General features: G+C 27.4%; 3 protein-coding genes across 11 annotated transcripts in view; 1 reads left to right on the top strand and 2 right to left on the bottom strand.

Annotated features, from left to right (window-relative positions):
* Window positions 1–31,178, bottom strand: part of LOC136071885 (transcription elongation factor SPT5-like) — an 84,545-nt gene extending 53,367 nt beyond the window's left edge. The window contains exons 1-12 of the mRNA XM_065797497.1: window positions 31,075–31,178; window positions 17,135–17,273; window positions 12,431–12,493; window positions 12,224–12,261; window positions 9,171–9,199; window positions 3,394–3,453; window positions 3,137–3,208; window positions 2,912–3,011; window positions 2,495–2,581; window positions 1,226–1,390; window positions 926–955; window positions 736–807 (exon numbers count right to left, since the gene is read on the bottom strand). Coding sequence (XP_065653569.1) covers window positions 736–807; window positions 926–955; window positions 1,226–1,390; window positions 2,495–2,581; window positions 2,912–3,011; window positions 3,137–3,208; window positions 3,394–3,453; window positions 9,171–9,199; window positions 12,224–12,261; window positions 12,431–12,493; window positions 17,135–17,273; window positions 31,075–31,134 — 915 coding nt within the window. The 5' untranslated portion in view covers window positions 31,135–31,178. The remainder of the gene's footprint in view (window positions 1–735; window positions 808–925; window positions 956–1,225; window positions 1,391–2,494; window positions 2,582–2,911; window positions 3,012–3,136; window positions 3,209–3,393; window positions 3,454–9,170; window positions 9,200–12,223; window positions 12,262–12,430; window positions 12,494–17,134; window positions 17,274–31,074) is intronic.
* A 44,037-nt stretch (window positions 31,179–75,215) lies between these two features.
* Window positions 75,216–135,445, top strand: LOC136080618 (epidermal growth factor receptor kinase substrate 8-like). Of its 9 annotated transcripts, XM_065797489.1 has the most exons (31): window positions 75,216–75,233; window positions 75,427–75,502; window positions 78,157–78,302; window positions 78,391–78,404; window positions 80,661–80,694; window positions 80,937–80,974; window positions 81,052–81,123; window positions 84,811–84,900; window positions 85,012–85,161; window positions 86,527–86,571; window positions 90,959–91,015; window positions 97,468–97,623; window positions 97,717–97,834; window positions 98,499–98,584; window positions 102,949–103,040; window positions 106,414–106,542; window positions 106,894–107,035; window positions 108,501–108,607; window positions 109,746–109,905; window positions 114,859–114,949; window positions 118,312–118,385; window positions 118,528–118,849; window positions 120,741–120,773; window positions 123,943–124,107; window positions 124,522–124,603; window positions 127,498–127,633; window positions 128,145–128,171; window positions 128,273–128,323; window positions 128,406–128,462; window positions 135,030–135,169; window positions 135,255–135,445. In XM_065797489.1, exons 3-30 carry the CDS (start codon window positions 78,176–78,178, stop codon window positions 135,162–135,164), a joined length of 2,790 nt encoding a protein of 929 aa, XP_065653561.1. In that variant the 5' UTR covers window positions 75,216–75,233; window positions 75,427–75,502; window positions 78,157–78,175; the 3' UTR covers window positions 135,165–135,169; window positions 135,255–135,445. The 9 variants fall into 9 exon arrangements, with proteins under 9 accessions (XP_065653561.1, XP_065653564.1, XP_065653562.1 ...); XM_065797492.1 differs by lacking the exons at window positions 75,216–75,233; window positions 75,427–75,502; window positions 108,501–108,607 and adding exons at window positions 75,760–75,904; window positions 109,429–109,478 and having other exon boundaries at window positions 80,940–80,974; XM_065797490.1 differs by lacking the exons at window positions 75,216–75,233; window positions 75,427–75,502 and adding an exon at window positions 75,760–75,904 and having other exon boundaries at window positions 80,940–80,974.
* A 2,805-nt stretch (window positions 135,446–138,250) lies between these two features.
* LOC136080201 (uncharacterized) lies at window positions 138,251–138,907 on the bottom strand. The gene has a single exon (XM_065796814.1). The coding sequence runs from the start codon at window positions 138,905–138,907 to the stop codon at window positions 138,251–138,253; it is 657 nt and encodes a 218-aa protein (XP_065652886.1).
* Between the last annotated feature and the right edge of the window lie 5,272 nt (window positions 138,908–144,179).

Here is a 144,179-nt window from a genome sequence, read left to right as displayed (position 1 = left end):
CAAATAAAGTTGAGGTAAAAACAAGTTGGAAACAAGTTTTAAAAGTAATGAAGAGTTTAATTAGAAGCAGAAGTTTTATCTGCAATGAATAAGATTTATGGACCAGCAATGCTGAGGACCTGTAGGAAAGAGAAGCTAGCTATACAGCAGAGTTCAAGCAAGGCCAGTGGTCTTTCTGATATATTGGTTGAGATACTGAAGACTTTAGGGTATATAGTTGTTTGTCGGGTATCATATCTTTGCAATGTTAATGGTTGGTAATAGTTATCATGCATACAAATATCACAACAGCAATCAAAACAAATAACAGACAGATTGATAATGTTAAAGTAAAGTTTGGTGTGCATTAGGGTTCTTTTTATTATTGTTTTAGAAGTTCTCTCTAAAAAGTTGTTGATTTACAATGGATGCTATTCTATGCAGATGATACATGCTTGATTGCAAATAAAAGAATTAATACTACGATTTCAGTGAAGGAAAGATGGAATGAAAGCACAAGAGCTTAGAGCAAAAATGAATAAAGCAAAGTTTATGCATTTTAAAGTCAAGAAATAGCAAGAAGTAAACACTTAAAAGTGACCATAAAAGAAAGTAAGAAAGAAGTTCAAATAAAGAAAATGTACTTTTGGTGAATACAGAGAAGTTAAGAAAGCAATTAAATAGTTGTGGAAATATATAAAGAATGTTGGTAAGTTGGTAAGGGAGATTTTATAAAACAACTTGAATTAAACTTACTGAATTTACTCTTTCCTCACTTTGCTCTTTGACTAATTCCATGTCTATTCTTGGGATAAGTTTTAAACTGACCTAAAAACACATTATTTTTAAATAAAATAATAACTGATATATATTTTAAATAGAATAATAACTAGATAATAACTGCAATAGCAAAAAATAAATAAAAGTATTAAAAACCAAAACTTACTTGATTTCTAGCAGTATTGACATAGTCCACCTTATTTAAGGAAATTTAAAAAAAATGAATTAAAAATAGGGTATTTTACTTTTTAAACATAACAATTTAATATGTTGAATATTAAAATTTTGTTATGAAACAATGTATCAAAAGATTTATGCATTAATAAAATGTAAAACATTTTTATTATTGTTCAATTTATAATGTAACACAGACTACTTTGTGTAATGCAGATATACCATTTTAGAAATATAAAATAAATAAAAATAACTAGAAATCAGATGGAAATTAGAGAAATTTGGGCAATACCTGGGCAATATCATCTTTGTAAAGCCCTCTTCTTATCCTGACCCATGATTTGGGTTTAATTTGAACAATATCTTTTACAACTTTGAGTACATCAGCCATTTCATTAATAGGTACCATTTGTTGCTTCCAGATGCCCAATCTTAGTGCTCCAAAACCTTCAATGGCCTGTGTTAATCAAAAACATGTTTAAAAAAAAATTAACAAATCATAACATTTTTATAAATAAAAACAAATAACTTTTTAAATAGTATGAAAATATTTATCATATTTAAACTAAAATTAATTTTTTTTTAATAAAAATATCAAAATAAAAGCTTGTAACTTGATAAAATAAAGCATTTTGATAAAAGTTTAGTAATTATTTATATGGTTTTATTTTTGATCTTTTATTAAAACTGTTGCAATTCAAACTAAAAGTCAATCAAAACCTTAACCTGAGTAGAGGTATGGTTAAACCCTAAACTTAGTAGAAGTATGGTTAAAACCCTGACTTTAGTAGAAATATGGTTAAAACCCTAACCTCAGTAGAAGAATGGTTAAAGTCCTAACCTTAGTAGAAGTGTGGTTAAAACCTTTACCTTAGTAAAAGTATGGTTAAATCCTTAACCTTTATTGAAGTATTTAACTAATATATTAAACATATATATTGTAAGCCCTCGGAATTGGGAAAAATGAGTTTGGCAATAATTTACAGACCTTAATCTCTTAATGGTCGGCATTAGGTCAGCAAAAAAAAAATTGATACAAAGGTTTTACAATAAAACATAGAAACAAGAAGGCAATATTTTGCTGACCTCAAACACTTCTAGGTCTGCAATGCCCACTCTAATTCTGAGGGCTGTGTTATATATATATATATATATATATATATATATATATATATATATATATATATATATATATATATATATATATATATATATATATATATATATATATATATATATATATATATATATATATATATATAAAACATTTTTTATTTAGATGAAGTTAAAATGAATTAAAAAATTAAATTTAAAAAATAGTAGACTTCCAATTCCAACTTCCAAAAAACTTTAAAAAAAAGAAAAAAATTTTATATTTAAATTTTTTTTTAACATTGCTTCGCAATTCATTGGCACTTTATGATTCCTTTGGAAATAAAATTTATTTAAAGTTTATTATTATAAACATAAATATACATAAACATAGAATAGATATAATATTCTAAAGGAACCATTAAGTCTACTATTTTAAAAGTAATGTGTTGTTAACAGAAAAACTTACAGCTTTCACATGTGTTTGCTTGTATGCTTCAATGTAAATATAACCTTTCAGACCTTCAACAGCAATGGCTGATTTTATTTGAAGTGGCTAAAAACACATATATATATATGTATGCATGTGTGTGTGTATATATATATATATATACATATATATACATATATATATATATATATATATATATATATATATATATATATATATATATATATATATATATATATATATATATATATATATATATAAATGCATACTTCGATAAGCAGTTTGTGTCATACTGAATTAAGAGGTTTTAAAAACATAATTTAAAAAGCAAACATGAAATGCCAACCTTCTATTGAGGCATGTTATTGCCCAAATTGAGGTTTGTGCAAAGAATTGCTATTGCATACTGAAACGCAATTCAAAATAGAGAAATACCGTTTCAGAACTTTGAAGTGTTATGAATTTTCTCATAAGCGCAAAGACAGTTTGCTTTTCTTCTCCCATCCTGCATCTAACCATCCACAGGTTCGGATCTCTAATTATTAACAAAACAGTTTGTATTTATTACTCGTTATTGTTCAGATTTTTTTATTTTTAAATTATTTTTAATTTAATTTTTAAAATTATTTTGTATATTTTAATTGGTAAAAATAAACTCACTTAACATCAGGTAATAAGCTTTGCTGCTCTATTTCTGCAGGTGTTTCATATTCTTCATCAAGATATCTCTCTCTAAAACAGAAACTTTTTTTTATTACAAAAAACTACTTGTGAAAATTTTACTCTAAAGTAAATATTATCTAAAGACAATATAAATACAAATGCATGATCTAAAGAAATATGCATCTGTTAATGTATGTTAAGATTTACAGAACTATATATGTAGATATAGAAAAACATTTAAAAGATAGACTTACTTGTCTGAACCAGCATACTTCTTTTTGTAATACTCAGCAATATCTTCAACAGTTTCATTTCTTAAATGAAATAAAACTTCCTTGATATATTTTTAATATTATTTTTGTATTGTTTATTTATTCAAAATAAAACCATATCGATATTTATATAGATATCATATAGGTAGGTAATGTAATAATTGTATTCTGAATATTCAAAGAACAATTGAAGTTTTTATTTTGAATTGAGCCTTTAACTAATAAAGATTTTATTTTTTGCCAATCTTTATCACTATATGAGATTTAAATATATTACAACAAACGATAAATCCTGAATAAATTTACCACCTACAGAAGTAGTATAATCTTAATATAACCCAAACTATAAACTTTTTCTTAAACCCTAACTATTACCTTTTTTTTGGCACTATGTGTTAAAGTAATGTGCATACAATAGAAACTTAATTAAGTCAAAAATAAGTATAGTTTCCTCTTTTTTATTGCTTTTTCCCTCTTTACCCTATTCTATTGTGTTATTTATTGAGGGTAAATGGTAGTAGAAATTTATTGTTAGTTATTTTCTGTCTCTGCGCTTTTTAGCCAAGACAATTTAAATACAATAAAACCCTCAGCAAAAACCTCAACAAATGTTGAGTGCCAAGGTTTATTCATATTGTTGTATATATAATAATAAATAAGTAGGGATTAAAGTCCCAACAACAACCAAAGCAACAATCAAGTGCTTCAGAAGTGAAATGAGGTTGAGTAAGCAGCCATGAAAAGTCTGAATTTTAGTCCTTTTTTCAAATAGCTCGAACAATATTGAGCCAGGTGTATTTTTTTTAATCAGATTGTTCCAAGATGCAGGGATGCAGAATGATTATTGCCCAGCAACGCCCTTGGTCAACAATGTGCAATTAATGTCATTTAATGACAATGTTATCAATGTCATTAAGTGACTTGGGACATGACACTTTTTAAAAGATGAAACTTGAAATTGGCATTTCGAATTGCATAGAGTGCCTTAGCAATACTGTGGCGGTTTTTAGAAATATGTCTAACTGGTTCTTGAAAGCATTTAAACTTTCAGCATTTACAATCTCATCTAATAGACAATTTTAGCTATCGACAACTCAATTTGTAAAGTTAGTTCTATTTTTATTGGATCAAACTATCTCCTTGACCAGTCAACTTCTATAGACATGGTGAGGCACAGAATGGATTGAAATGTGGTGCAATTTAACAGTTTCTTTACCAGATTTGATTTTAAATAGCTGTATTAAATCTAGATGATGAAGTCTTTATTTAAGTGGTTAGGTCTAAAATGCATAATCTATTATCATAAGTTAGATTCATTATACTATGAGCTATATAAGTGACACGTCTTTAGACTCTCTCTTAGACTTTCATATCTTTAATTGTAAGTGGGTTCCAACTTGAAGCAGAGAATTCAAGATGAGGATGCAAGCAAACTATGTATAATTTTTTCCATAATGCTACATTGCGTAAAACAAATGTCCTTTTAAGCATGCCAAGCATCTTGCTGGCCTTAGAGATATCAGTGCATACCTGGGCATTATGTTTGAGGTCATTGCTAATTATGATTCCTAAATCACATTCTGATGAGGTCGATTCCAAATTAGGTCGAGTCAATAAATCAACATCAAACATTGTATAGGTGTGCTTTTTATTCACGCAACCGATATGAAGAATTTCGCATTTTGAGATAAAGGAACAGCACTAGAAACCGGCATGGTTTCTAGCAGTGTTATTTAAGTTTCGTGTCACAAATGAGGTTTTATGATTGGGATTGACTCAACAGACAGTTAACTATAAATAGACAAGAAGGTATCATAAGCATCATTTATATTTTTGTTGACTAGTAGTGATGTCCAATTAGTATTTGATAGCTTCGCCAACATAGCAGTAAAGTCACCTTTTCTATAGTTTAAGTTGGAGCCGGGGAATTTATTAATTTAATTGTTTTAACTTTTCGACAACAATAAAATGTAGCTTAATTGTCGAAGTCGCAAAATTGTCTCACACAAGTCTCTTTCAACTACAAGATAAGGATACATATATACAGTGCATGTGATGAATAAAATCGCCCAGTGCGATATTTCGCACTCGTAATACTAAAATACGTTATCAACAAGCATGATTTTGGGTGCTCCGCATCAAGTCCTTGAGAGCGATATTCGGAGTTGGAAATTGGTTGCCATGGAGCCACCCATAAATTACGTATACAAGTATGGGGAGGGGGTCACTCAAAAGGTTTCCTTTTGGAGTTGAATTAATATGCTTGATTGTGGACATTCTAAACAACAGAAATGTTTTTAATTTAATTTAAAGATAAATATTAGTTTAAAAAAAAAATATTGAGAATATTTTTTTTATTTACAAAAGATGTGTAAAAAATTAAAAAGAACCTAAAGTTTTTAGAAAACCTTGTTGATTAAAACTTTTGATTTTTCAAAATTCAATCAAGTTTTAATTTTCTAATTTAAATTTTCTATTCTCATTGGGACGAAACGTTTTGAAAATAGTAAATATTCCATTCTTTTCATAACTTTTCATTCATTGTTTGTACAAAATAGAAAACTGCTTTCTAATTTAAATAAAATGTGTTATTTAATTATTATCAAGTGAATAATATTTTATATACTTGATTATATTTTTAACAAATATATAATAGACCTTTAACAAATATATAATAGAATATTAATATAATATATATCAGTGAAAGTTATTATTTTATAAACATCATTAAAGGTGCACTTACATCAGAAAAAATGAAACCATCCCATTGACATAAAATAAAACATAAAAAAATAGGATACAAAAAAACAAAAAAAATCTTTAAAGCTGAAGACGCTGGTCACAACAATCCAGCGAAAATTACTTTAATAAAAATAAATAAAAAATAAAAATAAATTAAGTATCGAGAGAAACTCGTATTAATTGATGTTTATAAAATAATAATTTACATACTCTCATACATGATGTCTACATTCAAGTGTATATATACTTATACAAATATAATATATAAATAACTTATATACTGACATATATTTTGAGAAACGCATTGTGAAACTAGTGAGATAACATTTTTTCTTTTGTTGCTTGTGAACACGCTTCCAAAAGTTTCAACTTAAAGTTATATATTAAAAACATTTGCTAAACGCATTGTTTATTTAAACTTTTTTTTTTAATTTAGCTTTAACTTTTTTAATAAATAGACTTTAATATAAGTTTACCTGATTTGAAGATAGCAGTGAAAGTATTTAGTTTATTAACTTATATTTGACAAAAAATATTTGATTTTTCAACGTTTTGATGTTTTTGAATTTTAAATATAATAGTCATTAATTAATAGAATGTGATCGAACCTGTACGAAATCGAAGCTTTAAGTGAATTTTTTGATATTTATAAGATCTTTATAAATTTTAGGCTAGATATTTATAAATATTAGGTGAGATATTTAATCTTTTAACATTTAAGTTTGTTAAAAAATTAAATATATATGTATATGTGTATATATATATATATATATATATATATATATATATATATATATATATATATATATATATATATATATATATATATATATATATGTATATATGTATATATGTATATATGTATATATGTATATATGTATATATGTATATATGTATATATGTATATATCTATACATATATATATATATATATATATATATATATATATATATATATATATATATATATATATATATATATATATATATATATATATATATATATATATATATATATATATAACCCTCGGAATTAGGAAAAATGAGGTCGGCAATAATTTGCCGACCTCAATCTTTTTGAGGTCGGCAATAATTATTTGATACAAAGGTGTGACCATAGAACATAGAAAGGAGGTTGGCAATATGCTGACACGTTGTACATCCATACTCTGCCGGGAACCAGATTAGGCAGTTACAACAATCCTCCACATATAAATCATTCATACTGTTCTAAATATGCTGGTTTATGACAGGTTCAACCTGATCGTTTTTTGAGCCCATTTCTATTAAAAACCTGATCGGTTTTTGGTAGAAATGGGCTCAAAAAACGGTCCAGGTTGTTCACAAGGTCTCTCAAGACCAACATCTTTACTTTCTAGCTGTTCACTATTTATGGACTATTTATGCCATCTGCTGTATAAACTTAAGGTTTAATGCAACCTTTCACAAGACATTCTACAATCTGGTCTACATGTCTAACCTGGATACAACCATCTGATGTCAATACTTTGTAGTTAACATTTCCAACTGTCGATACAATAATGGCACAGACCCATTTCTCACTCCCAATATAATTCCTTACTTAAACAGGGTCTTCAGGTTGAAAGAAAGGACTTTTATTACTAAAGATACCTGGAAGCGTTGATTTTTTTTGTTGATTTTGGTAATGACCTCAGAAAGTGACATCAACTATGAATTTTACCTAATAAAAGTCTTCTACCTTATAAAAGTTCAGCCAGAGAAAATCTAGTTGTAGAATACGGGTGTTAAGCGATATTTAAAAAGGAAGCGACTTAATTGCATCTCGACATCACTTCCTTGAAAAGTTTTTAACAAGTTCTTAAACATTTGAACCATTCGTTCCGCTTGATCATTTGAGGCTGGATGATACAGTGCTGCATAGATTGGTTTAACATTATTTGAAAACAAAAACTGTTTATATTCTTCACTCAAAAACCCAGATCCATTTTCACTAACAATAACTCTAGGTATACCATGGGTTGAACACAATCTCCTGAGTACCCTAATTGTTGCCTTGGCTTCAGTGCTTTTCACAACTTCCAGTTCAATCCATTTTGAAAAACTGTCAACTACTACTAGGAATATTTTTCTATTTAGTCTCTGAATCTAATCTCTTCTTTTAATTTGTCCTATTCTTCCACATGTGTGGACTTTGAGTTGTAAAAATGGCAATTGTTTGATAGGTGACCTGTGTAGCCACATCGAAAACATTCTCTATTTTCATTGCTATGTCTTATGCCATCTCCAATGTTAGATTTTTTTATGGTTAATAACTTTTGCGAGACATTTTTATTGTTTAATCCACACACAAACCTCTTACGTAATCAATTAATTTTTCAATTAACTCACAATACTCTTATAATCTGCATAATTCAGTGATATATCCAATTACTGATTCCCTCTCTTTTCTGTCTCTTTTATAAAATTAAAATCGTTGTGCAATGAAGTTTGTGGTTGGTTTTAAATGGTCCCTCATTAGCATTATTATTAGAGTAAAACTTTTATTTTTAGTGTCATTTTCACATAAACTACGAAGAAGTTTGTAAGCAGGTCCTCAAACAATTGATAGAAAAACTGCTTTTTGTAATTCTGCATCCTTTATATCATTGGCCAGTAAATAAATATTCAAACCTTTTAATGTATTTGATAAAATCATCATTTTCTAAAACAAAACTCGGTATATTAGTAAAATGCATCATTTTCAGTTCATCGCCAACTGTTATAACTACAGTTAAAAAGGAATACTACTGCTTAAGGAAAAACTCTTGGACGGGTGGAAAAATGCTGACACATTGTATACCCATACTTTGCTGAAAACAGATTACGCAGTTACAATAACTTTATATGATTTTAATATAATCATCAAAAAAAAAGTTTGGATATATTTCATTTGTTTAATATAAAATAATTGAATGACAAAGTTAAACTATATATAAATAAGTTTAACACACTGCAAAATAACAATAACAAAATTAATTTAGCTTACTAATAGCTTACCCCCATAGATTATGAAGCTTTCTTGATCTCTATAAAAAAGGTATGTTTATAATTAAAAAAAAGTCATCATTATCATCATCATCACGATCAACATCATGGCTATCGTCATCATTATTGTCATCCTTATCACCATTATCATTATATTTAATATTAAAAATTTTATTGTTATGAATAATATATACTATAACTTAAAACTAAGTTATCTATGACAAATAAATAAAATTAATAAAATAACATTTTTTCAAGTTTATGTATATATTATTAATAAAAAATATAAAATTTAAGTTATATAGGGCTCAAACTAAGTGCATCGCAATCAGGAATCGCGATTGCTTTTCCCACCTTTGCAATTAGTTTTTTCTTAAAAAAACATTTTTGCAGTTTTTTTTTATTTTTGTCACTTTTTTATTCTTTTTTAACGCCATGTTAAATTTATCTTTTGATAAAATAGAATCTTTGCTCTTTTGCACGGAAATTTTATTCAACATAAAGCGCTTTTGATTTTAAAATACTTTAAATCTCTACATGGAAACCAATATTATTTTAGGGTTATATTTAGTTTGATTTACTGAATGGAACATCACAGTAAATTTACCTTTAAACTAAATCAAAACAACTAGTTAAGTTACTACAGTAACTTACAGTTACTCAACTATAAAATTTACCTAATATACTCAAAGACCCACAAAAATTAGCTGTATAAATGTTTCTATTTATATCTTATGTTGTTAACACATAATATAAGCGTCTAACAAAAATTATTTTAACAATAAATCTCGAATAGAATATAAAAAACACAATACCATTTTTTTAATATTTTATTTAAAGCGATATCAAGACCAAACATTTTTTACAAATACACAAGTTGTTAATTTAAAAAGAAATCTATTTGAACAAAAGAATTTTATTCTTCTAAAATTCTCTTATTCAAACAATTTTGCAATTGAAATTTGAATTTGAAAATAAATTGGAAAAATTTAAAAGAATTTTAACACTCAATAATTATAAATTTAATCCAGCAGCATCCATAATACACAGTCCATAATACCCAGCACATGGCCAACGACATTTTCAAAGTGGAGCGGGAACAATAGTCAATTTCTAAAAAAGACCTCTGTATCTAGAATTTTCTAAAATAAAAGTAAAATAACAAAAAAAAAATTCCTTTAGAAAAAAAGTGAAATCCCCTGCCACCCGCTGTCGTCAACCCTGCAGCATAGCAAGAATTGTTGCTGAAAGTCAAACGTATATCTAGCTACAGTAATAATATTAGATTTAGAACATAGTGCAAATGTGAGGAAGAAAGTTTTGTTTAAATCGTAAACTTTTTGAATATAAATATATATTATTAGTTTCTTCAATTTAAAAAAAAAAACTTAAACTATTTTTTTTTAAATTATCTTTTTTTTTCTTTGGGGGGAGGGGAGGGTTTAAATTTATTTTTAAGTTGTAAAGTGTAGTTTTACATTGTTTTCAAACATCCTCGAGCATAAATATGTTTAAGAAAAAAAGAAAAAAAAAAAAGGGCCAAAAATGTATGCAAGTTGGACATACTTCTTTAATTTAGTGGCGTCCGTAATACCCAGCATAACGAGAACCAATGCTAAAAATTAAATCTCTAGCTACAGTAACAATATCAGATTTAGAACATAGTGCAAGTGAGGTAGAAAGTTTTATTTAAATTGTAAACATTTTCAATAGTTAATTATATTTTGTTTCTTGAAAATAGTTGTAAAAGTAGAAACGTTGATTGCAAACCAGTGATTGCAAAAGTTAAAATAAAACTTAGATTAAAAAAAGTTTAAATTAAAATTAATAAAATATTTTACTTCTGTTCAAAGAAATGTTTTTCTAAAAAGATGATTTAGGCATATTCTTAAGTTTAAGGAAATATAATTCGATTTATTAAACCAATTTTTTTTTTTCTTTTACTTTTTATAGCAAACAATTTGAATGAAAAAATAAAAACATCAACTTAATAACTATTTGAATGAAAATCTTAAAATTATAAAAAATTATACTTTTTTTAGTTTTAATTTAAGATCAAGAAACAAATTATAAAAAACATGGTAACATCTAATTTTTTTGCTTTGATGTTACTCGTTTGGTATGTTTTTGCACAAATATGAAGTTTAAAGTTTTATGACGATAATGTTTTAATTTATTTATTGGAACCATTCTATTTATTCAGCTTTGTTTTAAACTTTATGTTATTAAGGTTATAAACTATATAAAATATTGTCGTGAAGTTGTTTTACATTAACACAAGCTCATTATTTGTTAAAACAACTTTGCAATTTGTTTTATTGTTATTTTTTAGATTTTTACAATAACAGTTAAATAATCTTTAAAAATAATACGTGTTTTAACATCAGCATGAATGTATAAAAGTGTTTTCTATGACCAATTAAAGTGGCTTAAATATTGTAATATTTGCATTTTTACTCTTAATTTTTTACTTTTATAAGTTTCATGTCAAAACAATTACTAAAAGTAATATTTTAATAGTATTAAATACATTACATGCTCATTACACTATAACTGAAACTTAAACTTTAAATTATAACTTATTTAAATAAGAGAGATAATGTTTAAAAAATGACAATTAGGAACTAATGTACAAAAGATGCAATTTTATACTAATGCGACCCCCACCTCCATCCCATATGTGCAAAGCAGCGCCAGGGAGTGCAAGCAAAAAAAACAATTTTTTTTCAGGGATTTGAGTTTTTTGCATTCATTCAAGCCCTGATATATATATATATATATATATATATATATATATATATATATATATATATATATATATATATATATATATATATATATATATATATATATGTATATACATGTATATATATATATATATATGTATATATATATATATATATATGTATATATATATATATATATATATATATATATATATATATATATATATATATATATATATATATATATATATATATATATATATATATATATATATCTGTGTGTCTGTGTGGCTAAAAATAAAGCATAACATGAAAAACATAATTTATTAACAATTATACCGAAACATCTTCTGCTGCGTGCATGCTGTCTTCATTTACTAAAATGATTATTATAGATTATAGAATATTGAAAAACTTTGAGAAAAATTAAATTTTAGCCATTAAAATTTAAATATTTTTTTATTGACAAGTTTTTATTAATTTGTTTTTTCATAATAATTTATAGTATAATAAATTATTAAAAACTGATATAAAACAAATAAATACTTGGTTCTGTAAACCCTGGCTCTGCTTCTGCTTCGTCATCATCGTATGCATCATCGTCTACATCTAAGAAGAAAAAAAAGTATTATTACAATTAATATTAAAATGAACCTTATATCATATATATAATATATATATATATAAGAACCTTATATCATATATACAATATATATATATATATATATATATATATATATATATATATATATATATATTTATATATATATATATATATATATATATATATATATATATATATAAATCAGTCTTCTCTGTTTAGCCAGCGCTTTCACACTTAAATCTTTTCGTGCTCGCCCACATGCCCACAAAAACTTTGGTGAGCGCATAAACATATATAATTTTAAAAAATCATCATTATCACCATCATCATCATGGCCATTTTCATCGTCATTGTCATCCTTATTAAGTGCTTGCCAAAACAATAAAAATTTTTAGTTTTAAATTGCAACAAATATTTTTTGTTTATTTGTTCACCTTTTATAAAAAATGGCGTTTTTTACCACTTTTTTTTTAAATTCTTTTGTCTAGTATTTATTCAAAGCATTATTTCAAATTGTTCCCTATTTTTATTTTTATTTAAATAGCAAGAAAAAATGACCTTTTTAAATCGTGCAAGCTGACTTAAAAATGACCATCCTGCCAACGCTTGGCAGGTGATGCAAGCAATCCACGATGCTAGTGCTTGCGCAGGCGATCAGCAATTTTGCGCGTTTTTTCTATATTTAGATAAAAAAGCTCATGGAGAAAATAAAATGATTACATTTAATTTATTAAACTTTAGTTTTGTTACTTATACTGTAATGTTTTGTATCATATTATTAATAAATCAGAAAAACAGTCATCAGTAACAGTTGTTTCTAAAATATATATTTATTTATGAATTGCAACAATTTTTATAAAAATTGTTTAAAACAACGTTGCATTTGACCAAATTTTTAAAACTCTATATTATTATATATTTAACTCGCTTTTTTATTAAAACAAATGATTATTTTATAAGTATTATTTTGCTTCTCATTTCTGTTAAAATGTTCAAAAATCGAAGTGAACTAGTTTCAAGCAAAAGAGTGAGTAATTATATGAAAAGACTTTTGTAATTAAAACTTGAATGAATAAGTTTAACACTTTTAGAATTGTTTTGTATTGCATAATTCAAACTTAAACAAAAATCTTTTGTTTTTAGAATAGTTTACGTTTTATGTTTTATTCTTAAAAAGTTTTCAATTAAAAATATAAAACTAAAAGTTTAAATAGAATTTTAAGAAATTTAAATTTAAAAACTATTAAAGCTCTATAGCTCTTTGCTGTTGTTTTTTTTAAAATATTTTATATATTAGGGTGGGGTGAAAAACTACTAATTTTGGAATTATATTTATTATGGTCCAACAGTTGCAGTTGTTACTTCCCCCAAAAAACAACCTTGGAAAAGTTTATTCTGGCTATCATGAAACTTACCCCCTGATTGGATTAAAGTTTATTATTGATATTAGTTGAACATTGAATTGATTTTTTATTTCACCTCCAAATTTTTCTATTTCATATAAGTTATCATTTGATCTCCAAATTTTTCTATTTCATCTCCAAATGTTGCTGGTAAGGTAGTTAAACCAACTAATTGTTTATATACTTTTCTAAATGGAATCTTATTGCAATGCAGAGAACATATTAATCGACATATTTAAAAAACAACACCATTTAGAAAAAAATGTAAAATGCTTAAAAAAAAAAAGGAAAAATTGTTTTCATATATGTTAAAGTTTTAGAGTTGAATGTTAGTTTTAAAACTAGTATTTTAACAATTAAGTTTTTGCGTAGGAGAACACATTAATGCATTTTTTCAATGAAATTTTGCTTATATTCCACTGACATTGTTAAAATTTTTATTCAATAACTTAGCATTAAAATTTCAAAATTAACCCCCAGACACACTATTTTTATCCCTCATAGAGAACAGATAGCCCACTTTCTGTATATAAGAAATTTTTATATTTCTGTTTTGAATGAAAAACCAATAATTTGCTTGATAAAAAAAAAAAAAAGATTGAAAACTTTGTACTAATAAGCCCTAATACTACTTGATTTAACAACATTATCACATTATTTTGAATTCCTTTTGTTTGCAACTTTTTATTTTCCTCTAGATATTATTAATATTTCAACGAGGCGTTACAAACAGTCATTTATTGTTGATTTTCACTATTTTACAATTCGTTAGATTTCATGAGATCTTCGATAGTCACTTGTCTTTGATTGTCCTAATATTACTATCTATCTATTACTGACCCTCTCAACTAATGCTTGACCATGACCTAACAGAAAAAAGACTGTCAAGTCTTTAGAAATAACCTTGTATTTTATATTAACTTCGATGGTTTCAAATTTTGTTAAACAATTTCTAGTGTGAACTTTTTTCTAAGATCTTCGAGAATTGTGTGAAAGTGAGATAACGTTCATTTGAAGAGATATGCAAGCAGAAAAGAATTAGATAAAGTAAAAGCTGATCATCTACAGATTTCATCTGTATAAGAAAACCAGCTCTCTTTTTTTGATAGGATTTACTCTGAATTGATGTAACTAGTTGCTTCAAGAAAAGAAGATTAATTTAAACTTTTTCAAAAATGTAAATAACTATAAATCAACAATCTTTCATGAATATATTGATCACACCTTTTCTACTTTAATTCCATAACGTTAGGTTCTACAGCAAAACCAATTGCCATTGATGTTAACAGCAGAAACTTCTGCTTTCTAGTGAAATAAAATTTCAGAAGTTGCTTCCCATTTATGATGCTGCATAAAACATCTTGTTTGATTATTAAATTCATTAAGCTTTAATCAATTGAAAACAAATCTTAAAAGAGATGGAATCATTGGGGTGTCTGTCTGATATCTCATCAAGATTTTCTCCAACAAACTAGCACCAACTATGTAACAAAAAAAAATCAATTTAGTGAAAATTAATTTATCTTTAGTTCAGTGACAGTTACATAATCAGCTCTTCTGGTAGGAGATCCACGGAAAAGGTTGCATGAACCTTTCGTTAACTTCCTTGTTTGAAAACCAGTTTTAAAAGCACTATGAATTACATGGAGGTTGCAACTCTTAATTTTAAGAAGCTTAGGAAGCTTTAGTTGCTCAGGCTGCATTTTAATAAGATCAAGAAGTAACCAGTTTATTTTGGGCCATCTGTACACAGTTTTGTCAGATTTATGCAATTAATTATTGCCAAAGATGTGGTCATACTTTCAAGTAATTTATTTGCAGGAGGGTAGCCCAAAAATTGAGAGTCAAAGTATTTGTATTCAACATGATTTAGATCATTGTTCTAAAAATAAAATCTATTTAGATCTATTTGACAATTTTGAAAAGAAACATTCATCAAAAGAAAAGGTAAAAAAAAAGGAGATTTTCAGATATTTCTTTTAAAAAAATGTGTAAATAATGCCTAAGACCAAAAATAATAACTAAGTTTTATTCTACCCATCTCTTAAGATTTAACCGTTGTGTTATCAGGAAACATTTTTTGATACAGTAGACCATTCTCATTATACAAGTTTAATGAGAAATTGTTTTGTACTCCATGCAAAAGAGATTTTTGCACAAGTTGTATAAGATTGATCTACTATAAGAACTCCTTGGTTTTTATAAGTAGACTGTGCAGGTTTGAAGTAGCAGGATACTGGTTTTGACTTTCTGAACATGTTTTTACCCTCCATGTGACTTGTCACAGCTCTCTGATCTATATTTGATAAGTTGAATTGAATTTGGCATGTTTTGACTTTTTATCTGTGCCATTTACAAGCCATTTTTTAAACAATGGATCACTCAAACATCTTCCATTGAAATATTAAATTTTTATTTATTTTAAAAAAAGAGAATGAAAATACAATATTTTTTAAAAAGACTTTAAAAATCTTTACATGTTTCAGCTATTTATACATAAAAAAACTCAGAAAGTCTTCAAATGTTGAAGCTATTTCTACACAAAAAAGCACCTAATAAATTCATTTAGATTATTAATAATGGTTCTACTCAAACCTACATAAAATGCTTTACATAAACTTTTTACTTTGTTGATACTGTAAATAAATGACCAGAATAAAAGTTAATTTTTTTTATAATGAACTTTTTATAATATATTTGAACAATCTTTTGAGCTGTATAACTATTTAATTAGTTAACTAAAAATGCATATCATTTACTATAAAACATTTAAAACATTAAAAGAAAAAAATAAAAAATTAAATAATTCCCTGATTTTCCCTGACTTTTAACTAAATCAAACTTTTTTCCCTAATTTTCCCTGATCATATCTAAACTTCTCTGACTTTCCCTGAATTCCCTGATTTGGTGGCAACCCTGTTATTGCGGATTTTTCTAAAATCTTTTAAACTGATTTTCAGAAAAAGGCTCCAAATGAGAATTAAAGTTGGGAATTCATCACAATCATATTTGATAGCAATACTATTTATAACTAAATAATATATAACTTGATACACAACTTTAAGGATTGGTAGCAAAAAAAAAAATTTCACCCCACCCAAATTTTATGGCTTTTAAAAGTAGTAATGCACATTTGGTTTTTGCACATATTAAGTTAATTTTCCCCTTAATAATGATGCAATAACTTATGCATTGAATTGTTTTTTAAAGAATTTAATGCATTAAAAAAGCTTTAAATTATACCTGCTTCATCTATAATAAATCCACCATGGGCTGGTTTTCTTTTCTTTTTTTTAGGACCAGATTCATCTTCATAATCATCTTCCTCGTCTTCATCATACTCATCATTTACTTCTTCTTCACTACTTTCTTCATTATTAGCCTAAATGAAACAATACTTGTTAAATATCATTAAGAAATCAAGAAATATTATTAGTTTGATGCATAAGTCAGTATGCATTTAAGGTTAAAACATGAAAATACACTCAAAACAAGTTTTTAAGGTTTATAATGGAGCATAAAATTATAAAATAATGAAAGATAAAATTAAAATAGAGGATAAAATTATAAACAAGATTCAGACAAATCGTCAGCTGAGAACCAAGAGGCTGTATGCCCATTTTTTGTGTTTTTGAGAAAATCAAGTTCTAAAATTCAATTTGTTAAGTTTTTCTGCCATGTCCAACTAATTTTTTGAATATTTTTAAAAGTTGTACCATTCTTAAGACTAGATTTATTGGACACATACTCCATTGATTGTTGAATATTTATTGATAATTAACAGAAAAAACACAAAATGTGGACATACTGCCTCTTGGTTCTCGCCTGACGAAATGTCGACTTGGTCTTAATATTATATTTATACATTGCTCTTGTTTATTACACAATTTTTTTTAATTAACAACTTGACCACGACTGTTTAGATGTTTTGATGATTTTAACATTTCAGAAATGCACTGAAAAACGAAACACTAAGCTAAATTTAACAAGGAAAAAAATTAAAAAAACTAAAGAAAAAAAAAAAATTCCTTACAAAAAAGAAAATATGTAAGCTTTAAAATAAAACTCAAACTCAAAGTGAAAATTACTTATATTTTTAATTTTTTACATTTTTAATTGCATTTGAAATAAAATACTTTAGAACATATCTTTTGTTAATATTTTGTCAAAGTTATGCAACACGCTTTTACAAATTACTTCTAATGATTATTTAATGAATGAACAAATTTTGTTTGAATTATTGAAAAGTGAAATTAATGCATTGAAAAGAATAAAATAGAATATTTTTAAATTTTATTAATATTTTCCAAAAAACTGCAAAAAAATTGTCTAAAAAAAAATGCTCTGATTAGTATGCAGAGAAAAAAAACAACTTATGAACAATTTTTTATAAAAATAGAAACAAAAAAAAAATAAAGCAATTAAATCATTTGATTGCAATACAACATTTACTTATTCATAATTTAAAGTAACTTAAAAAAATAATCTTATAAAAGATTTTTAGGAAAACATGGAAAAATAGTTTCAAATGTTTAAATTTATCTTAAAAAATACATGCCTACTAAAAAAAATTTTAATATAACATAAAATGCATTTTTTTTAGACGATCATTATAATTAATTTCTTATTTTGTTTAAAGCCTTTGCGTATAATAAAAACTTCAGAAAAGATCAACGGTTAAAAGTTATTTATAACATAACGATTTTTTTTTATTGCATTTAAATTGTTAAAACATTGAAACAGCAGTGGCCAAATTGTAAAGATAAAAAAAAAATGCGTAAAAATAAATTGCCGGCCTTAGACTGTTAGAGGTTGGCATCAGGTCAGCAAAGAAATTTTACACAAAAGGGTTACCACAAAACATAAAAACAAGGTGAGCAATTTTTTGCCGATCTGAAACACTTTTAGATCGGCAGTTAGGTTGGCATTGCCAAATGTCGACCCTAATTCTAAGGGTTGATATATATATATATATATATATATATATATATATATATATATATATATATATATATATATATATATATATATATATATATATAATATATATATATATATATATATATATATATATATATATATATATATATATACAGGACTTGTTTTTTAAATAAAAAACGGCTCATTAGCTCCTCATAATTTTGACATTATTAAATTATGAATATTTTTTTTCATTATCAAAAAACAAATCTAGAAGTGTTATTTTCTAAATGTACATGTTGCGGAATGTCTATTTTGTTTTAACATTTTTTTATTGTTTTTAATATTAAATAATTAAATTTAATATTACATTTTTTATTATCATTTAACATAACTTAATTGCTTTCTTTTCTTGACATTTGTATAAATGAATTAAAATATTTTAATTTTTTATTTTTTTTCATTATTTCTTAAAATTGCAACTTTGCAAATAATGATTTTTTACACTTGAAAAGTTATTAACAAACACAAAAATTTCTTGTTGCAAAGAAAAAAAACTCAAGTTAATTACTTTACCAGCGCTGTTTTTGTGACAACCAATGATTTAAGTTTCCAAGAACCATTTATTAAAAAATATATGACATTGTTTATAAAAAATTGAAAAGGAGGAAGAAAAGTTGAGAAAAAATAAATCTAATTTTCTTTTACTTAAATAACTTTTTTATTCAAAATTCTTTCTAAATTATAAGGAAACTTCTGTTTTTACAGATCGTTACAGCTTTATAATTATATAAAGCTGTAACGATTATCTGTAACAGTAATTTGTTAATTATATAAAGGTTTAACTTTTATAAAATGTTATTTTTCTAAACTACTATTTTTTACAAAATAAAACTTATAAATATAAACAAAGACATTTAAGAGTTATATTGCTTCAAGCATAAATTCAAGAAAAAAAAATTAATAATAGAGTTATATCCATAAAAAAAGTTTTTTTTTTAATTATAAAAAAACAAACATTTTATAAGAAGTTGTTTAAAGTTGGTAATAACTAATGTTTTTTCATTTTTTTTGATAAAATCAATCAAACAAAAAAACAAACAAACAAAAACTAAATATCAAAAGTGATGATAATACAGTACTATCTCTCTAATTCGAATCTCCTTAATTCGAAAACCTCCATAATTCGATTAAATGCAAAGTCACCATGAAATACGCATAAGAAACTCTTACGTTTAACTTTCTATAAATCGAATCTCTATAATTCAAAAACCTCCACAATTCGAATAGATTTTTTAGACCCGTCAGTAAGATTCTCTCTGTAAATTGAACTTTTTTAACTTCTGACGTGTAAAAGCTCATTAAACCGTCAAAAAAAAATTTTGAATGTTGTGAATTTTTAAAAAACAACTAGTACAAATTATCTTCTACTGTTTAAAAAAATCATGGCATCAAAGAGACATAAAGAAAACAATTTAAAGCGGAAATAAAAAACTCTAATGGAATTGAAGAAAGGAAAAACAAATAAAGAGGTTTCGAAAATTTTGGATATTCAACCTGGAAAAAGAATAAAGATAAAATCTTTGATGCTTTTTGTCAAGGAAATTTGACTAAACAGGTGAAAGTTGATTCATATTACCTAGTAAACAAAGCTGTATTTAAATGAATCAAACGAATGAGAGTTGATAATGAACCAATTAGTGGCATGCTGGTAAAATAAAAAGCTTTATACTTTGCGATAGAGTTATACTTAAAAAATTTTAAAGCTTATAAAGAATGGCTAGATTAATTTAAAAAAAAAGCAAACCAACTTGGAGATATTTTGACAAAGGCTCTTAAAAATATAAATCGTATCTTTGACATTTTTACTAGCTCATAAAAGACAATCTACAATTAATGCCTTTTTTTTTAATTTAAAAGTTTAAAACACATAATATATATTGCTTTTAGGCCTAAGAATTACTATTTGTTTGTTTGTTTGATTTCTATTCATTACTTTAAAAAGAATATTTGAAAAACTTTCTATAATTCAAAAGTCTCTCTAATTCGAACTTTTATTTTCCCCCATAAAATTCGAATTAGAGAGATTGTACTGTATAAAATAAATTTTAACATGAACTATTTTTTAGCTAATAATTTTTTGTTTTGTTTTTTAATTTTTTTTTTAAATTCGGAAATTATTTTTGTTACTGTTTGCTATGACAAATTGTCTAAATAAATATTCTAGCTATTGCAAGATGATAAATAAGTTTTTTTAATATGCTTCTTTTATGATATCTTTTTTAAGCGTCGCATAACATCTTTTTTTTCTTTTGCTGAACATTTTTGATGGAAAAGTTAGAATTAAAAAAATAAAATTTTCTTTTTTTTTTCTAACTTACTACATTTGTAAATAGCGCGAATATCAAATGTAACTTTTATTCAATTTTTATATGTAATCATCATTCAAACTTTCTAAGTAGTTTTTATAACATTAATTACTTCTTTTATCTTACAGATTAAACAATATCTTTAGGCTTGTTCAAACATTAAAAAATAATTTAAAACAGCTGACGTAAAATGGCTTACCGTTTACGTTATATGGCGCACTAGTTTACGCTTTAAAACAAGGCTTATATATATCTTCTATAGCTGATTTAGATAAGCATTTTGCTCACTAGTTTTGCTTATCTTTATAGCATACCACATTTTTAGAAAAAGAAGAAAAAAATAAAAAATAATCAAAGGAAAGATGGCTGCCCCATCGCAATGTAGAACTCCACACAGTTAATAAAATAAATCTCGTTTTAAAAAAATCACAATTAAGAATTTTTTTTTTAACAATTAATATATAGTCTTAAATGTCTTAAAAAAATAATGAAGAATAAATAAATAGAACAAGTTATTTATAGATTTTAAAGTAAGAGGAAAAGCATATAATTTGATTTAAGAAAAAGTGCTTAACTATCATTATTTTTTTAATACCTTGTAGTGATCCAAAATTTAGCAATCAGTTTTAAATGGGTTAACCACAAAGCTGGTTTAATATTTTAAAACATCAACATTTAATTTTTAAATACTTTGCGCGATATAAGCAAATCAGTTTCTTAAATAATCATGTTGTGTAGCTGAACAAAAAGTTTAGAAAGAATGAGAAAATCTCAACTGCTGCAAAAAGATGTAATTTCATCTGTAGAATCAAATCACTCATCATTCGCAAATGAGTTAAAGGAAAGTATATGAAAGAATTGAATCCCTCTCTTCCCAAAATTCCTGTTCAGAAGAAGGAACTGTTGTCTTGTTTACTCAATGAAACTCAACCATTAACTTACTCAATTCAAAAATCAACAAACAATCTCAGAGAGACTTCGTGGTTATCGTCGCAATAAAATTTTTTATTGCGGGGATAAAATAAGTTGAATTTCCCTCAGAACATGAGATTATACTTCTGCAGTGATATGAGACAAAAAGGTGCATGTTCAAATCCAACACATGTTATACGCTAAAAGAATTTAAGCTAAACCATACAGATATTAAATTAGGCCTGTCAAAATTATGTCAGTTGAGACCAATTTACGTTCAATGTGTATCATCAATTCCTCATAACATGTGTTTGTATGTTACATGAAAATAAGCATATTGCTCTTGAATCACTTTTGCGGGGTTCAGATATATTTCCTACAATTAAAACGAGAAATTTATGATTCTGAACTTTATTTGTGAAAAACCAACAAAACAATGTTTCAATGTCATTTGCAAGGAATGTACTGTTTATAGTCTTTTTGATAAATTATTACTTCAGTTCAAATAATTTGAGTTTGACGTTTCGTAAAATCAGTTTCAGAAACCTCAAGCAAAATTGTATATTAAATAGATAAGGTTAACAAAGAAGGAGCAATTGCAGTTTTATTATCACTAAAGAAATGCAAGCAAAGTTCATTATTCATAGTAATGTCAAAAGCAGTTAATCATCCGTATTTAAATTAAATATAGAATCAGAGATTCAAAAAGACTCAAATAAGGCTGTTATTCAAGTTGACTGGGCTGAAAATTATATTTGTTTATACCAAAACGAAGCGCAAGCTGGTCATTTTGGTGAAAATCACATTTCTATTTTTACATGTGCAGTTTGGTATTGTCAAATTAAATCTTTTGTGCTAGTTTCTGATTCAAGCGATCATACAAAATTATCGGTCACTCCAAACATAAAAAAAATTATTGAGCTCAATCAGATAGTATTACAGAAGTTCATATTTCCAGTGACAATGCAACATCTCAATTCAAAAATAATTATATTTTAGCATCAATGAAAATTTTATAAGAAAAGCATACAATTAAAATGCACTGTCATTTTTTTGCTGCAATGCATGGAGAAGAAGTTGTGGATGGAATTCGATCCACTGTAAAATGCATTGCTAGAAAAAATATTTTAATGGAAAAATATATAATTTCTTGCGCTAGCAACTTGGCAATTGCTACAAACAATTTAAAATTACTGTTATATTACTGAATAAAAAAGAAAAGTTAGAAACAAACAACTCTCTTGGTTTAACCCCTTTTTTAAAGAAAACAAAAAAATAAAAGAATTGTGTAAATGTCATTACTTCCAAGTTTTAGAGGGAAGCGCTGTAGGTGAGCGCTGAAAATTGCACAAAGGAATAAAAACTTAATGAATTTACATTAAGTGTCTAGACATTTAGCAGTGACCAGATATCTTAAAAATAACCTTTATAAACTAAAAAAGCTAGTTACATTATGAAATTTGTTTTATGTTTTAATCTGAATTATAATAAAAAAAAGTAATTATTATTATATTTAAAAAGTTTTATAAATAAAACTTTGACAAAATACTTGTTAATAAAGGAAAAAACATTTTTATAAAAATATAAATGATAATTTAAGAGAAAAATTAATTAAAAATTTAAATTAAAAAAAAGAAAAGCTTTTTTGCGTGTTGCGTAGCTAACCACAGTTTTTTAGTCCTACTTTTGTCAAACTTTCTATTTATCTTGTATTTTTTTTTTGAATAACAATAACAAATCATAATTAGCATATATAGGAAAAAAAAGAAGAAATTTATATTATAAACCATAAAAGTTGCTATATATCAATTTCAGGTACATATTGTTCTAATAAAATCAAAGTTTAGGGTGTAGCTTGCCTGTATGTAATTACTTGCTATGAAGAATTTAAGTTTTTTTCGCTTAACTTTAGGAAATTTGCCTTGAAATTACAAAAAAAAAAAGGAAAATAGCTGATATTATAAAATAAATCACACTCAAAAGCAGACCTAGAAATAGCTGTAAATAAAGTAAAAAACCATGGATTTACCATAAAGAAGGCTGCTAAAACTTATAACATTCCATAAGGAATACTAAATAAAAAAGTAAAACTTGGGAATCAAGCTTCAAAAAAGCATGGTAGACAAAACAGACTTGATAGTTAAACAGAAAGTTTATTTCTTTGAATAATTACTTATATGACCAATTGGAGAAACAAAACTGAGGTGATAAAATGTCTTCCAGGAAAAAATAACAAACCTGGTGGTAAAGACAATGTAATGGTTGTTAACAAATCTTTTTTAGATATTCCTAAGAACAATCTAAGCTAAGGCATAAATCCACTTGAAAAACAATTCTATCCATAATCTAAAAAATAAAAACACTATGTTGTGTTCAATGTCACCCCAAATTGGCTAATCATTCTCGCACCATTTAAAAAATTGAATTATGATCATATAAAATAAGAAATTTAAGATGTTTTGTGCATAGATCAAGCTTAGAACTTTTGATCAGGCTTAGAACTTTTTAGGAAGCTGGATAATATAATGTTCTGTTAAAAAAAAAGGTAGCGATTAAGCTAACAGTTTTTTTTTATGATGCAAAAATTGCTTAAAAAGTGTTTATGTTACAAATTTGTAGATTACATGTTGAACATGTTAGTATAAAAAAAAGTTTGCAACATTTATATTGTCTTACCAAGTTTGAATAACTCAGTCATAATAATTTTTATTGTGATTTTTCTTAGTCAAAAATATTTTGAACATGTTTTTAATTTAATGTTATTAATTAACATCATTTATATTTGAAGAAGTCACCTTGTGCATCATAGACTTATTGTGGTAATAGATTAGTTGTAAAATATTTGGCTCAAAATCAAGAGGTTGCGATTCAAATCTACCCTGCGCTTTCTGAAATTACTGTGCTCAATCTATTTCAAACTGTGTTTCAATTTGTTTCACACAGCACCCTTGTTTAAAATTGTTAGTGTTTCTAAGTTAAGAATTGAGAGTAAATATCTTAAAAAAATAAGTAGCTCCCTTGACTGTAGTTGACACTGGAGCAATAGGGAGGTGAATATATAAAATTGAAAAAAAATACAGCACTGCATTCTTTATTATTATTATTTATTTACTGCATTCTTTATTATTATTATTTATTTATTATTATTATTATTTATTTAAAAATACAGCACTGCATTCTTTATTATTATTATTTATTATTATTACTTAAAAAATACATTGCAATCTTGAAGTAAATTATAGTTTGAAAATATAATAATATATGCCAGAATTTAATAAATAGAAATTTAAGTACAAAATTATAATATATAAAGTATTATAAATTTTTTTCTAGCCCCAGCTCATTTTTAGCCGGGGCCAGGGCTATGGTCACTTACTAGTCTCCTGTGAAGACTTGTAATTATAATCTTACTAGGCACAAAAAACCTAACTGGAAAATCAACTGAAACTAATAGAACCTTACTTTTAAAGATATATCATTTTTTCAAGAAATTCCTAAAAAATATTTGTAAATGAAATATAAATAAATTGACATACAAAAAGAAAATTTTTTAAATTTGATCAGTTTTAAAAAAAAACCATAAAACCCAAAAAAAACCATTTGGGTTGGGTTTTTTCCAACCGTGCTACAAGATTGAACTGTACATGTCAGATGATCAATTGACTATTGGAGGTGAATGAAGTTCTAACAGAAATAGGTATATATTATTATTTATGTTATTAGTGTATACAAACTATTTTTGGGAATTTGAATGTCACACAATTGCAGACTTATTTAATTTATAAAAATAAAAGTATTAGTAAATTATAATTTTTTTTTATAAGAATTATAAATTATAAGTAGTTCTTTAGTTATTATCATTGAAAAACAAGACTAAATATCCTGTATATTTAGTAAAATATATATGGAGCAGCTCCGGAGTGGCTCCAGAAAAAAGTCAAAAAAATAAGATAATTTATAAAATTTAGTAACTACTTTGCACACCTTGTATCCTATTTGTGGAATTCTCCAATTCCACAATTCCAATTCCTTTAAAAGCTGATTTCACTTTTAAACGTTCCTTTTCTTTCATAACTTTACAGTCATGCATGAAATTTGTATTAAAAATATTTTTATTTAAAAAATTAATTTTAGTCACGCTACTCCTTTTTTCTTTTTTACCAAGCTTCTTTATTTTAAAGTAACTCATGACTTAATTGTGGTTGCTTGCAATCTTGAAGTAAATTATAGTTTGAAAATATAATAATATATGCCAGAATTTAATAAATAGAAATTTAAGTACAAAATTATAATATATAAAGTATTATAAATTTTTTTCTAGCCCCAGCTCATTTTTAGCCGGGGCCAGGGCTATGGTCACTTACTAGTCTCCTGTGAAGACTTGTAATTATAATCTTACTAGGCACAAAAAACCTAACTGGAAAATCAACTGAAACTAATAGAACCTTACTTTTAAAGATATATCATTTTTTCAAGAAATTCCTAAAAAATATTTGTAAATGAAATATAAATAAATTGATTTATATTTTAAAAGTTACTTAAATATACAAGATTTTTGAAGGTATTGAAGATCAAGTTATTTTGACTGTGTTTGTAATAGTTAACGAAATTGTTGCCGTTTTACTTGTACTTCTATTTAAGCATTTTCAAACACATAGTTTCTTTCGAACTAAATCAAGCTTGAGCAACAAATAGTTTTTTCAATATGTTGATGTTGGGAATTAAACAGTAATGGTCTTATTCAGACCAGTTAAAATACCTTTTAGATGAAGAAACTTAACTTTAACATCAAAATCTTCTAGGTTGATTTTATTTACAATGCCAATCCACCACTTGTCATCATATACTACCACTACATAACCTCCTCAAGTGACAGTCTCAGGTTGAAATATATCTTGCTTCTTTTAAAGATTGTGGATTATTGTACAGTTAGTGTCTGTACTACACCTCTTTGCCCCAACCCTGTTATCTCCAAGTTTTATAAATTGATGAAAGCTACAATTACCAGGTTTAGTTGTTACACCAGTGTGCCTTTCTTTATGCTCTTCAAGTTGCAATTGTAAGCCCAATCTCTTTATGTAAATGAAGTTAACAACCTTGATTTTCTCAATACAAAATTCATGCATAGCTTCTGATGTGAGAATTTGATTTCTTTATAATCATTTAAACTTTCTTTTCTTATCAACCTTTTTACAGTATCATCAATCCCATCGCATAGTGACTTCTTGTGGGATGTGGTTTCTAATAGTTCAACAAACATTGGAACGTCTGGTGTTAAACTCAATAGTGTTGCACAATCAGTAGTTTGCCATTGCTTGTAAATCTCAAAATGACCTTCGTATTCTCTAAAAATCTCTTAAAAATTGTGGTGAGTGGTTCTTTACCAGGACAATTATAAGCAAGCATGCATTCTTTGTTTTCTACTGTGCAAATAGTTTCCAAAAGTAAATCCCTATACTTTAGTCCAGTATTTAAGGCATACACTAGCAATATGGCATTTTGGTAATAAGAACATAATAAGTGTAAGTGGTACACATTCTGTTTGGTAAACACAAACAGAATGTGTACCACTTACACTTGGCATAATGCACAACTTAGGTCTAAGTGAAGCATATTTTGAGTTACTTATTTGTATTTCTAGATTGTATAATACATATAGTTTCTTTAAATTACACAAAAGCAATTTTTTTTGTTCATAGACGCTCTTTTAAATGCTGACATAAACTTTGTTTGGCATAAATCACTTGAGTCATGAAACAATTTAATGGAATCTTCTATTTCTTTGCGTAAGACTTTACTTTTATACAACGGAGAGATAGCTAACAATCCTTTTTTATTAAAAATTTGCCTAGCCATCTTTGCTTGGTATTCTGTAACTGTAAATTTGTTTTGCACTTTTAATATTAACTAACATGGGGGTGCCAGTGTTAGAAGTTCTACAATAGTCCTTTTGTCAGAACATAGCATTTTTTTCTTTTATCAAGATTATCATTTCAGACTTCAGCCTTCTTTTTCATACAACTTGTTTCATAACACAGTTTTGAGGGAACATCGACTTGACTTTCAATTTTTCTAGTAATGCTATTTACCATTTTGCGCGCAACTTTTTGCTTTCCTTTTGAGAGTATATGTATTGATGATTTTGAATAAGATTTTAGAAGAGACATATATAAAAGATATATACAATAGAAGATTTTAGTAGAGATATATATAAGATTTTAGAAGAGATATATATAAAAGATATATATAAAGAGATATAAAACTTTTGGAATTCTTCATTAATCTCCTGTCTTTTTGCTTTGAATGATGATATTAGAAAATCCTCATCTTGTTCACCCAGACTATATAGTTGTCAAAATTGTCAAAACAAATGCACATCAATATCTTTTTTGTTTTTATATAAAAATTAAGAAAAAGACATGTTTTTTCAGTTGTTAAGATCATATAACTAAGTTAAATCAATAATAAAGACTTCCTTAAATATAACAAAATTGCTTGTTTTTTTTTGTTCTAAGGAGTCTGTAAACCAAATTTAATACTTTATAGAATTCTATTTGCAAGTTTTTTTAAGTAACTTATTAAAAATTTGATATATTTTCAAAACTAAAGTTTTGTATGTTTCATAGGGTGGTGCTAAAAACAACTTATTTTTAAAATGTCAGCTGACAACCCCTAAATGTGTTTTATATAATAAAATAATACTGGATTTAAAAAATATTTAAATAAAAAATATTTTTACGGGTGCCACAAGGCCCTTATACATCAAACAGGTTCCTTATATTATAAAAAAAAAAGTTTTTCAAAAGTATGTCATGTGGGTCTCAAATGATGCAAAAATATATAAAAGTTTCAAAAATATGAATCATTTTATAAATATATTATTATTTTAGATTTTAGTAAATAGAAAATGACATTTTTTAATTTATAACAAAAAAAAGGGAATTTAACACGATTTTTTTAATTATAATTTTTTTATCTCTGCTTTTTATAAAACAATGATTATTTTTGAAATTTTTACATAATTTTGCTTCATTTGAGCCCCAACATGATATACTTTTGAAAAACTTTTTTTTTTATAATATTAGGAACCTGTTTGATGTATAAGGGCCTTGTGGCACCCGTAAAAATATTTTTTATTCAAAAATTTTTTAAATCCAGTATTATTTTATTATATAAAACACATTTAGGGGTTGTCAGCTGACATTTTTAAAATAAGTTGTTTTTACCACCACCCTAATGTTTCAGTTGTTTTTTCATTTAGATTTTTTGTGCCTAGTAAGATTATAAGCAGCTGAAATATTACCAGCATTAAAAAAAAATTTGACTGGGGTGTTTTGAAATATTGGGCCACAAATTTGGTTTCTATAAACTAGCTGTTTTATTAGTTTTTAGCAATTTCCTCTAATATATTAGCATTTTAAGTATATTAATTGAATTCAGCATCAAAAAAACTTTATAAATATTTATTTTTATATACTCTCCCTTGTATATTCTTATTTTATTAAGGAAAAGATTTTTTCAAAATATTATGAAAACCAGGCTATTTTGGGAGATTTTGGTCAATATTTAAATAATGGTATTTTTTCAACTTATCATTTTTAACTGAAATTTTGTGTGTTAACTTTTGGGCGATTTGATGCAAGAATTACCCAGAAGCAAATATAGTAAAATTGCAACGCTTTCTTGTCTGCCCCAGCATCGCAGGCAAATGTGCAAAGGATTTTTTTACTTAGTAAAATTTTAACTGTTAGGCGCCTTAATTGAATAAAAAAATCATTAGAAATAAGATTTTTTTATGAATCTAAACAAGAATATGTGATTGAAATTTAAGCATATATTTTCTTTCAGTTATAAAAAAAAATCTCATCTTTATTTAATTTTACCGTTGAATGGGTCAGGGTAACAACACCCATTTTTATCATGTCTAATAGCATCTGTCCAACAAAATCTGTAAATATAATAATGTATAATAACATCTGTCCAACAACATCTGTAAATACAATGAAGTATAATAACAACTGTCTAACAACATCTGAAATTTCATTGATGCCTAATAACATCTGTGTGCAAATGTGCAAAAATTAAATGAATATTACAGATGTAGTTAATTCTTTTAAACTATCTAAGGGTAATAACATAAGTGCAACTACATCTGTGAATTCTACAGATGTAGTTACATCTTTTAAATGATCAAAGTGTAATAACATCTGTGCAACAACATCTGTAGATGTTTATTAAATAATAATGCATTATTTTACCCAGATGTTGTTACATATAGGAGTTTTTCAGATGTAACTACATCTACAAAAAAATATTAACTATTAACACATTATTTTAACCAGATGTTGTTACATATAGGAATTTTTTCAGATGTAACTACATCTGGAGAAAATTCTTCTAGATGTTATCAGAGAAAAATAAACAGATGTAGTTGCATCTTCCTAAAGATATTATTAGGGATCGTTGAATTTTCAGATGATATTGGACAGATGTTGTTAGAGTAAAAAAAAAATACAGATGATCTTGGACAAAAGTGTACAGATGATGTTAGACTACTTCACAGATGTTGTTGGACAGATATAGTAATCATTTCCCCATTGAATGAATGTTTTAATTTTTTTTAAATCATAAAAACTGAACTTAAAATAGTTTCATAAGAACTGATTTTAAACTGAATTAGGAATTTTTTATAAGTAAAATCAGAATTAAAAATTAAATCAATGCCACAAGGACAAAATAAAAACTGTAATTAGAAACTATTTTCAGAATTAAAATATCACTGATTTATATAAGAATAATTAAAAATTAATAACATTTTTTACCGCAACAAAAACTCTATACTATATATTCTCTTTTTTTTATATTTGTAGCTATACCATGTAGCATATTTTGTTTAAAACGAATATATAATTAAAAAATCATGATAAATAATAACAATAATAACAAAAATAACAACAATTAAAAAAAACAATCTGTTTTTACCTGGTCTAAATCCTCCCCTTCATCTCCGGAAAAATCATCATCATCTTCACTATCTGACATTTTATATAAAATTTGCTAAAATAATAAATTTAAGTTTTTCTAATAATAATTATAAATTCAATTTAACATCGCATAAAAAAATAAGTTATTATAAATTTGTATTTTTATATCTCCAATAAAAACTACAAATGCCATTTAATAAATGCAATATATATATATATATATATATATACATATATATATAAATATATATATATATATATATATATATATATATATATATATATATATATATATATATATATATATATATATATATATATATATATATATATATATATATATATATATACACACATGTATACACACACACACACACACACACACACACACACACACACACACACACACACACACACACACACACACACACATATATATATATAAATTTTTTAAATTTAATATATATATAAGATTTACATTTAATATATATAAATGATCTACATTTAATATGTATAAATGATTTACATTTAATATATATAAATGATTTATAAAAATAGCTTTCATTATAGTTATCTATCATCCCTAAATAAATAAAGTTATTTAATTAAAGTTACATTTACAAAAAATTAACTAATTTGATTGCTCACAATTTAATTTGATTGATAACAATTAATTTGACTATTGATTGCTCCATTTTTTATCAAATTTTAAAAAAATTATTATAAAAATGATGTTTTAGCTTTGTTGTCTTCTTTTTTCTAAATATATTTCTTTACAGTATTGTAACCAGTCTGTCACCTTTAAACTAATTGATATAGCAAACTTAAATATATTTATGACAAATGCGTATTGAACGTACTTAAAAATAATTTTAAATACATTATATTTAAACCAAAAATATTTTTATAAACCGAATTAGATAAATACTCAGATATGTTTATATAGCTTACTACTTTGCTTGTTTGGTTACTGGTTTATTACTTCCCGTTGCTTGCATAAATCTTTTAAATTGTTTAAATATTATGTTTTCATATATCATTAAAAAGTGCTTAGAATTAGTAATAAAAAGAAGAGCAACTTATAAAAATAATATAAAGGGCAGTTCCACAAAAAGTTTAAATTTTTTTAATGATATGTAACTTTAAAGACTTTGAAAAACTGTGACCAATATTCCATAAAGTCGTGCTCGGTACACGGTGGTTTTGCAATGGAGCTTATAGTCACCGCAAGCGGAAATAATTTATTTGAAAACAAATGTTTAGAAACCAGAAATGGTTTGCATTTTCAAAACCACAATACTTTGTACAATTATAACCAAGGTATCAAATAAGAGTGTTTTACAAAAAATTTACAGTGATAGGAGCCTGAGATCAATATATAATTGGGATCCTTTTTGTAAAACATAACTTTTTTTTGATCTCAAAATGGATCGAAATTCATCAGAAAAATTAATTTGTCTAAAAAAAATTCATATTGCTTAAAAATGGCGACTAATGAAAGTTTGAAACTCCGCTATTTGATGGCGTTGTTAACTTTACGAGGTCTTAACTTTATGAGGTCATAAGAAAGACTTTATTTTCCTAACACGCTTACACAACAGGATGTTCAAGATATTTTACTTATTTTTAAAGATGACATTCTAACTCTTCTTATTGTTTTTTAATAACGTTGTGATCACGAAACTGTTAGGGTATTTGAAACAGATCGTGTATATCATTGAAACAGCTGTCGGTGCATTTGAAACAGATCGTGATGCAGAGTATTTGTCAAAGGTGTAATCCTTGACAAATACATTGTTTCACAATCTCAACATTACTAAAAGGTTTTAAGAAGTGTTAGAATGCCATCATTAAAAAGAAGTAAAATATCTCGAACATCCTGTTGTACACGCATGTTAGCAAAATTAGTTTAAAGTCTTACTTTTAACCGTGTGTTACACTGAGTACCAACTCAGTATGTAGCTTAATTAGTTTAGACAAGAGATCAGCTAGTTAGCTAGATGGAAGTTTGAAGATGGGTTTAATACTTTTATTTAACCTTGTTTTTTCATTACAAGCTAATAACTAAGAAAGAGCAATATTACACATATGTAACACAGTTGTTTACATTATCTGCTTGGTAAGTTTAAGCAGGCATGTGTCTATTAAAAGCACTTTTTTTTGTTGTTGTACAGATCACTTTGTGTGATCACACAAGGTAATAACACACTCACGTACTTAATATCGAGGTCTATTGTACTGAAAGTGTGCAAGGAGTATCTTTCCCATTGCGCACAAGACGTATTTAAGACATTTAAAAAACGTAGGAATATGTGTATTACGTATCTTAAACGTTTTAAACACGTCTTGTGCCTACAGGGTTTTAGCCTTTTTTATTATACCTCTTTATTTAAAAAGGTTTTATGCTTTTGTAAAATAAATAAATCATGCTTTTAACCACTCTAGCATAATTGTTATGCAAATCCGCTGAACTACAAACCAACTTTTTGATAATAAAGAACTAAACATTAGAGGTTTCAAAAAAGAAATCTTGTACTGATATTGAAAAAGAACTAGCTTACACGCTCTATGTGTATATATGACCTCTGATTTTGTTTTTCGACAAAAGTTTAGGAAGACTTGTATATTTTTTAATAATTAAATCTAACAAAACTTAAAACTTTAAGCACCTTGTAAAGATTTAGTACTCTATTTGAAAATTTTACAAAAGAATTGAAATTTATTTGTTTTTCTACTGAAAATTAATCTTTTGTACAGCTACATATAAGCATTAACATTACAAGCAAGCAAAAAGTGTTAAAGTTAAAAAAGTTGACCAAAGGTGGATTATGGCATCATAAAAACGTAAATGATTTTGGCACTTTTATTCCTAGTGATTATTAATTGAAAAGAAAATTAAATAAAACAATACAAATTAAATGGTAAAAACGAATTGGTGGAGTAGGGTAATAAAGGAAAGACAATAAAATCTTAAAAAAGCATAACTCAATTGTCATACTATAATTTTATCAAAATTGCTCAAAATTGACTTGTAACCTTGCTTTATTTAATATCAGTTACAATCAGTTGCTATTGGAGTATAAAACTTTTTACCAGTTATAAAATACAATAACCATTTTTTTGTTCAGGTTAACTTAGGTATTAAACAAATGTTTATGTTATATGTATCAGCTCTTGAAAAAGTGCATTCAAAATTATTTTTTAGTTTTTCTTATTTACAACTCTTTACCCTTAAGTTTTCCATCGTGGTGTGATACGTAAAGAGTTGTTTCTTTAAATAATTAGTTTACTATATCAATACAAATCTGGCCACCATGTAGTGAACTTTTTCTAATAGTTTGTCATACTACATTGTTTTGGTAATCTGTTTTTTACTAGATGATCCGGCATACAAAGCTGAAAATGTTATTTCAATATGGGAAAATCCCAATCAGAGCTTTTTCTTACAGCTGTTTACAATTGCAGAGTGTTGTGGATTTACTGGGCTAGTTATAGCAACAAATGAACAGACCTCTGAAAAGTTGAAAAGTTTAAGTTATGTTAACTTACACATATGGTAATTAGAATAAAGTTCTTAAATGCAATTAGGTATTGCTTTAGTTTATTTTCTAAGCTATTTTAAGGATAACTTTGCTGGGAACTTAATGTAATTAAAAAGCATACCAATTTATTTATATTCTATTGATATTACTAGGTTAAATATAAAAATGTATTGGGATATCTATTGTGTGAGAATCACAGCACAGCCGAGTTTCATCAGTTTGATAGTTTTTAAACAATTAATATCTTTTTCACAGTGACGGATCCAGGATTTTTTGGTGGGGGGGGGGGGGGTAGCTGTTGATACCAAAAGTGGTTAGCGTAATTTTTTTGGAAATTACGAATCAAAAGATATCGACTCAGTTTCGATTCGACTGATAGTATTTGAGTTGTACTATGGGGAGTTAGTTTCTTATATATATAGTTACATTTCCTCGGGAAATAATTACACAATTTCTTTTTTAGACTAATAGGATTTTGTGTAATAAATAAATTAAGTACAAAATCTACAATGCAAAATCGAAGCGTCTCTTCTTACTAGCTGCAAATCTATCAATTACGTCGTTTACTTCTAAAGGCATGGTATTATAAATATATAATAATGCCAAGCCAGTTAAACGCTCATCATTGGTTCGGTTACGCAAAGGACTTTTTAAAATATTCATGGCGCTAAAGCTCCGTTCAGCTGTACATGTTGTGATTGGAATGGTAGAGAAAATCCAAAGAATTGTCTTGATGGTTGCCAATCTATAAAATAAAATTAACAGAGTAAGTTAATAAGCAACAGAGATTTAAACTGATATAGTATTTCTATTTTATAAATTATACCTATCAGGAATTAGATCTAAAGCTGCTAATAAAGTTGAAGGATGGCTTTGCATATGCGAACAAAATTCTTTCCACTCCAAATATTCATTATGAATAGTTTCCTCGCCTCGATACCCAATTACAGAAGAAAACATTCTTATAGTTTCAACCACATCAGTCCAACTATGTTGAGAAATCACTGATGGTAACAGAGCAGACATTTTCATAACTAGTTGCTGGTGGTTTGAAAACCGTGCATCCATAGATTGAATCACTGCATCTAGGTACGAAAACCAAATAGCTCTTATATAATTTTGGCAAGCATTTTCAGCAGGGATATTGTTTCTATGCAATTGCCTACATACGGCACGAGGAGTCACTAAAGCTATATTTAAAGCATTTGCTAAATAATTAGCGTTGTTGAATGGGCCGAAATCAGCATTCATCCATAATTCATTCTCGTCGCAGCGCCATGTTAAAAGTGACTTTTTCACAAAGTTTATGGCATTTAATGCATCAATGAGACATAACTGATAATGATACATACACATAACATCATAGTGATGAGAAATCAAAATGAAAAAAAATCAAAATGAAATAAATAAATCAAAGTGAAAAAAAAATGAATGAAACATTATTATTCTTATGGAAGAATTTAAGATCAAGAGCGCAGATTATTTCAATAGTTTCAATATTTTGATTATTTCAGGGTATGTATTTTCTGGTGGGGGGGGGGGGGGAATGCATATCCCCCATCCCCCCTGGATCCGTCACTGCTTTTTCATGCTTGAAATTATAAAAATTGTAAGGAAAACAAACTACTATCTTATCTTATTATATACCAAAGTCAATAAAAAATCACAGTTTTTTTGTTATTATTATTTGATTTTTTATTCAGTTATTCCACTCCACTATTATTGTTTAATACGCTTTTTGACATTTGTTTTGATTTTTTAATTCGATTTTTAATAAACGAGCGAACGCCTCTTTTCTAAAATCTTTTCTAAAATCTCTGCCTGATATGAGTCTGTATAGGGTTTCAAAATATGCATCCAAGTGAAATAAGATGTTTTTTTGGATGAAATAATATTTTTTTAAAAATAAACAAAAAAAATTAATTTAGTCAGATAAAATGAAATTTTTATGTTTTTTATTTTATCTGACTATTTTTTTCGTTTGTTTTTCAAAAAAAAAGTATGTACTACATTTTTGGCCTATTTATTTATTTTTTTCTAAAACACATACTTACGCTCAAGGATTTTTGAAAACAATATAAAACTACACTTCGCAACTTAAAAATAATTTTAACTCCCTTTCCACACCCCTCCCAACTCCTCCCTCTTCCCCCCCCCCCTCATTTTTCCCCCCTCCAAAAAAAAAAGGATTTTAAAGAAATTGTTTGAGTTTTTTTTTTTTTTTTTAAATTGAAAAAAGTGTTGCAAATATGTTAGTTTGACGTATTATTTTTGTAGAAATAATCAATTAACAAATTAATAATCAAAAACAAAAGCTGTTACATAATTAAATATTGTCTTCTTTTTACATTACTGAAAATGAAAAAGATAAAATGATAATACTACAAAATGGCACTGAATAATCTAAGAAATAGATACTGTTATGTTTGTCAAACGAGCGGTGATAGTATAGCCTATACAATCACCGCTCGTTTGACCGTGGTAAGCAAAGGGTTGATCAAAACCAGATATTCGGTCCGGTTTGTTAAAATCGAATTCGGATTTAAACAAACCGGACCGGATAACCGGTTTTGCTCACCTTTAGTTAAAACTTATAAAGTTGGAAATTTTAACGAGAAAAAAAGGATATCCGCACATCCGGTTTTGCCCACGCATAGTTGGAAGTTCCAACTATGGGTGATCAAAACCGGTGTCATGTTAATATTTTATTCCGTTAAAATTTTACTGCGCAGTAAATTTTTAACGTTGTAATTTTACAGCGCAGTAAAATTTTAACGTTGTAATTTTACTGCGCAGTAAAATTTTAATGTTAAAAAATTACTGGGCAGTAAAATTACAACTTTAAAAATTTACTGCGCTTGTTATTTTTTTTACTGTCATCAAGTAAAGAAGAAATGTTTAAGTTTGTGGGAGGGGCGGGTAAAAATATACATGTTTTATATAATTAGGGGTACTTCAATTTATCTTCCTATGAAATTTTTATTACTTAATGCATACATTAAGTGATAGTTTATTTTCCAGGCTAGATTTTGATTCACTTTTTTATGTAATGTTATGCATTTTCCCTTATTCTTAGCATTAGAAGATTTTACATTTAGGAGCATATATCAAATAAGTTTACCAATAAATAAAGGCCATAAATTATTGACGTATATATCTGAAGAATGGGTTCAGATATACTTCCAATAGGACTGTATACTTCTAAAATAACATGAAAAACAAGTAGAAACAAAAACATTTTATTTCAGTACAAATTTTTCTCGCCTTAAAGTTTTTAGTGACAAAACAACATTAAAATGATTATTGTTTTTATTTTCTAAAAGAATAGTATAAGATGTTAGTTGGTCAAGTTTAGTAGAAACTGGATATTTTAGCCATGTTAGTTTTTGTCCTGCAAATGACCACACCGCTATATCAATTTATATCATTGTTTCTTTTGTGAACAAACAATACTGTTTATGGTTTTTTCTTCAATTCCTCATTTTATTTCTAAAACTTTTTGTAAAACCTCTTTATCATATACAGGATTATATTCATCATCATTGAGTCTATTTATGTATTTTACATCCATTGGAAGACAGGGTTGTCGGTTATATGTAAGGAAAAATAGTGAGTACCCCATTGAATCATGCACTTTAACACGTAGAGCAAAAAAGGTTCCATCTAAAACTGACACCCAATTTTGAAAATTTTCATTCAAGACCTTAATGGTTGCTTTCTTTATTGTTTGGTTCTGTCTCTCTACAAGGCCATTAGCTTGTAGATGGTAAACCGGGGTAACATGCTGCTGAGTACCTGTCATGTCATGTAATGCAATGGATACAGAGTTTGCAAAATACCCGACCTTAGTTATTGATTTGTATTTTAAAACAATCATGTCTGCATATAACTTTATAGAGAAAGGATGCTACTGATACTGTTGTTTTGTTGCTTAGAGGTTCAGCTTCATTTAGAAAAATATTTAACAAGAACAATCATAAATTTGAATCCATTTGATTCAGGTAACTGAATTAAATCCACAACAACTTGCTTCATTACTTGTGGTTCCATTTTAACAAGTTTTAAAGCAAGAGATACTTTAAGATTTCTGTTGGAGATTTTCTGACATTGCGCACATTGATTTATTTGCTTTATGATATCCCCCACTACTGAATACCAAAAAAATCTTGAAGATATTTGCTTTCTAACAGCATTAATGCCAAGGTGACTGGCTAATGCAACAGCTCTCTCTGAAGTTCCTAGACCCTCATGAACTTTTTTAACTATGTTTAGTTGCTCTTCTAGATCTATTACCACAATCACCTACGAGAAACAAAAGTTTGTTTGTAGACATTTAAGTAAAAACAATAATTAGAACCAAAAAATGTTTTAAATGTTCAAATTTTTTTTGAAATTTTGAATTAGTTAAAAGGTTTTTCTCACGATGCCAATATTTTTTTTGCAATACATCAATTTGTTGTCTATAATTGCAAAGTTTTTACATTGCCTTTTAAAGTTTGCCTTTTTTCCTCTTTCGTTTACATCTTCAGGAAACTTTTTGTTATTCAAATATTTCCTTGAAAACGCCAAAAAAATAAACGCCAAAAACTGTATATTAAAAAGTCAGTAAAATAATAACGATAGCAGTAAAATTCCAACGTTGAAATTTTACTGCGCAGTAAAATTTTAACGACAGTAAATTAAAAACGCTACACCGGATATTGGGTCCAATTTGTTAAAATCTAAATCCAATTATAACAAATCGAACTGGATATCCGGTTTTGCTTATCCTATACTGTATAGGCTATAGCTGTACTGTTATACTCTTTAGGTTATACCTATACTGTTATACTATATGTTATACACTATACCTAAATTGTACAGGTTTAATAAACGTTGTTGAAACTAAAAAGAAAAACTTGATAAATAAAGTTTTTGATTATTTTAAAGGCGATAGATTATATCTTATTCAGGATCAGATCATTTGTTACAAGAATTTAAAATCTTTGAATAAAACGGCTCTTTTGCATGCTACAAATCATAGAAATAAAAGTTTCAAAGAAATAAAATTCTTATTTCAAACAATAGACTTGTTGAAGATATTTCAATGATGAATCAAATCCTTATATTATTCTAGAAAATTATAAAGATTTTAATTCTAGGAGTATTGATAATAATTCTGGAGAGTACGATTATGTTGATGACGACAATGACAATGATTATTTCAATCTATTGAAGAAAATATAATCAACATAGAAATTGATGGAATTGCAAATTCACATTGTTTTATTTGTAAACGTGAGTCTGATTTGTAAGTTTCATTTGACAGATATTAAGTGGCTTAAAGATAAATATTTAGATATATCAATTGTAAAAAACTCTGTAAACATAAATATAAGAATGATGCAAGATTTATTTAAAAGTTTTTGGTCTAGAGATTCAAAAACAGCATCTATATTTGCAAAATTTAGTGATACAAATAATGTAACAAGTGAGTTTTGTTTCCAAAATAAAGATTTTACCAAAGATGAATTTCTATATTTGGTAAGTGAATTAAAAACAATAAAAACCTTTTTCAATTGTTCGAAAGAACAAACTCTTTCGGTTTATTTCTTTTGGTTAAAGACTGGTCTTGATCAAAATTCAATTTCTTGTTATTTTGCTTTGACATGTTGGTTAAAATTTCAGCAATATTGCCATCAAAAGTTAGCAGTAAAATCTCGATCACAAAAAGATTATTAAATAACACAGATATGATCAATGATTTGTTTGACTTAAAAGACAAACAGCAGTTATAGCTGATGGTACTTATTTATTCTGTAAAAAAAGTTCAAGTAATTCTTAACTACGAAACCTGTACAGTGAGCAAAAAAAAGACACTTAGTTAAGCTTTTTGTAACATGCACTGCAAATGGTTTTATTATTGATGTTAATGGACCTTTTTCTGCAACTATTAATGAGACAACTATGTTGTCTCATTGAGTCATATTTTAGTTTGTCTCATTGCAACTATGTTGAGTTAAATTTTAAAAATAAAAGGTAATTTAAGAGAACAAGTTCCAAGTTTTGGATAAAAGATAAAATTAATGTAAAAAATGATTTGGAATTGTAGAATTTGAATACAAAAAGAAAAAGTAAAAAGCAATTTGAACCAATTGAAGCAATTGACCAAAAAGATATAAATGATTTCCCGAAGTTTTGTGTGGAGGGTATTCGAAAATACACCACATTTCATAGCTATCAGATAAAGCAACATTTTCATAAAAATTGAAAATTCATTATTTTAATTGATAAAAATTTTCAACAAATTCAAAATTATGAACTGATTTCCGCTGAAGTTTAGTCAAGACATTTAAACGCTACTAAGACTAATAAATATTTGCCAAACATCGACAGGCCAGAATCAGTATTGTCTAGGGCATGTGGGTACTTTTCTGGTTTAAGAACGTATGGTTGTTGAAGTCACATTGCTAGCATCATGTTTTTTTTTTGTGTTGTTGAAAGTATTTGGAAAAACTGATTCTACTGCAAAAATGGTTCTTCTGCAAAGTTTTATATCATCCATTTTGTTTATTTGTTGGGGTATTTTAAGAAGATGACGATGAACTAAGTATAAATGATATCCTATTATCATTTATAATTGATAAACTTTGTTTCAATTTGATATGTTGCACAATATGTTGCACAATATTTTACAATGATTCAAACCACTATAGATCAATATTTTTATTAAATGTGAATTTTATTTGGTTGATGATTTAAGCAATTCAATCTTAAAAAAACTACTAAAGCGTGTACACGAAGTAAATGTGAAAGTAGAAAAACAACTAAAAAAAAGTACTCCTCAATTTTTATTTCGAACCAAGTAATAGTTTTAATACAATAATATAAGAAGATCAAACATTAAAAAATAATAATTAAGTATTCCTGTGGGAATCTAATAAAATTTCTAGCTTTTGCTTTAGTTGTACCCATAAGCTTGCGCACAGAATAAGAATCAAAACTATTTGATGCTTTTTAAAATGATATTTTAGTATCTTTAATGTTTCTGCAAAGCTTTTTTATTTTTTTCATTTTTCTTTTAATAATAGCCCCGTACTTTTCAATAACTCTCAATTCTGAGCAGTTTGGAGGATTTTCTGTTTTAGGCACAAATTTCACATTATTGTTTTTATATCATTCTATAGCTAGTTTACAATAATGAATTGAAACTAAATCAGGCCAGAACACAGGTCTGTTATTGTGTAATTTAATGAGAGGTAAAAGGCGTTTTTGTAAACATTCTTTAACATATACTTGACCAGAAAGTGTGGACAGAGAAATATAAGGTGCTGATTTTTTACCACAACTGCAAATAGCAAACATGTCATGTTTTGTGTATTTAAATTTTTTATCTGCTTTTCCTCTATATTTGGCAATATAATAAACAGCACCAGGAATTTGTTAATGATCTTGATATAAGTTTTATCGTCTTCAATAATACAGAAATTTTTAGAAATAAAATGGTGCCGCGGGTTCTTGCACTTTTTTGTTGAATTTCAGAACGGTTGGACACTTTTTGTGCTTTGAAAGAATGAAAACCATGTTTGTTTCTAACTTTTGCAACAAAACTATGAGATAATCCATATATTTTTGCGCGTTCCCTTAGTGAAAGGCTTGGGTTATTCTTAAAACCGTTAACCAGTTTTCTAACTAGTTTTATATCTTTAAAATCTCCCTTTCTTCCACCACCAGATTTGCGTTTGATCGATTTTGTTTGAGAAAAACGTTGAATAACACCACTAACGGTGTATGGATGTATTTGCAACGATTTTGCTATCGAATTGTAGCTACTATTAGGATTTTGTAAATATTTGTGCATAATTTTTTCTCTTACGACTTCTTCTTTTGTCATTTTTAAAACTAATTTCAAGTTAAATCCAAAAACTAACATATATTTTTGAAGCCACAACACGTTGCAAACAAAATACAAAGCAATTAAAAAGACGTTAATACAACCACTGAAAAAAAAACGACGTATTTCTTTTTTCACATTTATTTCTTGTACTGTGGTAGATTATTCCAGAGGTCTGAATTATTCCAGTTCTTGCGTAAAACTCAAAACAAGGATGCGTTTTTAAATTACAGCTGTTAGTTTTTCCGTATTTTGTTGACACACAAAAAAATTAAAATGCAAGACCGGAATTATTTTTTTTTATTAGTTGATAGACTAACCAAACCCTCAGTTGATGTAGCAGCACTCCCTTGCGAGTTAGGCTATAAGATAGTCAATGTAGCAGCATTCCCTTGCGAGCCAGGCTATAAGATAGTCGATGTAGCAACACTCCGCGCATGATTTACAGTAGAAAAAATAAAAATAAAAACATTGGAATCATCTACTATAGCCGTAGATTATTCCATCCGCCTGAGATATTCCGCCCCAATGCGTAAAAATCAAAACATAATATTACTATTTTCGGACTCAGAAGGAACATTTCTAACAGCTATAATTTAAAAACGCATCCTCGTTTTGAGTTTTACGCAAGAACTGGAATAATTCAGACCACTGGAATAATCTACCACAGTACACGCTTTAAAAGTATATAATATAAAAACTATTTTTTATTATTTAGCTTAAATATATAAAATTATAACGATTTTTATTTTAAAGTCATTTCAATAAACTTAACGTAAAAAATATTCATATATATATATATATATATATATATATATATATATATATATATATATATGTATATATATATATATATATATATATATATATATATATATATATATATATATATATATATATATATATATGTATATATATATATATATATATATATATATATATATATATATATATATATATATATATATATATATATATATATATATATATGAATATATTTGTTTTGCAGTTAAAAAAGGTTTTTTTTGAACTACTCTACCTCTGTATCCATGTTCTCTAATACGATTTCGAATTGTTTGAGGAGTGACTGTGATGTTGTGATCTTCTTGATCTTTTAAAGCTAATTTAACTGCCGAAATAAATCTATTTTTTTTCACATTAATGATGATATTGCGATCAATTGCACTAGTGGCCTTGCGTTTTCGTCCTCTACCAGCCATACTAGCAACGGTTCCAATCAGATCATGCTTCTTAACAATTCAGGACACTGTCGTAAAAGGAATTCCTGTTTCTTTTTGTATCTGGCGGTAGGATTTTTCTAGATTTTTCAAATCAACAACGAGGCTCCGTTGATGGAAAGACAACTTTCGATTGATCGAATATTTAAAAAGATGATAAATTTCAGTATATAGAATGTGGAATAGAAGCAAACACAAAATTTTTGTGACATTTTTATTTTTGTGACGTTTTGCAGATGGGCTCTTCAAATGTTAATATAAAACAACTTCGTTAATCTTGTTTTATTCTTTTTTATACAGTTTTTAACATTTTAATGTTTTGTTTTTTTTAAAAATGCGATTAAAATAAAACGAGTTTTGTCGTCAGTATGGTATGGCCACGGGTATAAGCAATAAGCAAGGCCAGCGCGAGGGGGTGGTGGAGGTAATACAAATATTGGTATAGCTGCTAATTGGCATAAGTGCGAATTTATGCCAACACAGAATCGACACGCGTCGCAAGTATTCCTAAAAAATTACACCCGAAGACAACATTCATATGCGAATCTTATAAAATATAAAATAGATAAGATATAAAAAGCCCCCTTCCACCGCTTTCCCCTATATATATATATATATATATATATATATATATATATATATATATATATATATATATATATATATATATATATATATATATATATATATATATATATATATATATATATATTTTAAACATCTTTGCTTCCAACAAGGCTGCAAGCAACCACTAATTAGAGTTGGAAGTTACTGGAAGAGAAATGATGAAGATTGTAGAGCAAGATAACGATTGACAGAAGACTTAAAAGATTGCAAATTATATGAATCAGGAAAGCAAGACGAAGGAAGCAAATTCCACAGAACTGATGTTCGAGGAAAAAAACTAAAAGAATAAGAGTTTTTGGAGCACTTAGAAGCAGTCACAGAAAAAGGATGAGACTTAATTAAATCACGAGTAACACGAGAATGAATTTTAGTAGATAGCACAAAAGACGCTAACTCTTTAGAGCAGTGCCCAAGTTTTAGTAAGTTATAGTAAAGTGCCCATTATAGTATTTGTAGAAAAGAGAAAGTAAAGCAACATTACGATGATGTGATAATTGGAGGTTGGCTGCAAGAGCAGGTCCTACTATGTTTACAATGCGTTTTTGCACCTTATCTAAAAGAGAAAGAGCATTATTAAAGATCCGCCCCAGAGGTGGCAACAGTATTCCATACAAGGCCGGATATGAGATTTATAGAGATAGAGAATAGAATCCGGAGTAAAAAAGTGTCGAGCTCGTTAAAGAGATGCAACCTTAGCAGATGCTAATTGTGTAACTGATTTGATATAGGGTCTCCAAGAATGTTTGGAAGTAAGAGTTAATCCTAGAAGATGAAGGGTAAATGACTTATCGATTACATTACCGTTTATAAATATAGGAAGATCCAAATTATTGCGATAACAATTGGCTGATATAAATTGAGTTTTATCTGAATTAAAGTTCACCAGCCACTGTGAGCCCCATGTTGTAGCAGAAGTGAGATCTTTTTTAAGCTCAAATGCCTTCTCCACGCAATCAGAGAGTGTTGTTTTCTTATCACGACAAGAATAAATGGTAGTATCATCAGCAAACAATGCCACCTTAGATGTGAGGATATCTGGAAGATTGTTACTGTAAATTAAAGAATATATAGAATTTGAACCTTGAGGAACCCCTGAAGTTACAGAATAATAAGAAGAGTGCCTTTCATCGAAGGCAACTTTTTTACTACGATTGGAAGGGAAGGATTCAATAATCTTAAAGATATTACCAGATACACCGTAAGAAGAAAGCTTATGGAGAAGACCAGCGTGCCAAATTTTATTAAAAGCTTTAGAAATGTCAAGAGCGATGACCTTAACCTCTCCACCTTTATCTATCTATCTACCTAAATATATATATATATATATATATATATATATATATATATATATATATATATATATATATATATATACATATATATATATATATATATATATATATATATATATATATATATATATATATATATATATATATATATATATATATATATATATACAGTATGCAAAAAAATAATCGTTCACTTAAAAAAAAATGATAATTTTTAGGATTGCATCAGAAAAATGAGTTTTCAGTTAAATTATTTGGAATTTTTTTTTTGAAACTTTATTAAGTAATGTTTTAAGAATTTATTTCTGCATTGGTGAACTTCATTGAACTGCATTGGTGAAGTCTTTCAAACCTATTGAATTTTACACAATTGATCTTATGATGCTTAAAATTGACTAAAAAAAAAATAATCGTACACTAATAAAATAGGTCGTTATTTTAAAGTAAATCAGGCGAACTGAACAATCAAACTAGTAAGTAAAGTTGAAAGTAGTAATTCTTTAAATACACTTTCGTCCTAGAAATAAAATAAAATATATTTAAATAGTATTTCAGCAAAATGGCATCAAATAAAAACATTTGTCTTTCCATCAACGGAGCCTCGTTGTTGATTTGAAAAATCTATAAAAATCCTACCGCCAGATACAAAAAGAAACAGGAATTCCTTTTACGACAGTGTCCTGAATTGTTAAGAAGCATGATCTGATTGGAACCGTTGCTAGTATGGCTGGTAGAGGACGAAAACGCAAGGCCACTAGTGCAATTGATCGCAATATCATCATTAATGTGAAAAAAAATAGATTTATTTCGGCAGTTAAATTAGCTTTAAAAGATCAAGAAGATCACAACATCACAGTCACTCCTCAAACAATTCGAAATCGTATTAGAGAACATGGATACAGAGGTAGAGTAGTTCAAAAAAAAACTTTTTTAACTGCAAAACAAATAAAATGTCGATTGGAATTTGCAAAAAAGTACGAAAAAATGCCGATCGGAAAAATATTTTGTGGTCAGATGAGTCAAAATACAACCTTGTTTCATTGGATGGAGTCCAGAAGGTGTGGCGAAAAAAAGGAGAAGCTTATAAATTGATTTGTTTGCGAGGTAGTGTAAAACATGGAGGAGGAAATGTGATGGTTTGGGGTAGTATGAGTTGGAAAGGAGTGGGGAAATTGACAGTTATGGATGATAAATGGATGCTTCAATGTATTGTGAGATTCTCAAAGCCAACTTGCAACCATCTGCTAAAAAATTGAGAATGGTAAACGATTTCATACTCCAGCAGGATAACGATCCAAAGCATACCGCTATGAAAACAAAGGTATACTTTGACACAAATAGCATCAATGTTTTGATGCTATTTGTGTCAATATATTTTAATAATCCATAGGCATAAACAGTCAAAAAAAAAAAAATCTTTTTTTTTTTTTTGACTGTTTATGCCTATGGATTATTAAAATATATGCTTTATATGTTCTAAAATTGACATAAATCTAAATTCAAAATTTAGCTATGAGACACCTTTACGCTGCCAAAACTCAAAAAAAAAAAAAAAAACTCCATGATGAGCAAAGGAAAATAAGAAATACAAAAATTACCGAAAGGCAAAAGAAGTATAGAGAGAAGAAGAAAAATGCTGCGCGATCAACAAATAAGACAAGTCCTTTTTCTTGTACTCAAGTCAAAGGTAAGTTAATAAAAAAGTAAAAAGTCCTTTAGTTGGATCTCCAGAACAAAATACTTCCATTTTGAAAACATTATTAGCTAAAAATCAACCTTTTAAGTTAAATTGCAGCAACTGTAAAATGTTATGAAAGTATGCGTTTTAAATTAGTAATTCAAAAAAAGTCACATCCCATATTTGATTATTTGTTGACAGACAATGACATGCACTTAAACTTCACATGTGAGAATCCGCTTATTCAGTGTTTCATGAACCATTGCGAATATTGTGTGGATGCACTTAACATTCAAATATTGGAATATGAAATTGAGAGTTTGAATAATCAAGTAATTTGGCAAAAATGGGTTAAAACTGAATTAAAAAAGAATTGTCCTAACGTTTGTTGCAATATCGAGAAAGTTTCTAAGTCTGGGCCGATAAGTGAATTATTATTTGAGTTATACTATTTTTTAGATCACGCATATGTAAAAAGTAATAAAGCTAAACTATATCGTCAAATGATTTATTTATGATATATATATATATATACAGTAAAATTCTAACCAAGCTGTCGTAGAAGTTGATTTTGCAGAAAACTTTAAATGCATCACTCAAAACGAACCACAAAGCCCTCATAACGGCCAGACTCCAATTTCAATCTTCACCACAGTTGCATATCATTGGTGTTATTTGCAGTCACTTGCAATTGCATCGGACCATCAAAAACATTCAAAAGAAACCGTGATTCCGTTTATTGATGTCATTATGGAGCAGCTGCCAGAAACAGTCCAACAAGTTATATTTTGGAGTGATAATGCAACATCTCAGTTTAAAAATAAGTATATAATGGAGTTTTTAAAAATATTACAAAAACGAAACAAAATGAAAATTAAATAAGCTTTTTTTGCACCCATGCACGGCAAATCCGTTGTTGACAGAATTTGAGGATTTGTTTAAAGATTTGTCAAATCCAGAACTTTGTCTTAAAATATCGAAGTAACAACAGCATCCCAATTTGCAAAGGCAGCAGAAAATATGGATGTCTAGGTTATTTTGGTTGATGTGGATGAAATTAAAAAACGCAATGAAGAGATTGGATTGTCTAAATTAATTTCTTTCACAAAATCGTTACCTGGAATAAAAAAAAAACATTATTTTGAAGTTCAAACTATTACCAATTTAAATAAAGTTCTTGAGAAAATTATGAGCAAAAAAATGATTAGAGTGGAAAGAGTATAAGAAAACATAATTAGATTTTTCAGTTTTGGGTTGTTTGGCGTAATTATTTCTGGTCAATGTGACATCGTTTTACGGCTTTTACTCTCGAACTATTTATAAAGGAGGCACACAAATATTTACCAAGTTTTAAAATTAAAGTTAAAGCAACCGAATAGTTATTTTTGTATCAGAATTTTTATTTCAAGTTAAAAAAAATATCTTTGACGTTTAAGCGCCTTTTCATTTTGGTGCCTTCAGGCTACGCCCCAAGGTAATATTAGAAAAAAAGTTTCATACCTAATATAAATGGAAAGTATTTAAATTAGGTATGAAACTTGCAAACGTTACATCAGTAACTATGGAATGCACCATATATATATATATATATAATATATATATATATATATATATATATATATATATATATATATATATATATATATATATATATATATATATATATATATATATATATATATATATATATATATATATATATACATACATATTTTTTTTTTTGATCGTTGTAATTGTAAATAATACTATGTTGGTATTAACTTTAATACCAACAATAATGGGATTAATATATATATATATATATATATATATATACATATATATATATATATATATATATATATATATATATATACTATATATATATATATATATATATATATATATTATATATATATATATATATATATATGTGTATGTATATATATATATATATATATATATATATAATATTATATATATAATACTATATATAAAATATATATAAAATGTAAATATATAAAATATATATATATATATATATATATATATATATATATATATATATATATATATATAGAGAGAGAGAGAGAGAGAGAGAGAGAGAGAGAGAGAGAGAGAGAGAGAGAGAGAGAGAGAGAGAGAGAGAGAGATTATTATATATACAATAATATTAGGGTTAGTTTTAAACTATTTTATGAGCTTGGCTGTAAAATCTTTTTCAAAATAAATTGATTTATTAGTTGCTTCACAAACTAAAGCAGATTTTTTTTAATACTAAAACTATGCAAAAGACACAGATTAAGCCAAAGCGATATTTTGCAACCTAAATTTTTAATATAATTTATTTAAGTGATTAGATTAAAATAATCTACTAATATAGTCAATGATTTGCGATGCTTGCCCGATAATCTGGTCCGTAGTTGTGTGCTGTTTAATTTTAAACAGTTTCGCCAAAGTATTTATTTTATGTTTTTACTGTAATTTATCGTTATTGTATTTGATGGTTATTATAAAATTTTATTAAGCATAACTATAACAAAATAACAGGTTATGCTAAAAACAATGATAATAAGTATATATTTTGAAAATATCTTGGTATTTTTAATAGGTAGTGGTAGTTAAAAATTGAAAAAAGTTTTAAATCAAAAAGGGATAGAGTGAATATTTTATAAATTATTGTATTGTAATTACTAGCCTGGTTTTTATCATTGCTAATAAAACGTTGCATCAAAATAATTTTTTAGTATTAATTTAAAAGTTATCATTAGTTAAACTTTTATTTTAGTTTTTTGATATTAATTCAAAAAATTTATTATTAATTTCACATTATCACTATTATAAATGTATGTATATATTTAAAGTAGTTATAATTATATATCACTACTTTGAATATATTCATATATTCAATGACATACATCGACTAACATATGACAACTGAAATAGGGAGAGACGCACTGAAGTGTACATACATCCAGGGCCGGTTTTACCTACAGTCGCACTGGTTATGTGACCGGGAGGCCACAAAGTTAAGTAGCCGTGGCGCAGTACTTTGCAAGAAACCTTCGATTCAATGCTGGCTCCGGGCATATTGTGTGTTTGGTAAGGAAGGAGACGTGAACTTTCTAGATAAATGCTCTTCTTCTTCTGTCACAAGAAGTTTTTAAGGCACCTAAAACAAAAGTAGTTATATAATAAAATTAAGTTCAGGGGGTCGATGCGTCCGAGTGAATTTTTAAAAATATATCATGATCCTGGACAAAAAAATCAGTAAACATATATATTATAACTACAGGTATATATACAACATATTAAAAAACTTAGAATGTAAAAACATTTTATTAAATATCTCTTTAACAATAATAGTCTTAATAAAAAAACTATTTAGTAAAATTCAAATAATGGATTGATACAAAATCCATATACATTTTTGATTTATATAGGTATAATCTTTGTTTCATTCATTTAATAACAGGTCAGGAACGTCTTTCAGATCTCTTTATTACTTAAATAGAAACCCTGATATTAACTTCCATTGACGCAGAAAATATAATCACTACATTCATAAGTTTAAAACGCACACGAAAGGTGTTTTAAACTCTATACTAATTGCTTTATTACAAATCATGTTTTTCATCAAATGTGTTTTTTTTTAAAAAACAACGCGCGATACGTGTTTAAATACAGAAGAAAATAGATTTAAAAGCAGTAACGCTATTATTTTTCAAAGAAATGATTATTTTAAACTGCTGTTAAATTTTCAAATAAATAATACTGCAATACTGAATGAATACTGAATGAAATAAATACTGCTAGGGACCAGGGGGTCCAAAATGCCAGGAGGCCAAAAAGTACTTAAACCGGCCCTGCTTAGATTGACTGGCATATATAGAGGTTGGCACAGCGGAGTGTACCTCCATTTATTGAGAGTTTTCTTTTAAATTATAAGAATTATTACCATGGCTTTTTATAATAGTTTTGAAAAAATATTTTAGCTTTAAAAACCCCTTTGAAATTTATTTTTATTTCGATTTTAATGCTGATAGAAACCGTTACATTTTCTTACGCAAACAAACGGCAGTTGATTTGAGTTACGTTAGATAACATTAGTTATAGTTTTAAATTTTTTCTTTCAACGAAATTGAACCTTTTTATTATGCACAGCAATTTCACGCTTGTCTCACAAAATATGAAAAAATTATATCAAACTGATAATTCAGAAAATCATCAATTTTAGTTTTAACTACTATTGTCACATGACGAAAAAGAAGTTAATAAAAAAGAATATAAAAAAAAACGAAAAAGAGAATCTTGCTGAGTTGAATCCTGAACAAGAAAATGAAAGTTCAAAATAAGCAGAATTAAAATCTGTTATTGTTACAAAATCTGAAAGCGCTTTTGGAAAAGCTGTTACAAGATCCAAGTCTGCGCTATCAAAGTCACCCAGAAAAACAGCTTAAGCCGTACAAAATCTTTTAATAAAAGTTAGTTAATTTCCATGCCTATATCATCTACTATATACTTCTACCATATACTTTACGTTTTTTACCTGAGATATGGTATAATCCGTCAAGCACCAGGAAAATCAGACACTATTATGATGAGACTTAAAACAAAAAAAGAGAAACTTTTCAAAACCAAAAATTTGTTTATAAATGTCAGTAAAGCTTCTACTCGTTTTAAAGAAGATTATCCTGAAGAATCATTCGGAAAATCAATGTTTGCAAGTTGACATTCACCACATGTGTTTTTGTATAGTGTATTACCGATAAATGTTTTTTTGTTGCCAACAACACCAAAACATAATCCTAATTCTTGAAGTGTTGCTAAATTTTTGTTTTATTTTTTCCATTGTATTCACGTAAATTTCCTCTTAGTATTACATGTGATAGTGCAAATGAAATTTGTTATATTTCCCATTCTTGTGCTTACACGTTGCACAAGAATGTGAATAGCCAATGGTTGCTAATAACTAATTTTGAATGGTTCATTCATTTGCCATTAACAGTTTGTTCTTAGAAGTGTGTCATTGGTTCTTTTTTTTTGAAATTCAAATCAAAAATTCATATCAGCTTTGCTTTAGGGGTCATCCATAAATGATGTCAGTGTTTTTCTCAACTTTTTAACTCCCCCTCCCCCCTTTGTCAAACTCTGTCAATTTTTGGCCAACCCCCCGTTATATATGATGTCAGTTTTTGTGTACTCCTTCCTAAAAAACAATAAAAATGCTTAAAAACCATTGATTTTTTTCTGACTAAATTATACATTTATATAACAGTAGATCTCATCAAATTATATAATATAATAGTCGATATCTCATTAAATAATCAATTAAGAAATAGTATCATATATCTTTAATATAATCTTCCCGTGGGTTGTTGAAGTGATCATCGATTGAAACAATAGGTAGTGAATGCATTCTGAACTCTAAAAGGATATCTTTTTTTTGAGGTACAATCAAATTCGTTGCGTCAACTTCATTTTCATATAACCATTCAGCTGTTTCCCAACTCTTCTGCAAGGCGATGACTGCCAAAAATTCTGTCTGCAATACAAACAGGTTGGATCCTTTTGATTAGAGGGAGTGTTATAGCAGAAGAATGAATAGAAGCGTGCTTTTTCAACATATCTTGAGAGGCAAAGTAGATATTGCACTTTTTACAGATTCTATCAGCTAGGCTAGACTGAATTGATGGGCAAAACGCATCATACGGCAAAATTGGAAATCCTTTGGCAGTACGAGGATAAATACTTTCAATGTTTGATGTGATGAGCATAAAGACGGATAATGGAAACAATTCTTTTGCTCCTTCTGAGACATCTACTGCTTTGAGCCCGTCTTTCGTTTGGTTGACAGGGACTGGTGGTAATTAGAGTAAAGTAAGAGCTCCTAATAGTCCGACAACAAGAACAATTTTTACATTTCACAATTTGAGTAAAGTATTGAATTGTACGAAGATGATCGGCAATCCAACGTTGATCTTGTAATAAAAGGCTCCTTGACTCTAGCTCTGATTTGTCTGGATCAATATACTCTGCAATCGTTGGATAATCGTCAATTTGTAGATCAGACCAAATATTAGCCAAAGCCTGTCCAGCAAAACCAAAGTTCTGTTTTTCAAAATTTATCTATTGTCCTGCCTGATTTAAAAAGATATGTTGGTTATTATAGGTTAAAAATTATTTTATTATTTTTACAAAGTAACTTTTGTCAATGTAATTACCTTGAGAATCAAGATGAGTTCCGTAATGTTCGAGCGAAAGATTTGCTCCAGATAATTTTTTACTTAGAGGTGCCATTCGTTGAATGCACTGTGGCCTGGAGCGTTCGTCATGATGAAAAGAGCGTCAAGGTTATTCTTCAAGAAATGGTGAATCCCGATTTCAATTACTTTCTGGTATCTGGGATTTTCGTCGGGTCCTCCATCGACGCTAAACACAAAGATAGGCTTAACCATATTAGTTTGAGGATCTCTGGTAATAGAGTCGAATTCTTTAATATCCAAGAGCCGCTGAAAGTCTAATCCATGAGCGAAGGCGGTCGAGGATGCGTGTTTTCCTGATCGAACAGCAATGTAGGTAGGTCCAGAATAAGTAACAGCATCTGTTTTTTTGAGACCATCTTTTTTATTCGTAATTTCAGCGTATACAGATGGTATAAGCTTGTGTTTAACAGCCACGACCCAGTCGTGGTCCGGGAGAGTTACCCTAATAATTAATGCTCTAAATAATAAAGAAATATATTTGGATATAATCAACTTTTTTACAGAAAACGGGATTTATTTCGTAAATTATATTCAAATCAAATCTTGAAATTAGTTGTTAACATTTCAAGGATATTTACAATAGTGCAAATACTAATTAAGATTAAATTTCTAACAAATACAATATTAACAAACATAGCTAAGCTATCATTACCCGAAGAACCTCTGACCGATGTCTTTCATCAGCGAACTAACCATGGAGAGAAATATCCATAATCGCCTTCAAAAGAGGTCTTCTTTTGAAGGCGATTATGATTACTTCTAATGACGGTCGACCAGGTTTCTTTCTGATTTTTAGTTTTTCTTTGACTTCTGGATGCTCCAAGCAGATTTCCTCCATTCTAGCTTTTTTCAGTTCTCTAGTTTTCTTCTGTTGAGCTTGATCATACTTTTTTTTGGCCAGTTTTTTACATAGATGAGCTAGTTTCTTCTTTTTCTTTTTCAAATCATCCTCTTCAGCTTCAGCAATGAATCCACTTCTCTTTCTAGTCTTCAGTCCAGCTAATTCACAATTTAAAGCTGCAAGCTCAAAATTGAGTCGATCTTGAGCCACTGTTCTTGCATTTTTTTTTTTTTTTTGTGGTCAACAAACTCAAAGTTAATGCACTTTTTTGATCATCAATAACAGATCGCTCATTGGTGTGCTCAACAAACTGTGAGGAATTCTTGTCAAATTCAAGTGGAGTATACGTGGGGGCAGACTGTTTTGGAGTATTGATTTCCTCCATTCTAGCTTTTTTCAGCTCTCTAGTTTTCTTCTGTTGAGCTTAATAAAATCCAATTTTAATCTACCAGTTAGCGCGTTATAAATCCTGTGTAACACTGCTACATAATCTTTAAAAATTATTACTTTCTCTAGTTTATATACCAATGTTCTTTTTATTCCTCTCTTCACCACGCCTAACTGTGCCATGTTTAAATGAATTTCAAACCTTTTTTTTTGAAGCTATGTTGCATCCTCCACAGTTGCATTACCAGTATGAATAACATCACCCATTGCTAAGAAAGTTGCATTAGCCCATATCTTTCTCTCCGTCCTATGGACAGCTCAACAACCACAAAGTGGCTTGCAACATTTATCTCCGCACAGGCTTCTTGAAAAACACGTTTAAACATTTTTTTAAAATAGTAGTTAGTTTGAACTCTTTGTCAAACTAACAACTATTTTTTCTAAAGACAATTAACAACTGACAAAAAACACAGTCTGAAAACACTACTTTCCTGCTTAACTTTTTTGGGATTTTCTCAATTTTCAATACCTTATCAATTTGTCACCAACTTTTTGCAAGTATAATCCCAACACGGCAACCCCATCATCACCAATATGTTCACCTTCATCGCTCATTAAACCATATTTTTTAAAAGCCTCCAGACAATCGAGATTCACCACGTTCTCATTAATAAAGTTGTCATTACCGTAATAAGATTTCCATTCTTCATCAACACGTCTTAGTTATTAATGGCATTCACAACGGATTTCATAGTCATTCGCGCAACATTTAGTCTAAAACCTAGTCTTTTTTAACAAAGCATTTTGTTATGAAATATCACAGGGCGGACGGCCTAAAGTATTCCTAAATTTTTAAATGGAAATAAACCTTGCGTAGATCCATGATTGTTAGTTTGTTTCCCATTTTTCTCCATTCTCTCAACTTACCAACGCACACATCTTTATCTCTTGTATATGTTTTAATGAAGTTATTCGTTTCTCTCTAATGCAAAACAGATCGCAGCCATTAAAGAACTTTTTCTTTTGGGCGGTCCCATCATGTTTCCATCATACTCAAGTAACCATTTTCACTTGACACAATCCTGAATTTTATATTCCGCTTTAGTTTATTTTTGTATCTCGTATAGAGCAAGTTTATTAAACAGTCGTTCGGGTTCGTCCCGATTTTCCATTTTCATTTGAATATTAAATCAATTTTATCAACTTCAAAAATTCTGCATCAGCTAGCCCCAAACTTTGTCATTTCTGATGATGAAATAAAAATTCTCTCAATAACTTAATGGAACTTATTTCGAGACTCATATCAACTCCAAATGGTAAAACATCTAAAAATATATTTTAATATTATAAACCTCGAAAGTCATAGTGGCGGGTCCAAAACATTGATGAACCTTTCTTTTCAAAGTCACTATCTTTGAAGGGTTAAATCATTTATTTTGTTTATAAGACAAAATCTTGTTATTTAAAATTGTCTTTGAACATCCCGCGTTCATAGCTGTCACCACCGCTGTCGCCACCAGACTGGTGACGACAGCGGTGGTGACAGTGAAAAAAGTAATTCCAGCTTTTTATTCTGCATTTCAGCTATCATTTTTGTTCTTTGCATCCACTCATCAGCATTTGAAGTTCCATCATATGTTTCAAACAATTTGATTAACTTTATACTTGATACAATACCGGTTAGCTTGCAATTTTGTTGCATAAACACAACTAAAATTAAGAAGTTTTTTTTTTTCTTATCCCAATGAGAACCTGTTTTTTACAAATTCTACTAGAATTTATTTAATATTAATTTATAAACATCAAAAAACAACTATTGAAATAAATATTAAAACTCGCGTTATTATGTTATAATTAACTCTTGCCGAAAAAAAAATATTTTATAAACTTTTTTGTTAGAACCTTTTACAATATTGTCATGAAAGATTCTATATACAGATTTTTTTTCGCTACCTCAATTTTAAACAAAAAAATATTTTTTTCAATAAGTTATAGAGTTTAATAAGTATATATATAGTATAATATAATATAATAAGTATATATAAGTATAATAAGTAATAATAAAGTATAAATAATATTTTAAGCTTGCAATAAATAAAGTCGTTTAAACTTTTAAATAAGCTGTTTAAATTTAATTTATAACCATGTTATTCGCATAAAGTAGCAGGAAAAAAAATTATAAAAACTATGATACGTTCATAATAAACATATTTTTTGACATGTCCCTTGTTTCTAATGTTTAATATAAGTTACGATTTTAAGTATATCGTACAACTTTGAATATTTATGTAAATTATTAACAGCGGATTTATTTTAAGAGAAGCTATTTTGATAAGATTTTCTGAAAAACTTGGAATATTTGGTTAAGAGCCTCTTAAAATAGAAATTTTACATTTCGATTTTTTATTGCCTTAAAAAACTGCGTATTTCACTGATTTGTCATTACGTACATTGATTAGTCAAATTTCTTCTGCACTTATTAGTGTTTTTTTTTTTTATTATCTGTTGAATAACTAAACTTTTTTTTTTTTAATTTCTTTGCGTATACATTGAAGTTAACTATTACTATTTTCTTTACAAACTAAAAAAGTATCGAGATTTATGTAAAAGTTTATTAAATTCTTTAAAAGGTTACCTACTTTTTCAGATTTTATGTGTAAGAGATACAGCTTACGCAAATCTTCCAAAACTTTGCACATTTGTTCTGACTAAAAAAAACGCTCTTAAAAAGTGATCAGGTAATACAGCAACTATTTTGAAAAAATTAAGGCAGATGTCTTCAAGCCGTTTTAAGACTTGACTAAAATATGGTACTTGTTGCTTATTGTTGCAGTACATTTCTTTAAGATTGACAGTTTTAAGAAATAAAAGCTTAAGATATCACAAAACACAGGCAAAGTAAAATCCAAAAGACTAAGACAAGATAAATTTTTTATATGATATTAACGAGAAATTTTGTATGTGATAGGCAGTTGATCGCCAAAATTACAGAGACATGTTGGCTATCCGGAAGGATAGTGGTTCATGGAATTTTACTCTTAAGCAAATAATTTCTTAATATTGCAAAAACATTTTAAAAATATTATCTCAGGTTTCACAACTCAGTCATTTTCCACCAAGGAAGACATAAACCCAAGTTTACGTGCAATAATATTTTAAAAAGCTGCGTATGTCTATAATCTGAAAACATGGTGTGGCAGTACAAAGTTTTTGTAAAACTTAGTTTTAAAGCAAAAAGCATTTTTGCAAAACTTCTTGTAAAAATGCCACATCCCTAAATTGGCGGATTTAAGGATGTGAGATTACAAAGTTTTACAAAAAATGTTGTTTAAGAATTCAACAAAAAATAAGAAATATGTGACATTGAATTCTACCGCAAATTTGTCTTTCTAATTACGTTTGATTTGCATAAATCCTCCTAATTGAATCCACCATCATTATTTCACAGTATGTGAAATAATGATGGTGGATTCAGTGATAATGATGGTGGTATGACAAATAATGATGGTGGTATGACAGCAAATTATTAGAAACCTTTGAATTTTTATGCCTCACGTCTAAAATAAGTTTTTTCACATCTCCTTGCAACCCATTTTATTTGTTTATAATCCACTTTTAAAATTACCCATATATGGATTAAGAGAAGAGGGGGAGAGGGGAGAGAGGAATGGAGTATAAGATTATTATCAAAGCAATTATCAAAATCATATAGGTGGTTCTTGAAATATTTAAAAAACCCATGGATCATTCAGACAGTCTTCATCACAGCATTTTTGATTGATGCTATTAAATTGAATTTTCTACCTAACGCCATTTTTTCAAGTCACCCAAAGGAGTTTGATTGCGATTCAGTTTTTTCTTCATTGAAATTTTATTATTATTATCATTGCAATTTTTGTTATATTTATTAATAGGCAAAATACTTTTTTTTAGTAAAAAGTAATAAATTTTGAAAAGTACCTAAAATAATCCAAATAAATTATACTTTTAAATTTTACCCTAACTATGATCCCTAATGCTACCTAAATTTTTGTATTAAAGCTTCATTATCGGGATGCGATTACTATTTTATTGTTAAACTTATGTTAAAAATGAACTTTTAAATGTAAAGGAACAATAATATAACAAACTTTTTTCTTACTACTCACGTATTACAAAAATAATTTTTTGTGTAGTCATATTGAACCAACGAAAAAAATTGACATATTTCTGTAGTCAAATTCATATATTTACCATGAACATTTCTGAAACTAAATAATATTTCTTTTACGGGACTAGTAGTGAAAGTTAGTGGTGAAAAAATTTATATTTGTGGTAAATTAGGAGGGAATTAGAAGTGTTTCAAGTTGAAACTGTTGCTTTTTAATCGGGTACAATGGGGAGTCGGGGAACAGTAAATGATCCCTAGTGCTACTTGTCTATAATGGCTTCAAAAAATGCGAGATAAATAACTTAGTTTTAACCATGATAAAACAGTTGAAATGAATTAAAATAACTAAACTACCCTTAGATTATGAAAAATTTTAAAAAAAACGCCAATATTGCCTGTATCAAGTCACTTTGACTCGATTGTTTTATAATTTTGATAAAGGTAACATGAGAGTAAAAAATATGCTGCTATCACGTTTATAGTAGTAGTAGTAGTAGTAGTAGTAGTAGTAGTAGTAGTAGTAGTAGTAGTAGTAGTAGTAGTAGTAGTAGTAGTAGTAGTAGTAGTAGTAGTAGTAGTAGTAGTAGAGTCGTTTCACTTTCGTTTTAAAGTAATTTTATATACTTTATATACGCTGTTCTGTATTCCACGTGGTCAAGCAAGGTCTGCAAGCAAATTAGAGCTGATAAATTTTTAGTTTCAAGAAGAATTGATGTTGTTCATTGTTTAATTTTACAATAAAAATTTAACTAAGTGTTTGTTTGTTGTTGGTTGTTTATATTTTACTAATTTTTATAGCCTGTTTCTTTTTCTTTAAATAAAATAAGACTTATTTGTAGACATGTAAGTCACTTACTAAGTCTTAGTAAGTGTATTTACGTAAATTAATGATAATAATATTAAAAACAATAATAATAAGGGCAAATCTTTAATTCCACCTCTTCTATGGTTCAGACTTTGTCACCTCACCTAAAGACAAAGCTGAATTGTTTGCTAAAAACTTTTCATCAATATCATCTCTTGATTCCACTAGTTGCATTCTACCTGATATTGCTAACAAACAGGTTGATCCATTGCTTGACATTCGTATCACTCCAGCTTCTGTATCTAATGTGATTTCCTGCCTAGACTCGAGACAGTAATGCGTGCTTACAAATATCTTATGCTATGCGCTATTGTTACTGTGTTTTGTGTTGATAGAACTAGGCTGTTTTAGCTATTTTTTTATTCTTTACATTTTCTGTAATATTATCCTAATTCTACAATAAAATGCAAATAATTTTGTAATTAAAAATTGTAACCTTTTTTTTTCATTTCTTGTTTTAGGTATTTCCAGGCTTTACTTGGCTTTTCTTTTCTGGTACCTGTGTTGTGTTAACTATAAGCAATGACATTGCTGATAGGGAGTCAAAGTTAAAATAATACTTATAAATAAATTTGTATTTAATTTTTTAGATAATATATCATGTTAAAATGTGTTTTTATTGTTATTAATGATTTAATTACTCATAAACCGTATTACGGGTTGCTTACTGCTAGTTTATTATAATTCAAATATAATGTACAACTTAATTTAAAAAAGTTTATGTATATATAATATATAATTGATAAAAAGTAATGATTAAAATTTATTGGATTATGTTTAGTTTTGAAAAATATATGATATACCCAATAATAAGTTTAAAATATAATTTTATTATCACTATATTTGGATATACGTTAAAGTTTATTTGAATTTATGTATTTATTGTATATATGTTAAAGTTGTTATTGATATGAATAATATTAAAGTTGCTGTTGATAAAAATTGTATTAAAAAAAAAATTAAATTTTTATGTTATTATTAAATCCTTTTTTTTTTACATATCTAATTTGTTAGTGTTATACAAAATATTAAGTTCTTTGGTGTTTGTTTTATTAATGATGGCAATAAAGAGAATTAAATGAGTAACAAGGAATGGTAACACTTATCTAACTGAAAATTTTAAAATATATGTGGATGTTGTATTTATCTTACTTAAAAATGATTATATGCATTCAGTTTTAAGAAAGAGTTTTTTCTTGGCTTAATTCATTTTTCCCTGATATATATTTGTTAACTTTTGAATACAAATTAGTATATTACAAGGATATGGTAGAACTTTTTATTATAAAACTGATATAAAATGCATTAATTTAGAAAATATAATATAGAAGTGCATATTAAACACTGTATAAGTTGGTTTAATAAAGTTTTCAAATATTAGCTTTGTGTTATTATTTTAGAAATAATGAGTGTGCGCGTGTGTGTATACACGTAATAGAAAACACGTTTCAGACGCTTTTACTAGCTATTTTTATTCATGTCTGAAACGTGTCTAGTACGTGTTCTACATGATAAAATGATTAACATACATTTTTTTTTTTTGAGTTTTATTTATGTGTCCCAAGAAGTCCTAACAGTCATATCACAGAGCACCGCGGATAAGCATTTAGAAGAAAGTTCTCGCCTCCTTCCTAACCGATGTCGCAAAACTTACCTAGAGGTGGAGCTTGAACTACGGATCCTTTGTTTCTGAGGCAAGTGCGCCACGGCTGCCAAGCTATAGCGCAGCTATGCTATACATTCGTAATAACACGCATTGTGGAAAGTTTTAAATGCGCATTTAATGCCAAGAAAATATCTTATTGAACATTATCTGTATATATCGTATTGTATCGTATTGAATACGAGGGTCACTATTTATATTTTGGGAACTGGCGACACTGATGTCATGTGAGTCCATCTGACGGTTCCATCGTAAAGTTTGACATTTTTGACGATTTATGTACTCAGAACATTTTGTCATACAGACGCTATTTGTTTATTTTGTATTTAGTTGAAAAATTCGTCTCGGCAAAAAATGGAACTGAATCGTAAACATTTTTGTGCGATGATTATATACAACTTTCGACGTGGATTATCACAACAAGAGTGCGTCAATCAACTTAATTTGACTTTTGGCGATGAAGCTCCATCAAAAACCATTGTGTATCGCTGGTATTGTGAATTCAATCGTGGTCGTAGTTCGCTGTCCGACGAGTTTCGTGAAGGTCGTCCAAAATCGACTGTAGTGCCAGAAAACATCAATGCTGTGCACGAAATAATTAAGCAAGATTGTCATGTAACCTATTGTGAGATTGAGGCATCCCTAAGCATTAGTTCCACCAGCATATATGCAATTTTACATGAACACTTAGCTGTGCAAAATTTATGTTCGCGTTGGATCCAACATAATTTGACAATCGCTCAAAAAAAGGCTCGTGTCGATTGGCGCAAAGAAATGCTGAAGAAATACAATCGCGGTGCTTCAAAAGACGTTTATAAAATCGTGACAGGTGATGAATCATGAATATATTCGTATGAGCCCGAAAGTAGGCAGCAGTCGACTGTATCGGTGTTCCAAGATGAACCAAATCCAACAAAAGTTATTCGTGCACGAAGCACTTCAAAGAAAATGGTGGCCTGTTTTTTCGGAAAAACTAGTCATATTGCAACAGTGCCTCTAGAGGATCGTAGAACAGTAAATTCTGAGTGGTACACAACCATTTGTTTTCCAGAAATCTTCGGTGAAATAAGGAAAACAAACAAGAGACGTCGGATTGTTCTTCATCATGACAATGTAAGCTCTCACACATCAGCTCAAAGAAGAGACTATTTGAGCACTCAAAACATCGAATTGATTGGTCATCCGCTAAGCTAAATTGCAACAAGCTAAATGTTAGTAGTAAAAAGATGGACAGCCAGAGCAACTTGTTCGATAGATGATCTCTTTCTTCAAAACAAACAATATAAGTTCAGACCAACACGTAGCGTACTTGCTTGCTGCTCTGCTGTTGAAGACTTACAAAAGCATGGAAGAATTAACGGCACCAAAAGTTCCAGAGGACATGTACAAAGAATTGGTGAGAAATTCGGAAATGCTAGAAATAAAAAAATTGTTAATTTTACGATATCAATATGGTAAAACTAATTGTGGAATGAAAAGCCGAAATGGATTAAATAAGGCATACTAATCAAATATAACAATGAAATTATGGGAAAAGCTAAAGACATACTACCATTGATATGAGTTATTCAAGATAAAAAAAAAAAGATAAGACCTGTGCTTAATAACCGCAAGCTTAACGCGTATTTAAAAGCCTCTACAAGAGATGCAGTTGTCATAAACGATGCAATGAGGGATTGGAGACTTATGAGTAAAATAGCAATGGCTTAGTAGTGGACCTCAGACGAGCATACCTACAAATTCATGTGCATAAAAGACATCAACGATATGCGCTTGCACGTTTGGGCTTTGGTTTGATATAAGCACCACTGATGATGAGCTCAATACTACGATACGTTCTCTGACAAAACTCTGCACTTGCAAAATCAACAAGAGGATAAATTAATGACGCTCTAGCAACCAAAGGAAATGGAAGAAAGCTGGTGGTGCACACGATAAAATGGAGTCTTTACGCAAAAGGACCTAAATATTTTAGCAAAAATTCAGAAGAAGAAAAATTCAAAAATAGAAAATGCGGTATGGCTTCGACCTAAGTCTAACCCAATGCATCTCAACGTATCTGATTTGGATACATGTATTAAACGTCTGAATATGGCATTGAAATAGAACCAATGTGTTTCTTTTAAAACTGATTCTTATAGTTTAGTCAGTTGGTTAAAATTGAAAGAAAAAACAGTATTGACTTGCGACAAACCTGTAAAATGTGCTGGGCAATACGAAATGTTAATTCAACTAAGACTTCAAATATATTGTTCGATGATTATGCCATAAATGTAAATGTTAGATGAGTGCAAACTATTAAAAATATTGCTGATGAACTCACAAGAGTGCCAACAAAATGAATAAAAAACAAAGTTGCAATGCAAGAATGTAATACCATTTTTAAGTGTGATAATAAACAAATTCAACGAATTCATTCAATAGCAAACATGAGAGTTTCGAAGAGCATGGAGATATGTACCCATGCTGGTATACGCGCTAACAGAGATACAGTAAAACAAGTTATTACTGAATGAGATGAATGTAATTCAATTGATCCTAATTTGATTTCGTGGGATAAAGGAAGTTTTGTTATTAGTAAAGTATGGGAAAGAGTAGCCTGCGATGTTATTTGCGTCGAATAATTGCTATATCTCACCTGTATTGACTAGGGATGGCACTTTTACTTATTTTGATGTAAAAACGCGAATTACTTTTAAGCGTAAATTACTTTACATAACTCATATAAAAATATATACTTTACTTACATTTAAAAGTAATTCTTTTTTTTTTATATAAACTGTATAACGTGTAAAACTTAATTACTTAAGTTAAGTTTTTAAATGAATAACTGCAACTTGAAAAAGTAATTTACTTTTACAAGAAAAAGTTATTTGCATTTTTACTTTTACTTGTAAATGTAACTTACTTTTAATGGTAAGTTGCGTAAAGTAAGCTACTTTAAAAAGTAATTTTGGTTATAATTATGTAAAAAATTTACATCGAAATGTGATTTACTTTTTAAATGTAAAAAAATTATTTATGAAGTAAACTTACGTAAATATAATATTTAAAAAACATAACACTTACTTTACAAAGTAAAATAAAACTACAGCATAACAACAAATTACTTTTAGGTGTAAAAGTAATTTGTTGTTATGCTGTTGTTGTTATGCTGTTGTTGCTAATTAAGTAATTAAAGTAAGTAATTAGCAAAAACAGCTAACATAAAACTAATTGGAAAAAAATTGTTATTTACAATACAAATAAGAGTAATTATTTTCTTTAAAATTTTATACTTTACTTTGTAAGTAAGTAAAATGTAAGTTATATTATTTACTTTCTCAAAGAACAGTCATTTCATGTTGATTTAACATAAGTTTTGAGATAGGTAGTGTATATAAATCCATTGCCTATTTGAGGGCACTTCTGGTAAATACTTCAGGTAATACTCTGATATGGGTGGGCAGTGTTTGTGGTGTGGAATCGGGAAAGGATTTTTTTCACCTATATTATAAAGAGTAGTTCTATTATAATTAGGGGCAAATATAGTCATCATACGGGTATACCAGTAGTGTAGAGACGCATGAGTGCTAATAGGGGCTGCTAAATTATCGTTGATTTTTTTTTTTTTTTTTGTTGAGAAGAATTAGGTAAGTGGCCATAATGAAACTTTAGCGGAAAGAGGGGGTGATGGAAAGGGGCATAATTTCTAAGCTATGGGTAACTCATGCATATGTAAACCTTGACTAAGTCACTGTTCGTTGGAGCGCGCTTTTTCTCCAGGTTTTTTTCTTTGTATTTGCCTTTTCAATCAACCATTTTGTTATGGTAATATGACGCAATATAACATTTTTGGTATCCGCAAGGACATCGACTGCTAAAACAGTTTTCAAAAAATTAAAATTCTTTTAAACTATCTGATATAGTTATATGATTAAAGGAGTGATTATTAGATATAATATTTTATTGCGTTTTATCATATATAATGTATTTGAAAAAAGATGGCAAGGAAAACTGTTCAATCTTCTACTGTAGGTTGTGGGCACCCTAACAACCTCTTTTTTGTTGCGTTGGTGTCCAACCCACACAAGGATTATTAGAAAAATAAATTTTTATTCAATTAAAGTAGTGCTTTAGAATAAACTTGTGAATAAAAGTGCTTTAAAATACACTTTAGAATAAACTTTTTTTTCAAACGTTAGTTTGACTTCACAAGATGTTTGTCGGCTATCAGTTGTTACAGAATCTTGCGATTGGTTTTTCATTACCTTCCAGACTAGCTAGAGCTGTGAAACTTCCAGAATAAATTTAATAAAAGTACATCCTAAAATTGTTTTCATAGCCAACTGGAGAACTCTACTTTTTTGAATCTCTTCTTTTCTTTTTTTGATTTTATTTTATGATTCAGACTTTACTTTGATTTTACTTTATCTTAACAGCATTTATGTAGTCTCCATGAACATGCATGTTAAATTTGTTTACTGGGAAAGGGGTCGTACCCTTATTTTTTTTCTCTAACATTTTGTTTTTCTTTAAAGTTGGGGTTTATAACTTTTTAGAAATAAAGATTTTTTGCTAAAAAGCTTTGAAAAGGCATTTTTATGATTTATTTGTTTTAGCATTAATTTTTTTTGCAGGAGGATATAGATAAGTGGCCCTGATAAAAATTTGCCGTAAAGGAGCCTGTCATATTTGTAGCTGTGCTGCTGCTTTTCGCTTCCCTTATTCAGCGTGATTGTAGTTAGGGCCGTCCCGAAAAGGTCTTTCATGGGGGGAGGGGGTCGTATGTGTCTTTGCCAACAAGAGAAAAAGGATCCTCTATATTTGACATTTGCAAGCTATACTTCAAAACTTACCGACTGAATTGCTAAATGTACAAATGTGCTAACTCAAATGCATATATAACAGCTTGGGACGGTCTTGGTCAGCGCTGGTCGTAATAATTACTCTAACAAAAATAAAAAATAATGTTGTTGTTTATAAATTTTGTTGTTGTTTATTTATTAATAGCTATTCATAAAACTGTTATCTGTAATGAACTAATTTCAATTAGTCTATTCCAGACAACAATTATTCCTTTATTATTCTATTATCTAATAATTATTCTAGTTTCAGTAAACTCTTGTTACTTTTTTTATTTTAAATTTTCAAAAATTTAAAGTAAAAAAAAAAATTTCAAAAATTTAAAGTTAACAAAAGTGCAAATCACAATATTTAAACAACCAGATTCCAATTACATATTTAAAATCAGGCCCGTAGCAAGATTTTTGTTTGAGAACTTAACCTTTTGTAACGACATGGAGCAAACTCCAAACAAATATTATTCATGTTTATGTAAAGCTTTTCAAAAGTATTGCAATAATCGGAGTCTGTAAACAATAAACCCCTAAAATGTTTACCTCCCTTTCATGCCTTAAGCGTGAGAGCGACGAGTTATTAACATTTATATATACATTTTTTTACCATTTTAAACTAAATTTAAGTTCATTAACAAGTCCTTAATTTCATGCAACAATCTCTTAATGTTCAAAAACTATGACCATATGAATTTTGAGCAACCTCCCCAATTATTTAGGGGATTTAAAATATTATCTTTAATAAAGTTATAAGTTCGTCTGACTATCAAATTCTGTTCCTCCAGTGGTGTAGCTAGAGTTTCTAGCGCCCAGGGCAATGCTAAAAATTGGCGCCCCCCTGAAGCAGACATGTGAACTAAAAAAAAACTTAATGTTTCCAAGTATATGACAATTTAAAAAAAAAAAAATGCAAATGCTAATCATAATGCAAACTCAATTTAACTCATGTTTCCAATTACGTATCCATTATGGTTCATCCAGATGGCAGATGGTCAATCAGATCCAATAATCAACAACTATTTATAAATTATAATTTGATCTTTCTTGCTTTAACTGAAGCAAATTTATCTATTATGTCGTCTGTTGATTCTAGAGTTTCTCTTTCGACACTAAGGATTGCCAAATTAACAAGACATTGTTGCCCCATTGAAGCTCAGAGATATGAAAGAACAAGCTTCAACTTGCTGAAGGAACGTTCGCAACTGACTATTGACACTGCATTTGTGAGCAAGATTTGTAATGCAATGCGTAAGTTTGGAAAAACGTCATTTCCGTATGACAAAATAAATGAAAGTAAATCCAGCGAAGTTGTTAGCAATGGACCCCCATGAGATTTAAGCTGCATCTGACAGTCTGGGTTTTTAGTGAATAATTCTGCTTCACTGATATCTGCACTGTAAAAGTTGCCCAGATCCAAACAATGTTGCTGCAAACTTTCTTGATTTTCATCATCATCCTTCTTTAGTAATACTCTCACATCGAGCAGGAATCCAAATTTTTCATTGAGATCATTTAATCGTCTAAAGCGAGTTGTTAGTTCTTGTTGGAAACAGTCCAATGTCATTTTCAAAACTCTGCTAACTTCATCTTCAGCAGAGAGGCCACTATCTCCAGCCCTTTCACCTGGCATTATTCGCCGTCGCTTGACTCTCCTCTCAGCTTCAATTCCCCATTCCATACATCTGCCCTTGTTATGCTCAATTGCTTTTTGGCACAAATGATCACGAAATTCTTTGAGATAATTTTCCAATATTTTCATATCAGATGCTGCATCTTTAAAGTTCATCGTGGGATCTTGTAGTCGTTTAACTGTTTGTCACTGTTGGCTCTGGATCTGAGTTGTGAATTCATTAATTTTTATTATTTTTTTTCCTTTTTAGCGCCCCACCTAGAGTGGCGCTTGGGGCGACTGCCCTCCCCTTACTGTTCCTCCTGTTCCTTGCTTGTTCCTCATTCAAAAGTTCGGAGCGAAAGTTAATTTAACTCTTTTTTCGTGAATAAGTAATCAAATGATGCGGGCTTAAAATTTGTCGAAGAATAACGAAGAAAATTAAGCTTTGATAAGTGACTTTAGTCTACAAGATCATTTGTATTTTTCAAACAATATTATAATATTGTTTAAATTATTCTTATTTTTATCATAAGTAATTTAATAAACATCAAATTAAGTTTTTTTTCAAATTTAATTTTGTTATTGATTGATACATAATGACAAAAGTAGTCTTATTGCTAAGTCTCTAAATATCCGTGTATAATAAAATCATTAAAAACTTGTCATTAAAAATTGATGATCATGTGTTTTTCTGAAGTTTGAGTTTAATAAGTTTATTTTAGTTGACAATTAAAGTTTTGTATTTTTTGGGAATATATCTAAAAAATTAATATATATGTAGCTGAAATACCAAATTCTCCTGTTTTAGTATGCATTTAGTATTGCATAAATAACAGAAATTTAAATAGTTTTATTTTATTAACATATAAATAAAATGGTAACCAATAATATAACGATGTCTACTTGCGTAAATTTTGAGATGTAATACTAATATAATTATGAAAAACCGATGATTTTGGTTAATAAATGTACTTTTGGTAAATAAAACATACCTAAGTGCCAAACTTAAGTATGTTCTTGTTTATATTACATTAGAATGTTTAGGAAAATGTTGAAACAACCACCTTATTTGATTTGGGTCTAAACTTTATATAAATATAACTTTGAATTTTAAAACCTGTCGACTTAAATTTAGTGTAAGAAAATAAAAAATAGAAGTTACAAATTTGTTGTCCTCACATTTGGGGCAGAGATGGTAAATTTTTTTAGGGTATTTTTTTTCCAGGCTTCAATCACCACAAGTTTTATTTCTTAATCTACGTATAAATCATTGCTTTGCTACAGCTCGGATTATACGTATATTACACAGTGGCGCAGCGAAATTTTTATGGTCAGTAGACATACGTGGCCAAGGTGCTTAATTTCTGTTTCTCTGTAACAATAGCTTTTCTAAAAAAAATATCTTAGGGCTCCTAAACCTTGCGGTTCTAGGTTCAGTTGCTTGTGGGACCGTAAGTTTTACTTATACTGGCCTTGCGGTAACTAGGTCACTAAAATTACACGCAGATAAAGATATTTACATTAAAAGTTTTCATGCCCATATAAAAGTATCGTAGTTGTTTAAACCAAGACTTTTAGAGTCAAAGGATATTCTTGAGCAGGTGAAACTATTTCGTATCAAAAGCGGTAAAAAATCTTTACAAAAATGAAGCGTCCTCTTAAAATGTTTGGGGCTACCTAATTTTAGGACATGGCGTTATAGCCCCTATAATTCAAAGCAGGTTTAAACTTTCTCTCCTTAGTTTTTAAATAATAAATACATTTACGTTAAAAACTTGTAAAAAAAGAACTAACAATTATGCCAATTATTTTCCTTTAAAATAAACTACTCTTTCTGAGTCTCCCATGGGTATATGCGCCTTCTGCTAACTGCCTTGTTTCACCTTTGTCTAAATTCCAGACCTTTTAAATGGTTGGCCAGAGAGTGAATATTTTTGAGACGGTTTGATTCAGAGAATAATTATTATAACTAAAACTATCATTGACCGGAACTAGAAGGGGTTTGAATCATGGGCAGAAACCTATTATTAAAATTTTCAAACTTTACAGGGAAGAAATACCTAAAACCGCGCAAACCAAATGTTGCGGGTGACTAAATGTTAGTGACTTAAGTTTTACTTTTTTGCATTACTTTAGTATAAGATCCTGTCAAAGTTATTGTAAAATATAAGTAAATTTATTTACTTACTTTATCTAAATTACTTTTAATTTACTTTACAAATTATATAAAATGTTAGCTTATGTAATTCAAATTTTATTTTATATTATTTATTTTTAATAAAGATTTGTTATTACTTTTAAAATAAAAAAATTCATACTTAAAAAATATTATTTTATTTGTAAATTTAATTTACATTTGGTAGCATATTACTTTTATGTAATTTACTTTCATATGCAAGTTACACTTTAATATATTTTTTTTTAATTAGTTACTTTTATAGGTAAATGTAAATTAAAGTTTGAGGAACTTTTATATTATGTAATGTAATTTTCAAAAATAATTAACTTTTAAATGTAAAAGTAAACAGCTTTTTTCATGTGACTTTTTCATGTAAAAGTAAATTACTTTTTGATATAATCTTCATTTACATAACTTACTTTTGAAAGTAAAAAAACTTACATTATAAAGTAAAAGTCGTTTAAAATTAATTACTTATACGAAAATGTAAATTTACATAAAACATTTAAAATTACTTATGTAGTTTACTTTTTGATAAAAATAACTTACTCGTGTAAGTAAAAAAAAGAAAAAGAGCCATCCCTAATATTGATTATGTCCCAAGTTTTTTATAAAGTGACGATTGTGCCCCCCATTTCAAAACCCGTGTCGTCAGCCCTGGGTAGTGTCACTATCCAGACCTCCCAAAACGAACCTAAAACAGGTCGACAATAAAAGTTCAAGTTTTCTAATAAATTCTCTGAATGATGGTAAAGCTGACAACATCATGGGCAGCTTCGATCAAAACTATCCAACAGATAGTAAGAGCCTATTCAATTCACTCGCTATGAAAGAAAAGTAGTTCCTAACCGAAGGTAACACAATTATGTATGAGCTCTTATTGAGATGGGGGAGATACTGCGATTTTGATTCATATCATTAATTAGCTTTGCTAATTATTGACAAAAGTCACATGTTGCATTTTTAATTTTAAAACGTTTTGTATAACGATCATTAATGGTGACAAGAGCCACAAGTTGTACTCTTAAATTTTATATGTAGGAAATAATTTTTGTTACAAGGCAAGATTGTTTATAAGTAAAAAATAAACATTTTTAAAAACAAGATGGATTTTATAAGCGTTAAACAACAACTTGAAGTTTTAGAAAAATGAGTAAATCTGGCATTTCGAAATTTTTTGTAGAAAACTTCTTGATCTTCATCTGCGTAAAATCCAATGGGAATTGCTAAGGATTCTGATATCTAAATTCTGTTCTCTAGAAGTTTGTGAACAAAACGTGTTATAACATACCAATTATAGAGAATAATGATTAAATCAGTGGTGTCTCGGCAGTACTTGTAAAATATTCCAGGGTCAATCTCATTGCCAAAACAAACATCCTTCAAAATACTTCTCAGTCTTTTTACAAGTTCCATATACATGCCACTGATTTTAGAAAAAAAGGCTGAATCTTCAAGTGCTAGTCTTGCAGTATTGCCATTATTTGCCATTATTTGTGTTACCAAATTCTGGTCTGGGTTTGTCTATTACGAGGCTCAGTTCTTCTCTACATTTTTGTTAAATAATTATTTTTTGTTAAGCCACAATTAAATTCACATCAGTTTCCCTTGCTTGAAACTTTCTAATGTCCATTTTAAGTCCCAAGTAGAAGATATTCAAAAATTTAAATTAAGCAATAAAGAAAATTTTGCCCGAGGTCTTATGCATTTTCATCACAAATCCTGAGCCTTATCTCATTAACGTCATTCATTTGGAATGGTTTTGCCACACAAACATTTCTGGATTGAGTTAAATTATTATTTGTTAGAGCATTCATTACCTTCACATTAAACATTGTGAATTCAATCGTATAGTTAATTTTATGGGTAGTCTTTAACCAAACATTGTTGAAGATATGAAATTTCTGATCTTAACCTCTCTTCTTCCTTGATACAAAACAAATTGGACTACTTTCTGTACTAACTTTAACTTCCCGGTAAAAGTGGATACTTGATAGTCCTTTGTTTAACCAGATTGTTTGTCAATAGTTAGTTTAAAAGGTACCAGGTCTGAAACATACTTTCTTCTTTTGATTTCTACTGTAGATCTGTTTCAATATACTTTTATTTGTAACTATTCTGGCTTGAAACTCTGTCAAAACCTATTTTGCAATGCTAAAATCCATTCTCATCTCAAGTTAAGCTTTCTAATACAGAAACAAAATTGTTATCCAAATAAGGTTCAGGTAAAGCAGAAACTGCTTTACCTAAACCTTATTTGGATAACAATTTTGTTTTTCATAAAAACAGATCGTAAAGTGTTAGGTAAATATCTGCATAATGCAGAAAGGAACTGTTTCTTATCATTTGATATTAGTATCTGGTAAATCAACGTGCACCTCGAGATCGGTATCTAATGAACTCATTTTTATGGATTTGCCGGATTTATTGAGTAAGCTTTTATTTACCGTAACAAGTTCTTACTATTTAATTTGTAAGATAAGGACACGTAAAAGCTTTACAATACTTTGAATTTGATCTAAAATATTCTCTCTCTAACAATAAAATGCATGTTATAAACATGCATTGTATTGTTATATAAAGGATGCTAGAATATAATATTTACATATAATTACTATAAATATTTATATATAGTTTGTTTAAGCCATAATCTAGAATCGTTTTTCATTTTCTGAATATATAACCATGTTAGTTAAGGACAAGTTTATTCAATCCACATTGATTTTCTTCAGAGAATATATTAAGTTGATAACTGAATTTGTAGCTTGCTTTTATGCAAAGTTTTACCGACAGTTAACCAGGCCCTGACTTAGGCATGAGCAGACATTCCTATGGCACAGAAGCCCCCACCAGTCAAAGAAAAAAGTTTGACTTTTTTATATTGACATGTTTAAAGTAGACAATAGATCTTACGCAAACAAAAAATTTTATTGTAAAAGATAATTTTGTCAGGTTATTTCAGAATAAATAGTATTTCATAAATACTTTTATTATTATTATGAAAAAAAACAACATAATCACGATTTCAAATGAGAAAACAAAAAAAAATACGTTTACTTTATTTGTATAAGGAGTGCTAAAGAGTGTTAAAATCTCAACGAAAGATCTTTTATTTAAATTTTAACACTCCTTAAGGAGTCTTTAAACTTTAGCAAGTAAAGTTAATTGATGTAACTACCCAAACATTTGATTTTACAACCAAGTTTTTATTCAGAACTTTTAAAAGTGATTTAAAAAAAAAGATTTTAAAACAATAGTTTTAAGTATATAGTTACTTGTTAAAGAGTAATCTCTAATATTCTTCAGTCGAATACACATTGTTTCTCGACTGTGTAGCTTGACAACTATTGTGCACTGTTTACCTTAAACTTGAAGCAGTTAATCATAAAATTTGTTGGTTTTTCTGAAATTGTAAACAGTTAACAGCAATGCAATTACTAATTGGGCAGCATCTTTGATCATCTTGGGATATTTTAGTATAGCTTTCTTTACTTCAAGCTTACAAAACAATTAAATTTTTTAAATTTGATTAGACTCTAGCAGGTCGTGTCTGTTATTATTAACTTTTCAAAAGTGCTCAACATGTTAGAGATATTGTCAGTCATAATACACAACGCACGTTCTATCTTTACTTCAAACTTTTATATAACATCTTTCATAAGTTGATAAGATATTTACTAGGTTGCTGGAAGTTTGTATCTCAAATTGCTAATTTTCGTGTAATTATTTTTTTATTACCATTAATGAATCGAACATTAATGCCAAAATAATTTCTTCTGCTTCGTGTTCATTTTTACAAATACAAAACGTCCCTAATGTTGATTTTGCAGGATATTTTTTTTGTTTTTTAATTTATATAATTTTTTTAGCTTTTTCAATATTCATTTTTCCAATGTTTTCCCTAGTTAAGAAAACATTTTATTTTTGCGCCATTTTTCTACTTAAATCCAAAAAATCTGATTAAGAAAAAAAACTCAACGAGAGAGCATTCTTCACAACCATTTCAATAATATGTCCTTTAAATTAATCATCAGTCATTGGTATTGTAGACTTTTTAATGGTAAAAAAACTTGCAATATTTATTTGAATTAAATATTTCAAATTGATCAACTTAATTTTGAGGAGTTTGTAACACCAGATTTCTTACTTTCAATTTCCATTTGTTCTTTCATTTCATTCACGTCAGAATCTTTGGAATTTACTAAGTTTAACATTACAGTATTTTTTTATATATATAATAATTATTTTAACGTACTTATATTAAGTATATTAAATATTCTTGAAAAAAAAGTACTATAATTTATTTATATTAAGTTTGAAGATCTAAAATTTTGCATGCCAAATTTTGGTCATACTTATCTCATTGCTTATAAAAAAATCCTGGGCGCGAGCTATAGTTCTCCCTAGCCTTCACCTCTCAGCCCCCAATCAATCACTGCTGGTAGTTGAAAACTCAAACTAGGCTTAATTATTAAGTGTTTATTGCATAAGAAAACAGGGAATAGTTTTACTTTAAGAACTACTTCAGTGTCCGAAATCCTTACATTGCCTGCAAAAATAAAACAAACTTTACGTTGGCTCCGGCTCTAAAGATGGCCTGGCTCCTTGCTCCGGCTGCAAACCCCGGTTAAAAACACCTCAATTAAAATTATAATTATTTTTTTTTTTGGGGGGGGGGGGGAGGGTGAAGGGAAAGGGGAAGTTAAATTAAAATTTAAACTGTCCCAAAAACTTTATTCCGATAGAATGCTAGACCATCATCTCTATGCTATTGTAATATTAACTACATGTTTTTTCGAATATTAGAGCACCGTTACCTTTTTATTACCTTCAAAAAAACACTGGTTTATTTTTTGACGATTTGTAAAAATTAAATTTTCAGTTACTAGAAATGTAAAATTTAAAAAAATAAAATAAAAAACCACGTAAATGCAAAATGTTTAAGGTAATATTATTCTTTGTTATTTTTATACTTTCGCTTTAAGAATCAAATTAATATAAACTTTATTACATTAGGTCCAATGTCAACAATTACTTTTTTTTTTTAAAGAAAAGATGATGCGATTTTTATCGCTCTAATCCTAAAAATTTTGCAACGCGACATTTTCACCAAGAGTAAACAATAAAGTAAACAACAAGTCTACCAGATGCGTCTGTTATTATTTTAAATAAGTTGTTCATGAATTTTATAAAATTTTTCCTAAAATATAGACGCTTTTGCGACTTAAAACTCTTTCTTTAAGATTTCATAAAATTTATTCTTATAATGTTGTTTTTTTTAATAAAAATTTAGTAGCTATTTTCCATATTTATTTTTCAGATATGCTATGATTTCATCATTTAAAGAAAAATCCAAGTACCAGTGTTTTAGAATGAAGCTTTTTAACTGTTATCTGGTAAATTTTATAAGTAATGCAATTTTAAAATAAAACGTAAAAACTTCATGGAAATTTAAATATCAAACTAAATATAACGGAAAAAATACAATCCCTTCTAATATTATTAGTAATAACAATTCAAATAATTGTTTTAAGTTTATATATATATTTTTAACAATTTTTAATCAATCCCCTCTTGTCTCAAATATATAATTATATTTATAAAAACAATATTTATTTTTTGAAGTATTGTTTGTCTGTTATTTTTTTTTTTTATCCATGCTAGAAAGCAAACATTTTGTTTTCTTTTGTTTATAACATATAAAAGAGTAAACAAAAGGTAATAAGATTCTGCAAGGTGTTCAGTGTTTAAAAAAGATTTTAATGTAGAAAGTAAAAGCAATATTTTAAATTTAAAATGTATGATATTTTGAATATAATTTAATTTTAATTGTTTTTTTTTTAAATTGTTGAATTCATTAGCAAATAAGAAATAAAATTTGAAAATATAAGTATGAATATATTTGTGAATATATTCATACTTATATTATATATATATATATATATATATATATATATATATATATATATATATATATATATATATATATATATATATATATATATATATATATATATATATATATATATATATATATATGAATAATAAATATGAATATATATGTAATGAATATATATATAAATATAAGTATGAATATATATGTGAAATTATTATTATTATTATTATTATTATTATTATTATTATTATTATTAGTATATATATAATATGTTTTTATATAATATGTATATATATATATATATATATATATATATATATATATATATATATATATATATATATATATATATATATGTATATATATATATATATATATATATATATATATATATGTATATATATATATATATATATATATATATATATATATATATATATATATATATATATATATATATATATATATACATATACACATATACATATTTATATATACACACATATGCACATGTTTGTATAATCCTTATAAATTACAAATGAGTATTTAAGTATAAAGAGAACTGAGTTGATTAAAAAGTAATATTGAAAGGTGATAGAAAAGAAAACTGCAGATGAATTACAAGATGAGTTAATTAATGAAGATTTGATGAGTATTTCATACAAGAATAAAATTATAAGGATAATGAATATATTATTGAGAAATATGTTAACAAAGAAGTAGATTTTGAGTGAGATCATTGATAAATATAATGATATAGGAGGATCTTGGATATAACTCCAATATATATCTTAAATAATTTAAAAAGAAAAAGAAATTATCTAAATTTTTATGGAGGATCCAATGCTACATACAAGGTTCATAAGAGCCATATTAAAACCCTTTTATATACTTATACAAATAACTTTTGCTTCACAGCACTTTATATAGGGAGAACAAGAAATTTTTCAAAGCTCAATGATTAACTTTAATACTGCCGTGAAGAGAAAATATCTAACTTAAAAGATATCAAAACTTAAACGCATATGAAGAGACTTTATAAAGGAGACCAACTATCTAGGCAAGGTAGCCAAAAAAATATATATATTTTTTGAATATAATTATTTAGAGCAGCCAAAAAAGAAACCTAAATCCATTTTGATTCTTTGAAGGTAGTTAGGATTAAGGTAAGATACCAAATGTTTGTTAATTATACTCTAAATAAATGTAAGAAGACTATTTAGACCATAGATTAATCAGAGAACTCACAAATATTTTTAATATCAATGGTACTTTAGACACATCACTTAATTTGATGGGTGTTATTTCCAGATATAAGTAAATATCATTCTTAGAGGAGAGAAATTACATTCAATGTAATCAGAAACAATATAAAAGAGATGGCTATTTTCAGAAACAAAATATCACAAAAGATTTCACTAAAGATAAATATCACAAAAGATATATATACATATATATATATATATATATATATATATATATATATATATATATATATATATATATATATACATATATATATATACATATATATATATATATATATACATATATATATATACATATATATATATATATATATATATATATATATATATATATATACATATGTATATATATATATATATACATATGTATGTATATATATATATATATATATATATATATATATATATATATATATATATATATATATATATATATATATATATATATATATATCACTAAAAGAATTTTTACGAATTAAAAAAAAAGCATAACCCTTGCGAAGCTTTGTTTCAAGTCTTATTTGAAAATAAAAACACATTTTTTACTTGAAAAAATGAATATTTTATTATGTAATATTGTTCTTAAATACTCAAGTAATCACATAATGATAAATAAAATATAATTATTCATTATGTCATAAATTGTGTCATATCCATATTGTAAATGTTTTAACTTTCAAAAAAAAGAAGCTAAATTTTGACATTTTTATAATTTAAAGTTAGGGGTAGGATTTATGAATTCAGTACAGCTGATTCTTTTGAGTTAAAAAATGTGAAAAAACTGCAATGAAAAATAAATAAAAATCACAGTTTTTTTAATTTTAAATTATGTCTCTTGTTTTTATTGTTTCTTATTGTCTTTTATTTGTATAATATTATTCTCCAGTTTCAAGGTATCGTCATAGATGATGGTTCTTAATCCAGTTGCATTAGAAGAGCAAAATAAAATTGATGAAAATGCTAAATTTTGTCATGATGAAGTTTTCAACAAACAAAATTCTAATTATATAAATATTTTGTCAGATGAAAAAGGTATTTATTCTGTGTGTAGTATTATACAAAATAATAATCTGTCTATATGTTTATTTAATCATTATATAATGCTTTTTTAATTTTTTAGGTGCTACAGAATCAGTAAGCAAATTTTTTATGTTTTCTAAATTTTCTTTTTTTTTTTAATTTTTTTTATATAGTTTGTATAAGGTAAGATGGGTGAGATCTAAAAGTGAAACTTGATATTAATTTGTTTTTTTTGTTTAAAAATTTTTTATTTTAAATATATTTTGAAAAAAATATATTCAAAAATATTTTCGAATTTAATTTAAAAAAAAGAATGAGAAGTGCTGAATGTCTATTTGTTGTCATAAAACTCAATTTTTAAAAATCCAAAAATTTTATTAGAGAGTAAATAGTGGTAATAAATGCAATTAGTAACATATGTGTTATGACCCTATGATAAACACATTGAGATCACAATGTATTTCTTCAAATTTGTGTGTTAACCTATGTTTTCTTGATTAAAAAAGTTTCAAATATTTAAAACTCTTTCATATTTATTAAATACTAAAGGATAAACATTAACATTATTCATTTTTTATTTTATGTTTCTTTGTTGAAAGTGTCACAGAAATATTATCCATAAACTGATTAAATTGTGAGCTGTTTATATAAAAAAAACAACGTTTTATGTTAAATATGAAGAAGTATAATATTTTAAAAACACATAACTATTCTTAAAGTTTTTAAACAATTAAATAAGTTTTTCAGAATTCTTTGTACTAAGAACCTATAGTTATGTGCTATGCTTTATGGTGTCTGTAGAATACTTTATTTATTTAGTATCCTAAAATTTTTCAGATTGTTTTAGATTTTGAAAAATGTTTGTAATTAAAACATTTAAATGATTAATTTTTAATTAAACTATTTTAAAACTTTAATTTTATTGAGTTTTTTATTAATTAAAAAAAACTTATAGTAGTTGTTAATGAACTACTTTTATACTTTAGTGGATTTTATGTTATGTTTTTTTTTTTTAATTGTAATCAGAAATAAAATTGCTAAATATCCTTGATAAAACTTATTTTGTATATTTTTTGTTATTAACAAGTCTTTGCTTCATTCAAAAAGATGCAATAATTATGTTTTACAATTCTTTTGTTTAAATAAAATTTTAATCTAAAACTGAATGTAATCCTACTGTTTTATAACCATTGTATAATTATTATGAAGAATTTTAAATGGAATAATTAACTGATATTGTATAAAATCAATCAACCATGCTAATAAGAGTTTTTTTTAAATAAAATTAAAATTTTTACTTATTTAATGAACTTGATTGATTTATTAATTTTTAAATTTTATTTACTTGGCTCAGTTTTATAAACATAATTATATTACTAAATATTTAAAATTGTTTTATTTTTATTTTGAAGAACATATATTTTAAAGTTTTGTTGTATTTTTTATAAGATTTTAAATAACATTTAAATTATATTTCTATTACATTAAAATATTTTTTACAAATTAGCACAAATCTAATTTAATGCCATAAATACAATTGCTTTAATATGCAAATATTACACATGATGTTAACTGCCTATATATTACAAATTTTTCCTACATATCCCTGTTTGCAAACATTTGTTTTTATAAATCCACAGTCTGTTGCTGTGGTTACAAACCCTAATAATGATGAATTATCTAGGTATTTCAGTGTCATATTTTGATTTATAATCTTGTTCAAACAGTTTTACTATAGTTCAAATAATAAGTTTTCTTGATTTTTTCTGGTCTAATAGAAAGAGCATGTTATTTATTGTTAAAGTAGTGATATGCCTGGCATTATACAAAAAGTGGTGAGCTCCATTGTATTATTAGAATATGAGGTTTTTTTTTAGTAAAGAGAAATTTATTTTTTTAACCTTTAATTTTGTTTGTTTTGACTTTAATCTTGTATTGTGTTTTTTGCTTATTATTTATTTTATTACTCTTTCTTTTTTTTATTCATTATTGATAAATCATGTTGTTCAGCTACTTTTTGTATATTGTGCTTTAGTGAAAGTTATTATTTTTATAAATTTATTATCAAAAGTTTATTATGATTATCAGAATTAATTTTCAACTTTTTTTCTTCCAAATCTAAATTGTTTCTTTATTTTGTCAACTTTCATTTCCTGTAGATTAAGTTGTGTTTATTTATCATATTGATCTTTATGTTTAAGCTTATTTTAAAAGTGAATTTATTAACAAAATTGCTTGTAAATATTTTAACATAAATAAGTTAACATTTATAATCATTTAAGAGATAATATTTAAGATTATTTCATACTTATTTTTCTTTAGTTTCTAGTAGTATTTTTGTGATATTTATTTTATAAAATTTTTTTGTAGATTTTTAACCAGGGTGGTTCACCTTATAGTGGAGGTTAGTTATTAATAGCTAATTTTAAATTTATTTAAAAGAATAGTATAACTAATAATAATATTACTTTTTATTTTATTCAATTTTATTTTACCTTAATTTTTTAATTTAAAAAATTTTTAGTTCAAATATTTTTTAAGTATATAAAGAAATAAGTTCTGAGACATCTTTGCTTGTTAGAAAAGGAATTTAGAACAAATCATCCGAGGTTGAAAACTTTTTTTAATGTTATTTAATTTTTAAAGCAGGTATGGAAAATCAAGCTTTGAGGTTTCTTGTTGAGGTAAAGTTTGGTATCACCAATAGTTCATTGTTGGTTAAATAAATAAATTCTTTTAATTGACACAAAATATCTTACAGCATTTAGCTTCATTCCCTCAAGATGCAGATATAGGATATCTAACACCGGATGATGCTTTAAATAAGCTGAAGGTAATTTTTTTTTTAACATGTTTTATTTTTAGTAAATAGAATTTGTCTTTTGTTATTGATATTATGAAAATCTAGTTGTAATATTGATGTTATGAATATCTAGAATCTAAATGAAAACTGTAGCATCAAAATAATTTATCTTTTATCTTTGCTATAAATTCTTTTAATAAATGTGAAGTAATATGTATATTTATAAATATATATATATATATATATATATATATATATATATATATATATATATATATATATATATATATATATATACATATAAATATATACATATATATATATACAGTGCTCGAAGTGGGAAAAAAAGGTAGCGTGATGGTTTTTAATATTTTCTAATCACCATCCCACCTATCCTAAAATTATAGATTTCGTATTTTGTGTAGATTAAATAAAGGAATTATAAATCCCTAGAGTATCCCAATAGTAAAAAACCTATATTAAAAAAACAACTTGAGGTCCGTTATATTCTTAAGAGACTGTCACCATAAAATATTGAGATAAGTTTCACATCAAACGTCATTAAGCAATCAAAAAACAATGGTATATTTAAACATTTTATTTTTAAAAAAGTCTTTTTTTTTTGTATTTGCCAATTTTTAAATAATTGAAAAAAAATTCGGTCAGAATATCTTCCAAAATGTTTCACTTTCATTTATAGACTTTAATGCCGGCGCTTCACAATTCCTAAAATTAGCATCGCGATGTCCTTTCCCAAACCACTTAATGACGTAATCCTTTGGATCAAAATGCGTAATTGGTGGACCTACTAATGAAATGAACATTAAACTCGACACAGTTTTTATTAATAAAGAGTTTCGCAAGGAAGATAAGATTATATTCATAGTAGAAAAAGAACGCTCACATTCAGCTGTTGAAACAATCAAAGTATTTATAGCAGTTCTCAGAGGCTGAAGATCATTAGGGGTTTTAATTCAGTCACCAGTGGAAATGTATTCACGAAACCCTTGGACTGCCGTAATTTCACAAATATTTAAAGTTTTTGCTAATTGCCTAATATTGTTATCTCCAAAGCATGAATCTTGGTCTGCAAACCATTGTGGCTTATCAAAAAATTTTAAATTTTTTAATAAATTATCGTATTTTTCTTTGTTTGGATCATTTTCTTTGTCTTGTAAAGATTTATGTGCAGCTCTAGTTGTAAACATTCTAGAATCAAGATTTGCAAATAATATTCACCTGAATTATTTCTTATTGATTGAAATATATGGTATTTTAAGGTGATAAGCCAATGTGCATTAGGTAAAGAAGTTTGCCTATCTTGTAATTTTTTAGAAAGATGTTCTAGTTCTATTAAAGCATCTAGCATTAATCCCATGTTGAGTATGAAATTGATATCACATAATTTATTTTTAAGACCTGCATATTTGGCTCTATCTCCTCCATTATGCCTTAAATCCAATGAAGATTCATGAAAGTGTTGATACAATGTTGCATAGTTATTCCAAACAGCCATCACAGATCGAGCGCTAGATGACACCCATCTAGTGTCTAGAATTTGTCTAATGTAATTTAGTTTTACACTTAAAGCCATAGCAACAGTTTCCAGTTCTTTTTTGTTTTTAGGAGATGCACTGTAAATGGAATATAATTTATCAAAAAAGCTTTTTATGTGACAAATTGGTAAGATATTGCGCACAACATCATTTACTGCGAACTCTAATCGGTGATTGCTACAATGCCATAAAATCAAATTAGGAAACTGATTCAAAAGTAACTGGGCCACGCCTGCCTTTTTGCCAAGCATATTAGAAGCACCATCACATGCAAAAGACACCCAATTACGTAATAAAAAATTGTTGTCAAAACCAAAATCGTGTAAAGCACATATAAAAGAGTTTGCAATAGACGAGGCTTCTGTATTTGTTAATTCAATAAGATCAAAATAAATACTATTGATAATATTTATTTCTGGAATGTTCACTTTCAAGCAGATTGACAGAGCAGACTTTTTGCTCATTGTGGTAGATTTGTCTATCATAAACCCTACTTTATTATCGTTATGAAGAATATATTTTACAAGCTTAGTGCACATTTCATTTGAAATGTGATAAACAATATCAGCGCATGCGTGATCAGATAGTAAAATACGTCCCATGTCTAAACCATTTTCTACCTGTAATAATATTAGTTCTTTCAAATCAGAAAATGGACGATTCCTTTTTGCAATGTGATAAACAGTGCAAAATATGCGGTAGGTAGTTTCGTGCTGATTGATCTGCATTTTTGAACTAAACATCTCTATGGTGTTTTTTTTGGACTGAGAAATAATTTTACAAGCCTTTTCGTGTGCAACTGATAATTTATGGCTTGAAAGCTTTTTCCTCATTGATTGTTGTTTTTTTTCTTTTGTTTCGCCATACTCCTTAACGTTGCCAAGCGTCCACTCACTAGCCAATTTTTGCCTTGAGAATTTTCGGAACCTAAATTATTTGCTGACTTACAAACAGAACAACCAAATGAAACTGTCAACCAGTCAAATGTTTTTAATTTCTCCTTCCACTCTAAATCAGACCAGTAATCTGGAAAAATACCATCATATTGAGGAAAGGATTGGCAAGTTTCAATACTCGAAAAATCTGTAACTTCTTTATTTATTTCAGTGTCATTTTCCAAATTACTTTTAGAACTATCACTGCTTAACTTTCTTTTCCTTCTGCTTGCTAGCCATTTATCCATATTTATAATAAGTAAATTTTTTTTAAATCATAACATTTAATGTTGAGTAAATCTACTGTGTACTATATTTTATTTCACCAAAAAAAACTCCAATGATACTTTAACGGAAAAAAAAGCCAATGTCGCTTTTTGTTGCTTGGTAACTTTTTATTTAAAATACAAAAGAAAAGACGCAATGTTTTATAATTATCGATTTAGTTTTTGAACTTTCTACCGCAAATTTTTAAATAACAGCTGAGACTTAAGTTCATTTAAATTCGCATATTGCCGCAAACTTTAAAATTGTTTTTACAAGTTTATTTATAGGAGGAAAGAAAATTAAATTTCCATTAATTTATTATGTACCGGGATGACATCCCAACCCAAAATATGCATTAAAAAAGGAGTGGGATGGTTTTCAAAATTTAAAAAGATAACGGGATGGCATCCCGCCCCATCCCGCCTCACTTCGAGCACTGTATATATATATATATATATATATATATATATATATATATATATATATATATATATATATATATATATATATATATGTATATATGTATATATATATATATATATATATATATATATATATATATATATATATATATATATATATATATATATGTTTATATATAAATATATATGTTTATATATATATATATGTTTATATATATATATATATATATTGAGATTGGCATTAGGTAAGCAAAAAAAATTGTATACAAAGGTTTTACCATAAATCATAGAAACAAGGTCATCAATTTTTTGCTGACCTCAAACACTTTTAGGTCAGCATTCCCAAATGCCAACCCTAGTTCCGAGGCCTATATATATATATGTATATATATGTATATGTATATATATATATATATATATATATATATATATATATATATATATATATATATTATAACTAATACTTTTTTTTTTCCTGATGGTAGATTAGTTTGATTTTTTATTCATCACTTAAATAATTTGTTGTCATGGTTTTAGAAAATAAACTCGAATGGAGGACTTTGGGCTCAAAAGATGAACATGACTATATCAAATGAAAAAATAATCATGACTAATGCTCAAACAATGGTAACAAAATTTTATATACCTTATGAATAATAAAAATGGATAAATATTTATGAAATTATTTTATTTTTAATTAAAGTTGTAGTTTGATTATTTTAATTCATGCTTTAAAAGGAGCTTATTGAAGAGTATCCTGCTGAACAGGTTAGCTTGTGCATCTCCATCCTAGATGATCCAAATTTTGAAAATCTTTTAGTATTTTCAACAAGACCTACGCGTGAGAAAAGTGGAGCAGTGCATATTTTTCAGTCTAAAACTCTTGAGGTTGTTTTTTACTGAATTATTTTTTTTTTAAACTCTCATTATTACTTTAAGTTTTTGTTTTTTATTTTAAAGAAGTTTTCATCAAGTTATTCAAATGATTTTATTTTATTTTTCATAAATTATTTAAAAAGACTTATTGTTCATTTAAATCATTTTAATGTTTTATGAGTTCAATGTTCATCTTTTTTATTTCATCTGCATAATTTTTAGTAATTTATAGATTATTTAGAGTGAAACTGCTAGCTTGTTGTCTGTTGCATTTTTGCTTTTATTTAATATGAACTTTTTTTTTTCTTTTTTTGATAAATAAATCTTTCTGTTACCAAATTTATAACTAGAAAAGCAAAGACAATGACTTATAATAACATTAGCAGTTTTTTTGTTGAAATAAATTTTTTAGTTAGAATAACTAATTTGATAAGTCAAACTTATTTAATGCTAGCAAAGTACAATTGTCTTATGAATAAATTTAATCATAGTATAGTCTATTAGAGTTTATGTTTTTATAATTGCGGTTTTTTTTGTCATTTCTATAAAAATATTTATCTATTATAAATATATTTTCAGAGAACTTTTTTATTTTTTTTATTTTCATCACTATTGTTGCTCAAGATCATTTTTATTAGCAATTTTAGCTATCAATGCGAAATTGGTTGTTAAATTTATCACAAACTGTAGCATGTCTTGTAGTATAGTACCTGCTCAAATAACTTTTACACACTGCAATTTTCTGCTGACAAACGAGACATAGTAGCATTACTTTGCTCAAATACAAATTATTCAGTTGTCCAAGATAGATTAAATACACTACCTCTGTGTTTGCTTTCAGTATCATGTTTATGTTTTTTTAAGCTGCAGCCATATTTTAAATACATACATGTGTGTTTTATAGTGCTTGTTTTTTTATAAACAAACGCTAAATTTTTAATTAAGGAACATTTTCTAAGATATGCCTGATATTAGGAAAGTCTGACAGCAAACCTTTAAGTTTTTATTGTTTTATCTTATATATAAGTCCACACAACTTTTCTGTTTATAAAATCTTTGATTGTATTTATAGTTGATTAAAATGCTTGTTATTTATTTCATTATTATTATTATTATTATTATTATTATTATTATTGTTATTCACTCAATTATTTGTTTAATTTATTAAATTATATTATTTACTATTTTTATCTCTTTATTATTTATATTATTTATTGTTATTACTATTCTTATTATTGTTACTATTATTATTATTGTTACTATTATTATTATTACTATTGTGTATATTATCATTATTGTTATTATTATTATTTGTTTATTTAAATATAGATTAATGGATTATTTTGTTTTTAACTCTTAAAATATGTGTTTTTAAAGGTAAACATGATAACTGATGCAATCAATAGATCAAGAGAGATTAAAGTAAGAAAGATTTCTTATGATTTTTAATTCTCTTAAAAATCTTAAAAAATAGTAGGTTTAAAATTTTTTTAAATATAATTCTCTTAACAAAATGTGCTACAAATATTTTTGTATTTTTAGCATAAATTTTTCCATAAATATTTGTGAAAATCGGCCGATAATTATAATAATATTAATAATAATAATGATAATAGTAATAGTAATAACAACAATAATAATAACAACAACAATAATTATAAAGAAAATATATATTGCTGTTGAAGTTTAATGGCATGTTAAGTTTATGTCAGCCTTTACCAATTATAATTTAACTTTAAATAAATAATCGTTTTTTTGGCTAAAGTTAAGTTAAGAAACAATTTCCACCATTGATGCTTTGATTTGCTGATGATTCATTGACTCTGGTAAATAGTTCTGTGGTTTTGCTTTTTTTTTTTGTGTGTGAAAAAAATGTTTATGAATCTTTTCACCTGTTGATTGCATAAGCTATGTTTGAGTTGATTATTTCTTGTATTAGCTCCTGGTCCAGCATCACAATAATGATGTAACAAACTTTGATTGGTTGCACCATGATATGTTTTCAAATTTTTGAAGATAAAAAATGAACTAAATAATCTTGTTGTTTTGGTCAGCATTATTAGGTTCAGTTTAATTACCCTTTTATTTTTAATTATGTTTCTAATTTTGAATACCTGCTTAGTTGTGATTCTCTGAACATGAAAAGACATTGAGTATATCTATTTCTTTTTTCAAAATACAGATTAAAGACTTTAGCAGCAAATTCAAGATGTTGTCATGTTTATGCACAATATATCTTTATGTAAGAGTCTCAAGTTTTATGTTTGAAGGCTTCCAATATTTAACTTTACTGTTTTCTTGTGAAGTTGCTGCTTTGATTTTTTAAAATCTCTTTGAAGCTACTGCATAATTTATTTTAAATTGTCTAATATTAAAACAACTAGATCTTTTTCAGGATTTCTTATTGATCAAAGTTTTGATTGTGTTTATCTAAGTGCATGATTTTACATTTATTTATCCATTTTTTTATTCTACTAGCTTAATAGAATCATTTTGGATAATATTGGGAGTTGATTATAGAATTAACAGATAGATTTGGCCAACTTGCAAACCCTAGGGAGACAAATTAAATAAATAAAAAACTAAAAAACTAATGTAACCTCATATAGTTTAGTATGTAAACTCATATAGTTTACAGAATGCTATGCATACAAATACTTATAGATTAACATAGTCAGGACTCATCCATTTTCTAATATCTGCTGTTAGTGTAAACTTTCTTACTAGTTCCTTAGCAACATGTATTTCTTCAAACATAGTTGGTTTTAGTAGATAAACAATAGATCTAATAATATGTATATTTAGTTAATTGAGATTTTGCCAACTACACACAGTTTTTTAAAAACATTCAAGTTTAAATTATTTACAGAAATAAGAAATTTAAAATATTTAAATAGACTATAGAAACTCTTTAATCAATTTTAAAAAGAGCCTTTAATCGGTCTTATCATATCCAGGGACTTAATGTTGGGAGTTGTAATGTTGATAGATTGATTTGTCCTGAATAGTAATATGGGCTTTTTTAATTTATTCAAACATGTTTATGCATTTATTACTCATGAAAAAAAAACACCCAGGAGCTCATTAACCCTGAATATAACAATATCCATGGGTCATTAACCCTGGGCAAAGCAACATCCAGTTTGTATAACTACATGATCATAAACTCTGGGTTTATTGGGAATGTCAAAACATTTGTTAATCCAAGAGAAACAGTATTGAGGAGCTTAATAAGACTGGATATATAATTTCATCTTTATTTAACAAAAAAAATAGAAAAAAATCTTTAAAACAAAAAAAATCTTTCTGTTTTAATCATTAAATTATTTTGTGCAATGAAATTTAAGAAATGTATTTAAAAAGATTCAAAAAAATTTGAAAATTTTCATTTCATCAGTTGAAAATTACAGTTGAAAATTAATCTCTAATTTTGTTATAGTGTTCCCTGCCCTTGTTATAGTTTCTTTCAAGTTATTTTTGTGTCTAAATGCTTAGTAGTTAATTTTATTCATCATTTATTATTTAAAATTTGTTTGATAAGGAATTAGTTCACTAATACACAAATATAAACAATAAAATATCTTGAAACAAGTCATACTTAATAAGATATCAACATATTTTAATGCATACTTGATATAACAATCTTTTGATACATACCTGATAAGGTGTCAACATACTTTGATACATACTTGATAAGATGCTAACATACTTGATATAACAATCTTTTGATACATACTTGATAAGATATCAAGGAAAAAATTCAAATATTTTAACACTTTTTTTGATGCAAATTTTAAAATTGTGTTTTTTCAAGTTTGATTTTTTTTTCTCACATGTATACTAAGTTTATCATTTTATTATTTGTCATTCATGAATATTCAAGTTATTACAATTAAAAGATTATTAATATTTTTAAACATCATAGGTCCTTAATAAACTCTTAAACATCATAGGTCCCTAATATTATGAAAAAATGCTATTATATATTGTCGGGGATAGTGCAAAACCGTGTAACTCGCATTGGATAATACCGTGTATCTACTGTACATTTTTTTATTGGAGAAGTTTAAAACTTTATATATTTTTTATTTAAACAGATTTTGGGTTCATTTTAGTATAAAGAGTATTATTTATATTTTTTGTAATGTCAACAATAGATATTTGGTGTTAAAATTATTAATATTCAATTATAGTAGCCAATGCTAGTTACGCAGATTTGCACTATCCCCAATATATTAAAAATATTATTGTTTTTTAACATAAAATAAAATAATTAATTCCTTACAAGATTTTTTAAAATATTACTAATTTTGAAATTTTTATATAATTTTACTTTTTTTGAGACCAAGCATGACATAATTTTAATAATATTAGGGACCTGTCTGATGTTTAATAGTCTAAGAGGACCCCTAAAATATTTTTTATTCAAAAATTCTTAAACTCAGTATTATTTTATGATATAAAACATTAAGGGGTGAAAGTAGGCATTAAATAAAATAGTTTTTTGAAAACTAATATATATATATATATATATATATATATATATATATATATATATATATATATATATATATATATATATATATATATATATATATATACCTACATATATATATATATATGCAATAATGCGGTAGTGGTGTAGTGGTAGAGCGCTCGCTTCATAAGCGAGAGGTTCCGAGTTCGATCCCCACCACGTCCCTGGTAGTACCGCGCTCAACTTGTTTCTCCGCGCAGCGGCCTTGTTCGTCAAGGTTCGTGTTTCGGAGTTATAGAGTTGAGAGAGGGTTATAACCACAATTAAGTAGCCTCCTCATCTGTAGTGGCCTTATGGGCCTTGGGGTGTTTAAATAACAAAAAAAAAAAAAAAAAAAAAAAAAATATATATATATATATATATATATATTTATATATTTATATTTATATATATATTAATAAATTAGTAAAAAACACTTATCTAACTTTTATCTTCTACTTTAAGTCTCACCATTGCTGGATCATCAGGAAGAGTTCTCTTCCTGATGATCCAGCAATGGTGAAACTTATAGTAGAAGATAAAAGTTAGATAAGTGTTTTTTACTAATTTATATATATATATATATGTATAGAACCCTTAGATGTTGTCCGAAAGTTTTTTCCATATTTTGTTGACAAAAAGTAAAAATTAAAATGCAAGACCGGAATTTTTTTTTTTTAATAATGATAGACTGCCTGCCCCAACCAAACCCTCAGTCGATGAAGCAGCACTCCATTGCGGGTCAGGTTATTTGTCAGTCGATGTAGCAGCACTCCCTTGCGAGTCAGGCTATTTGTCAGTTGATGTAGCAGCACTCCCTTGCGAGTCAGGCTATAAGATAGTCGATGTAGCAACACTCCGCGCATGATTTACAGTAAAAAAAACAAAAATAAAACATTTTATTAAAAAAAATAAAAATAAAAACATTGTTTATATTGTTAAAAGCATTCAGAATGTTTTAAAAACATTCAGAATGTTTTTAAAAACATTCTGGTCAATTAAATTTGCGTTTTTGTGGTTTTTTTATATAACAATTAATTTGTAATTAAATTAATGGTTTTGACTTTCGTCCAACACGAAAATGTTGGACGAAAGTCAAAAGTAATTAAAAGTGACGTATGTGTTGGCGTAAGAATCACTTTTTTCCTTCCGCTCTTCCCAAAGACAACAAACTGTAGATCTATATATATACATATATATATATATATATATATATATATATATATATATATATATATATATACGTATATACATATATACACACACACACATTCACATATACACTTTATTTAGGCTCAAATGTTAAATAGACCAATACAAAATGGAAAAGATGTACTTCATGAAACAAAGGTGTCTATTTAGTTTTTATTATAAGTTTTTTTGTTTAATAGTTACAGTTGTATGACAGTTTATTATGGTCACTGTAGTTTTTCGGATAAATATTTTCTTTAAAAGTCTTTTATATTAAGTCTTAATATTTTCTCGTAATTTTTTTGATTTTTTTTATCTCAAAAGTCATTTTAATAAACAATTTTTACTGTTTTTTGTGTTAGCAAGTTTTTATTTTTCCTTGTATCAAAATAAAGTTTTTAGTGCAACAGTTGTGAATTTGCTTTGAAAATTTACTTTAAAGATATCACTTAAAAATTTTTTTTTACTTTAAAATGAAGAGAAATATCAAAGTAACAGTATTTTAAATGATTTAAATATATGTTTTAAAACTTTAAAAGCTAGTTAAAATTTTTAGTACTTTACTCAACACTTGCTCAGCATTAAGGTTAGTTACAAATTGGCATCATACAATGGCTATCAATAGGGACAGTAGTTGCCAGTAACAAATAAATGAACTGCATAATTGAAAATAATTGAAACTTGATAGAAGTTTATAGAAACAACAATGTATATATATATATATATATATATATATATATATATATATATATATATATATATATATATATATATATATATATATATATATATATATATATATATATGTTTAAACAACTTTAAAAAGTATTCTACACAATAGAGTGCTCAATGTTCTTAAAAGAACAGAGCAGTTATATATTAGTAGAAAATCACTTAACAAAAATTTTTTCCATTTAACACTGTGTTTTATCAACAAAGATTCATCAGAAATATATATATATATATATATATATATATATATATATATATATATATATATATATATATATATATATATATATATATATATATATACTACTGTGATCAAAAAGGTGAATTTTTTTATAAAATGAAAAATCTATATTTATTCTTCCAAATCTGTATCGTCCCCCTCAAAATAATCCCCCCCCGGCCCCAATGCACTTTTGCCAACGTTTTTTCCAGTCTTTGAAGCATGCCGAAAAGTCCTCGGTAGGGATAGCCTTCAATGCGCGTGCCGATTCACGTTGGATCTCTTCAATGGACTCAAAACGATTTCCCCGCAGTGGTCTCTTGAGCTTTGGGAACAGCCAGAAGTCACACGGTGCTAAGTCGGGCGAATACGGTGGTTGTGGAGCAACATGGGTAGAGTTTTTTGGCGAAAAACTCACGAAGAACCAGTGCTGTGTGCGAAGGCGCATTATCGTGGTGCAAAATTCAAGAGTTATTGGCCCATAATTCCGGTCTCTTTTTGCGAATAGCTTCACGCAAACGTCGCATAACGCTTAAATAATATTCCTTGTTGACAGTTTGGCCAGTTGGAAGGAATTCGTAGTGCACGACACCACAGTAATCAAAGAAAACAGTCAACATGACCTTGATTTTTGAGCGACTTTGACGTGGTTGCTTCGGTCTCGGCTCGCCTTTTTCACGGTATTCACTCGATTGGTCGGTTGTTTCAGGGTCGTATGGGTAGACCCAAGTCTCATCGCCAGTAATAATTTGTTTGTAGACGTCTTGATAGTCAGAAAGCAATGCTTCACACGTTTTAACGCGACGCTCTTTTTCAAAGAAATTGAGAAATTTCAGCACCAAATGTGATTTGAGTCTTCTGAGGCCCAAATGATCCTTCAAAATCGTTTGCACCAACCCAAATGATATTCCAATCATGTCAACAAGGTCTCAAATGGTTAACCGACGATTTGCAAGCACCAATTCTTTGATTTTGTTGATGTGGCGATCATCAATCGAAGTCGATGGTCGTCCGGAGTGTTCCAAGTCATCAACACGTTCTCGGCCTTCTTTGAAGTCTTTGTATCACTTGTAAACATTTTTTTGAGACATAGTCTCTTCACGGAAGGCCTTTTGCAACATTCGATACGTTTCAGCAGCAGAAATATCATTCCGCAAACAAAATTTAATAGCACTTCTTTGCTCAACAAAAATCGCCGAATGCGCTTTTGGTACTTCAGAAACAAGCGTAAACAAAAAAAAATAATTATGAGTTTGACATGTAATTTGGCGCAAATGTTAATGACATTCCTACCAACTTAAAAATAAAAAAGATTGGACGATTCGAATAATGCGGGAAGTTTAAATTAAAAATTCACCTTACTTTTTGATCACAGTAGTATATATATATATATATATATATATATATATATATATATATATATATATATATATATATATATATATATATATATATATATATATATATATATATACACACACCAGGTTGACCTACTTTTAAGGAACTTTTTTTTTTAATTTTAGGACCCCATTGAAAAGTAAACTTAATTGAGCTGTTACTAAATATTGGAATAATGTTTTGAAACTTTAATGATTTACTTTTTTTCATCAATTAACAACATTTAAACATCTAGCCACTTAATCATTTAAAATGCTTTTTTGAACTGGTCTAATATATATCATGGCCTACTGTAATTATACAGCCTGATTTGTTGCATTTTCCGTAAAAAATTAAGAGGCCAGTTTTTTTACGGCTTATTTTCAAATTTTAAATTATGTATGAAAGGTTTCAACAACAACAACAATAACAATATATTTACCAGTGAATATTATACAAAGGTGTTGAATAAAATATTGAATTATAATATTGTAACAATTGTTATATAAATATTTGTTTGCATGCATTGGTTTATGCTTTTATAGTCATTTAATATGTTTCTTGTTTCATTATATTCCATTAGAGAGTGGAATAATGAAAAAGACACAAAGACAGTCTATTATTATTACTGTATATAGTCGAACTGCTTTTTTATGCGATGTTATTTAAGTGGAGATAATTTCAATAATAAATGTAAGTGAACTGTTTATTTAAAAATAACTGTGTAACATTTTTTTGATTTGTTTTAGTAATAAAATGGTTAATAAATGTGTTGTTACAAACTGTAAAACTGGTTACTCTAATGATCCAAAAAAGTCAACATTTCATTTTCCTGAAGAATTTGATTTGCGAGAACGATTGATATACTTTGTTAATAGAAAAGAATGGATTCCATCAAAATATTCAGCTATTTGTGTGAATCATATGATGACAAGTTTATTAATTAGGGAAAAAGATGCACCTTGAAATGGAATCTTCCAACTATTTAAACAAATGAAATAAGTGGATCGTTGACTCTAAGGTTCCAAAGTTGCCCCGAAAAGAACCAACTTTGAGATATTTAGGAAAAGATGAGTTTGAAGATTTTCAAAGTGTTGATAAAATAATTAATCTTGATTCTTTGACAGAATAACATTCTCTGCCAGGCTTTACATTTAAAAAAATTCATGATGGTGTGGTTTGTTATAAACTATGTTTTGATGAAAAATATGGCATACCAACTGTTTTTGAGTCAATAACTGTAAATAAAGATCTTTATGTTTCATTGTCATATAAAGGCTATCATATTTCTTTATCTGAATGGTTTCGTAGTGGTCATAATTGCAAATTAACAAACTGTAGTATGTTAGAAAATTTTCCTGTCTATATTAGAAATAAACCCAATGATATGAATTCAATTTTGACAGAGTTAAATGAAATTAGATACTATTCTCCTCAAGGCAGACTTCCATATTCTGCATCCCTTATACGTTATGCACTAATTTTATGTCACACTTCAGCACAGTCTTATAAGTTATTGTTAGAACAACTACCTTTACCATCTTTTAGTTTATTTAGAAAAATCCAAAGTGATATAAATGCATATAAATGATATAAAGTGATATAAATGCATATAAAGCTATAACAGTTTTGTTACAAAAACATTGTGTATCAAGTGATTGTGTGCTTCTTGTGGATGAAATGTATCTGCAAAAAGCAGCCCAATATCAAAGTGGGAAATAAATTGGTGAAGATTCAGAAAGTAGTCTTTATAAAGGTGTTGTTGTTTTTATGATTGTAGGGCTTCAAAAAGCTATTCCTTATATTGTGAGATCATCACCTGAAGTTTGCACAATAGGATCATGGTTGAAAAAAGAAATTGATGAGTGCATTACCTCATTGCACCAATCAGGTTTTAAAGTAAGAGCTATTGTTACAGATAATCATTCTACCAATGTTAATGCATTTTCAGAGTTACATAAATCCTATACTGGAGATGGAAAACTATTTATTTATCATCCAGCTTATAATGTAGTTTTAAAAACATATCTATTATATGATATAATCCATTTAATAAAAAAAATGTTCAAAATAACTTGGAAAACATTATGCAAGATATTGCATTGTTGTCTTCAGAGATATTAGAGTGTCAGTTTTCTGAAAATAGCATGGAAGTTGCTGTTACTATAGCAGGCTACATTGCTAAAAAAATTGAAAAAAAGATTTAAATGTCTATCTTGTGGTCAAAAAATGGTTTCTACAGACCAAGATGTTCTTAATAACCAATCTCTGAAAATATTATCCAGAGGTGGAGTTATATGTCCAAGCCAATCCTTGTCTGATTTTATTTGTCATCTTTTTAGTATTCTAGATATTATTTCTCCTATTCTAATGAAACATTGCAGTTATTCTTTATCACTTAAAAGTTTTGTAGAACAAATTTTTAAGATTTATTATAGCAGTGTTGATTTTACATGTGAGTATCACCAAGAATGGGGAATTAAATATGGATCTCGAATCGTCATTAATATTTTTTATAATAATTTACAAAAAGAAACTACAGATTCTGTAAGAAAAGATCAGGTAAAAGAGTTTAAAAAAAGATAAAGAACTGATAGCTAGTGCTAATAAAATATTTTTTCTCAAATCCTTAATACATATAAAATTACAAACCTTTGTTTTTATTTCCTGATAAGAGTTGTAAGTAGTCTTTGCAATATGTAAGTTTGTTTTAGTAGCATTTTGATACATAGCTATTTGAAAGCCTATTTCAGTATTTCATATGTTATTGGAATATACTGAAACAGGAAATCAGTTAGCGAAAAATATTGTATAGCATAATGTAATTACATGATGATAAATCTCAGGTATTCCTCGACCATTTAAATAAAATAAACATTTGCCGTAGAAAAACTGGCCTCTTAATTTTTTCCAGAAAATGCAACAAATCAGGCCGTATAATAACAGTAGGCCATGTATATATATATATATATATATATATATATATATATATATATATATATATATATATATATATATATATATATATATATATATATATATACATACATACTATAATCACCTTTCAAAGACCTATGGGGTCACTCAGAATTAGGAAAAATAAGGTCGGCAAAAATTTGTCTACCTAAAACTTTTTTGTATTATTTAATTTAGAATTTAATTAAAATGTTTGTTGTTTCTTTTTTATTTCGGTTACCTTATTTAGAATTTAAATTAAACTTTGTTTTGATGTTGTATTTTTAATATAATTTGTTCAGATTTTAAATAAAACAATCTTTATTGTGTTTTTATTTTATTTGTTCTGTTTAATTAATCTTGTTCTAATTTAAATTAAAAGTTTATATTTAGAATTTAAGCATAATGTTTGTAATGATGTTTTTAAATATTTTATTAAGAATTGGAATAAAACATTGATTTTTCTGTTGTTTTATTTATGTATTATTTAATTTAAAATTTAATTAAGATGTTCGTTTTTTTTATTTTTATCTTAATTTATTTAGAATTCAGAAATAAAACGTTAGCTTTGGTATTTTTAATTTAGCTATTTAATTTTGAATTTATATAATATATGTTATATATGTTATGCGGTTATTTCAAATAATTTTATTCATTTATCTTACTATTTCATTCAATTCAGAATTGAATTGAATGAAATAATAAGATAAATGAATTAAAAACAAAAATAACTGACAAAACAAATTGTTAGTTTTTTCTGTTTTTATTTTAATTGTTTTATATAGAATTTAAATAAGACTTTCATTTTGCCATTATAATTTATTTGAAATAAAATTAACTTTTAAAATTCTAAGGTCAGCAAAAAATTGCCAACTTAAACTGACACTGTAAAGTTGGTAGTTAAGTCGGCATTGCCAAATGTCAATCCTAATTCGAAGGGTACCACAGCTACAGTTAAGGAGGCCCACTATAGCTTAGGATGAGGATACTTAAGGATACTATTTTTTTTTTAATAATGAGGTAGTGGTGTGTGACAGAGGGTTTGTTTTGCCAGCAAGAAGTTCTAAGCTCCATCCCATTATGTCTCTTGTAATTCCATGTCATTTTTGACATAAGCATAAACATATAAATGTTTAAAGTTTGTTCCATGTCTGGAAGTGAGCTCAAACATCAAACAGTGCTGTGTCTGCCCCTGGTTTTTATTATAAACAGCTTTTAAAAGTATAGAAATATTATTGGGCAAATAAATTTTTTCATTTTTATATTACATAGATATTACCAATTTTTTTGATGATGTTAATAAAAACATCTTTTGTTTTTCATGTAGACATATGATTTGCAACAGAAACATGCCGTGGCTCAGGCTGTACAAGCTTTTCAATACAATCATGTTAATGAACCGTTTGCACAAACATCCAGTGACACTAATGGAAATGGAATTAAACTTACACCTCTACAAGATGCCAAAATTTCGCGAGATGTGGTATGTGCAGTCAATTTTTTCTGTATTTGCTTCCTAACTGAAAAAATATTGAATTAAATTAATAACTATTAAAAAAAAAAAATTTTTTTTAAGGAAATTTTAAACCATTGTATAGAGGAGGTTGAGCGCTTTGTTGTAATGCTAAAAAGAATCAACGAAGCTCGTAAGCAACTCCAAACAAAAAAGAAGAGCAGCAAAAAGAAAAAAGAAAGTAAGTTTTTTTTTTTAATATTTTGATTTTTTTTGCTTTAACATTTAATATTTTGTTCTTAAATTTACTAAAGTTTTAGTTTTATTTAGTCAGATTAACGACTGTTGTATATTTGTCAACCAGTATAATTATGTGTCAAGGTATAAGAGTTTAGGCAGCAACAGGCTATAAGATTGTCAATGTATGTACTGAAGCCCCAGACAGCAGGCTATTTTAGTGTTAGTTACACAGTGCTTATCTACACATTTATTAGACGCATTTATTGTCATGTGCATATATATATATATATATACACACATACACACATACATACATACATACATACATACATGCATGCATGCATTTTTTGCATACATACATACATACATATATATATATATATATATATATATATATATATATATATATATATATATATATATATATATATATATATATATATATATATATATATATAATATATTTATATATATAATGTAAGCTTTAATCCTAAATGAATTAAACCTCTCCATATTGATTTGGTAAAATATCAAGTCACAAATGGCAAGCTGAACAAAATTGCTTCAAAACTTTTTTAAGTTTTTGTTAGTATTAAGTAGTTGATATATTGAATAATCATTATCAAAATGATTTATTAGAAAACTTTAATAAATTTTATTTTTAGATATTTTAATTTTGCAAGCTCAGCCACCTCCTGAACACCGAGTATATGATATTTTTCAAAAGTTCAAGCACTCACTTAATTTGTTGGTTAGAAATTAGATTTAAATACTTTTATCTTATTGGTTACATTTTAAATTTAAATTTTATCTTATTGCTTAGATTGTAAATCTTGATTTACATACTTATACAATTTTAAAAAAAGAAAATAAAGTTAGAGTTACTGAAAAATTTACTGAAGGATTATTTATGAATTTTTAAAGTATCTAAAAGAAATCTCTGAAGCAATCAATATATTTGGGAACACTTTTTACATTTCAAGGTTTTTTGAAAGTAAGTTGCATAGCAACTAACATTGAGTATACACCTTATAAAAATGACAACAATTATAAAAATAACAATAAAATGTAACAATAACAACAATATAAACATAATATAACAACAGCAATGTAAACAACAACAACAACAATAATAATTTCTTTTTAAATTCTCAAAATTAAATGCTTTTTTTTTGAGTTACATGTACAACTTTAGGGTTTTTACACATAAATTTAGTGCTGAAATTAAAAGAAAAAGGGTTTTTAAATTAATTTAGTTAAATTGTTAAATAATCTTTGAGGAAAATATAAAATTGGCGTAAATCAGACATAAGTCTAATTTATTAAATTTATATTTAATGTTATTCTATTTAATAAATTTGTGCCAAATAATGGAAAATACTGTTATATTGAGTAGACTTTCTTGTCAATTATTTAATGATGTTCTTCATATTTCATTAAAAATGCAAAAAAATAAAAGTAACACACTTATAAAAAAATATTATTTTTTGTTTATACAATTAATGAAACAAGAGTTAAAAAGTATGTTGATTTTAAAACAGCAATAAGGTTTGAAAAATAGATATTTTTTTCGTTATTGAGATATATTCTATAAGGGGTCAACCATAAAGTACATACGCTCATTGGAGAGAGAGGGGGGGGATCTTCAAATAGCGTATGAAAAGATATGTTGGGGGTTGGGGGTTCAATTTAAAAGTACGTACACACAAATTAAAAAAAATTCCTTAGTAATGTCCATTTTTCTAATTTATCATAATTAAAAAGTACTTGCTAATAATTAAATGTTTTTAAATAACAAAACAATTCTCTAGAAAACAGGCGTCTGTTTGTTACTTCTGGAAACCATAGTAAAGAGGTTTTGTCTAACACCAAAGCCCACTATTCTCAGGTCATGAAATCTTGTACTTCATCACAAAAGTTAGGTTTCTGTGACTTCTGGAGAGTCTTTCACAGTATCAATAATAAGGGCAAATCTGTTATTCCACCTCTCTTGTATGGTTCAAACTTGTCATCTCACCTAAAGACAAAGTCAAATTGTTTGCTAAGAACTTTTCATCAATATTATCTCTTGATTCGACTAGTTACAGATATAGCTTGATATAGTTGTCAAACAGGTTGATCCGTTGCTTGACATTCATATCAATCTTGCCTCAGTATCTAATTCTTCTACAGTTTCTGTATCTATCTCTTCCATAGCTTGTTGTCCAGAAAACATACCTGTAATAGTCTTGCAGAAGTGTTCTCTGGAGCTGTCGTCTATACTTTCAAAGCCAAATAACATATGCTTTTCAGAGTCTTGTTTTCCAGCATGCTGGAAAGGGGCATCAGTTATCCTTATTTTCAAAAGTTCTGGAGAGCGATCTGATATGTCTAACTACTGTCCCATTAGTTTTCTTCCTATCATAAGCAAAATTTTTGAATCTTTAATTGATAAACACTTAATCTCTCATCCTGAATCTAATAACTTACTTTCTGATAACCAATGTGGATTTCGATCTTCTCGTTCTACAGCTGATTTGCTAACAGCAATAACCGATATGTTTTATTGTAAATTAGATAAAGGTAGAGAGGTTAAGGCTATTGCTCTTGACATTTCTATAGCTTTTTAAAAAGTTTCCCATGCTACTCCATAAGCTTTCTTCTTACGATGTATCTGGTAGCAACTTTACGATTATTGAATCCTTTCTTTCCAATCATAGTATAAAAGTTGTCCTTGATGGACAGCACTCTTCTTCATATCCTGTAACTTCAGGGGTTCTTCAAGGTTCAATCCTTGGCTTATACTCTTTAATTTGTATTAACGATTTTCTAGATATTCTCGCACCTAAGGTGGCATTGTTCGCCGATGATACTACTATTTATACTTGTCATGATAAGAAGCCAACACTCTCTGATTGTTTGGATGGGGCATTTGAGCTTAAAAAAGGATCTCATTTCTGCTACAGCATGAGGCTCACAATGGCTGGTGAACTTTAATTCAGATAAAATGTAATTTTTTCAGCCAATCGTTATCACATTAATTTAGATCTTCCTATAATTATGAATGGTAATGTACTCGATGAGTCATCTAATCTTCATCTTCTAGGATTAACTCTCACTTCCGATCTTTCTTGGAAACCGTATATCAAATCAATTGCAAAATTAGTATCCGCTAAGGTTGCATCTTTTTATTGTGCTCAACACTTTCTAACTCTAAATTCTATTCTTTATCTTTATAAATCTCAAATCCGTCCTTGTATGGAAAACTGTTGCCATATATGGGGCAGATCTTCTAATGATGCCCTTTCTATTTTAGACAAAATGCAAAAATGCATTGTAAACATAGTTGAACATCATTGTAAAGAGCTAGCGTCTCTTGCGCCATCTACTAAAATTCATTCTCATGTTACTCGTCATTCAATAAAGTCTCATCCTTTTTCTGTGACTGTTCCTAAGTGTTCCAAAAACTCTTATTCCTCTAGTTTTTTTTTCTCGAACATCAGCTTTTTGGAATTCGCTTCCTTCATCTTGCTTTCCTGATACATATAATTTGCAATCTTTTAAGTTGTCTGTCAATCGTTATTTTGCTCTACATTCTTTATCTTTTCTCTTCCAGTAACTTCCAACTCTAATAGTGGTTGCTTGCAGTCTTGTTGGAAGCAAAGATGTAAAAAAAAAAAAAAGTTTGCCAACATAAAAAGATGTATGGTGTATGGGAGTTGAGGGTCTAGTGTCCCTCTATGCACACACATGCTACCCCATATACACTGGCCCTGAGTAAGGCGGACTCATATTTCAGGCAACCCTTTTCTTGAGTCCGGAAAAAACAGGTTTTAGCAGTGCCGTGGCTAATGGGTTGGAGACCCAATTAAAAACCTGTCATTAGGGACCCAAAAAGTATTGCTTAAAAAAATGGTTCCTTAAATTTGCAAAAGGACTCCTAAATTTGCTAGAGGGTGTGGGGTAGCCTCAGCTCTCTGTTTCAGGTTTTGTTTTCAATATTACTCATCTTGTGTAAGACTCATTTTTAATGAACTTACTAAAGAGGATTGCCTGAATAAATTGTCCGCCCTAAGTATAGTAATTTTTATTTGATTCGTCATTAAAACAAGTTTTCAAAAATAAAAAGTAAGTTATGAGTTGTTTGAGATTTGATTAAAAGGCTTGCATTAACCTCTCAGCCATATACATATGCAATTCCATAAGTAAATTATTTTTATTAAAATAAATAAAAATATTTACATAAGTCTTGGGATCCGATGCTGAAACCAAGGACTTTGGGGTCATATAAAGTATCTTAGAGAGATTAGGGGAGGATGGATCCGCAAAAAAGTTTCAATAAAGTGATGGGGGGTTAATCAACTTTAAAAAACTCACGCTTTAATTTAAAAAATATTACTTAATGTATGCAATTTTTTCTAAATTAAAACTTTTTTAATTATGAAAAAAAGGAAGGAGGGGGGTTCGAATGCTTACACACTTTTTTTTTTGAGGGTGGGGAGGTGGGGGGACTTAAAAGTACACACAACAACAGGAGGAGCGGGTCAAATCCTAAATTTTTGGCGTACGGATCACCCCTATTATAAAGGTGAAGTCAAAGTATAAATAATCTGAGGTGTAAGTAATTGAAAAGTTCAAGCCAAAATGGATTTTTGGTTTCAAAAATCCACTTTTGTTTGAACAAAATCCAAAGTTGTTTATGCTAAGGAATAGGTGTGCAGACTTTAATGGAGAAAGTTATTATAAAAGTGCAAGCACTTTGTTAAAACTAAATTGAAAATGGTAACTTTTTAGTATTTTTTTATTTATTTGAGGTATAGAATTATTGTAAATATAATTCAAGGAATTTTTGTTTTTTTGTGTTTATTTTTTTTATTTTTAGTTTATTGTGATACAACCATGTACCACAATAAACTGGAAATAAGTTTTTAAATGTATGTGCATATGTATGTATGTATGTATGTATGTATGTATGTATGTATGTATGTATGTATGTATGTATGTATGTATGTATGTATGTATGTATGTATTTATGTATGTATGTATGTATGTATGTATATATGTGTGTATGTATAAGTTTTTTTTTGCATTTATGTCATTGCATGCTGATTTATTTTAATGTCTTCTTTTGATTAGGCTAAGTTGAAACCTCATATATCAAATCCTAATTCAACCGAGTTGATTCACTACTTATTTATACCGCTTGGAATAATAGTAAAAGTTACAGGGTATGTTAAATATTATAATAAACTACATTAAATAATAAAAATACAATAATGCAACATAAAAAAAGACATAATATAATATAGTTGCTCCTAGTTATAGTAAAATTAGAATTTATGAGCTGAGGCTCGCATCACTTTTTTAAGTTTTTTAAATTAAAATAAACAATTAAAAGTGGAATAGCAACAAAATGATTATATATAGACTATAAACTAAATAACTTAATAATACTATTTAAAATGAATATTTTATTATCAAGCAAGAATAAAAGCGTGGAAGTGTAATAAAAATATGTAATTACATTAAAATAGTTATTAAAATGTTTATTAATTTTTAGTTATTAAAATGTTTATTAACATTTATTATAATTTTTAATTTAATAAAATAGTTATTAAAATATTTATATAAAATATCAAATCAAATTTTATTGCAAGAATTCAAATTTTATTCAATAATGTTTTGGTGTTTTAAAGAGGTCACCATGTAAAGTTTACAACCACCTCAGTTGGGGAGGGGTTTATTTAAATTGCAAAAGTTTGGCTCAGACAAAGTTTTAAAAACACCAATAAAGTTGGCTTGTAAAAAACTTGTAAAAGACAGCATAATATATTAGTTTTGTGCCAAAATTGGTAGGGTGAAACCTTTGTGCTGATTTAGGTCAACACAGTTCTCTGTCTTTAGTAGATACATGAACTAAAAGTTTGGGCAGGTAGAATTTACATAAATGACAATTATTATGGAGAAAAAACTTTTCTGTTTTGTTTTTTTCTGGTTTTTGTAAAGCTGCTTGGATTAAAGTTGACTTTTTAAAACTTAATGCACGCAGTTTGTTAAAAATCATTACCTTTCCAGATTTAGGTTGGCATTGTCCCAATATTGTATTCTTTTATTTTTAAAATGTTAACCTAATTCAAATATTTTTCTCAGTGGCGGATCCCAGGGCTGCGAAGTCGGTAAACCGCTGTTCCGACTCCGACTCCGACTCCTTAACTTATCATGGACCGACTCCGACTCCCGACTCCGACTCCTCCAAAAGTCACCAAATTGTAAAAACAAATTTACCGCGTTAAAATGTTAAGATTGCCTATTTCATCGCTATAATATAAATAATCCGACCACTTTGTGCTTTAAACAATATTTATTAGAAAACAATTTCTGAACAAAAAAATTTTCTGAACTTTTGTAAATAGATATACAATAACCTCTTATGCAGTCACTAATAAAATTATGAATTTGTCCTCAGAAATATTATTGCCTCCATCAGATCTTTCTTCATGGATGTCCTCAAATCTGATCTTATTATTTTTAGCGCAGAGAACAACCTCTTCACACTAACTTGAGTTGGTGGCAAGGCAGTAACTACTCGGGCAACTTCTCTGACCATTTCAGGATACATATCAATTGCTTGCAGTACTGTTACTTTTGATGAAAGGTCAAATTGTTCCACTACTTTTAATGCACATAAAAAACTGAGTTGAAATTTACTGGCAGTGTTCTCTGATAGGGATGACTCTTTTTCCATGCGGGAACGCCTTGTACAGTCTTTATGGTCCAAATATTTCTCAAAATCAAAATCTTCATCAGTAGATGATGTTGAAGATGTGGCAGTATGACCCAATTCTTCTTGTTCCTGACAGTTCTGTAACTTGTTCATTCTTACAGCTATTTCAAGCAGAGCTTCTTTTCCTTTAGTCAGCTGTTGATCATCAAGAAGTATCCGATGCATTGGGTCTACATAAACAGCTGCCAAAAGAATCTTATTTTCTAATAGTACTTTTTTTCTCTGTTTCATTGAAGCAGCAATGCCACTTGCAAATAACGCTCCTTTTTGAGACAGGCAAAACATCAAGTTTTTCCACTCCTTAAGGAAAATGCCTGGAGTCCTCTTCTTGCAGTTTTTTAGTCACTGCAAATGGATGTTGTAGCAATTCTTCAAGCTCTTTCACCTGTTTCCATTGGCTTTCATGTAGCATCAATTGAGGATAAGACATGTCTACGAGAAAGGGTTTCAGTTCAACCAAGCGTTGAATCATTAAGTAGGTACTTCCCCATTGTGTGACTTGATCAATAATTGCCCCTTTTCCAGCGCGTCTCTTCAAAATTGAGTCAACTTTAGGAGTTCTGGCTGCAGTAGCCAATTTTCTCAACTTTTCAATTAGTGCAGCAGCATGTCCTTCTTGCAGACCATCCCGTATAGCCAGCTGTAGCGTATGCATAGCACAGCGCATGTGATGAATGCGAAAACGTATCGACATAGCTTCAACAAGCTCATCTAAACTGTCATGTTGCTGTTCATCTGAAGCAACTTCGGTTTGCTTCACTGTCTCTATACTGTGTTCCTCCATTTCAAATATATCTGTTTTTCTTAACCCATTATGTTCTTCTAGTTTCCTGAAATAAAGCTGGAGAAATTCGCTGGTGTGATGAGCTTTGGTGTCTTTTACTGCCAATGTCTTGGTAACTATTTCATTATTTTCACAAAAAAATCGGACATTGATCGCAAAATAGTTCACTCTGTGACGTGTACAGCCATCCATTTTAAGAAACACAAAGCGTCCTTTGAGAGATTCTTTAAGTTCTTCATTTTGTTTAAAAGCTTCTTCAATCACTAACTTTCTAATACTCTCTCTCTCCAGAGAAACGCTAAGCTTGCGGGCCATTTCTCCATTAAGACCCATAAAAGCTGGTTTTGAAAATAATGATATAGGCAAATCATCCTTTACCACAAGCTCTATGATCTTTTTTTTAAACGTATCTACTAAATGTATCTATGTATGTATATATATATATATATATATATATATATATATATATATATATATATATATATATATATATATATATATATATATATTTATATTTGAGGGCTAGAGTTTGATACTTAAGCTTTAGACTGACAGAACAAAAAATATTTTAATGAATAATATATATAAAATTCATATGAAATTTATGAAACTTTGAAAGATTTTTTTTAAGCTGGAGTCGGAGTTGGTATAACTTTTCCGACTCCGACTCCAGCCAAAAAGAGCTCCGACTCCACGACTCCGACTCCGACTCCACAGCCCTGGCGGATCCAGCATCTTTTGATCTTTGAGATAGCTAACTTGAAGACATGGAGCTAACTCCAAACATTTACATGTTTATACTTATGTCAAATAATGAGGGTTTGCAAAAAATTGCAATGATTGGAGGCTGGGAACAAAAAGCCCCAAAATTTTTGCTACACCTGCCCCAAACGTGAGAGTAACAAGTTGATGAAATATTTTTTGTATTATTCTCAACTAGACTTATATTCATCGATAATTTTTAAGTTTCATAGTATTATCTCTCAGCGTTCAAAAATTATGACCATAAAAAAATTACTTTATACATTTTTAGTTTAGAAAAAGCTCGAGCTGTTGTTGATCCATTGCTGACACAGAAATCTGTTGAATTTTTAAACTTTTGTCTTGATTCACGAGAATATCATTTTTGGCAAAGTTTAGGTCCTAATTGGACACTTACGAAGTAAGTATTATAACACCTAGATATTAAGTTCTGTATTAAAAAATTCTTTCCTAGTAATAATATGAGTTGTTATAATAAGTCATATATATGATTTATAATTTTTTTAAAACTGTAACATTTTGAACATTTTGTAGTTTTAATTTGAAGTGCAAAGTGTTTACATAAATTCATAATTTACATGTTGCATTACGTATGAAAATAATTAGTGAGATAAAATTACAAAGTACAAAATGTATTACATTGTACATGAGAAATGCATTGTACATGAGAATTAAAACTGAGAGTTGTGAAATTGTTTCATACTAATCTGAAATTTTTCAAGACAATATTTTTGTTATCTTTTAATTTTAGGTCTGCTCCACTGTTTATGAATCAAGTTACAAAACATTATACACCTATATTTGAAGATGGTTGGATTCCTCCAGAGTTAGTTATAAATGAAAAACTTGAACCAGCAACACATGCCACCTCATTAGCAATTACTAGAATGAAGGTATAACAAATTTTTTCTACCTAAATATTTTTATAAAGCAGCAAAATTTTGCTTAAAATCCTAAATATTTTTTGTAAATTTCAAAAGTTGAAAAAATAAAAAAATCTTCTGAGAAAACTTTGATATATTTTTGTTTTGATATGATATTTGACAAAAAATTGACATGAAAACTGCCTGAAATTCATGAATAACATGTGTAACTTTATATGCCGAGAAATTAAAAATAAGTTTGGAATACATACTTGGTTTTTGCAATAATAATAAAAACTTTTGAAATTTGCTTATTAAATATTATTATGCTTATTAAATATTAAATATGCTTATTAAATATTATTAAATATAATACATATATATTCATAATAATATGTTTTTCAAAAGAATTTTAATTAAATTTTTTTAAAGTAAATTTTAGATGCACTACTAACTAAAAGCGGGGATGCGGAATCCCAAAAGAACTCCGGCTTTATAACTTCATTTTTTTATGGTCTCTGGTGTCCAGAGGCTCTAAACATATTGGTTGATTAATGATCTGCTAAAATAAAAAAATTTATGATATTCAATGACTTGGAACTTATTGTTTTCAAGTTCAGAGTTTGGGAGTCCCGGAGTCCTTGCCGCCATTATAGCTTAGGTCTCCGGGTTCAAAAGTTGATTGTTCTTCTTAGACCTATAAGTCTTTATTTTTTCCCAATTAGTAGCCCATAAGCTTTTTTATATTTTTAAGTCTCCTATATACTAAAAACTAGAAAGAAGTAATCTTTTTGTGACTTTCAAATTCAGAGTCCTTTTTGGGACTCCGCATCCCTGACAAAAAGTTAATTAATATTTTAATAAACTAAAACAATATAAAACTAACTGCACTTTTGTGTAGTCATTTAACCAATTCATGAAAATAAAAATTTCATATATATAAATGTTAAAACTAACAATAAAATACTAACCAAACTTTTGTGTAGTCATGTAACCAATTCCTGAAACTAAAAACTTCATATATATATTATATATATATTATATGTATATTATATATATATTTGTATATTATATATATATATATGTATATTATATATATATATGTATGTGTATATATATATATATATATATATATATATATATATATATATATATATATATATATATATATATATATATATATATATATATATATATATATATACACACACACATAATAAAGCTAACAATATAGTACTAACTACATGTTTGCGTACTTGTGTAACCAATTCATGAAACTAAACAACTCACTAGCAGTACATTTTACGTTTTTTAATGCCTAATTTTTGCACAATCTGTTTTTTATAACATTTGAGTTATATCTTAGTAAAAGCACTTTTTTAACTAAGAAAATAATTGAGCTTTATCATTCTCACACTTTCTATTTTTAACAAGCATTTTTTTTTAATGAAGTTTTTAATAATGTTTATAAATATCACTGAATGGTCAAATACAGGCAGATTCAGAAAATAATCTCTTAATGAACTCTGCTGTTTTGAAAGCTGCACTACAATTCAAGAAATCATTGGTGCAACGATCAGTCAGTAGTGATGGATTTCCAGAGTATGGTATTTTTCATTCTTCTGTTGGGGATTGTTTTAAATTATTTTCATTAGTTTAGTTGAAAATTAATTAAAATTGCTTCGGAACTTTAAATTGTATATAAAGAGAGAGAAGAATTAAAAAAGAAGATGTTATCAGGTTGCCAAGGAGATATTTATTCTCTTATGAATACAAATTATCATTCTTAAGAAATTTTAAGCAAGAAAATTGTATAAAAAAGCCTTTGTTTATTTAACAAATTTGTTAAATATTACAATTGTTGATACAAGTTTAAATTTTTTTTTCAATTAAGAATGTTTTAACTATGAGTTTAAAAATAAAATTCCTTTGTTATAAACTATTTACAATTATTAAAATAAGTTTTAAACATCAGTTTTATTGTTTCTTTAAAGTAATTGGTTTTAACACTTTTACATCAGTTAAAAAGTCACAGTTTGTAAGTTTAAAGTATTAAATTACTGTTCCATTCTATCCCAAACCTCTGTTATATCGTGCTTTATCTACTATGTGTGCTCTGTTATATTATACTCACAATTTTATATAATTTCAATGTTTAATCGATAGAAATAATGTAATGAACAGAAAAAAATTAAAAGTAATTCAAGCTTTTATCAATAATCATAATTCATAAATCAATAACCAAGTAATTCATAAATTCATAAATGATTAATGACCACAGCAACAAGTAATCTTTAGTCATTATTTAAACTTATTAAATTGTCTAAATTTTAAAAGTTGATTAAAACTAAAAAACTTTTTTTAATTTAATATCAGAAGCATTTTTTTTTTCCCTTATTATTCTTTTTGTTTTTGTTGTCAAGTCTACTAATGGTGAGGATCATGCTGATCATGCTCGGCCGACAAGTCTAGTGTTAGTATTTTATTTTAATTATTTCTGTTAAAAAATTTGTTTCCAAAGTAAGTTTTGGTTTAAAAGGTTTTTTTATTTAAGATACAGAAATACAATTGTCCACAAAAAATGCATTTTTTAAAAAATGTTTTTAATCAACATCTTTCTCTTCTATGTTTTAATGGTCTTTAATAAACAGTCAATTTTAGTTATTTTTCACTTACATGGTTTTATATATTTTTATGCCTTGTTGCGCCGAGTTGAATTTTACTTAAATTGTTATTTTAGTCTAAAAAAATCACAAGACTTTCAGGTAAATCAACCACAACGAAATAACAGCTATGATGCAAGTATACCTGTCAAACCTAAGTTGTTTGGCATTGTTATATATGACTACCTTGCACATAACAATAAAGAACTAACAATACGTGCTGGTGAACGAGTTACAGTAAGTTTTTCTAACCATTTTTTCTAGTTCATATGAGTTTTGAGAATATTTATTTTTAATGATATAAAATAATAAATAATGCTAAACAATGTATGTTTAAGTTATATATTATTTAAAGTACTAAATTCTTAATTAATTGTTTAGATTAATTGTTTAGATATATTTAAAATTAATTGTTTTAGATAATTTTATTATTAATTATTTTATTACATGTTTCTCGAAAAAGGGAACAACATTTTTAAAAAAAGTAATAAAATGTTGTGTTGTTTTTTTCATATTGTTTTCAAATAACAAATAATCAATACTGGTATTACTACAGTATGCAAAATAGAACAATCATACACTCAAAAAAATCACTTTATGTTTATGACAAAAAAAAATTTTTTTGACAGCTTGAGCTTTTTCAGACACCTTGTGTTAAGTATTAGATATTCATAACAGGCTGAAAAGATTTATATTTTTATATGTATACATAACAAGTTGAAAAGATTTATATTTTTATATGTATATATAACTTGCCAAAAAGATATTTTTGGTAAGTGGTAAGAAAAATTGCATTTTCTCTGGAAATGAGTGTGAGCTACAGTGTGTGGCTATCAAATAAGAACTAGTGGTACTTTTTTGGAGATTCTAAGACTCCAGACTCCAAGGTAAAAAATGATGGACTCTTTAATTTGTTCTGTAGTAACTGAATAATAAGAATTAATGAGAATAATAGAACTATGAAAAAAAAAGGAAAACCATACATATTCTGTGTTAATAGCTTAATAATATAGTAATAGCTTTTTTAAAAATATTTTATTGATCTCTCATGGATTTGCGCATAACATGACATTAAATGCTTCCTAATGGAATGAAACAATATTTAATACTGCATTAGTGGAATTATTTGGTCAACATCCACACGCAAATTTGTGAAATATCTCTTTTAGGTGCGCCATTTTTAAAAGTGAAAAACTTTTTTAATTTAATATCAGAAGCATTTTTTTTTCTTACCTCATCATTTTGTTTTAATTATTTTATTTACCGCAACCCATTTTTACCCGTTTTTGTTTAAATGAAAACTAAAAATTTTATTATTTTTTGTTTTTAAAAGAACTAGAAGTTATAAAAAATTTCTTTTAAAAACTTTTCAAAATCTCCTGAAAATGCACTTTAAAAGATTTATGCTTTAAAATGTTATTACTGTTTTATTTATGTAAGAAATAATTTTTATTTTTAAATTTTAAAGTAAGTTTTGTACATTATAAATAATATTGCAATAAAACCATGTTTGACTGCAAAACAAGCAACTAGTATGGTCTGGGGTCATGTGTTTTAACAGAAAACAATTGCTCAATACTTACTTGAGATAAAGGCAACAACAAAGTGACAGCAGGTATCTAGTAAAACCTCAGGGAAGCATTCAATTCCTTTTAATGGGTTAAGTTTTAAAAATATGTGCAAGTTATTTGATTTGGTGCAAAACATTTTAATTTGGATTATTGGGAAGTGCTAGTTTTGGTGGCTGTACATTTGCTACCGCTTTTTATCTCTTTTTTTTTTTATACTACTTTTTTTTCTAACATTATAAGTAGTTCAGTGTGTTTTCTAGATAAGTGTTGTATAAGGTTTCTTATGTGAGTTTTTGTGGCGGTTTCCTCACAACTTGTTTACTTTTTGTCAGGTACAATACATTAAAATACATATTACCTTAAATTCATTCAGGATTTTATTGGTACAATGAAAATGTCTGTAGATTTTGTCTGATCATGGTTAGTGACCATCACTGGAGTGTTAAATGTGAGTCAATGGCAAATAATTATATAAAGCAAGACAGTTTTTGATACAAGTTATTGTAGACATTAGTAGATGTTATAAAAAATTGCTTTTATAACATCCCATAAAAATCATAGTTTTTTTAAATTTAAGTCCTTCCTTAAATAAAATTATTGTTTGTTTGTTGCAAAATTTTTTATTAACTTGTTTTTGAATTTCACAAATTTATTTTTGTTAACTTGTTTTGTTAAAGTGATTTTTTAAACATGTTTTGTCGTGCAATTGGAATTTTTTGCTTATAATTACCCAAAATGACAAAACTCACAAATCATATAAAGATCTGTATCTTTTACAATTTACATATTTTAGTAAAAACTTATTAGGATCTTAATAAGTTTTGTCAAAAAATCTTTGAATATCTTGTTAAGATCTTATTAAGAAATTATTGAGAAATTAACAAGGAGAAAACTGCAAATCTTATTATGATCTTGAAAGATTTGAACGAAGAGCCAACAAATTATAGTTTATCAGTTAAGAAATAGTTTCAAGTATGTAATTCGTTACGCTTTTACAGTGATTTTTCGAAGAAAAAAAATTGGAAATTTGTTAACAAATTTAATTTGATATGCCATGGGCAAAAGTTATTATGTGTATCACAACCCTCGGAATTAGGAAAAATGAGGTCGGCAATAATTTGCTGACCCCAATCTTTTTTGGCATAAGGTTGGCATAAGGTCAGTAAAAAAAGTTTGATACAAAGGTCTTACTATAAAACATAAAAAACGAGATCGGCAAAAAATTGCCGACCTCAAATATTTTACGGTCGGCAGTTAGGTCGACAGTGCCTAATGCCGACCCTAATTCCAAGGGTTGGTATAATTACTTGAAAGGTTGACAAATCTAGAACAAAGCTTATTCAAAGTGATTGGGACATATTTTTAAATAAATTATGAATAAGAAAATGAATAAGAATATTTTCAAAAAAATTTCTAATCCTCAACATACCAATGACAGCGGATTTGAGCCCACTCCTATCATATTTTTGTCATAAAAGGAGTTTGATTTGATTTTTTAACTAGACAGGGACACATCATTACATCTTCTTTCAGCAAATGGTCTGGTCTGACACAACAACACAAAGTTCCTGGATAAGCCTTTTGGCCTAGATCTCCTTAGACCAAACTCTACTCCAGAATCTTTTTTTATCTCACTTGCATTATGTTTTGGTGAGAAAACTTTACAAGTTTTTGCTGAGGATATTGTGTATTCTGTAAAGACATCTTATTTCACAAATTTTGTTTGAGTAATATCACATTTCTTCCCCATTGATGAATTTTTAAATTTTAAACTTCAAAAAATGGTTAAAATTTGATATCTTTACATAAATATTTGAAAAAATCAAACCTTTTTATATAAAAATAGTTGCTTACTGATTGTCTTTGTGTTCACAAAAAGTAATTAATAAAATCAAACACTTAAGCTTTGAATTAAATTAAATCACATCAAACTTCAATCTAACAAATAAAAATAATCTCAAATTTTTTATTAACTTTACAAAGAATAAAAATAACTTAACATGTCACAAAAAATGGCATCATATTTATCTAATTTAATTTTTTGCTTTTTTCTTTTTAATCTAATACACTCCTAACAAGGCTGCAAGCAACCACTATTAACCACCAAGTCAGTTAATAGAAAAAAAAATAGTGTTGAAGAACAAGAAAATTGTTGAAAAAGCACTTAAAAAGTTGAAGTTTGTATGAGTTAGGAAAATATAAAGATGGGAGTGAGTTCCAAAGTGCAGGGAAAAAAACTAAATAAATAAAAGGTTTTAGAGCATGGTGGGACAGATGCAGTAAAAGGATGCAACTTTGTTGAATGGCGACTCAAGCAAGAATGAGTTTTGGTTGATAGAACTAAAGATAATAACTCCTTTAAGCAGCAACCATGACATTATTACTAGAAAAGAGAAAGAGGTGCAACTTTATGACGTTTGGAGAGAGGTTCAAGTTTAGCACATAAAGCAAGTCCAACTATATTTACAATGCATTGAGCTACAAGAAAACAAGAGATTTGTAGAGGTAATGAAATCAGTAGTAAGATAATCACCCTAATCTTATGCACAATCGAATCTGGCAGTTAGCAAGTTAGTTGTAGAATGAGCTGATTGAAAACCATATAGATTGTCAGAGAGTTGTTAGGTTCAAAATGAGATGTTAAAAGTTTGTTGATTAAAGGTTCAAAACCTTGATAATATTAGATAGTAGACTGGTTAGACCATAGTTAGAGGGGTCAGAGAGTTTCTCAAAATTTAAACTATAGGAAAACAAGATTCAGTCAAGAACTTACATTAAATAGTTTTGCAAGAATTGAAGAGAGTTCTATGGAGCACTTTTGTAAGACTACAATAGAAATGTTGTCTGGACCACACTCCGTAGAAGAGTTTTATTAGCATACTTTTAGATTATATCTAAAAGAGTGCAGTCTTTAGAAGAAGGAGAATGATAAAGAGCAAAGGGAAAGGTGATTGATTGAAGAAGTGCTAAATAGAAGCACATAAAAGAATGCTCATAGGATTCAAACCTGATTTTTCTACAAATAGGTGAATTGATGCATAAGTATACACCCAAGCCAAGAATGTGACCATTACAGTCATTGTGAATCAAAGGATAGTAGCTATCAATCCTGACCTAACAGTAGAATTTAAGCCTTTTATTTGATATAAATTGTAAAAAAAATTGTGGTCCTAATGTGATGGCCAACCATTGTATATTTAGTTGCATTAATTTCACCCATAATTAAGCAAATTTATTTTAAATGATTTTTTTTATTATATTGATGTATTATTCTTCCTAGATCATTCATTGTAAATCTATTTATCTATCGGTTCACAAATTATTATAGTTTTTATATAACTTAATTACTTTATTAATAATCTAATTAAGTTATTTTGAATAAATAATCACAATAAATAAAAAATAACAGTTTTATAAATTATTATATTATGTTTATCATATGAACATACTATAAATATATTATATCAAGTTTATTATTATTTTTTAGATATAAAAAATAACAATAAATATGAAAATTTCATAAATATCAGTTATATTAAAAATAAAATTAAAATTTGATTTTAATATGCTGAATATTTTTTTAAGTTTTTTCATAATATATATAATTTTACTTTTACAGATATTAGACAATTCAAGGCGCTGGTGGTTAGTGCGTAATAATAATGGAGAACAAGGGTATGTTCCATCAACTGTTCTTGAAATTCCAATAGGTTAGTAATTGAACAACAGTTTATGTTATCAAATTTTATTTTTTACCTTTAAATAATTTAATTTATGCTCCTACCAGTTAGTTCTTTTGATAAGTCTACCTACTGGTAGATTAATACCTAATACTGCTCATAAAGTAATGCACTTAAGTACACATAATGAGCTTTATAAAAAAAAGATCTTTCAATATTTAAATTAGATTAACATTATTCTTATTGTGAAAAAAATAAAAACAAAAACATTTTTTAATAGAATTTGAAGCAGCTAATTCTAGATTAGTTAACATTTAAAGCTATTTAGGAAATATAGTAAAATCGTCAAAAAGTACACAAAAGGCATTAGAGTATTTTTTTCTTCAGGAGTAAAAGAATTTCTGATTTTTTGACATTTTTTTTTTTTCACTTTTTGAAAGTTATACCTCGAGTTCATTGAGGTTTTTGCATAGAAGATAAAAAAATAAATAAACAAGTGCCAGAAAATCAGCAGAAAGAATTATATTTAATTATAATAACCATTATACATGGTTAAAACATGGTTATAACATAATTATAGATGGTTAAAACATGGTTATATTATAGACTAACGTGGTTATAACATAATTATACATGGTTAAAACATGGTTATATTATAGACTAACATGGTTATAAATAATTATACATGGTTTAAACATGGTTATATTATAAACTAACGTGATTATAACATAATTATACATGGTTAAAACATGGTTATAGTATAGACTAATATAATTATAACAGTTAATAGTTGAATTATAGATCATCAAACTAAAGCAATTCAAATGTCATACAATAGAAAAAATGTTGTCAAGTAAATAAGCATTTAGTTATTTCATTGACCATACACAAACTGTTTATATCAAGATAAACACATGAAAGCACCTGGTATATTACCAAGCTACCAAATTAAGAAAAAAAAAGAAAAAAAAAGTTCAACTCTTCTAAGTGAAGATTCTGTAGACATATCTACATGGAGTTTACTATGTAAAAAAAATACTTTTTTTAAAAAGAAATAGGTATCACATGAGAAATTGGTAACACAATTTGTTTGACAATTTTGTTCCAATGGACTTTTCATATATTTTAAGTAGCCTGTGAATAATGCTAGAACTTTGCCATCCTATGATAGCAAAAGCATCCTAAAAAATAATCCTACTATGTATTGTTGGCTCGTTTAACTTAAATTTTGAATTTGAGTTAATGAGTAAAGAGGCAAAATGAGCTGGTAATAGTACGATGGAAAACATTTGTTACACTACAAAAATCATTAATTTCTAAATAAAATGGTGGTGATCAGTAGGAAATTTATGGGGCTTGGTGATAAGATTAATTTTGTCTTTTTCTTGTTGCAGTCGTGTATTTACATTTTATAACTATTAATTTTGTAAATTTTTTTTCATGGTGAAATACATAATAGTAATAACTAGTAATAAGGTTTTAAAGTTCTTAAATAACAATTAGCTGTAGACATGCTATTTACTCATTTGTCAGGAATTCAACAATAATAAAAGGTAATGATCTTTTCAGATCCAATTAATATTTCACTATCTTTAGGTATTCTGTTAAAGCTTAAACATTTATTTAAAAAATAAAAATGATTCCAAAAGCCTAAACAATAAGCTCGATATTAAAAGACCATAAAATAAACTCATTGAATTTTATTTTTTCCTTAAAATTACTCAGGTGATTGATTTTAAATCTAAATTGAGAGCAAAATTAAAGTTTTGATAAAATTTTAATGTTATAATTTCATTATACTCTTTGTGTCATAGGAGAGCATGTATAAAAGAATTAACACCTTTTTTAAATTTTTTAAAATATTAAAGTTTTTAAGCATGCTATACAGGAAAAAAATATATACATTTTAATGCCTTCTATTAGAAGGAACTTAAATTAACATGTTGTTTTAGATCTCAATTTTATTGTTTCAGATCTCAATTTAATGGTTGGACATCAGACATTGTCTGGCTAAAACCTCAAGTTGTCCAATCAATTTAAAAAGTAATCTGACATTTTGCCCAACAGGAATTAGTTTCTACAAAATAAATACTTTATCATTAAAATAACTAAAGAATAAACAAAACAATTCCTTTGGGATCATCCATAAATTATGAAATGCTTTTCACAAACAAAATTTCACTAATAAATAAAACAAAAAAGAAAAAAAGTTTTCCCTCTCAGAGTCTTTAATTAAACCAAAAATAAAATAGTTTAAATTTCATAAAAACCATTGCGTAAAGGAGCAAATGATCTCCAACTTAGAATAAGTTTAGAGTAGCGTAATTTACAAAAAAGAAAATAAATTAGCTTTAAAATAAAACTCAAAAAACTCGAAGTTAAAATTACTTTTTGTTATGTTTTTAATTGCATTTGAAAAAAATTACTTTAAAATTTATCTTTTGAAACGTTTTATTAAAGTTAAATTAAATGCAAAACGCTTTTACAAATTACTTCTATTGATTGTTTGATAAATGAGCAAATTTTATTTAAATTATTGAAGGGTAAAATTAAAAAAAAGATATATATATATAATATTTTTAAGTTATTTAAGCATTTTTTTCAAAAAGTTGCAAAAAAAAAGATTAACAGTCTTTTTAAAATAGAAATTATTAATAATTTCATGCTTTGATTAGTAAGTCAAGTTTAAAAAAAAAAACTTTTAAACAATTTTTTGTAAAAATAGAAATAAAAAATAAAGCAATTAACTTATAGTATAAAGTAACTTAAAAAAATAATATTTTAAAAGATTTATAGAAAGGTATGGAATAATAGTTTCAAGCGTTTAAAATTATCATAAAAATACATACCTACTGAAAAAAAATTATATAACATAAAAAAACACATTCAATTTATACATAATGCGTTTGTTTTAAACGATCATTATAATTAATTTTTCATTTTGTTTAGTTATTCGTAATGTAACAATTTTTTAAATTGTTACATTACGAATTAAAACATCAAATCAGTCGTCAAGTTGTAAAAAAAAATTCCCTAAAATATACAATATTGAATTGAACTATTTCATTAAAAAAAAAAATCTGCAATGAAATATTCTAAATAAGGAAAGAAACTTCACTAGACTAACGATAAATAAACTGAATAACATGACACAGATTTCGATTGCATAACTTGGTTCCATAAAACCAAAAAAATTGAATTTTAAAAATTGGACATTGTCCGACCCAAACAAGTTTAAATTGGACGTTTTGTCCAGGACTTTATAAAAAATTAAATTAAGCCCTGTTGTTTTAAAATAATATATTTTATATTTATATGTAAGACTAGAGACTACATGTAGAATTATGTAAAATGCGTGTATTGTTAAATGTGATCTTTATCTTTTTTTTAAGATTCTGACCAAAGTTCTGATACAAGTAGTAATCGATCTACACCTCTGCAAAGTCCAACTGGTTTACCAAAAAAAGTTTATATTTTATTTTATTGATTCTGTTTTATTTTTTTAACTTATATAACTTATTATAGTTGGATATATATTTCAAGTCAAATCTTTATTTGTTCTTTTTTTTTCTTCAAATTTTAAAATTATTTGAACATTTCTTCATCAGGGATCTTCATTTGGTTTGAATCAGAATTATGTGAATAGCGACTCTATATCATTTGCCCCTACACATTCTGTCACTCCAGTTGTTATATCAGTACAATTACCTGAAGGAAAAGGTGCAAACAATCAATATGCAAAACAAATTTCTATTCAAACGCAAGTTAGTCCTTACCAAGGAAAGTCGCAAAACCAACCGTCACCATCAAATACAGGACAATCAAAGCCAAGCCCTGTTTATACCACACAACTGTCTGCTCCTCCAGCTCCTCCCCCACCCACAGCTTTTGGGCCACCAAAATCAATCACTATTCCAAGAGAAGCCAATTGTAAGTTTAACTAAAGGTTTTTCCTTTTTTTTTTTAATTTGTTAATTGATTCAATATATTAAGCTGCTTAAGCTTTATTTTAACTGAATAAAAAATTGAAGCAAAAAAGTTTAGAATTAGAAAAGTTTAATTTTACCTACAAAAATTCCTTATCTGCTAAAAATGAATTCCAAAAAAGATAATATATGTAATATCTGTATCCACTTAATTTTTTATACAAATATATTTGTAGAAAAAAAATCATACATTTTTCTGAAAACATGAAATAAAAATAAAAATAATAAAAAATTAACCATTTTTAATACTATGGTGATATATGATACAAAAAATAACCAAGCTCAAAAAATCAAAACATATTTCTAAAAATACCTTTAATTTAAAACTAAAGTAACAAAGTTTTTAAAATAAATTTTTGTTGTATTGTTTAAAAACACTAAATATATTTTAAAATTTTTTTTTTTTTTTAATTTTAAAAATCATGCAGTTAAGATACGTTTTTGGGCCTTGTTATAAGATTTGTTGCACAATGAAAAAGTGTAATACAAGTAATATTTGCATCGTCAAGAGTTAAATAACATCAGTTGCATATTTTTAAAGTACCATATTGTAGTTAAATTTAATTTGAAACCACATTAATAAATCATTTTTAATTCTTTATCTCTATAAAATATTTATAAAATATCTTTAAATTAAACAATATTGTTTTAAAATAAATTAATAATAAAAATTAAATGTATTGTTTGAATATTTCCTTATTTTAAAAACTTTTTATAACTTTTTTTTATTTCTTAAAACATTTGTCTTATGTTTTCTTTCTCACAATTTAATTGATTTTTTTTTTAAATGAGTTGCCTATTGTTTATGGTTAAATTTCTTAACGGTTCAAAAAAAAATTACATTTTTTTCAACATTTTGGCTTTAATAAAATCTACATATACTACTCATAAACTAATTAATAATTTCTAATCAATGTTCAATCTATGATCAATCTAAAAAATTAATGATAAAGAAAAAAACTTTTGTTAAAAAGCAATTTCAAAACTAAAAAAAATCATCTTTTTATAAATTTTTTATATAAAGTTTACTAAAAAGGTTCTTTAAAATATTTTTAATGAGCCTAATAATTTTGCCTACAGGTTTGATTATGGTTTATCTGGCAATGCATTTATATACAGTTATAAGTACATTAAGCACTTTTGTATGTTAGCACTTTTGTAATGGGATGAAAAATAAGTTATTGATTTGAAATAATAAATAAATAAACAAAATAGTTGAATTATTTTAAAGTAACTTGAATTTAATTTATTAAAAAGAATTTCCTTTTCTTTAACATAGTTTAAAAATTTTAAAAGTAAAAAAAGCATTGTAAAATGTTTTGTAGACCATTTTTATAAAATGTTCTGTAGACCAAATTTTTTTTAGATTTAAATTAAATTTTATAAAATAAATTTAATTTAAATATAATAAAATGAATTTAAATTATAAATTTTATAAAAACAGAAAGTAGAAAAAAGTAGTATAAAAAAAATTTATATAACTTATTTATCTGTTGTTTTTTTTTTTTTTAAAAATTGTTTTTTCCAACAATGTTTTTCCAACTGTTTAATTTTTTCCACATAAATCCTCTGAAAAAGTTATTTGATACAAAGGTCTGACCATAAAACATAGAAACAAAGTTGGCAATTTTTTGCTAACCTCAAGCACTTTTAGGTCGGCAGTTAGGTTGGCATTGCCGAATGCCGACCCTAATTCTGAGGGTTGGAAATTTGTGTTCTTTTGCCATGATATTTATTTTTGAAATTTTTTCTTGAAAACGTGCACCTCAAAGCATAACTTATAGTAGTTATTTCTAATAATTTTTTTTTAACTATCATTAGTTATTCTTTTTTAGTACAATATCAGCATCAAACATCAAATCAACCAGGTATTTTCTTTATTTATTTTTCATAGCAGTTTTAAGTGTTAGCTTATGTGTTAAGTTTTATGTGTTGTAATACTTTTACTGTAAATTAGTTATGATAAAAGTTATAATATAAAATATTGACATTTATGGATCTATTTTTTTCATATAAAAATAGTTTGATTACTGTAAAATAATAATTTTTTGCTAAATAAAGTTGTTGTTGTACATGTATACTGTAGTTACTAAGCAAGTTAGTAATGGCAAATATTTTTTATGTGTGTGTGAGTGGGAAGTTATTATCTTGGTATCTTATTACCTTAGTGATATATAACCCTCTTATACATAAAGGTTGTATTACCAAGTTTGTTGCAGCATTCAAGCCTCTCTAAATGAATAAATGTGGTAGTGGTAGAGCACTTGCTTAATAAGCGAGAAGTTCTAAGTTTGATCCCCACAGTAGTATCATGCTCAACTTGTTTCTCTGTGCAGCGGTCTTGTACATCAAGGTTTGTGTTTTGGAGTTAATGAGTTGAGAGTGTGTTGTAATCACAATAAAGTAGCCTCCTTGACTGTAGTGGCTCTCTCAGCCTTGGGGTAGTGAATAACATTAAAATAAAAAACTATTAAATTACTGAAACTAGTATTTCAGTCAGTATCAATCAATTTTTGGCCAAAAACAGGTGTTGAAAAAAATTTTAAACAGAAACTTTAATTTTGACTTTCAAAATCAAAGACAAAAAATAATTTTTAAAAAATGTGTAAAACATATTTAATTTATAACTTTATTTTAGTTTTGAATAAGAACTTATTAATACTGAAAGTTGATAATTGAAAAATTTTCTTTACTGTATAAAATCTTTTCAAGTTAGAAGGCAATAATCAATTTTGTTAATTTGTCATTCATCTCCAGCAGTTAAAAAGTCTTAACAGTAAGAGATTGGAGAAAATAGGAGAAATGACGAGCATGATAATAAGAAGCAACTTTAGCAGACGCTAATTTTGTAATAGTTTGTATATATGATTACCATGAGAGGTCAGCTGTAAATGATAATGAATTAAGACAAAAAGTAGAGGACTCGCTGAAAAGGTTGCCATTTGTCAATATAGGAATGTCAACAATAAAAAAGTGCATGTCTACACATGTGCTCATTTTGTTTAAGTATATTCTTGTTTTTATTATTGTTTACACTTTTACGTTTTTATATATATTTCAATATACATTACACCCTTCCACACTAACTTTGATGCCATAATTTTGAATTTTTTAGAAATCTATGACTCAAATGATCTAAATAAACTTAGGCATCTAAGCCTCAATCATAATAACAAAAAAATTTGTAACAATCAGTAATAACAACAAAAACAATTTTTAAAAATGATTGAAATGACATGCACTTTTACATTTTCAAAATTTCTATATTGATGAATTTTTTAATCATCTCTACTTGATTCTGCTTTAATGCAAGTATACTGATAGAAAAAAGCAAGTCAGAACTAAAGCACTCATTTGTTTCTTAAGATGTCAGATTCAGAGGTGACTCTACAATATGGGCTATTGTGAAGAAGGATCTCAAGGTCCTGACTTTTCAGGACAAAAACTTTTCAGGACAAAAAGACACCTGCTTATTGAGAACTTGAAAACCAAAAGACTTGAAAATTCCAAGAAAATACTGAGTACTATGAAGAAAGGTGCGTTGATTTTACTGTTTTCAGATGAAAGGTTTTAACAGTGGATTTTATCTGAAATACTCTAACTGAACGGTACATTTCAAACAAGGCAGTAGAAGAATTTTCAGATGACATCTAGTTTAAGTTCCGGCTTAACATCCGGCCTCAGTTATGGTTTTATAGCGTTGTGCCTTCAGATGGTAAAAAAATTCCAAAGGTATTCATTGGTTCTGGTGTCAAAATCATCACAGAAGTGTACATAGGCATTTTAAATGGCTATGTGAAGTCTTAGACTGTTTCAAACTATACTTCTAATGAAAAAGGAGTCTTTTAACTTTATGGTACCTCATATCAAAGGGCAAAAAAGACTCAGGATTGGGTTGCTAAAAATCTGCCAGTCTAAAATTTCTGGTCTAAAAATATATAGCTGCTCATTTCTCCAGACCTCAACCCATTGGACTCTCTATATAGGCATACATCCAGTCAAAGGCCTGTGGATATTCCCACAACAGCGTCAATGTCTTGACGCTGTTGTGGGAATATTCACAGGCCTTTGACTGGACGTATGCCTATATAGAGAGTCCAATCATCTTCCTATCCTTCATCTTGTCACTGGTTCTGGCCTGAACCAAGTCTGTATTCAATCAGAAGGCGCTTGAGTAATTTTTGTTCAATACAGTGTACTTTCATTTTCATCACGCATACTGTATTATTTCTGATTTTGTTACACAAGATTGAGTAAATGCATTTGGAGGAAATAAAATTTTTTTAATGAGAGCTCTTTTAAGAATATGTTAAGTTACTTTGATTTCTTTTTATTTTGTTATAAAAAAAAAGGTGTTTCTTATTGGTAGTTTCAGTAAATAACAAATATTCCATTGTACATAGTTACAGTAAATAACAAATATTACATTGTATTTAAGCAAAAGATTATATGGATTGTTAATGAAAACTTAAATTTTTTCAACATGCTTTGACCTTTTCTTTAAAAGATAATATAAAATGACAACATTAACCCTTTCGCTGCGCAATGTGCTTTGAGATGTTGTGCTCGCTTTGTGCATATTTTTCATAGTTGCGTGTTTATTTGTGTTGAGCAGTTTGGCGCATTTAAATACAATGAGTTTGTATGTATAGAGCAGTTAAAAAACAATTATATACACATGTTTAAACAAGGTTTTGCAAGTATATATGTCTAGAGCAACATAAGGGTTAAAAAAATCTTTTGTAATATTTAGTTTTATAGATAATAAATTTTACAAATAAACAATTTATGATAAGCTATGTGTAAGTTTCAAAGAGCAAATGAAACACTTGCTATGTGTAAGTTTCAAAGAGCAAGTGTTTCATTTGCTCTTTGAAACTTACACATAGCTTTATTTTATATTTATTTAAATATAACAAATGAAATGTTTGGTCTTAGTCTATAAAAATTCTGTTTTATGATGTGTTTTTTTTAATGTTGAAACTGTAAACTTTAATTAAGTTAAATAAACATTTGTTTTAATTTTTGTTTATTAAGACCTGCATAATGAATTAAAGGAAAAGTTATCTTTGCATCAACTTCGAGATGATCTAAATGCTGAAAAAAGAACTGTGGATAGCTATAAACAAAATAATGCACAGACAGCATATGATTTTTCAATTGATGCTAGATCAGATATAAGTATCTCTGATTTAGACTCAGGTAGATCTCTTTTTTCCTGCTTTTTCTTTATGCAAAAATGAAATAGCATTCATAATATACCTTACCAATATTTTAAAAGCATTTTTAAAATATACATAATTTTAAGTGAAGACCATTTTTTTTAAACCACTCTGAAACATTGAATAGTTCCATATTTTGTATTCACACAATAGTAAATATGTAATGTGAAGTACTCAGTGTTTTTTTACACTTTATCTGCACTTGTTACATGTGTGTGATTTGTTTTTGTTTTTTTATAAGTTTGCTTTGCTAAAGCACAAAGAGTTGTTTTGGTTTTATTTGAGTGTTTTCTTTTCTTTCTTAAGAGATTAAGAGAGTTGTTTTGTTTTTGACAAATTTGGCAAATTAGTGTGTATTTTTATAAAAATTTATATTAATTTTTTTATTTCATAGTTGATGTGTTTATTCCACTATACAAAAGTTCTACTGCTGATGATGTCAGTAGGTGGTTGCATAAACTTGGTTTTAGTGACAGGTAATTTTTATCATATATGTAATTAATTTTATTGTTTTTTAGGACTTCACATAATTTAAGTTATTAAGGAAAAAATAAAGAAATGTGCTAAAACATTTTATAAAAGCTGAATGTTTAAGCTTCAAAATGGTATATTGTAATGCAATTTTTAAAAATATATATTTTTTTGTCCACTACCTGGCCTACTGTGCATTTGTTTAATTTTTAATTTTGTTAAATGATATTTACTGTGTCCAAAAATGAAATTTTGTGGTAGAATGCAGGTAAGTTCTAAGTTTAATATCCTTTCAATTGGTATAAATCTATATCAAGAAGTTTTTTGTCTTTTTCTGGGTTGTGGTCATTTAATTTGACAAATTAAGCATTTTTGAAGTAGTTGGATTGCATAAAAAAGAATGTTAGAAAGGTATCTTTTTTAATGATTATTTTCAAAATTTTGCAGTTTCGGATATTTTACTAGACTTAGCTTGATATTTATATTAACAATCTTTTGTTTGTTAGCAAAAAAAAAGGTGTTACTCATATACTACTGCTGTGTAGGATTTGCCTTTCTAGGCAAAGGCTAGAGGAAGTTTTGAACTCTGATTTAAAATACCCCCCATCTTGGGGCTGTTGTTTTAATTGTTGTTTTAAGGCTAGAGACAGTGTCTCAGTTAAAGTACTCATCTTGGGCAGATGTTGACTACTGTCTTGTAGAAGGCCTCCTAGGCAAAGATTTTAGGGGTAAGCAAAAGTTTCTATTGACCAACCTTGGACCCCTTTTTGTTTAGTATGCTGGCATAGAGATAAATTTGTGTTGCGTTATACCTGCCTAGGATGATGAGTTGTTGAATTTTCTTGACTTTAATAATGGGTCTTTGCTTGTGCCTACTTGGTAATGTCATTGCAACTCTTCTTGTTATCTACTAATTAGAGTACAGCTTTAAAACTCAATTAATGGTTCTGAGACTGGCTGGTGTTAAGGTTTCTCAAACTTTATGGTTAATTTCATAGTGGGTGGTTCAACAGCTGTAAAAGATTAGTATACACAGTGCCATATTGGACATGGATGGTATCTCTGTTAATACTTTTGATGAGCATTTTGAGGCCACAAACAGAGTCCTTAGTCGTGACTTGGGTTAATTAGCAAGAATGAGACAACTCCATATCTCAATGCTTTAGGCACGTTGCTCTCATCTTAAAACTTTACTAAAGTATACAAAAGGTATAGACAAAAAATACCATCACCATCACCTAACTATTTCAAACTATCTTTTTCAAATATTCGTTGTTCTTTGAAGTAACTTTCATATCTATATCCTACCTAATGCAAAATTAAACCCTACCTTATGTAAATTTATCCAGTCTTGCTTGCTTTTTGTGAGACTAGTTTGGATTTAGATTTTTTTTTTTTTTTCTTTATTTTTCTCCTTTTTTCCATAACTGCACACTTTTGGATGTTGTGTTCTATTTTAAATTGACTGAGTGTATTGTGATTAATAACTGTAGTTGAAGTAATATTTTTCTTCTTAACTATATATTGTTGAAAAATAACTATTCCATCAGTATTTGTAAAATAAAAAAACTAATTTCTGGGTTCTTGAGAAAGAGCAGAAGCATGTAATGACTGCCCAAATTTAGTTGTGACAAAATAGGTCTTTTATATGTACCAAGTTTAAAAAACACAAGCCAATTTGTACCAAGTTCTTATGTAAACATAAGTTTACATAAGAACTTGGTACAAATGAAAGACCTAAGTATGGTTTACAAAATTTTTTTCTAAATTCATAAAATTGTTATGATATTACATTTAACATTATTTTCTGAGTTTTTTTATTTAAACAAATATAGTTTTAAAAACTTCAAATATAGGTTTTTTTTTAATATGATATAACATGTTGCATTTTAAATAGTTGAAGTTAGTAATAAAAAAAGATATAATTTATATAATAAAAAAAGGTTTATTTTAATTGAGATTTTGTATTAATTTTCTAAAATAATATTTAACGATTGATTTATAGTTTTCTTCATTTACTCTATAAATGTCATGATTAAAAACTTATAAGAGACCCAATTGGAATGCACTTGGAACTCTTTAATGCAATTTTTGTTTGCAAATTATTAATTGCATTAAAGGGTTCGTCACACCTATACAGATATCATGTGTAAAAGTTAATTGTTGGTGAATGTGGCACATTATAAAAAAAACTAAACATATCTACCCACTGTCAATGCAGCAGGAAAAAAGGAATGCATGTTTAAGGGAAAAATGGTTCCAATGCATCTAAATTTCCTTTGGTTACAAAAGTACATTGCAGTAAAAGCCGATATATCTTTATTGATTTTTCACATCATTTTAATGAGTTTTATAACCATGTAGGTGTGAAAAAAGTATTGTTATGTTTCAATGAACACAAAAGTTGTCTGAATTTGCTGTGGAATTCATTTTTAAAAGTAAAACCTTACAAAATTGTGCCTGACTTTACCCAATTTTTAATTTTTATTAAAAAATTGGTTAGCTTTGGGTGAGATAAAAATTGCTATACTTTTAAATGATTAAAATCAAATATTTTAAATATTTCTTATAGCTCTAAAAATTTTAACAGTTTGTTCATCTTTATTGTTTTTTTGTGTTTTTTTTTTTGTTTTTTTTTTAATTAAATGTAAATTTTCAAAATATTTAGGATAGAGTAATAACTGAAAGAGAAGAATAACTCAAAAATTTTTCTTTATTTATTTGAAAATAATAAAATGACAAGAATTATATTTTGTAAATTTTTAATGGATTTTCTGTCATTTAATAATGCATTTTTGTTTGTGTTTTTTTAGTTTTATTTGTTTGTGTTTTTTGTTTGTTTTTAGTTTTATTTTTTAAGGTTTTTTATAGCTCTATTAAAAAATTTTTTTTTTAATAGAACAATAGATATATTGCGAGGCAAAACAGCTTTAGAGCTGTTCAAAATTAATAAAGAAGATCTAGTTGACTTAATTGGTAAAGATGAAGGAAGTCAATTGCACGAAGAGCTGCAAGTTCAAAATGGAGCCAAAACGGTATGCAGCTAAGGTTCATTACTAGTTTAATCAAAAAGTTTTGCTCAATATCCCAATTTTCAGTGTCAAACAGTTTGAATTCTTTGAGAATAAGCTAATATTTTTAAAAATTTAAATATTTTTGAGGATAGAAAAAAGCTAATTTTGAATAAATATAATCCCAAGTTTAATTTAAAGTTGTTACAAAGAAGTTAAATAGCAATTTTTCAAAAAATGCTTAACTGGCACCATAGTGAAACATCACTATGTTTTGCAATGGCGCCAGTTGAACATTTGTTACCAACCAACTAGAGCCATAAACATTTAGTTGTATACCATTTTAATCATTTGACTATTATAAAGTATCAAAAAAAAAATTATTTGATAAATCTCACTTAACCAAAAGAAATCTCACTTAACCAAAGATTTTTTGAGTTTTAAAATAGTAATAACATTATTTTATCTTTTTTAATGCTGTTTTCAGAAAATTCAATTATTTTGTAATTTACACTTTAAATTTTACACTTTTCAGCGCCACAAGACTTTGACTGAGTTTCAGGTATTATTTTCATATATTAAATTGCAATTGAAATTTATACATACTAGTTTAAAAATGGAACAACTTTAAAAGGTTTCTTATTCTTATACTTTTAAATGAAGAAAGCTTTAGTACGAAGAATGCAAAATCGTGAAGGAGATGGAAAATCAAGGGTATTATTTTTTGTAAAATGAGTTTTTTTTAAAAAAAAAGGTTTTAACTTTGTTATAGAATATATTCTTTACACATTTTTAGTTATCCAATGTTGTTGAGTCAACTGGAGTATTTTTGACAGATCCCAGCAAAGCAGATGTAAGCAACTTTCGATCTATAAAAATTTAGTGGATTTCTTTATATAAGAAAAAATAACAGTACTTTGATTTAAATCAGTGTTGGTAACCAAAAACCTAAGCCTAAAACCCACCCACAAACCCAACTTAATGGATTTAGTTTTAATAGATCTTAGTTTTTTATAAATCATTTATAAATCAATTTCCATTAACACTCATAATTTGACGCTGCTTAACAACTGTTCTAGTGATAATAAAATAAGGAGTTTAGCGAATCATAAATAAGAATTTCATTTTGCATGGAACAGTAATATTCAAAATTAAAAATTTAAAACAAAGTTATCTAGGAACTTAGTCATCAGCAATTGTGCATCTTGATCTTAAATGTCAGTAAATTGATGCAAAAATTTCAGCTTTTTCTCTTCCTAGACGATTCCTAATTTTGTTCCAAATAATGTGAAAGGATGAGAAAAATCCTTCTTTGAATCCAGTACTAGCTGGACAAGTGTGCCTACCATAAAAGTTTTGCGAAATTTTCAGACAATTTTGAAGACATTCTTTCCTTCCTATAATTCTATAATTCTTTCATTCCTATTATTCTCCACCGATTTGTTGCTGATGTTGGGCTACTTACATAGAATTAATATGTTGGAATGTTGAGAAATATTGTCATGTTGATGCTTTTTACATTGGATAAATATGTTGGGAAACAATCTTTTAGTTTAAATGCATATTAGCCAGGCATAAATTTAGGATAGACTTCATTTAACCACTCCTCAGCTTCTTTTTTTTTTTGACTTCTATCCAATGTTCTTTCTTAGTAAATAAGTAAAGTTATATGAGTAATAAACTTAAACGAAAATTTTACATTTACTGTTTTTATTTAAATTTGATTGCATGCTATTTTTTGAATTTTTATACAATTTTATAGTATATTACCTTCATATTCTAGATCTGCTAAATTGGCCAGAAAACAACTTGAAATTGTTGCTTTCTTAAACTATTTAAAAGGTTGAAAACGATTTTTATATTTTAAAGAGGTTTAAAACCTCTTTAAATATCATCTTTCTACAGAGCTAAATTTTCATCATTTACGAGGCTTTGCCAAATCTCAACTGCTTCAAACAAAGTTGTATCGCCTGTCTGCAACTGCAGTTAACACAATAATTATCTCAGTTATAATTATGTAAATAAATTTAATGATGGCATGGTGTCAGAAATACATAGTTTTAATATATTTGTTATTATAATCTAACTTTACATTCTGTTATTTAATAAATTTATTAACCTTATCTAATTCAACACCAACAATTTTTAGTTGTGCATGTAAATTTATTGCTTCTCTCTGTATTAATTGACTGTCAATTATGCTTCCTATTGAAGGATCAATAGACTCCATATGCTCACCTCTAATGTCGATGTACAGGGAGTGATTAAATATATGTATGTATACAATCTAATTGGAAGTTCTAGCGAGTATTATTAGGTAGCTGTGGCATCAGTGTACCTTTTTTCAATAACCCAATATATTTTTTTTAAGAAAATTTAACAAAGAAATATTAAAAACTAATTTTATTGAAAGTGCTAGGGCCTCTTCTGCCATAATTATTATTCAGGTCTATATCATCACACGTGTTTTATTTCATAGCATTGTATCATAGAGTATCCATAAGTTAGTTGTATCATTGAGATCCATAAGTTAATAACAATTTAGAATTTAGTACATATATGTGTTTGGTAATGATTACAAAAATATTTATGAGTACATTTATATATATATATATATATATATATATATATATATATATATATATATTTATATTTATATATATATATATATATATATATATATATATACAGTGGCGGGGTTAGGGTAGGGCCTGGTTGGGCGATGGCCCAGGGCGCCGAATATAAAGGGGCGAAACTAATTGGTTTTTTACCCTTTGTCTTTTTTTTGAATGGGGTTAAATTGAGCTAGGGGCGCCGTAGAACTCTCGCCCAGGGCGCTGGTAGTGCTAAAACCGGCACTGTATATATATATATATATATATATATATATATATATATATATATATATATATATATATATATATATATATATATATATATATATATATATATATATATATATAGTGCGGGAGTGGTGTAGTGGTAATAGCGCTCGCTTTGTAAGCGAGAGGTTCGGAGTTCGACTCCCACCACGTCCCTGGAAGTACCGCGCTCAACTTAGTTTCTCCGCGTAGCGGCCTTGCTCGGCAAGGTTCGTGTTTCGGAGTTAAAGAGTTGAGAGAGGGTTGCACCACGAATAACAACTAAAAAAACACAAAAAAATGAGTAGCCTCCTCGACTGTAGTGGCCCCCTCGGGCCTTGGGGAGGTGAATAATCTAAAAAAAAAAAATATATATATATATATATATATATATGCATGCACAAGATCATTTTTTATTAAATTGATTACTTTTTTATTTACCTTTACTGAGAGTTCTGAAGATATCTGTTTTCTATTTGTTGGCTCGTATCCAACTTACGTTATCGTTGGCTCATAATTTAAAATTGCTCCTTAGTAAATTTGAATCGTTATTGCTTCCTTTTTTCTTTATTCTGCATCCAAAGTTATCTTAACTCTCTCTTAATTTTTTTATTTTATGCTCTCTTTATAATAATTACATATTACTCTATTTGGTTGATCACTTAAATATGGTCATTTCATTCCACTTATTAGCTCGATTTTTTCCACTGAATGATAATTGGGCCAAAAACTCAGTTGGGTTGGGTTTTTGTGCAAAAACCTGGGATTTTGCCAACCCTGGTTATGTATATGGGTAATAAATTAAAAAGTATTGTATGATATATAGGCTAAAATATCAACTTAGAATAGTTTTTTTAGCTAACAAAATTTTTCGCTAATAAAGACTGCGTATTTTAAATTTCATAATAACTCAATAATTAAATGTAAAAACATTAAGTTATTATGTTGAATCATTATGCTCAGTTATTATGTTGAGTTATGTTGAATTATTATTTTATATGTTGAGTTATTATTTGTTTATATGTTGAGTTATTATTTAAAGATATTCATGCACACTATCGAAGCTAGCGGACCTGTTTAACTAATCAAAAATATTTAAAGTTTTTTTGTCTTATAAAATGGTTCAGAAAATTTAATTTGAATTAATCAAACGAGTTCAAAAAGTAGAAAAGTTGCAAGAAGATTTTATCCAAGAACATCGAGAGAAGATTAAAATTTTGGAAGTTTAAATCAAATTTAGTTGAAGTCAAAAATGTAGCCTAAAGGAAAAAAGTGGAAATTTTTAAAAAAATTTGATATCAGAAGGATATCTAGTAAAAACTTTTAGTAGCCTTTTTGAATTGACAAACAGACCTGATGTTCCTGCTGTTGATGTTATTAGTGCATTTTTTTAAGAAAAAAAAATTGGTTTGAAAATGTCTATATAAACTAATACTTAACACCTCATATATAAACTAATGCTTAATAGCTCATGTCGTTTTTTCAAACAATGAATGAACATCGTCTCGTTTTTTCAAACAATGAATGAACATAATCGTCTTAAGAACGATAATAAAAAGATAAAAGTTTATAGAAATGGGATTCGGAACAACGTCATTAAATTTACAACAATCAAATCAATATAATTATCATAATTCTAAGGAGTTAAAAGAGTCTATTAAATTTATGGACAATTGTTTGTTACATAAGTCTATTAAAAGTTTAAAAAAATGCTCTTTATTTAAGAGCAAAAGAAAAACAAATCACAAGAACTAGACAATCTAAATTAAACTAGACTAATAAAATAGACAAATTGCGTCAAACATTCAAGGCATGTTCTCTAGATTTAATCACTATTACTGAGTATTGGATTAATGATCTTTCTAATGCATCTATAGAAAATTATGAATTAATCGTTGTGGTTGTGAAAATGGAAAAAAAGGCTTTAATCAATTAAGTTGAAGTAACTTGCCAACTATAACTTGTACAAATGCTGAACATGTTTGGGACATGTCTAAATTTTGGAATTGAAAAAATTTTGGCGTTAAATTCAATTGAAATTACTAATGATACAATTATAAATATTATTGAAAATGCTAGTAAATTAATTTTTAAAAAATTTCCCAGATCTTATAAGGGAGAGTGGGGTAATTGCGAACGCGGGGTAACTCCAAACATGTTCAAAACGGCATGATAGAAAAAGATTAACTATTTCTTTTTGCCTGCTGAGAAGGGGTTTCGTACTCAGTTCCGGATGTGCAGTAGTGTAGTGAAGCTGCGCTTGTTGTTCCCAATAAACTGATCCTAACTTTTTCTGATAATTTCAGGCAATTTTTTGCTTGAGAAACATTCCTGTTGTAGCTACTATGGATAAAAAAGCACTCCTTTTGTTGTTGTGGTTGCATAGTACCATAATCAAGGAGTTTTTAAAATGTAATATAATTTGGGTATGTCAATACAACCTCAATAGATTAATTGTATTTCATTTTTTTGTGTCCACGGGGAAATAACGAACGATCTTAGTGAGGTTATTTCGAACATCTAAAGTGTCATTGATAACACGCGGATGTCATGCGGGTCTTACTTTTGTCATTTTAATTTTAACAGATAAATTGTTAGATACGTAATTTCATTTAATAGAGTAAAAACCAGAGAATGTTCAAGAAAGAAACGTACGTAGGGTAATTCCGAACCCAAATGGTTTTATTTTTGCCCTAAATTTTTATTTTATAATAAGATATAAAAATTGTTTTGGGGGGTTTGATACTGAATAAATCGCTGTCTTTATCGTTACAATTATAGCTAGCTATTCGCTAGTCGATTTTCCACCGGGCTATAACTTCGTTATTTAAAAAATAATAGATGAAGGTGTAGTAGGTGTAGTAAATCATAGAAGCCAGCTAAGATAATGCCGTTGTTTAAAAACGGTAATAAAAAAGTTTCAAATTATAGGCCGGTTTCACTGATTTCAATTCATTGTAGAATCTTAGAGTGTATAATATCGAACCAATCAATACACTATTTTAATATAAATAATTTATTATTTTCTTATCAGCATGGTTTAACTAAAGGTAAAAGGTGGAATATATGGATACAGTAACAATAGGTGTTGCAAATGGTAAATCATTTGATATCTTCTATACGGATTTTTTTTAGATCTTTGATAAAGTGTCACACAGAAGATTAGTTCTAAAACTTAAGGCATATGATATTTCATCTAGTGGGTTAAGTCTTTTTTACCTGATAGAAAGCAAAGGGTTGGTCTAGGATAAGGAGTATCGTCATGGGCAAATATATTATGCGGTGTGTCACAAGAATTTGTACTTGGTCTAATTTTATTTTTACTATATATTAATGATCTTCCTAGCCAACTTGTTGGCTAGGAAGTTTATTAATGTATAGTAAAAATAAAATTAATGTTATATACAGATATATATTTGGTAATAAAGTAACAGCTGAAGTTAACAACGAAACTGATGTAACCGTTTTGCAAAATGACATTGATATATTATAAGAATGGGCAATAAACTGGAAGATACAATTTGATTGTGAAAAATGTAAAATTATGTATCATGGGTAATAAAAATATAAATCATAAATATTTTATGACTAACAATAATTTAAAGAAAGAATTAAGGTATTACCAAATTAAAAAAAGATCTTGACGTATTAATTTCAAATGATTTAACACGGGAACCACAAATCAGTATTGCATCATCTATTGCAAACTAAAAATTTGATATAATATCCAAATCATTTAAGTATAAAATACTGAACTAATAAAGTTGCTGTATTGCTGTTATATTCATTCGCATTTAGAAAATATTCAAAAACGAATAACGAAATCGTTGCCGGAGTTACTTAATTTCTCATACAATAGAAGACAAAAAATTGATATCCTTAAAACACTAAAGATTACAAGGTGATCTCATACAAATGTATAAGTGCTATCATAATATTGAGAAAATATGGAAAGTACTATCAAAGCGCTCATGCTCTTTAAATGTTTCAGGTCCATCTTCAAATTTTTCAGGTAACAATCATCATTTATACGCTGACAAGAAATATTTAAATCGTACTCGTGAGGGGTTTCTTACAAACCGTACGGTCAAATTCTGGAATAGATTGCTATTTGAAACAATAGAAGTTAAAAATATTAACTTATTCAAAGCTAAGCTAGACTTAATTGAGTACATTTGACTTTCTCGTTTTGTCTGTAATAGATTTAACATGGCATTAAATCTCAAAAGTATTGTTATTTTTGTTGTTTTTATGTTGAGTTATTATGTTATACTACTTTTTTGGTAGTACCGATTGTTATTTACTTCTTTGTTATGTGGCTTTGCCTGAATTTTTGTTAGAGCTACGGGAATGAGTAGCTTCCTTTTTTGTAATGCGCACTTTGGCCACAAAGGTGGTCATTACGGAAATTTTTTCAAAAAATTACTCGGATTTTTTTTCATAAATAGTTCATTTCTTATGTCAAAACAAACTATTTTACTTGAAGTCTTCTGGATTTGAGGTTATTGAGTTCTAACTTGTCTTGCTTATCTTATATATTTTTTTATAAAACAAATTAGGAAACGACAAAGCACTCATCAGATGAACAATCTCAAAATATTCGTCGTCGTCAGCAAGAAGAAATAACAAATAAAAATCCAAGAAGTCCTGACTCAGCTACCTTTTCTTCGTTTACTCAAAGCAAGTATTCTTAATTAAGGTAACTTGATTTTCTCTTCTGCATCAAATGTATAAAAATTATAGTGTTTTTTAGAATAATCATTTTTTTAAACATGTATTTATAGGCTAATGGACTTTTTGTTTAAAAATAAGCTGTTTTGGAGATTATCGAAAGTAAAAGTATAATGAGGCTCTCTTTATTGGCTTAAAAGGGAAAATGTTTGTAAATACCACCTATTGCTTCTTTTTTCGATACTGAATCATAAAATTTATAAAATGCTGTTTTTTTCAATGCTGAATCATAAAATTTATAAAATGTATATTTTATTCATGTATATATATATGTATATATATACATATATATATATATATATATATATATATATATATATATATATATATATATATATATATATATATATATATATATATATATATAAACATTGTTATTCGTTTATTATACAAATTAATTTTATCTTGGGTGGTGTTTTCTTTTCACTCAAATGTAAGGCTACTTTACGAGATGTAATTTATGTAAATATTTGAATAATTTTCTAAATGTAGCTTTTTGTTTTTAAGAAATAAAATTGGTATTGTTGTTAGTATAAGTAAATAATCCATATCGATATCAATCATATCGGTGATATCGATATCAATCATATCGGTATTCTTTTTTTATTGATCAAATTGGTTATTTATTAATATAGACTTAACATCTTTTGGTTTAATACGCCCATAGTATCAGCAGTAGTTAATGTTATCAAAGTAACATCCTGTTAGTACTAAAAGCTTCGATTGAAAGTGTGCAAAAATAATCTTTCAGAAACTTTTTCTTTGATCTTTTGTCCTGAATGGGACACGGGCTTTGCTCTCTCTATATGGTATGGGATGAACCAGCAATGTCAATCGTATTGCAGAAAAAATGCATAAGACAATAAATGCTGGATCACACACCCAGCATTTTTCTTTTTGCACTACGTCTTTTTACATTGTAACTAGCTTTTCATCTATAGCATCAACTCTACTTATGGTATTGTTGTAGCATTTGATTATCTCTGGCTTGGCTGGTTGCATCTTTGGCTTGTCTTTTCAACTTTTCCCGTCATTTGTTTAGGTGTTGTTTAGGTGTTGTTTAGGTATTGCTAATATGAGCACGATTTATTAAATTTACTTTGAAACGTGAACAGACTGTTGCATCACAATTGTAGGCAAAATTAGTTAAGTTAACAGGTCTTTCTATAAGGTGCAGCATGTTTCTTGCCAGGAACCTTTTGGTTTTCCAGTGTAAAGCTGATTTTGTAGCGCATAAGTGTTTGAAGCAGAGTAGATAATCCTTCTTAGTAGTATGACTTTCTGCCGAATGGCCAACCTTTCGGGGAGGTGGAAGCTATTGATAGTGGCTTTCCCCAAATTTTTTGGCTGCAAAATGGTTTGGCTTTCACCACCCCTGCTTCTCAATTGGCAGCCGCTAGAATTTTTTTGAATGCAAAATAATTTTGAGGCTGACGCCAATAGGGAGGCAGAAGCTACCTCCTAAAGAAATTTTGGAGATGAAATATCTTCTGGTTCCCATCAGGCTGCAGACAAAAAATTATGTTTTGCTGCCACCGTATGAAACGAAAAAGGTATTCTTTTCATCCGTTTTCAAAGATGTTCACGTTTGTTTTTAAAATAACAAGCAATTCAAACAATAACTATAGGTGCAAGTATTGAAAATTTAACCAATGTGGTAAAATATAACCGGAGGTAGAACGAAGTAATAACACAAGCAGGGGTGTGAAGTCATTAAAAAAAAGTACCGAGCGTGACTCCAGTCGTTGAAATTTTCAGAGTAGGGTAGGGTGAGGCAAGATGCCCCCCTTAACAAACTTTAGCGTATATAACAAATACTTTTACATTTTCTTGTAATTTTTCTTTTTAATATCAAAGTCTACTTATAAGAGAAGACATTGGTAAGATAAAATAACAACTTTATTACTGGTGATAAACTTTAAAATTAAAAAAACTAATAATTGTGCAAGGAGACATCTTGCCCCAGCCGCGGGGCAAGATGCTCCAAAGAGTGCATCTTGCCCCAAACCTTTTAAACAGATGTTAAAAATAACTATCAGTTAAAATAAAAGCTATTAATAGTTCTTTATTAAAACTCTTTACATTTTATTAAAATAACTGAAATATAAACACTGCAATTATTCTATGCAATTGTCTTGAAGATAAATAACTTTTTTTAATTTATATCACTAACATAAATGTTCAAATAACATATACATGATTATGATTCACAGTAGTAGCATAAGTCTGAATCATCTGGACCACATGAAAAGTGGTACCAAGATGTACATTTACTACATTGTGTCCAATCATCAAATGGTGGCACATTGTATGGACAAGAGCATATGGTGCATAGAGTTGTATCGATGATAAAAATTTCAGAGGCAGAAACCATATCTTTCTTCTTTTTCGTTTGTTTCTTTATGCCATTAGGTCTTTCTGCTTTTCAGGCTTTTTCATCTTTTTTGTCTTCAAATTTATTGATTTCATTTTTTACTTGATCACCTTATTAAGTGCAGCTTTTTCTTTACGCAATATGACTGCTTGTTGCTTTTTTTTTTACATTGTTTTCATGCTCTTCTAGTCGCTTCTTGAAAGGTGAAGAAGTAAGGTTTTCAGCTGACTCTGTCTTTCTCTTTCGTTGTCTTAAAACAGGAATTTTGGGACGTGGAGAAATCTTTTCCAAAATATTTAAGGGAGAATTAAGGCCAAGATACTCATCAACAATTGGCAAAACTGCATCATCAACAGCCTTCAATTTTGCAGCAGTAGTTGTTGTGCTCATGACATTTGCCAACTGTATAGGTGCAACAAGAGGCAAATTAGGCAATTCACTAGATTGCTGACAGATTTTTAATGGCTCAGCTTCATTAGTGAGCAAAGCTGCTTCAAAGGCTTCATCATTAAAAATAAGGTCATTTATTGGGTACAAACCAGAGCATCTAAAACCATTGATTGCTTTGTCAATGTTTGCAGTAAAGTTGTAGGCAGTTGCCAAAATACCTGCCATGTCAAAAAATGAAGTTCTACGCCCCTGATGTGATAACATCCAGTTGCTTGCTGCTGTATTTTAGCCAACTTTTAATGGTTTAAAAAATGTACGATCTAAAGGTTGCATCTTGTGTGTACAATGAGGTGGAAGAGTTATGAGATGGATCCCATTGTCACGACAAAAATTAATGGCCTCAAGTGTTTTGTGACTGTGATGACCATCAAGTACAATTAATTGCTCGTTAGTTTTAGATGCATGAGTCACAGCAACAAAATGTGTTAACCATTCAATGAATAAAGATGAATCAGTCCACCCACTGGAGCTAACTCTAATAATTGAGCCTGAAGGTGCACCAACAGCCAGCCTATCAGTCATTCGCTTACGGGGAAATATAAATAAGGGTGGGACATAAGTACCACTTGCACTCATTGCACACACAACTGTCACAGTGGCACCTCTTTCTCCACTAGTTATTTTCGAAACTTGTCGTTTGCCTTTCGTTGCAATTTTTTTTCCTGGCTTATGGACATTTGTGATTCCAGTTTCATCCATATTCCAGAGCTGTTTGGCTGAAAACTTATGTTCCTCAAATAATGACTTGTATACTGAAAAAAACTGATTTACTATTGGTTTATTGAAGCTAATGGCTCTGCTTATACTGGTGGCTTGTGGAGTTCGAATAGAAAGATGTGGATTGCGAGACATAAATCCTCGCAGCCAATCCACTCCTGCCATTTTTTACTCTTTATTAAAAGGATTATCGATTCCCATTTGCTTAGCAAAATCATATGCTAGGCGACGCACATCTATTGTTGTCAAGCCAAATAATGCTGTTTCCATAATCTGAACTTGTGTAACAATCTTTAATTCAAATTCTTTACTAAAAACAGGAAATTTTTCACCCAGAGTCAAACCACCAGCTACTTTTACTTTTCCATTTCGATGACGTTGTAATGTTTTTTTATTAATACTAAATTCTGATGCAACATTCTTTAGACTGCAGCCCATCTTTATTACATCTAATGCTGACTTTATTCTATCATTTGTTGCACCTCTCTGTGTTTTTCGCACATAATTTCTCACCATTGTTTGTAATATTTAAATATGTATCTAAAGAAATATTAAAACCTTAAAATTTTAATTATATAAACATACTAACACATACACAGTATTATATAATTATTCAATACATTATTATTTTATACATTACATAACATCTATAAATTAACTCTCTTTGAGTTAAATAAGAACTTACTAAAGTTACATGTACATACAAAATTACTCAAGATTATTAACAATAACACGATGTTGCAATTATTAATGATGTTGCATGCTAAACACAGCTCCTTTTAGTAGAAATTGTATTATGCGCATGTAATAATATATGAAGTTGTATACAACTTCATTCAGCTGAATGCAATGCATATTTGTAAAAGTTTTACAAATATGTATTGAATTGCAGCAATAGCATGTGATACAGCTTCATTTTACTTAGTGTATACATTATAACATTTACTTAATATATAAAATTATTTTAAAAAGCTATTTATAATTATGTATAATCGTTATCAACATATAAACCAACATATAAACATTGTCAATAACTAAATTAGTAAACGTTTTTATGTTCTAAACACACTTTAAAAATGGTAGAAATTCCGTAAAACCACGACGCAAGAAGCCCTTTGAGGGCATCTTACCCCACGTAACCGAGGACATCTTGCCTCATCTGTAGCGAGTGCAAGTTTAATACAAATAAAGTTAATTTTATTGCTAAGTTATAAAATTTCTTGACTATATATTATTGTGGGATAAATTCTTTATAAAACAACACATTTCTTACCTTAATCGCATTTGTATTGCCAATCCAATAAACATTCAAAATTAGAAGCAACTTACTAACAAAATACTCCAAAAAGTAATAAACCGATTTAAACCTCATCTGCCAGCAATATTAAAAACATTTTTTATTCCACGATTTTGTTTTAACTTTATGAATAGTATTATAGAGGGATAAAACATTACCGTCCTATGATACTCTCACATAAGCAAAAAGACTTCTTGCCCCACGGGTCATCTTGCCCCACCCTACCCTATTTCTTTAACTTCTTCAACATTTGATTCTTATCTAACAAATTCTAATAAAAAAATGAATGAGTCAAAGCTAAATATGCGCGAGTTGCGGACTGCATTACTAAGCTTAAAAAGTAACAAAAGTGCAGGATCGGATAAAGTTAGCGTTAATATATTAAAATTAGTCTATAATATAATTGAACCATCTTTGTTTCATATATTCAATCAGTCACTTAAATCAGGTAAAGTTCCGGATAAATTAAAAATTGCTAGAGTAACTCCAGTATTTAAGTCTGGAGATGAGTCAGAACCCTCTAATTACAGGCCTATATCTGTTTTATCTTGTTTCTCGAAATTGCGTGAACGTATAGTGTACAATAGGCTGTATAATCATTTAACTGAAAACAACATGTTATACAGTAAGCAATTTGGTTTCAAAAAGCAACACTCAACAGATCATGCAATAGTAGAGTTAGTTAATCACTTATCTAATGCTTTTAAAGAAGACTATTATACGTTAGGAGTTTTCATTGATCTGTCGAAAGCTTTTGATACGGTGAATCATTCCATTCTAATAAAAAAACTGGAATATTACGGAATAAAGGAGACAAACTTACTCTGGTTTGAAAGTTACCTTTCAAACAGAAAACAATATGTACAATTTGAAAATTTAGAAACGACCAAAAAAACTGTAAATTGCGGAGTCCCACAGGGTTCTATACTTGGACCCTTACTTTTTTTACTATACATAAATGATTTGTCTTCAACATCAAACCTATTAAATTTTATTTTATTCGCAGATGACTCAAATCTTTTTTATTCTCACAAAAATATTGAAACACTTTTTAAAGTAAATGAAGAATTAAAAAAAGTAAATGAATGGTTTATATGCAACAAATTGTCTTTGAATGTTCAAAAAACTAAATTTTCTCTTTTCCACAAACCAAGCAAAACAAAGGAAATACCATTTATTCTTCCCAATCTTTTGATGAATAAAACTAACATCAAAAGGCAAATATCTGTAAATTTTTTAGGTGTGAACTTTGATGCACTCTTGGAAAGTGCATATAAATTCTATAGAAAAAAAAATTTCAAAAGCATTGGAATGATCTATAGAGTTAAGCCACTTTTAAATTTTAAGCCCTTAAAAAGTTTATATTTTTCCTTTATACATAGTTACTTAACTTACGGCAACATCATGTAGGCAAGTACTAATTACACTAAGCTAAAAAAACTTTACAGCAAGCAAAAACATGCTGTTAGAATCATATTTGGATCTGGTCGAGCGGTTCCTTGTGAACCTCTTTTACGTGTAATTGGTGCCCTGAATATTTTCAAACTTAATATCCATCTTGTTCTACTGTTCATGTATAAAACAAAATATGGACTGTCCCCCAAAATATTTGAAACTTATTTTAAAGTAATACACCATAAGTATGCTACAAGATTTTCCGCTAACTACTTTGTTATACCAAAATCTTATTCTAAACAAGTTTCTTATTCAATTCAGAATCGCGGACCACTTTTGTGGAAAAGATTTCCAAACATTGTTTCCGGAAAAAAAAAAAATCTCTTCATCAGTTTAAAACTGATTCAAAACAGTTTTTTTTAAACGCAGATTTTGATTTATATTATTATAAGTCTTTCTTTTAAAAATAGATCAGATATATAATTTAAAAACTGTAAAACAAGTTAATTATTCGTATTTTCGTAATTATTCGAAACAAAAAAAAAAAAAAAAAAAAAGGTTAAAATTTTTTGACAATAATCATTTAAAAAATCACATTTTCTCGCTTTTTATTTTATTTTTTGTGCGTATTTATATATATAAAGTTATTATATATTCACTTTTACTTTTACCTAATCTAGTTATGATATTTTACTTTATCTTTTATATATTTTACTTAAAATATATATAAAGTTTTATATATTAACTCTTACTTTTACTCAATCTATTTATGATATTATGTACTAAACGATATTTTACTTTATTTATTATATATCTTTTGTAAACATTCATTTAATTTTTCTTTTATGTTATATATTCTTGAAGCAACTTTGTAAAAATTATAAATTGTAACACGGTGCTTGGCGATAAGGCAAATTATGCCTTCTTCTTGCTCCGGCCATTAACTTAATTGTAAATTTATGGAAACTGTCAAATTTGTTAAACGGCAAAATAAAATAAAATAATAATAATAAAATAAAATAAATAAAAGTCTACTCCAGTTAATTTATAAACATTCAGAGTTGCAAGCTTCTTACTAACTGTTTCAATACCTTATGTCGGGTTTGGGCATAAAATATTGCATTGTTTGGGAAACTCTGGCAGGTTTTTATGTTCAATAGTAAAAACTGTGCTAAAATAACTGTTTAGCTCGTTAGCAATCTCAGATAAATTACTGGTAACTATTCCATTTTTTATTCTCTAGAGCTCAAATATAGTCTTTAATTTGAGTTTTATTACTTATATATTGGTAAACTATTTTGGGATTATTCTGAGCATTTTTTGCTATTTTGTGTTCATATTTAACAATTGCATTTTTAATAGCCTTTTTCGTTTTGTTTTTGACATGTTCATATTTTGCCTCAATCTCTTGATTTCTGAATTTTGCATTTCTTTACTTTATCCATAAAACTTTAATCAATGTAGATAGGTTTTTATTAAACTAAAGTGCTTTTTTCCTTTTATTTGATTTAGTTGACGGTATATTTAAATTGCAAGTGTTTTTATAATGTTCTAACCATTTTTCGTAACACTCATTGGCGTTTAAATTTTCGAATATCTTTGACCAGTAAATACCATTAAAATGTTTGTTAATTTCATCATAGTTTCCATTATCATAAATGTATTCTTATTGTTAAACTCTGCTGCAATTTCTTCTGATGAACTGTGATTGTAACTATAGGTTTAAATGTGATGACCGTGTTTAATCGATCCTAATGGTGGATGATGTTCTAGATTGCATACTCGCAAATTATTTTTGGTTATTACTAAATCTTAGACATTAGTTTCAAATTTATCATGCAATTGAAATGTTGGCTTATTCATATTTAAAAAAAAATAACATTCGTTTGAGCAGTCCATGAACATTTATTATTATTGCTATGTCACATTGACATTGGCCGATGTAAAATAATTCTTTTGTAGATTGCACGAACGTTCTGAATGTGGCGATTTTTGGATGTTTAGTTTTGATTTGATACTTCTCAATCAATGTACCCAATTTTCTAACAACACTTTTTTTTGTTAGAATTTCAACATTGTTGACTCCAAATTTCAATCAATTTGTCTGTTACGTGCGGTACGAATGTTTTATACGAAAACATTTTGTTTTGCAGTTTAGCACGTTCGGTCAAGAAAAAAAAACATCTTAAAGTATCCTGTTTCGTTGGCAGATTTAGTCCACTCAAATCATAAGATGCACCAAAATTAGCAACATCGTGCGAAGGCAAATGCTTCAAATGACTTTTGGTCCTCGTTGATGTTGTTGCGGTTTGCGATGTAGACGGTAATGCATTTGAATTCATTGTATACTTTTACTAAAAGAATTAAAAAATAACTGAAATTAGTATACTTTAAAATATTTTGTTCGAATATATTTTTTCCACCTACAAATTGGTAAATACACAGAGATAAAAATCGTGACAATTTTATTTATATTCAAATATCAAATTTTGATTTGAAACGAAAAACGAACGCTAAATAAATGACTCGAAGACGCTTTGTTTACAAAACATAAAGAAAAAAATACTCTCATATAAAATGTTGTAGTAAATACGCACAATAATAATAATAATTTTTTAAGATTAATTTTATTCTCTTTTCCAAAACTGAAAATTTATGTGTTAACATTCGCAGGTTTTTCTAGAATAAATGAGCAACGAAAACAGTTATAGTTGATGGCGAAATGTCAAACGACATTTCGCCCCT

The sequence above is a fragment of the Hydra vulgaris genome, chromosome 05, assembly GCF_038396675.1.
Source record: "Hydra vulgaris chromosome 05, alternate assembly HydraT2T_AEP".
NCBI classification, from domain to species: Eukaryota; Metazoa; Cnidaria; class Hydrozoa; order Anthoathecata; family Hydridae; genus Hydra; species Hydra vulgaris.
Note: the sequence above shows the minus strand (reverse complement) of the source record. Positions and strands in the feature narration are given on the sequence as shown.

Excerpts from the sequence above, each read along its gene's own strand:
- LOC136080618 (XM_065797489.1), top strand. The coding sequence starts at position 78,176 with ATGATGGTTCTTAATCCAGTTGCATTAGAAGAGCAAAATAAAATTGAT. Across the intron at positions 81,124-84,810 it reads ATGCTTTAAATAAGCTGAAG|AAAATAAACTCGAATGGAGG; the intron begins GTAATTTTTTTT and ends TCATGGTTTTAG. Across the intron at positions 124,108-124,521 it reads TATCTCTGATTTAGACTCAG|TTGATGTGTTTATTCCACTA; the intron begins GTAGATCTCTTT and ends TTTATTTCATAG.
- LOC136080201 (XM_065796814.1), bottom strand. The coding sequence starts at position 138,907 with ATGGCAGGAGTGGATTGGCTGCGAGGATTTATGTCTCGCAATCCACAT.